Source organism: Xenopus laevis, chromosome 4L (genome assembly GCF_017654675.1).
Source record: "Xenopus laevis strain J_2021 chromosome 4L, Xenopus_laevis_v10.1, whole genome shotgun sequence".
NCBI lineage: Eukaryota > Metazoa > Chordata > Amphibia > Anura > Pipidae > Xenopus > Xenopus laevis.
Window position 1 is genome coordinate 140,196,034 of NC_054377.1, and position 106,312 is coordinate 140,302,345.

The 106,312-nt window shown below is 41.2% G+C and overlaps 2 protein-coding genes across 6 annotated transcripts; both read right to left on the minus strand.

Annotated features, from left to right (window-relative positions):
* Positions 1-8,239: 8,239 nt before the first annotated feature.
* ogg1.L (8-oxoguanine DNA glycosylase L homeolog) lies at positions 8,240-32,320 on the minus strand. 5 transcript variants are annotated; one of them, XM_041590880.1, is made up of 9 exons: positions 31,870-32,320; positions 25,773-25,894; positions 25,052-25,446; positions 23,724-23,903; positions 22,441-22,619; positions 19,738-19,885; positions 18,229-18,278; positions 16,014-16,121; positions 8,240-8,913 (listed from the first exon to the last, which is right to left on the minus strand). In XM_041590880.1, exons 1-8 carry the CDS (start codon positions 31,984-31,986, stop codon positions 16,014-16,016), a joined length of 1,299 nt encoding a protein of 432 aa, XP_041446814.1. In that variant the 5' UTR covers positions 31,987-32,320; the 3' UTR covers positions 8,240-8,913. The 5 variants fall into 5 exon arrangements, with proteins under 5 accessions (XP_041446814.1, XP_041446815.1, XP_041446816.1 ...); XM_041590881.1 differs by having other exon boundaries at positions 8,241-8,769; XM_041590882.1 differs by lacking the exon at positions 8,240-8,913 and adding an exon at positions 8,925-9,089.
* Positions 32,321-43,559: 11,239 nt separating this feature from the next.
* Positions 43,560-95,148, minus strand: brpf1.L (bromodomain and PHD finger containing 1 L homeolog). Its single transcript, XM_018259162.2, has 15 exons — positions 94,955-95,148; positions 92,583-93,191; positions 88,562-89,521; positions 83,144-83,300; positions 80,416-80,511; positions 78,829-78,960; positions 78,596-78,742; positions 71,974-72,286; positions 68,612-68,929; positions 56,930-57,220; positions 54,126-54,273; positions 52,535-52,665; positions 49,102-49,223; positions 48,344-48,498; positions 43,560-44,610 (listed from the first exon to the last, which is right to left on the minus strand). Exons 2-15 carry the CDS (start codon positions 93,182-93,184, stop codon positions 44,427-44,429), a joined length of 3,756 nt encoding a protein of 1,251 aa, XP_018114651.1. The 5' UTR covers positions 93,185-93,191; positions 94,955-95,148; the 3' UTR covers positions 43,560-44,426.
* Between the last annotated feature and the right edge of the window lie 11,164 nt (positions 95,149-106,312).

Consider the following 106,312-nt stretch of genomic DNA (forward strand, 5'->3'; position numbering starts at 1 on the left):
CTATAATGGCCTGTCTCTTGCTGAACCAAAAAGCCATTGGATAATGTGGGACATTGACGTTTAGCAAAAAAAATAAAAAATCTTCAAACCCTGTTGGCTGTTCAGTGAGGTTTGATTTCAGCAGCAATGAACTATAGCTCTAACTGGTAGTTACAGGAGTTTAGGGTATTTGTTATAAGAAGCTATACTGACTTTTAAAGGAGAGGTTCATCTTAAAGTTAAGTTTAAATTACTTTTTTCCCAGTAATTTTGCAGTTGGTCTTCATTATTTATTTATTTTTATAGTTTTTAAATCATTTGCCTTCTCCTTCTGCATTTTCCCAGTTTTCAAATTATTGTCACTGACCCCGGCAGTCAATAAACCATTGATTAAGGCCCTTTCCTATTTCTATTCCAGTCTCTCATTCAAACCAATGACTCGTTGATATGGTAAAATAAGAACTTAGCAACCAGATAGCTGCTGAAAAACCTAACCAGACAGCCACTTAACAGAAAGCGAAATAACTGAAAAACCACAAAAAAATTAAAATGAAGACCAATTGCAAACTGCCCCAGAATATACATGTCTATATCATACTAAAAGTTAATGTAAAAGTGAACAATCCCTTTAAGGAAGGATAGGATCTGCCCAGAAGGAAAGTCACACACAGTGCTTAGGGAGTGAATAAACATGACATATACGATAGATAATATCACATATAAGTTTCTATTCTTTGCACTGCTGGATCTGGCTCCTGAAACAATATAGCAGAGGCTTTATTATGAGGTTACTTCAGCAACAGTTTTAAAAGAGACTTCTTTCACATTGCAAAGATACTGTAATTTCATGATTTCTCATTCCAAAGCCAACACACCTTATTGCGTCTTAAGGGAGCCTTGAAGGAGAACTAAACCCTAAAAACGAATATATTATTTTTGTTAGATATTAGATACTTTATATCATCACCTGGATGAATGAACACCTTCATAGAACTCAAATAAAAAGAGCCAGTTGTCCCTATAATACCTTGTTTGCCAGGAGGTTCAGCCACACACAAAACATATACAGACTTATTAACAATGAAAACTTAAAAGAAATATATTGATTAACAGTGTATTTATTAATTGCTGATGGCATCATTAGTGCTGCATAGTATGGGCACAGAGACTTGGGTTAGGGGTGATCCGTGTCCTTTAAATTACTTAGTACTTGCTGGAACTCTTGGCTAAAGTTGAGGAAGTTGTTGTGGTTGTTATGGAGTCGCTTGAGCATGGGTGGAAGGTTACCATCGTCGTCAAGGAAGACCAAGACTCCATTGTTATTGATAGGTGGGAAGTAGAGTTCTCTCTCCCAGGGCAGGTTCCAAAGGACAGAGAGGTCAGGACTGCTAGTGGGAGCAGCAGGCCGAATTTTTTCTCTACGAGCTGAATATGTTTTTAAGATTGGTCTAGAGGATTTGTATAAGGTTTGCTCTTGGACAGAGAGACGTCTTCTCGATGTCAGTATTTGTCTAGATGGTAGAAAAGACACCTTTGTTTGTTTTGGCCTGTTCAGGTTTTGGCTAAATATTGGAGGACATCTTGGACCGTCGTTCTCCTCCTTCACTTGTGTTTCCGTAGAAAGGTTGGTAATTTTTTCAGGATGCTTCAGTGCAGGCAGGTGGTTCTCAGCAGGAGCCTTACTCAATGTAGGCAGGTTGTTTCCAGTCCAAGTCCTTATGTAGTCCTTTTCATTTGGCTTATAAGGTTGTATAGATGGTTTAGCAGCTTCAACACTTTTGACCAAAGTATAGTTTTCCTTCGGGGCTTGATTCTTCTGCTTTCTGCTCTGACGTTTGGAGGACAGGAGAAGAGAAGACCTTTCTTTTTTTATGTCATTCACCATATCTTCAGTGTCGGCCTGAATTTCTTTTACACAAGTGGGATTGTGTTTTATTCTTCTACTCTACTCCACAGTGTCTTGTGTTTTCTAAAGCTTTCCTCTCTCGCACTTGTATATATATCAGCTAAGGGTACGAAGCCTCTGTCAAAAGGGAAGGCTGAACAAAGGGATAATCATCACCTGTCATAGTGAAGAATCATTTTTACTTACCACAGTGTTACTTTTCTGTTTGCCCAAAACAATAGCTACTGTGATTATAGAACAGCTCTATCCAAAAGAATAGATGTTGTGATTATAGAACAGACATTTGTTGCCTGGGGCTGTTTGTCTTACATAAGTAATTGAGAACAAATATTTTTAAGAACAAGTATATTTTCGGCACAAGCAGTTAGGATGTCCCATGACCTAGTTTGTGGCTCATTGTCACTGATATCGCTGAGTCAGTAGTTGCAGAAAGGGTATGGCTTTTATTATTGAAGGATGTACACATATTTGGATATCATGCCCGCTCCTGGATGGTTATTGGAGTCAGATATTGGAGTGTATATACAACATTTCTGGGATAAGAATTCAGAGGGCGGATTTCGCTCTGATACTATTTAATATTAACAAAGATAAACAAACTATGCTTGAAGACCCCCTTACCTTCCAGTTAATACAGACTGCGAAATCCTTAATTCCAAGGAACTGGAAATCTGAAAAGCCTCTGATTTATAGGGAATGGATTAAGGCTGTGAAGGAAATAAGTTTATTAGAAGAGCTAACTCATTTATATCATAATATTAGTAATAAATATTGGAGAACTTGGCTTCCTTGACATAGATTTTTGGAGGACCTTTTAAGGAAAGATTAAAAGGCAAATAAAAGGAGGTGAATAAGTCATGGCAGTATATATATTATATGAGTGGATACATGTAAGTGTAAATTATTTCACCCTTGTACTTCCCCTTTTTGTTTTGTATCCTTGTCGAAAAATTGAAAATAAAGAAATTTAAAAAAAAAAAAAAGGATGTACTGGAGAGTTTGATCGGTGGATTTGTTGTTGGGGCCCGTTGCAGAGATAAGATTGAACCCAAACTATGGTGTTATATGTATATGGTGGATATCGGTCAGTTCTGGGATTGGGCAGATTTGAAAAATTCTTCCTTGTTGGACAGTGTATAGTGCATTGGCACAAGGAAGAGAAGAGCAGATCTTCTGTGTCCTCCTTCAGTTCAGCCGGGTGGAGAGCAGATCAGATGTATGGACACCATTTTTTATTAGGGACTGGACTATAAAAGTAGGGTCTGGACAAAGCAAATTCTTAATAATGAGGGCAAGGGTATATTTGCAGTGTAAGGCTAGGGCCAGAATCCACTGCCCCCCTTCTCTTCTACAGACAGGGCAGATTTTGTCATGAAATGCAAAACGCCCCTTTTCAATACCAAAATCCGACATGTCTGTCTGCATCCGATTTGAGACAATGCATCCTGGTGAAGGCAGAAAAGGAAGTGGGGGAGTGGATTCTCAGCCTGTGGATCTCAATTGTGTGGCCCTAGCATAAAGCAACAATGAAGGCAATATGGTAAAGTGTTTCCAAAATGATAACCCCTATTAGTTGGAACACTGTTATGAGTACAACAAAATGCAGAGACTGAACCCCTGAGCTTTACTTTATGTATGCATACAGGATGGGATTTATTATCCAGGAACAGCTATAACTTGGGCACTGGGTCAATCCATAAAATAAAGCACCAGGCTAAAATGAATTTAGAATGAAAAGAAACCAATATAATTGTTGTGCTATTAAGATGATGTTGGGATCTTGGTTTAAAGAATAAATAAAGAAGTGGCAATACCAGTCTGTATATCTCTCCAGGTAAGGACATAGGCTTCATCTGGAAACTAGAATTGTGGAAGCAACAGATGAAATAGTGGTGCTTTTGTATGCAAATAAATCCAGTGTTTGTGTGGAATGTAGTTAAAATGCAAACACCGGAAGCGAGATTAAGTAAGAATTGGTACAATGGGTTTAAAATTGCAGGTTCTTGGTTCCAGTATCAGAAGACAAATGGAATTCTATTTGTAGGCCTGGAGCTCAATAGTAACATGAGAAAAGGTCTGTTTGTAATTATAGGTGGTTGAAAAATACATCAGCCTATTTATAGAGGATATTATTACCCTTATTGTATAGAGAAATAGTAATCATTACATAACACCAACTTTCCCAGATAAGGGTACTTATGTTGTTATGTATGTGATTATATAGTAACTCGTACAGGGATAAGTGTTACTGTATATAATGTAGGTAACCTTATTCAATCTGACATGCATGAAGCACTTGATACTCTGATCCTTGCAGTAATGCCCCCATTTTCCTCACCCAGGGCCTGAAACAGGGGGTAGACAGACAGACGGGGTATGTGCCTCCCAGAAAGCAAATGCCTCTTCTGCCAACCCCTAGTCACGTCCATCAAGTTCAAACTTTTAACTCTATTTTAACCTGCCTGCTAGCTGATCCAGAGGAAGGTGAAAATCCCATTTGAAGCCTCTCCAATTTGCCTCAGAGGGGGAAAAAATCCTGACTCAAAAATGGCAATTGGACCAGTCCCTGGATCAACTTGTACTATGAGCTATCTCCCATATCCCTGTATTCCCTCACTTGCTAAACACCATCCAACCCCTTCTTATACCTATCTAATGTATCAGCCTGTACCACTGATTCAGGGAGAGAATTCCACATCTTCACAGCTCTCACTGTAAAAAAACCCTTCTGAATATTTAGGCAGAACCTCTTTTCTTCTAATCGGAATGGGTGACCTCGTGTCAGCTGGAAAGACCTACTGGTAAATAAAGTATTAGAGAGATTATTATATGATCCCCTTATATATTTATACATAGTTATCATATCACCCCTTAAGCGCCTCTTCTCCAGCGTGAACATCCCCAATTTGGCCAGTCTTTCCTCATAGCTAAGATTTTCCATATCTTTTACCAGCTTAGTTGCCCTTCTCTGTACCCTCTCTAATTCAATAATGTTCTGTTTGAGTGATGGAGACCAAAACTGTACGGCATATTCTAGATGGGGCCTTACCAGTGCTCTATACAGTGGAAGAATGACCCCCTCCTCCCATGACTCTATGCCCCTTTTAATACAACTCAAGACCTTATTTGCCCTTGATGCTGCTGATTGGCATTGCTTGCTACAGCCAAGTTTATTATCTTCAAGGACTCCAAGGTCCTTTTCCGCAATGGATTTGCCTAGTACAACCTTTTAAACCCGTGAGCAACATTCAGAAGTAAAAGGAGTTGGATAGCACAAGCATAAAACATTTTCTTGGGGTGCCAAATAAGTGCTGTGATTGGCCATTTGGTAGCCCCTATGTGGATTGAGGCTCTGTTTGGCAGTGCATCTGGTTTTTATACAACCAAAACTTGCCTCCAAGCCTTGAATTCAAAAATAAGCACCTGCTTTGAGGCCGCAGGGCGCAACATCCAAGGGGTTGGAGAGCAACATGTTCCTCAAGAGCCACTGGTTGGGGATCACTGCATTAAGGGTATAAGTGGATATTTTTACATCCCAGTATGACGCTTTCCAGCTTTCAAATGGGGGTCACTGACCCCATCTAAATTCAAATGCACTATAAGGCATTTATTGTCATTGCTACTTTGTATTGCTATTTAAATTCCAGTCTCTTATTCAGATAAGTGCATGGTTGCTAGGGTAATTTGAACCCTAGCAAACAAACTGCTGAAATTGCAAACTGGAGAGCTACTGAATAAAATGTGAAATAACTCAAAAACCACAAATAATAAAAAATGAAAAATCAATTGTCTCGGAATATCACTCTCTACATCATATTAACAGTTAATTGAAAGGGCCGCTTTTGAGATTTCATTGCAGAAGCAACTTGTATGGAGATGTCTTTATTTACCGCAACATGTGACCTAAGCCAACTATTCCTTCCTCTGGGTAAAATGTATCTTCATCGATCTCAGTTTTATGGCAAAGGGAACATCTATGGATGATTTACATCGTCTCTTAACGATGTTCTACTGAACAAGTTCCAAGGTTTTGTGTCTCGGGGGATTCATTCTTGCAACAAAATATTTTCTTGGAAACTGCAATTAGCATTCAAAGCAAAACTTGGTTCATGTTATGACTTGAGTTATAAGGCCCCATATGCCGATGCTGTAAGACGGATCAGGGCAACTTGTAAACAGACAATTTAGTATTAGGCAGAGTCTTTTAGACTTTTTTTGGTTTAAATATGGCACTGATCTATCATTATCTATCTATCATTATCTATCTATCATTATCTATCTATCTATCTATCTATATATATCATACCTCCCAACTGTCCCTTTTTCAGAGGGACAGTCCCTCTTTTGACAGTTCAACCCGCAGTCCCTCATTTGTACTGGAAAGTCCCTCTTTTCTCTGCACTGAACAGCCAGAAAAAGAAACAAAGTTTCTCACTTAATTGGCTTTTAGCAGAGAGCACAGAACAGCTAACAGGTGCAAATAAGATACTTTGTAAAAATTTTGAGAAACAAAAAAACAGTTTAGATAAGGAGAAATATTTTCAAACTTTCATAACCTGCCAAATTTTGTAAAATTAACATGGTAATTAGGGGGTGTGGCCAGCGAAAGAGTGTGCTGCGCTACGTGCGAAAAAATTTTTTGTCCCTCTTTTTACTTCCAAAATGTTGGGAGGTATGTGTGTATATATATATATATATATATATATATATATATATATATATATATATATATATATATATATATATAATTTCCTGCAGGCAGCTGCACTCGGATCCGGATTTTGTGATTGTGGGTGCTGGTTCAAATATTATGTACAAATTTCACATAGAGCCGCACACCAATTTCTTCTTCATATGAAGAAGAAATTGTTGTGCGGCTCTATGTGAAATTTATATATATATATATATATATATATATATATACTGTGTGGTGTTTTCCTTTATTTGTTCTAATGTCTCTTCAAGTGTTTAACAGGTGCAACAATGTAAGTAACAAGTGGCTGGCTATAATTAGCTTTGAGGTGACAGATAATGAAAGAGTTGCTGTTTGTTCCTTAAAGTGGTTATTTGCCAAACAATTGCTGACAAGAATGTCCCATTTGCCTGTGACTTACATTCATAATTTGCCTTTCAAGAATCAGAGGACCCCTGCTGTGGGAATCAACAAAAGCAAAGAACTTGAAAACGAAGAAGCCTAATATTTCATGTATATATAGCATCCCTTTTAATTATGAATATCGGGCTCCACCATATATTTAAAACAGATGCTTGTCCTACCATAATAGTAGGTAGCATAGCACGAGTCTATGAACAGTAACAAAAATGCAGTGATTATAGGGCAAGGTGGGGAATAGAAATGGAAGAAAAATACTGCTTATAAATTGTGGTTGGGTACAGGTTAGGATATTAAAGGGGCACATACTTTCTAAGTGTTGTATGCATTATCCTTTACTTGACATATTCTGTAGATTATTAAAGGCAGACACACTTGGAAAGTGCCAAATTATTAGGCACCCCATATGTTTGGTATGGTTCTAGTTGCTACTTTCTACTTTGGGCTGGCATGCTGCTCCGCCATATTGTTCTGGTGTCCCAGGCAACCCAACACCCCAGTGATTGTATCATTCCCTCCTGTTTAATCAAAGGGTGTATTTTTAATTGGAGGTATGGACTTGCCTAAGCATTAGCTGTAAACATAGCTGCTAGTTAACCAAATTCTGATGAGGGTAGGTAACTACCCAGCCATAGACTCTTTCAGGTCAGAGACAGGCCTTTAAGGTATTATGTCATGATTTTTATGATGTAGTTTTTATTTCTAAATTACACTGTTTACACTGCAAATAATTCACTCTACAATATAAAATTTCATTCCTAAACCAGCAAGTGTATTTTTTTTAGTTGTAATATTGGTGTGTAGGTGCAGCTCAGGTCATTTTGCCTGGTCATGTGCTTTCAGAAAGAGCCAGCACTTTAAAATGGAACTGCTTTCTGGCAGGCTGTTGTTTTTCCTTCTCAATGTAACTGAATGTGTCGCAGTGGGACCTGGATTTTACTATTGAGTGCTGTTCTTAGATCTACCAGGCAGCTGTTATCTTGTGTTAGGGAGCTTCTATCTGGTTACCTTCCCGTTGTTCTGTTGTTAGACTGCTGGGGGGGAAAGGGAGGGGGTGATATCACTCCAACTTGCAGTAAAGCAGTAAAGAGTGACTCAAGTTTATCAGAGTACAAGTCACATGATTGGGGGCAGCTGGGAAACTGACAATATGGCTAGCCCCATGTCAGATTTCAAAATTAAATATAAAGAAATGGGTTTGATCTTTTGAGAAATAGATTTCAGTGCAGAATTCTGCTGGAGCAGCACTATTAACTGATGTAATGTGAAAAAAAAAACAAAACATTTTTTCCCATGACAGTATCCCTTTAAGAAGTCTGCAGAGACAATCATCTGCTCCAGGTAGATTATCAATTGGTAGTTGGTGTTTGACAAAAATGGTGAGAGGCCTGGTTTTTAATTATATATGGAGGCTTTACAACAGGGTGGCCAAAAGGTAGGGTGAATTGTATTTATTTATGTAGTAGTACATTTGTATGCAGTGCAATGGACAGTCAGATATAAAATAATGGGGAGGAGAAAACAAGTGCACAAATTAGGAGTGGATGGTGATGTTTCCATCAGTGATGTGCGGGTTGACCCGAAACATGCAGTGACCCCACGGGTTGACCACCGGTTGGGCAAGTTTGGCTTGATATTTGGTCAAGGTTAGTGTTGAGTGCTGGTCAGACTGGGAAAGTACATTCCTCCACTGCTCCTGAAGATTTTGTGTCTTGCAACCAGAGAAGTAGCGTATGAGTGACAATATGTGGGTACGGCTTGAGTGCAGGTCCTACAATGGCAACATTTTGCAGGTTAGGGTCGGGTGCAGGTTAAGGTTTTGCAGGTTAGGGTGCGGTTTGAGATTTTCCTCACCCGCACATCACTAGTTCCTGTAGATCTTGAGCTGTGACCAATAGACCACAGAAGTCCATCACTGTAGACAAAAAACTCCACTAGATTAGATAAGTCATTTAACCATAGTTCCAAGAATATCTGGAACAGCAAATAAGTTACAGTGTCGGACTGGGGACTTGTTGTAGTGCAGCATTGAGCACCACTGCTGACCAAATAATATTGAGCTGGTGACCAATAGATCACAGAAGTCCATCACTGTAGACAAAAAAAGGAGATTTTTAGTAGAACTTACCGTTAAATCTGTTTCTCTCTAGGCACTTGGGGGACACAGGAACCACGGGGTTAAGCTCCTCCCTCCAGGAGGCAGGACACATACTAAACAAAACAAAAGACTGGACTCCTCCTTCTCCCTCTATATCCTCTCCTGCTTAACTCCCCCATATCAGTTTCAATAACAAGCCCATAACAAGGACTATATGAAATAAACAAACTAGAAACAAGAATCAGGGGAACAGTTTCCCCTGTAAACCCTCAAATCGGGGTACGTTTCGGGGAGGGTGTTCCTGTGTCCCCCAAGTGCCTAGAGAGAAAGAGATTTAACGGTAAGTTCTACTAAAAATCTCCTTTTCTCTTAAGGCCTTGGGGGACACAGGAACCACGGGGACTTATCAAAGCAGTCCCATAATCCCATATTGAGGGAGGGAAGAAACGAAGACCAGTGCCTGTGTTAGTCTGAATCTATGACTGATTGCAGGACTTTTCTGCCAAAGCTAGCTTCGGCAGATGAAAATGTATCGAAATGATAAAATTTTGTAAAGGTGTGCACGGAGGACCATGTAGCAGCTCTGCACAGCTGGTCAGCAGAAGCATCATTCCTCCATGCCCATGAAGTGCTTAGGGCCCTAGTCGAATGGGCTCTGACTCTTTTCGGGGGACTCCTGTGGGCAACCAAGTATGCCTGACTGATCGTCTCTCTGATCCATCGCGAAATTGTCACCTTGGACGCCGCTGTCCCCATCCTGGGCCCTGAGGGAATCACAAACAAGGAATCTGACTTCCAAATTGAAGCCGTTCTCTCTATGTATGTTGACAGTGCCCTGACAACGTCCAGCGAATGAAGACGAGTCTCCTTTTCATTTTTCGGATTCGGATAGAACGAAGGTACTACAATTGGCTGATTCACATGAAAACTCGATACCAACTTGGGAAGGAAGGAGGGTCTAGTCCGGTGAAACACTAAGAACGGCGAGGCCATGGAAAGTGCCCCTAACTCAGAGGCCCTTCTGGCCGAGGCAATGGCCACCAAAAACACTACCTTCCAGGTCAAGGAAGGTAAATCCACCGTCCGCAGAGGTTCGAATGGTAAATCCTGAAGAGATTTTAATACTAGGTTGAGATCCCACACTGGTGCCGGCTGTTTAAAAGGTGGGGCTATATGGGCCACACCCTGGAAAAAAGTTTGAATGTCCTCCTTTAAGGCCAGCCGGTCCTGAAAGAGAACTGACAGGGCTGAAACTTGCACCTTTAGAGATGATAGTTTCAAACCCCCTTTGAGACCCTTCTGCAGGAACAGAAGCACCCGCGATAAATCAAGCTCATTGAATGGTACTCCTCTGGTTTCACACCATGCTGCGTATGCCTTCCACACTCTGTAGTAGGCCCTGGCTGACGATGTCTTTCTTGCCTTGATCATTGTGTTAATCACAGAGTCAGCAAAACCCTTTTCTCTCAGGATGGCGGTCTCAACAGCCATGCCGTCAAAGTCAGAAGACCTGGATTGTGATGTAGTATTGGACCCTGCTGAAGTAAGTCCGGACGTCGCGGAAGATGGAACCAGTTTCCTGCGGATAGGGATATGAGGTCCGTGAGCCAGGCTCTTCGGGGCCAATATGGAGCCACGACTACTAGACTCAGTCTCTCGTGCCGAAATTTCCTGATTACCCGTGGTATCATGGGCAAGGGAGGGAAGATGTACGCTAATCGGAACTGCCATGGCATAGTCATCGCATCCACTCCTGATGCTTGTGGGTCTCTGCTTCTGGCAAAGAACCTTGGCACCTTCTTGTTGTGTCGAGATGCCATCAGATCGACCTCCGGTTGTCCCCACCTGTGCACAATCATGTCGAACACTTCCGGAAGGAGTTCCCACTCTCCCGGATCTAGACGGTGTCGACTTAGGTAGTCGGCTTCCCAGTTTTGAATTCCCGGAATGTGGACCGCGGAAATTTCTGGAATTCGAGTCTCTGCCCAGGACAGAATCCTTTTCGCTTCTGTCCAGGCTGCGAAGCTGCGAGTTCCTCCCTGGCGATTTATATATGCGACTGCAGTCACATTGTCTGTCTGTATGCGCACTGAAAGACCTGTCAGTTGATCCTCCCAATGGCGCAATGCTAGGTAAATGGCCCGAAGCTCCAAGACATTTATTGACCGTTTGGACTCCTCTGGAGACCATCTTCCTTGGGCCGAACATTGAGCGAACCGTGCTCCCCATCCCAATAAGCTTGCGTCGGTGGTAATGACTACCCATTGAGTCTCTCCCCATCGCCGACCTCCGTCTAGATTTCGGGGGTTTGTCCACCACTGCAGAGACTGCCGTGTCAACCGATCCAGATCGATCCTCTGCATTAGCGACTCCTTCTTCCGCCAATTCCGCAGAATGCACAACTGAAGAGGACGCCAATGAAACTGTGCAAAAGGTACCGCCTCCATGGTTGATACCATATACCCCAGTACCTGCATGCAAAGCCGAACAGAGGGAGACCTGATCTGGATAAGCTGTCTGGACAGGTACTGCAACCTCTCCTGTTTCTCCCGAGGAAGTATCACTAACTGAGCATCTGTATTGAATATCAGTCCCAGAAATAACATGACCTGTTTCGGAACGAGAAAAGATTTTTTCTTGTTGATTAGCCATCCGAACTGCTCCAGAGTCTTGATGGTGATTGCCAGATGTTCCTGCGTCTCCTCTAGAGATGCTGCCCTCACCAGTATATCGTCTAAATATGGCGTAATGTATATGCCCTGCAAGCGCAGAACTGCCGTCATGGCTGCCATGATCTTGGTGAAGACCCGAGGAGCCGACGACAGGCCGAAGGGAAGGGCCACAAACTGATAATGCCGCTGGAGAAAGGCGAAACGCAGGTACTTGTGATGGCCTGGCCAAATGGGAACATGCAGATACGCATCCTTGATGTCCAAGGATGCGAGGAATTCGCCTCTGTTCAGAGATCTGATCACCGAACGGATAGTTTCCATGCGGAACCGGCGGTACCTGATGAACTTGTTGAGGCACTTTAAGTCCAAAACTGGGCGGAATGATCCATCTTTTTTGGGCACGATAAAAAGGTTCGAATAGAACCCTTGATTTAGTTGGTCCAATGGGACAGGAACTATAACCCCCGCATGTAGTAGGTCTGAAATGACCTTGAGAAAAGCTTCCCTCTTTGGATTCCTTGGGGAAACCCTTGAAAGGAAAAAACGTTCTGGGGGTCGTGACTGAAACTCGATCCTGTACCCATCTGCCACCAGTTCGCGAACCCAAGCATCTGCTACTTTGTGGTGCCACACCTCCCGGAACCATTGCAGGCGTCCCCCTACCGCCTGGTCTGGCCCCGGAGGGCCTGTCCCGTCATAGGGATGAGGACTTGTCCACTGGGGTCCTTCGCTGATTCTTGCGAGGCTGCCACCCCTGACGGTTCCTTTGCTGGAATCTACCCTTGGAACGTCCTGAGACAGGAGGTGGGGAACCTTTTGAAGAAAGAAATCCTGAGCCACGAAAAAACCTGCCCCGTCTCTGTCCTGTAGTGGAGCGGGTCCTTGGCTGGGGTAATAGCGTGCTCTTCCCCCCTGTGGCCTGGGATATCATCTTCTCTAGCTCCTCACCAAACAGACGCTTTCCTTTAAAAGCCATGGCTGTCAGAGCTTTTTTGGAGCTGAGGTCGGCTGTCCAGTGCTTAAGCCAGAGTGCTCTGCGCGCTGCCACTGCCGTGGCCGACGTTCTGGCTGTTGTGTGAAGAGAGTCTAGAAGAGCATCTCCCAGGAAGGCATTCGCGTCCAGAATCTGGGATGCCAGGGAGGATAATACAGATCTAGAAGAATTAACCCTTAGACCTTCCAGAATCTCCTGCGCCCAGTCAGCCATTGCCCGGCTAACCCATGTTGCAGCAATGATAGGTCTAAAAGTGGAACCTGCCGAAGTAAAGATGGAGCGGAGAAACCCCTCCAGTCGTTTGTCTGTCGGATCCTTAAAGGCTGCTGAATCTGGGACAGGGAGAGCTGTGTTCTTTGAAAGACGTGACACTGGAGCGTCAACCGCCGGCGGCACCCCCCATTTGTCAGTGAGATCTTTCGCAAAGGGGTAAGAGCGAGAAAACCTGCGAGAAGGTTGAAACTTTTTCTCTGGATTATCCCACTCCTGTTGGATAACCCCCCCCAGCTGCTCATGAAAAGGGAACTCTGCATTTTGTTTGCGCTGGCGTTTAAAGGGACCCTTGGAACCCGATCCTGGGCCCGACACCTCCTCTAGCTTTAAGGCATGCTTAATGGCCCAAATAATTCCCTCTACATCATGGGGGACTTTCAGTAGGAGAGAGGAGAGCACTCTGACGCAGATTAACTGCTTGTGATTAATATTTATTTAAGCTGCTATACACAACATGTTTCGGGCTGTAATTGCCCTTTCTCAAGTGTAACAAACACAAAATCACTGGGGGACTTCCCTATCAGGCTCGGGAAGATCCTCAGACGAGGCTGAGGAAATCTCTCCCTCACTTAGCTCGGTATCGCTCACTTCCTCAGCCGACTCCCCAGATGATGCTGACAGGATAGTCTTTCTTTTACTAGCCGACTTCCTGCTCCTAGAGTGGGGCTGCACCGACAGGTGCTTAACAAACCTGTCCAGGGAGGCAGATAGATTATCGATTCCCTGCAGGTTAGCCAGTGACTGGGACAATTGAAGCGCCCAAGGAGGAGGGCTATCCCCCCCTAGTATTGGGCAGGGATGCTGTAGCCCCCACAGAATCCCCAGCATTTGTCAGAGTAGGGGTAATGCTCCCAAGACCTGTATGGTCTGATTGTACAGGAGGGACTGATGGTTCCTCTGTAGCTGAGCAGGCTGCGCACACTGGGTTCTCCTGACCCTTCGAAAATTTTGCAGAGCATAAAGAGCATGCCAAATATGTCACCGAGGCAGAGGCCTTCGCTCTCCCTCCCCTGGGAAACATGCTCCCCTTCAGTCTTGCCCAGCCTAAGCCGCCCTCCACCCACCGTACCTGCACCGGGAGAGGGAACACAGAGAGAGAGAGAGAAGAGAATCCAGGCTCCGTCCCGCGCGTCCCGCGAAAAGGTTTCCAGCGCTATCCACCGAGGCTGATATTCCCCTGCCGACGCTGACGTCATCCACACGCGCCAGCGTAACCCGGAAGTGGAACCTACGGGGAAAGAGCGCCGATCGACGAAACGATCAGGACCGCCGCCCGACTTCCTCTCCCCCTCCCTCCACGCCCCCCCCAGCAGGCAGGCAGACGGGACACTAAGCTAAGCGTGAGTCAAGAAAGGGGGGAGGAGGTGCGCTTGTCAACCAGCTGGCCTACTTACCCCCGGAGGGTCTTCTGGGACTCCCCCTCCTGAGCCTCTCTGTCTGGCCATCACCTGCTCCACTGAGGCGTGGAACAGGTACGTGATGGGTGGTCTGCTCCCATGAGTCTTACCGACCCCAGCAGAGGTATCCCGCGGAGGGGGCTAACCTTAGAGATCAGGAGTGCCCCTGACTCTTGTCACACCCCGGGTGTCAACGCTAATCGTTGACCGTAGTATCCTTTAGTAGGACCTCCTAGAGGTCATCCTACCTCCTTGGCAGGACACTAAAAAACTGATATGGGGGAGTTAAGCAGGAGAGGATATAGAAGGAGAAGGAGGAGTCCAGTCTTTTGTTTTGTTTAGTATGTGTCCTGCCTCCTGGAGGGAGGAGCTTAACCCCGTGGTTCCTGTGTCCCCCAAGGCCGTAAGAGAAACTCCACTAGATTATCTTTCTGAATTCCATCCCATATTTAGATTTCTAGAGAAATTCTTTTCAGTGTAATGTTTGAGGTTTTAATCTTGATGCAATACAAATCACCATGTTGCTAAAGTCTGGATACCCCTGCCTTACATCATTCCCTTTTTCCAGGGATTTTGCAGGGAAAATTTCACTGCACGTTCTCTCTAGTGGCTGAATCTATTAACTGAGGAATCAATTACCTCATCCATCCCAATCCTACACATTAATCCTCAGATCCTCACCTTAATGTGAAGCTCTCCATTCTCAGGAATATTACAGTACAAGTTCTCAGGGTCACTGGAACACTTATTTTCCCAGATATGCCAATGTTAATAAAAACACATCCTCATACCTAGGGTTGCCACCCGGCCGGTATTTTACCGTCCTAGCCGGTAAAATACCTGCCAAGGCCGGGCCGGTATTACAAATTTACCGGCAATGTAACTGCCGGTAAATTTGTAATACGATCAAAAGGAGCCCTCGGCCTGCCCCCAATGCCCTGCAACTTACCTTTTCTTTTGCCTCTTCTAGTGTCCGTGGTGTCTGTGGCGTGGCCCGCCCCTTTTGATGTCACGCCCGCTCCTTTGAAGCCCCGCCTCCAGTAGCCGGTAAATTTTTTTATAAAAGGTGGCAACCCTACTCATACCCCATAACCCACCCACTAATTGACTTTGTATTGATGTCAATGTTTAAGCTAAGGTCTCAAACTGTCAAATGTGGCACAAGGGCAATTAAAAGTAACATTGTCCTTATAAATTGTAAAAAAAGAAAAATAAATGACCATTAACAGCTATACATTGTAATACCTTGTTAGAATTCAAGATGCATGAAAGTTATTAGTTCTATTATTTAACCAAAGTGTTCCATCAACCGCAACCAAAGAGCAAAAGTCGGTATCTGTTTTGCTGAGTGGACAAGCCTTATAATAGGTGGAACGTTTATAACAGGTAATCTCACCCAGCTGAAAACCACCTTTAAACAATCATAGGTTATAATAATAGAGTATAATTCATTAATACCAACACATTTTATATAAAAAAAAATACTAAAAAACATCAATATACAATGTGTTTGTAAAAACAAGAAATGCCAATGTACAGTTCATATAACAACTGATTGAATATAAATATAATTCTTATGACCTAGGCAGAACTTGCTGTTTTTTTCTTCTGTTGATTTTTCCGGTTTCCCTTTGGTTTGATGGGATTAGTGGGATCTTGGAATTTCTTGAGCTCAGAGCAGAACAAGACCTGGAAAAAAAAATAAAGGTATGTCTGCTTTGAATAAACCTCAATCTCAGGCATCTGATTATGGTCTTGGTTTACAAGTGGTGCTCAATGCTTCACTACAACAAGTCCCGAGTCCGAAACTGTAACTTTTTCTGCTGTTCCAGATATTCTTGAAACTATGGCTAAATGACTAATACACAAATATGTTCCTATATCTGTAACCTTGTTATAAGCTTAGCTGGGTATTGACCAAAGGGTGAACCTCAAAGAGACCTTAAACTGAGAAAGTCTGGCAACCACTGAATTTTAAAGATTATAGGCCCCAGTGCAACATTTTTGGCTCATCTCAATGCTCATGTTTCTAATGATCCCCACGTTCTTAACTTCACCCCTATATTCTCCTAATGATTAACTTCTGTAGTGAAATGATTTACTCATTCAAGTACATGAGCCCTTCTCAGGCAACTTGCTTTGTATCCCCTGTAATTATACCCCTGCTGAGCACCTTTTCTCTCTGAAGAACATCAAAGCTTGCCTGAAAAGTACACAAATGTAATGATGGTTTTTGTATTTTTAAGACTTTATAAAATGCTATAAATATGGAAAATGTAATCATATGCCTAGGAAAGGAGGGACACATTCCTTGCAAATATCAGTTCCTGTCATTTCTAACTGTTCTAGATTATAGCTTTCTAAAGTATAAATGAGCAATGTGCAGACAACATGCAGCCTTCTGTCTGCGGAGAAAGAGTTCATGCATACATGTTTACCATATATAAATCTATATTAACAGGGAAGGCAAGCCAAATAATACCCTTATCCCAGTTTACTGCTGCATTAGGAACCCATAGAAAACAATCAGAATGTAAACTTAACAAGTCAGTTGTTTGAAACCATCATTAACCTGTCTATGTAGGGATGACCTTCTCTTGTGAAACAACAATACTTTGATCAAACCTTGTGGCCAAATTGGTATTTTACTGTTTCATGGTTATTTGGCCACAAGGGGCACCATTTCCTCTGAAGACAATCACTATCACAATCATTTAATTTGCAGAGGAAGAATTATAGTTCCTATCTACTAAAACTCTCAAAACATACTGTCCACAGCTGGGCCTTAAAAAACATTTGACCTAGTATCCAGTTCCCAGTTTCCCACAAACCAAGAGTTACAAGAAAGAGTCCTCAACCAACAGATACAACTCTATAGATATCTCCAACTCCGGCATGTATTTCAGGCCCAGTTTCATACTCTCTCCCCCCCAGTGGCCACAGTAGAATTAGAAGACACTCTTCATTCCCATCCCCAGTTAAACTCCTATCCAAGATCTTCAGAGGAATCTGGACACAGGCCATTCCTGGTCTTGAATATGAACAATGGGAGGAGGCCACGGACTATAACTTCCTAATATCAATAAAAGACAGGCTAATAAAATACAAATTCCGTCACCAAACTTACATAACACCCCTCCAGCTGAAGAATATGGCAGGAGACAGAACAACTCCTGTCCAAGGTGTAAATCCCCCGGTGTTAACTTATCCACATGGCCTGGTCCTGCCCCCCATACAAGAATTTTGGTCCAAAATAATAGAGACTTTAGCAAACGAACTGGACACACCACAATGAACCCAGCAGTCTGTTTGTTAGGAGAAATAGATGAGGTACTACCCACCACTGCAGCCACAATTCGGTTATGAACGCTCACATTCTATGCCAAAAAAACAGTGAGCATGTTTGCACTGGATGAGAGGAACTCTTTCCTCCTTAACCTTTTGGAGACGTCTGGTGGATAGAGCTCTCCCCCTTATAAAACTAACTTATGAGACAAGTTCGACAAAATTTGGGGGGACTGGTGTGACCGGGTCTCTTAAACTTGATGGGACCTACTTTGTAAAACGACCTATAGAATGTCAGCTGCCACAACCAACGATAAGATTCTCCTACCTGTACAAACGTGTGCTAAACTTGACACCAATTACATGTCATACATTGTATTATAATTGTATGTTTTGTGTTTGTTGTTGATAAAACCAATAAAAATTTACCTTGAAAAAAACAATTCTCAAGACATCCATCATTTCCATTTGCAAAAACAAATGTAGAAAAACGAAATAACTGGTCACTTACCGACTGCGCCCATCCGGCATAGGGTCCCCATAAATTACGGAAAAAATCACCTGTAAAAGTATAACATGTTGGAAGAATGAAATACAAAAGTATGAAGGGCATGAACTTCCAAACACAGAGTTACAATTTAACAGAACATTTAGAGAAAGCCAGGTATTTGCCTGGGCGATTGTATAACTTTAAAGGGATCCTGTCATCAGAAAACATGTTTTTTTCAAAACACATCAGTTAATAGTGCTACTCCAGCAGAATTCTGCACTGAAATCCATTTCTCAAAAGAGCAAACAGATTTTTTTATATTCAATTTTGAAATCTGACATGGGGCTAGACATTTTGTCAATTTCCCAGCTGCCTCTGGTCATGTGACTTGTGCCTGCACTTTAGGAGAGAAATGCTTTCTGGCAGGCTGCTGTTTTTCCTTCTCAATGTAACTGAATGTGTCTCAGTGGGACATGGGTTTTTACTATTGAGTACTGTTCTTAGATTTACCAGACAGTTGTTATCTTGTGTTAGGGAGCTGTTATCTGGTTACCTTCCCATTGTTCTTTTGTCTGGCTGCTGGGGGGGGGGAAGGGAGGGGGTGATATCACTCCAACTTGCAGTACAGCAGTAAAGAGTGATTGAAGTTTATCAGAGCACAAGTCACATGACCAGGGGCAGCTGGGAAATTGACAAAATGTCTAGCCCCATGTCAGATTTCAAAATTGAATATAAAAAATCTGTTTGCTCTTTTGAGAAATGGATTTCAGTGCAGAATTCTGCTGGAGCAGCACTATTAACTGATTCAAATTTTTTTTTCCCCATGACAGTATCCCTTTAACATAAATTTCTTAGGGAACTGCAGAAGGATTGTTAGGTCTTCTTTATTTCTCTTACAAATAGCACAAAAAAGGAAAGAATATTGGGCACACTTCCTCAAATCTTAAATAAAAACCACTATTTATTAACACATTAAAAAGCACAGGGGGCTGCTGTGGAATGGACGCTATGAGATTCTGGCTAAACGTATTACAGAACTAAAGGTGGTCATAGACGCAACGATAATATCGTACAAAACAAATTTTCGTACGATGTTCAGTGTGTGAATGGTGGGAGACGAGCCGACCAATATCGGCAGAAGACTTTAAAATCAGTCAGCTTGTTGATCAGTCCAGGCGGAAAATTTTGATTGGCTGCCCTTTAAGGCACCTGAACATCGGCCATTGTTAGTGCTGAATCGTCAGATACAGGTAGAATTCTATTGTTTCTATATGTATATCTGACAATTCAGCTCTACACGTGTGTATTGAAAAGAATGATCTTTCTTGGAAATATCTTATCCAGGAAAGAGCATAACTGTAACTTCTATGGCCACCTTTAGAGAATACAGTGGTCTGAAATACTATTTGAAACTCATTATTTACACTGCTACAGAAGAGTGACTTCAGAAAACAAGGCTGGGCAAAGGAAACAACATTTAACATCAGCAGTGGAGCCATAATAGTGCTGTAACCAACATTTGTCCCTTACCTGTCTCCCTGTACACTCGATCTGTCAGTGATTTGTTGCAACCACCAAGCTGGGGCACGTAGTCTCTCTTTGCAATTTGCAAAACATGGGTGTCAACTGGCACAGCTTCTGACTTATCAAGTGCCATCAGGCATACACAGTCTGCCACCTGTTTGCAGAGGAGTTAGATATTAGATTGCAAACAGGGAGCTGAGGTATTTTGGCATGTTTTTTATACATGAACTTCAGAGTCATTAGGCCTTAGTGTGGGGCGAGGTACAAAGTGATGCAAAAACATGCATGCAAATAAAGCGCTGACTGCATTCAGCAGCCCTGTATTCATGAGGGACAGGTTGGTTGGGGCCGCACGTGGGCATTCCCTTGGACACCCCACTCACAATAAATATGCCTGATGCTTACTTTAATATGCACGGGAGCATTCATATCCAAGCCCCTACTATTATCATTTTATAAACCCGTTCCCATGAACAGCGCTCACCAAATATTACTGATGGTTAGAGTGCCCATGCCCCAAACCCATTTCTTGGAAAAATTAATACAGATCATAAAAACAGGGTCACTCACTGCTCTAATTTGATGGCCAGTGTGCAGAGCCCCGAACCCACAGCATTCCGATTAGAAGAAAAGAGGTTCCGCCTGAATATTGGGAAGGGGTTTTTTACAGTGAGAGCTGTGAAGATGTGGAATTCTCTCCCTGAATCAGTGGTACAGGCTGATACATTAGATAGGTATAAGAAGGGGTTGGGTGGTGTTTAACAAGTGAGGGAATACAGGGATATGGGAGATAGCTCATAGTACAAGTTGATCCAGGGACTGGTCCCATTGCCATTTTGGAGTCAGGAAGGAATTTTTTCCCCCTCTGAGGCAAATTGGAGAGGCTTCAGATGAGTTTTTTGCCTTCCTCTGGATCAACTGGCAGATAGGTAGTTAATAAAAAGAAAAAAAAAAGGTTGAACTCGATGGACATGTGTCTTTTTTCAACCTTACTTACTATGTTACTATGTTACTATGTATGACCGACAGACACCTTCAAAAGAGCAGGCACTCCATAGACCAGGGATAGCAATAAAACCGGCAACTTTTATAACGCATATTAAAAATCTGACATGTTGTGTGTATATAAAGAGAAAAAAATCCCAGTGTAAAACCTATGAGTTTATTATCTCACCAATAATACGTGGGGTCCGGGTGCTCATGCCCCAGACCTACAGCTCGAGGTGGAAGTATCCAACCAAAGAAGCGGAACGGCAGGCACTTACAGATCCCACAAACAGGCTTGTAAAAAACGGAAAACCTTATTTTAGAGCAAAAATGAATCAATACATAGACTTAACGCATTTCGTGCCCTCCAGCACTTAAAGGGCACCTATCACAGCCAAAATCAAACACATATTAACAATCTGACCAGCACAACATAAACACATTTAATCAAACTACATATATAGTTTTTTGGAAAAGGTTTTAAAAAAATCCCTTACTTTGTCAAATGGGTTCGCTGAGGGAGGCCATACTGTGACTATAACAGAGACTATAACATGCAAATTTCAGGAGCATGCTCAGATTGTAACACTGCTTTGAGTATTCTACCCAGAATGCCTTGTTTAAGTAAACTCCTCCACTAGAAGTATCAGGAGATTTCCCTATCTTGTCCCCTGCTGGTAAAGTCATTATGCAAATGAAGGGCACACAGTAACTTCCAGCAGGTGGCAGCACTACTGAACAGCAGCTAAAGGTGGCCATACACGGATAGATCCGCTCGTTTGGCGATGTCGCCAAACGAGCGGATCTCCCTCCGATATGCCCACCTTGAGGTGGGCAATATCGGGCTGATCCGATCGTGGGCCCTAGGGCCCAACGATCGGATCCTAGCGTTCGCCAAACGGGCGGTCGGATCGCGGGACCGCATCAACGAACAGATGCGGCCGCGATCCGACGGGATTTTTAATCCCATCCGATCGAGATCTGGCCGACTTTCGGCCAGATCTCGATCGGGGAAGCCCGTCGGGGGCCCCCATACACGGGCCAATAAGCTGCCGACTCGGTCTGTCGGCAGCTTTTATCGGCCCGTGTATGGCCACCTTAACACACAGGTTTGGCTGATTTGAAAATAGCTTAGAAGGGTTGATAAGCAAGCAAGGAATTTCAACTGAGCATGTGTGAGATTTCAGAGCTACAGTTGGCTGGGAAGATATAGGTAGGAGGAGCCAGTGAAATCCAAGATGGCTGCCTCAGCTAGAACTGCAGGGGAGATAGGGGAGATCTTGCAGTAGGAATAGTGAGCTGATGATTTACACTATACAAACAATTCTACTGGTTTTAAAACTCAGATTTCTTGAACTTTAGTGTATTTACTTAGTAAATGATTTTAGTTATGAGTGGTGCCCTTTAATCATAGGCTTTAACAAGCCTATGAGTAAGTGTTGGATGGTACGAAATGTGAAATAAACGTTGTCGGCTCTATCGCTACCCCTGGTGTGTGGAGTGTGTGCTCTTTTGAAGCTGTCTGTCATTCAAATCCCCTTGGATACCCCCAAGCTTATGCACAGTAGGTGTTAAGTACAATGTTGCATTGTGCCCAAGCTGTGCAAATGCCTTAGGCCCCCTAAACTTGCGTTTGTGGGATCTGTACATCATGAGGCCCAAGGAGTCCATAGTACATAGTCCCATCTGTAAATTCAAAACAGGATTTAATGAAGAACTCACCTTAGCTCCCACCCCTGGCAGGGAGCACAGTGCAGTCTTTGCTTCTTCATAGGGTACAAGACGCAAGCTCTCCAACCAATCAGGGCCATGTTTAGATAGGATGGTTCTTGCACTTTCACTGACAAACTTGGCTCTGTACCCAAAGCCCAGATCCCTCAACTTGGCTTCTGTGCCATTTGCTACAAGATATAAACCAATGGCACTTTATAGTCTCAGAAAAGTTTTTGTGGTAGTGGGGGCATTGTTGAAGTCTCTACATTAGATACTGACCAAGGCATCAACTTGAAGGCAATTGAGACATCACCAATACATTTTCACTAGGGATGCACCGAATCCAGGATTCGGTTTGGGATTTGACTAGGATTCGGCCGAATCCTTCTGCCCGGCCGAATCCGAATTTGTATATGCAAACTAGGGGCAGGGAGGGAAATCGCGTGACTTTTTGTCACAAAACAAGGAAGTAAAAAAGGTTTCCCCTTCCCACCCCTAATTTGCATATGCAAATTAGGATTTGGATTCGGTTCGGTATTCGGCCGAATCTTTCACGAAGGATTCAGGGGTTCGGCCGAATCCAAACTAGTGGATTCGGTGTATCCCTAATTTTCACAGCTATGCATTCACAAATTGCCAGCAACCAGACAGCCTATAGTACTAGACTAGATAGTTGGGTTGATATTTTTGGCCACTGTATGTCCATAATAGTGGTGTATGAAACTCTGGTATGACACTGAAGAATGTGAAAGCTCTATCAATATTCTTTCAGAACATTAAAATGTTTTTTCAACTAATTTTCTTTCATTGTCTTCAAACTGAAATATGAATAAATATATGAGAATATATTGACATATAATATGTCTGAGCGGTTCAATCCTGTGCCTATCCAGCTGTTCTTCATCTGTAAATGCCACTGAAGGATGCTGGCAAACGGAGCAGGTCAGAGGCATCAAAAAGTAATGTTTTAATTGTCTCCAAGTGTAGACCAAGTGCCTTGGTCAATATCTTCTGGTGCTCCATATTGACTGCAGCCTCGAAGTTTGTATATGCAGGAGTGGCATTGTATTATGGACAAAACAAAGATTTCAGTTGCAGGTTAATTCAAATTAATATCGTACATAGGACCAATTAAACTGCAATCCTCCTATACATTTTGATTTCTAATATTTGGGCAACCTAATAACTTAGGTTGGAAAAGGTCTTACAAACTCTGCTCTGGTTAAGCCCCTCCACCATTAATGGCATCCCTAGTCTTCAAAACTGAAGAAAGGACCGTGTATAGTAATTACCTGCCAGTTTCTCTAAAGTGGGGAAGGTGTGGTAAACTTCAGAGTCCAATTGGCACAAACGCTGTCCCAGAGAGCTGCAGACTCGCTCGATCATGCCCGTGATGCGAGATATGTTGTTATTAGAGGTGCAAATAAATGAAAAGAGGCATTCTGTGGGGTCCTGACGTAAAACCCGAATACCTGGAAATATAGTCTGTAAATGAGAAAATCACCTCACGGTACTCATACACTCATGGATTCACCTCATAGTATTTTAACACCCAGGGATTCACAAACAGTACTCATACATCCAGGGATTTATGATTCTAGGGGGTACATAAACCCGGGTATTGACACACAGTAGATAGACACCCAGTGATTCACACACAGTACTCACACACCTGGTGATTCACACACCCAGAAAGTCACACACAGTATTTACACACCCAAGGATTCACACACAGCATACTCACAGATCCAGGGATTCACACACAGAGAACTCACACACCCAGGGATTCACACACAGAGTACTCACACACCCAAGGATTCACACACAGAGTACTCACACACCCAGGGATTCAAACACAGAGAACTCACACACCCAAGGATTCACACACAGAGAACTCACACACCCAGGGATTCACACACAGAGTAATAACACACCCAGGGATTCACACACAAAGTAATAACACACAGGGATTCACACACAGAGTACTCACACACTCAAGGATTCACACACAGCGTACTCACACACCCAAGGATTCACACACAGAGTACTCACACACCCAAGGATTCACACACAGAGTACTCACACACCCAGGGATTCACACACCGAGTACTCACACACTCAAGGATTCACACACAGAGTACTCACACACAGAGTACTCACACACCCAGGGATTCACACACAGAGTCCTCACACACTCAAGGATTCACACACCGAGAACTCACACACCCAAGGATTCACACACCGAGTACTAACGCACCCAGGGATTAACACACAGAGTACTAACACACCCAGGGATTCACACACAGAGTAATCACACACAGAGTAATCACACACCCAGGGATTCACACACAGAGTTCTCACACACCCAGGGATTCACACACAGAGAACTCACACACCCAGGGATTCACACACACACACAGAGTACTCACACGTCCATGTGTTTTATTCCCTTAGACGACAAACTGGACATTTGTTCAGAGGGGGCTTATTTTTCCTTCTTTTTTATGAAGTAGAATAATCTAGGTAGGTTGAGTGAAGCTTTGAATTTGATAGAGATAGTGTCAACCTCAACTAACTATCATATGCAGACTTGTTAAGAATACAACACTGTCATTGTTACCTGGAAAATCCTGTGCGACTCTCTGAAAGTTCGGGTCTGATCTCTCCCATTGCTGGTAGAGTGTCCTCAGACTGACATTAAGTTGGAAGTAGTCTTCCAGCACCTCTTGGTCTTTCTTGCAATCTACATCTTCCTGAAGGCGTGGAACATCTCCAGTTACCCCCACATCTTCTGGGAATATTTCCTCCTTTTTTACCTTCTTTGACAAGGTACATGGCACAGTGTTATTTTTCCTTTTATTTTGCTCTGTAGTGACCTTCAACCCATCACAAACCTTTTCAGGACTCTGGTCTTTTGTATACACTGTGTACCAGATATGCTCATCTGTCTGCGTCATAGTCCACACACGCCCTTTTAACACTCCAGTCCAGTAGCCTGGGCTACACTCCTTCCACCTGGGGATTCAAAGGAAAGTTATAGTAATTGAATCTTCAATGAGTTGATTGACTCATTGAGTGACTGGTTTCTCTTTGCTTACATTTCAGTTGTTCTTGCAGTTCTTTGCTGGAACTACATGAACACTGTGCCATCCCCTGAGGAACAGATAAGCACTTAAGAAATCACATGCATTGGATTGCATCCTATGTCATGTGACACTACAACAGATACAAAAATGTGAGTGGGAACTTCATTGTACAACTTCCTTGGTCAAGATCAGCAATGTCATGCATCTAAAGTTCTGTCAGTTAATGAGACAGCATATGTATGAAATCTCACTCACCGGAATGTCTGTCCGCAAGCCAGCATGTAGTCCAGTCGAAGTTCAGAACGCTGGCATGGAATGGAACGCCAAAAAGCTGGGGAGGTTGTGATTGACGTGAGGTGATGCATTCTGCAACAAAACTGTACAAAAAAACATCAGTTTAATATATGGATGATACAGAATATAAATAACACACACACATTATATATATATATATATATATATATATATATATATATATATATATATATATATATATATATATATATATATATATATATATATATATATAGCTTTGCAAAATAGTGGCTTTCACTGGGTCTTTTTAGTGCAAATAAAAAGGTTTTTATTGAATAAAAACCTTTTATTTGCACTAAAAAGACCCTTTGAGTGCCGCTATTTTGCAAGCTTTATCTACTCTCATTGCTGAGCACCCAGGTACTGCCTTTGTCTACGGAGTGCACCTTTGGACTTGGATTTGGATATATATATATATATATATATATATATATATATATATATATATATATATATATATATATAGATAGAATAGTTAAGAGCACTCACGGGTATTGTGAAAAAAGGCTTTTATTGGAGTATTACAATCTACCCCACATTGTAATACTCCAATAAAAGCCTTTTTTCACAATACCCGTGAGTGCTCTTAACTATTCTATATGCTTTCTCTTGAAGAAGCACCCGGGATCTGATTAATCGATGGTGAGTGCCGGTTCAACAATATGACTATATATATATATATATATATATATATATATATATATATATATATAAATAGTAATGTCACTTTGCATCATTTGCCTCAATGAAACTTGTGTTTTATATAAAAAAAATTACCTTAAAGGGCACCAATCATGATCAAAATCATTTACTAAGTAAATACACTATGTGAAAGTTCAAGAAATCCGATTTTTAAAACACTTAGAATTGTTTGTATAATGTAAATGATCAGCTCACTATTCCTTCTGCAAGATCTCCCCTATCTCCCCTGCAGTTCTAGCTATGGCAGCCATCTTGGATTTCACTGGCTCCTCCTACCTATATCTTCCCAGCCAACTCTAGCTCTGAAATCTCGCACATGCTCAGTTGAAATTCCTTGTTGCTTATCAACCCTTCTAAGCTATTTTCAAATCAGCCAAACCTGTGTGTTAGCTGCTGTTCAGTAGTGCTGCCACCTGCTGGAAGTTACTGTGTGCCCTTCATTTACATAATGACTTTACCAGCAGGGGACAAGATAGGGAAATCTCCTGATACTTCTAGTGGAGGAGTTTACTAAAACAAGGCATTCTGGGTAGAATACTCAAAGCAGTGTTACAATCTGAGCATGCTCCTGAAATTTGCATATTAGAGTCTCTGTTATAGTCACAGTATGGCCTCCCTCAGTGAAAGAACCCATTTGACAAAGTAAGGGATTTTTTTTTAAAACCTGCAGTTTTTTCAAAAAACTATATATGTAGTTTGATTAAACGTGTTTAGCTTGTACTGGTCAGATTGTTAATATGTGTTTGATTTTGGCTGTGATAGGTGCCCTTTAACTAGATATATTGGGTGAATGGCTGATACAGAAAAGTCTGTGTGCTTCTTAAATGAATGTAAAATCAATGAGGGTGCTATTCTAAGCACGTTTGTAATATACATTCATTATTTATTTATCTTTAAATCCAAGATACATGTACTGTTAACATTAATAACTCTTGTTACAACAGCACCACCTGCTGGTCATTTTCTGACCAGTCTGACCACCAAGTCAAGGAACTCTGATGAAGTGCCAATAGAAAGGGCACGAAACGCGTTAGTTCGTACCACTTACCCACTGCCTGTTATCACTTATGGAATTTGAATAAAGCCGTTTTTTCAAAGAATAAGTGTAGTGAATCTTGAAGTGGATGGGCCAGCGCTGAACAGCGATACACAGGAATTGCCTTACAGATGCCGGCTTGGAGTTGCCGGAGTATCGCGAGAGCTGCGGCCAACACGCTACAGGAAAGGGTGAGCTCCGTTTAACTTTCACTACCCGTGTTTTGCATTAAGTCAAGGAAGTTGTCAGGAGAAAGAGGCCTGGTCTGATGTTCTTCTGGTTAGGAAAGATTTCCTAATTCTAATTTTTTTCCTAACCAGAATAACATCAGACCAGGCTTCTTCTTTTTTCTCCTGACAACTTCCTTGACTACTTGGTGGTAGGAGAAAATGACCAGCAGGTGGCGCTGTTGTAGCAAAATTAATTCATATAACAGGACATGTATCCCTTAATATCTTGGAATGAAAAGATAAATAATAATGCACATTGCAAAAGTTCTTAGAATAGTACCCTCATCAATTTACATTCACATTTTTAAAGGTTTACTTATCCTTTAATAGCTCAGCGGGTCCTAAAAAATACTCCCCTTGAACCTAAAAAGTTTGGAAATCACTGGTACATGGTGGAGGTGGTGCAGATTTGTAAAGGGCTCCAGAGAGCCCTTTTGAAAGCAACTTCAAAATATATATTGGTAAAACAGGTCCACTTCTGTAAGTTTTGGTGGGCCCTAAAACAAATTTTCTGTAGGGACCAGTATCATCTTCAACATAGTTACTCCACTTTGAATCTCTGCTTTAAAAGTTCCACGGTCTGTAAAGAAGTTCTTGGCAGACAGCTTGGGGCCCTGATACCTTCATGGAACCCATCATTCAAGCAGTATATAATTCAATATACAGAACAATATGATTGTGGGGTAGATGATAATGGCTATCCCTAAAAAACTAAGCAACATAATGGTACCAATGCCAGGTTCATTTAGTAGCACAGCACATATGTTAGACCAAATGTCAAAATAGTCAAATAATCTCTTTTATCTATGATGTGGGGTCTCCAGCTGTGTGTATCCAAGTGATGCCACAATTATCTCTGCTGCAATGTTTCAGATGAGAAGTTTCAAAGGTTGATTAAAACATATCTTTAACCGAGCAAGGGCCTTTTAAATGTTTACACATCAAAGCAAAGGAGCCCATCATAAAATATATATTAATGACTATTCATGACTTGAACTCTGCAGCCCCCAACCACGGATTCTGCATGGTGTCTGATTTTCTTTTGGTTGGGAAAAAAAAAATTAGAAATCGTTTGCAAATCTTTCCTAACCAGAAGAACATCAGACCAGGCCTCTTTCTTTCTCCTGACAACTTCCTTGACTACTTGCTGGTCAGAATGGTCGGAAAATGACCAGCAGGTGGTGCTGTTGTAAGAAAGTTCATTCATGGTAACAGTACATGTACTGTATGTTATCATGAGTCATATGAAAAAGTTTGGGAACCCCTCTTAGCCTGCATAATAATTTACTCCACTTTTAACAAAAAAGATAACAGTGGTATGTCTTTCATTCCCCAGGAACATCTGAGTACTGATGTGTTTTCTGAACAAAGATTTTTAGTGTACAAAAATGTGGGTACCCTTGTAATTTTGCTAATCTGAATGCATGTAACTGCTCAATACTGATTACTGGCAACACAAAATTGGTTGGATTGGCTCGTTAAGTCTTGAACTTCATAGGCTGGTGTGTCCAATCATGAGAAAAGGTATTTAAGGGGGCCAATTGCAAGTTGTGCTTCTGTTTGACTCTCCTCTGAAGAGTGACAGCATGGGATCCTCAAAGCAACTCTTAAAAGATCTGAAAACAAAGATTATTCAGTATCATGGTTTAGGGGAAGGCTACAAAAAGCTATCTCTGAGGTTTAAACTGTCAGTTTCAACTGTAAGGAATGTAATCAGGAAATCGAAGGCCACAGGCACAGTTGCTGTAAAACCCAGGTGTGGCAGGCCAAGAAAAATACAGGAACGGCATATGCGGAGGTTTGTGAGAATGGTTACAGACAACCCAAAGATCACCTCCAAAGACCTGCAAGAACATCTTGCTGCAGATGGTGTATCTGTACATCGTTCTACAATTCAACGTAATTTGCACAAAGAACATCTGTATGGCAGGGGGATGAGAAAGAAGCCCTTTCTGCACTCACGCCACAAACAGAGTTGCTCCATCATGCTGTGGGGCTGTGTGACATGTTCAGGGACTGGGGCCCTTGTTAAAGTCGAGGGTCAGATGAATTCAAGCCAATATCAACAAATTCTTCAGGATAATGTTCAAGCATCAGTCACAAAGTTGAAGTTACGCAGGGGTTGGATATTCCAACAAGACAATGACCCTAAACACACTTGGAAATCTACAAAGACATTTATGCAGAGGGAGAAGTACAATATTCTGGAATGGCCGTCACAGTCCCCCGACCTGAATATCATGGAAAATCTATGGGATGATTTGAAGTAGACTGTCCATGCTCGTCAGCCATCAAATTTAACTAAACTGGAGAGATTTTGTATGGACGAATGGTCAAAAATACCACCATCCAGAATCCAGACACTCATCAAAGGCTATAGTGAAAAGATGAAAAACTGCTCATTATGCGCATGCGACTGACACAACATGGCTGCTCCCTCCCGGTGCGGATAGCGTATCGCTGGCTGGGGGCATTTCTTAAAAAAAAAAAAAAGACTACTGTTATCCCCAACTGGAATGCGGGTTCTATTAGCCTGCACGTTTGGTTGCGGAGAACATTTTTACCCAACAGGTGCCCTTTAAAGGGCAATTCACCTTCATTAGCAAAACTGTAATAACTGGGGAAAAAAAACTACAGAAATATGTTCAAACTTTCATAACCTGCCAAATTTTGGAAAATGAACATGGTAATTAGGGGGTGTGGTCACAAAATGGGCGTGGTCACAAAATGTACACACTATGCAGCAAATTTTTCTGTCCCTCTTTATCTTTTCAAAATGTTGGGAGGTATGCTTTTATTTCATTAGCTAAAAACAGGTTTTGGCAGGGTTTCCATTAAAATGGGCCACATTTAGAGCTATTGCCCATACCTCCCAACTGTCCCTATTTCGGAGGGACAGTCCCTCTTTTGACAGCTCAACCTGCAGTCCCTGGTTTGAACTGGAAAGTCCCTCTTTTCTCTGCACTGAACAGCCAGAAAAAGAAACAACGTTTCTCACTTAATTGGCTTTTAGCAGAGAGCACAGAACAGCTATCAGCATACCTCCCAACTGTCCCTTTTTCGGAGGGACAGTCCCTCTTTTGACAGCTCAACCCGCAGTCCCTCATTTGTACTGGAAAGTCCCTATTTTCTCTGCACTGAACAGACAGAAAAAAGAAACAAAGTTTCTAACTTAATTGACATTTAGCAGAGTACAGAACAGCTAACAGGTGCAAATAAGATACTTTGTAACAATTTTGAGACAAAAAAACAGTTTAGATAAGGAGAAATATTTTCAAACTTTCATAACCTGCCAAATTTTGTAAAATGAACGTGGTAATTAGGGGGTGTGGCCACAGAAAGGGGTGTGGTGAAAATTTTTTGCCGCGCTACGTGTGAAAAAAATTTTTGTCCCTCTTTTTACTTCCAAAATGTTAGGAGGTATGTATCAGGTGCAAAAAAGATACTTTGTAACAATTTTGAGACACAAAAACAGTTTAGATAATATAGAAAAATATTTTCAAACTTTCATAACCTGCCAAATTTTGTAAAATGAACATGGTAATTAGGGGGTGTGACCACAGAAAGGGGCGTGGTGAAAAGAAATTTGCTGTTCTACGTGCGAAAACATTTTTTGTCCCTCTTTTTACTTCCAAAATGTTGGGAGGTATGTTGCCTTGTATAACAATAATTATAATAATTCTCTCTCCATGCACTCAGCCACAACATTATTCACACTGGAGCAAGGGCTAAATAATTACAAGACAAGAGTAAAGTTCCCACAACCCAAATATGAATTCACAAGAAGCCAACACAAAATGTCAACTAATTCAGTCATAACGCCTCTGCGTCATCACGTTTATAGCTTTGCATATCGGGGGTTGTAGTTTTTGTTCATTAGTCGTGCACGTCATTGAAAGACATCTGAACTACATATCCCAGAACCCCCGGGTAAATGACGCAACGTGCATTCCCCAATCAACTCATCGATGCAGAGCGGAACAACAAGGATCTTGGCGGAAACAATACGATTTTAAATTCTCAAATAAACCCGCCTCTTGTGCAGTCTCTCCGCCCGCCCGCCTTTTACCGTTATGTCGCACAGGTCTCTCACGGACATGCAAAGTACAGAACACGGCCCTGTTGTATCAGTATCAGGAAGTTGTCGACTGCGCATTCGTAGTCTTGCGCTCTTCTCTCTGCGCATGCGCTACGGATAGATTCTACAGTATTGGGCTCTGTTTCCAGTTGCTGAGGAACTAGGTAACTTAGCAACGCTTAGGCTAAGGGCACACGTAAAGATTCAGGGAGATTTAGTCGCCAGGTGACAATTTGCATCTTCTTCGGACTACTAATCCTAGATTCTAACCAGCAGGAAGGCTTTTCAGGGAGATTATTCGTCCGAAGAAGAGCGATTTGTCCCTGGGCGACTAAATCTCCCCAAATCTTAGCATGTGCCCTTAGTAAATCACATAGGACCAGGGTCGCTATTAGTAATCATGGGGCCCCGTCCACACTGGCTCCCAAGCCCCACCCCAAACCCCGCCCACTCCACATCACAGTTGAAAGACCACACAGACATCAGCGCTAAAAAAGTAACCCCCCCGACACACACATTATAAAAAGCTATTGATGGCCAGGGACCCCTTATAAGTCAAAAAAAAAAAAAACATTGGCGCCAGGTCCTACCTCACAAGTTAAAAAAAAGTGGGGCCCAAAAAAATATCTTTTTAAAACAACATTGGTGCCAGGGCCCCCCTTACAAGTTAAAAAAATTGGGTGGCAGGGGCCTATAGATTATTAAAATAATACATTGGTGGCCAGTGGATTAAAAAAAGCCCCAAAAAACACACATTGGTGTAGAATTGAACTCGCCGTTTCAGCACTTCCAACTTCGCCTCCTTTCGTGACTTTGGGTCCTTCGGCTTTTCGGGACTTCGGCTGTTCGGGACTTCGAAAATCGCCACAGGCTTCGGCGCTCGCAAGGGGGGACAGCTCTTTCAAAACTGCAGGCCTGGGACACTTGTACCCCCTGATGGCAGCCCTGCATAGGACAATGTAGAATTTTTGCACTCACAGATACAGACATCGGCCAAAACGAACATGTCTGATAATTGAATGTGAATTCTAGGGTTATTTTTTACAAGAAAAGCTTATTGTGAGGCAAACACGAAAGAAGATGTTTTCCAGGGTGGTCAAAGTTAGCCATACACGGGTAGATTTAAGCTGCCGATATGGGTCCTTTAGACTAATTAGCAGCTTATCTGCTTGTGTGTGGGGTGTTCCAATAGGCCTCTCTGATTGATATCTGGCCAAAAATCTGTGAGACATCGTTTGGGCAGGTTTGATTTTCCCTTGCGATTGAGGACATTGGCTAGTTGATGAGGTCCTCGTCCCGTTGGCAACCGAATAAGCCCGATATCACCCTGCCTTTGGTGGGCATATTTGGGAAAGATCCTCTCGTTTGGCAACCTCGCCACCATCTTATAGTGTATGGCCACCTTTAGGTGTGTGAGCTTTATCCATCACCTCACCACCAATACCATGCATAGTGAACAAAAACACTTTTTATATGCTTGAAACATCAGTCACACTGTAGCCCACCAGAATGTCATTGAGAGACACCCCAATCAATTGCTGACAAAAGCATTTTATAACAAACACAACACAGTAGCAGTCCTTACCCCAACAGGGCACAAAATGCAAAGTCTTGTGTTTCTTTGCCAAAATCTGGCAAGTGTGTTTGTGCAGGAGCCTACACAAGGGTTCTGGACACAAAGAAGGAGGGTGCTGCTCTCAGTAGGGGCTGAAATCAGCCTGTGGATTTCAGTAGACTGATTTTGGCCCTATCTGGCCCCAGCCTCAGAGTTTCACCTGTAAATGGGATTTTCAAGGGACAATCGGCCTGCCTGCTGGGTGACAAAGTGTGGGTCTGTTGTGCAAGGTTGCCACCCGCCAGTTATATCACCGGCCTGGCCAGTAAATCAACAGCTAGGGCCCAGGGCTTTAGTAATGTGCGGGTCAGGAAAAACAACCCACACCAGACCCTAACCCACGAAATGTTGCCATTGTAGGACCAGCACCAAACCCATACACACCTCGCTCTGTACGCTTCTTCTATGTGCAGCTCTGGTTCCAAGACAGAGAATCTTTGGGAGCAGTGAACTTCCCCAGTTCTACCCGCACCCAACTCGAACCTGCAATAGTAACCCGAACCTGCAATAGTAACCCGAACCTGCAATGGTAACCCGAACCTGCAATGGTAACCCGAACCTGCAATGGTAACCCGAACCTGCAATAGTAACCCGAACCTGCAATGGTAACCCGAACCTGCAATGGTAACCCGAACCTGCAATGGTAACCCGAACCTGCAATGGTAACCCGAACCTGCAATAGTAACCCGAACCTGCAATAGTAACCCGAACCAGCAATAGTAACCCGAACCAGCAATAGTAACCCGAACCTGCAATAGTAACCCGAACCTGCAATAGTAACCCGAACCAGCAATAGTAACCCGAACCAGCAATAGTAACCCGAACCTGCAATAGTAACCCGAACCTGCAATAGTAACCCGAACCTGCAATAGTAACCCGAACCTGCAATAGTAACCCGAACCTGCAATAGTAACCCGAACCTGCAATAGTAACCCGAACCAGCAATAGTAACCCGAACCAGCAATAGTAACCCGAACCTGCAATAGTAACCCGAACCTGCAATAGTAACCCGAACCTGCAATAGTAACCCGAACCTGCAATAGTAACCCGAACCTGCAATAGTAACCCGAACCTGCAATAGTAACCCGAACCTGCAATAGTAACCCGAACCAGCAATAGTAACCCGAACCTGCAATAGTAACCCGAACCTGCAATAGTAACCCGAACCTGCAATAGTAACCCGAACCTGCAATGGTAACCCGAACCTGCAATGGTAACCCGAACCTGCAATGGTAACCCGAACCTGCAATGGTAACCCGAACCTGCAATGGTAACCCAAACCTGCAATGGTAACCCGAACCTGCAATAGTAACCCGAACCTGCCAAACCACTGCCGGGTGGTTAATCATGGATTTCAGGTCAACACGCACATCACTATAGGGCCAGTATTACAGAATTATTGGAGATTCACCTCCTCCTTCCTGGAACTGTTCGGCCACTCGACTCACTTTTAAACTCCATTGTCAAAAGTAGTTCTCCATCCGTCCCAATTTGCCCACATACAGTGGTGTGAAAAACTATTTGCCCCCTTCCTGATTTCTTATTCTTTTGCATGTTTGTCACACAAAATGTTTCTGATCATCAAACACATTTAACTATTAGTCAAAGATAACACAAGTAAACACAAAATGCAGTTTTTAAATGAGGGTTTTTATTATTTAGGGAGAAAAGAAATCCAAACCTGTGTGAAAAAGTAATTGCCCCCTGAACCTAATAACTGGTTGGGCCACTCTTAGCAGCAATAACTGCAATCAAGCGTTCGCGATAACTTGCAACGAGTCTTTTACAGCGCTCTGGAGGAATTTTGGCCCACTCATCTTTGCAGAATTGTTGTAATTCAGCTTTATTTGAGGGTTTTCTAGCATGAACCGCCTTTTTAAGGTCATGCCACAACATCTCAATAGGATTCAGGTCAGGACTTTGACTAGGCCACTCCAAAGTCTTCATTTTGTTTTTCTTCAGCCATTCAGAGGTGGATTTGCTGGTGTGTTTTGGGTCATTGTCCTGCTGCAGCACCCAAGATCGCTTCAGCTTGAGTTGACGAACAGATGGCCGGACATTCTCCTTCAGGATTTTTTGGTAGACAGTAGAATTCATGGTTCCATCTATCACAGCAAGTCTTCCAGGTCCTGAAGCAGCAAAACCACCCCAGACCATCACACTACCACCACCATATTTTACTGTTGGTATGATGTTCTTTTTCTGAAATGCTGTGTTACTTTTACGCCAGATGTAACGGGACGCGCACCTTCCAAAAAGTTCAACTTTTGTCTCGTCGGTCCACAGGGTATTTTCCCAAAAGTCTTGCCAATCATTGAGATGTTTTTTAGCAAAATTGAGACGAGCCTTAATGTTCTTTTTGCTTAAAAGTGGAAAATCTGCCATGCAGGCCGTTTTTGCCCAGTCTCTTTCTTATGGTGGAGTCGTGAACACTGACCTTAATTGAAGCAAGTGAGGCCTGCAGTTCTTTAGATGTTGTCCTGGGGTCTTTTGTGGCCTCTCGGATGAGTTGTCTCTGCGCTCTTGGGGTAACTTTGGTCGGCCGGCCACTCCTGGGAAGGTTCATCACTGTTCCATGTTTTTGCCATTTGTGGATAATGGCTCTCACTGTGGTTCGCTGGAGTCCCAAAGCTTTAGAAATGGCTTTATAACCTTTGAAATTGAACTCAGGTGTGATAAACCACAGTTAAGTTATTTTTTAACAAGGGGGGCAATCACTTTTTCACACAGGCCCATGTAGATTTGGAGTTTTTTTTCTCCCTTAATAACGTAAACCTTCATTTAAAAACTGCATTTTGTGTTCAATTATGTTATCTTTGACTAATAGTTAACCATTTTTGATGAGCAGAAACATTTAAGTGTGACAAACATGCAAAAGAATAAGAAATCAGGAAGGGGGCAAATAGTTTTTCACACCACTGTATGTACTCCCTCCATCTGTAGGTGATAAATCTCCTCTTCTTAGGGGCGACTAATCTAAATCGACAAAGGGATGGCACGCGGATCGCTTAGTATCCCGACGTGAGGCAACTTCGGAAAACAAAGCACACTGATTGCCGTTCCGCCGGCAATTTACATTCTAGCAGGCACGAGGCAGTTTGGGGAGATTAGTTGCCACAAGAAGAGATTTGTCGCCGGGTGACTAATCTCCCCGAATCTGAACGTGTCGCTGCCCTAAAGGTCACATATAAAACAGTGCCACTTGCCGTTTACTTTTGTATGCCAGATACAGTTAGCAAATAGTAGGGATGGGTGAATTTTTTGGGCTTTGGCGACATATCGATGGCGCCAAGTTAAACGGGTCAAATTCGCCAAGCCTATTGGTGAGCAGGGGAAAGACTTGTGATGTTGCTTAAAACTGACTAGATTAAAAAAAAATCTCCTGATGCTTTTTTTTTTTTTTATTAAATCGAACACACTGAGCAGATAAACAACAGAAGATGTTTCCTGTATCAGTAACTTAAGCTTCTGTTGGGCTATCTGCACCTGTAGCAACCCCCAAGAGGCTGAGGTCCGGTGGCTAGGGCATATGGGGTCCTAAATACAATCCTGGGATCATACACGCACACAACAAACATAGGGGTAGTGTGTCCAATACAAAATTCTCCAATCAACAATATAAAAATAATAGAATAATGAATTCCCAAATACCAAAAAGCCAGTTTATTATTTTTTTTTAACAATATATTTTTTTTTTCTTTTGAAATAAATACAAAACAGAAATACACAGTAGAACTCAAAAACATGGCTAAACATTTTTTAATAGAGAAATGACAAAAATATTTTAAGAAAGAAAAAAAAACCCCATAAAACCTACGGGACAGTATGTCAGCGTCTGTATTTATTACTTTTTGTAGTAGAAGGACTTCCCTCCGCTAAATCTATTGTATAAAGGACTGTTGTTATGAAGCTAGCTCCCAGGCATTGTACAGGAAAAAGGAAACCAAAGACCCTGCTCCCTCCATTATGTTTACAAAGAGAAGAATTGATCTCCCGTATATACATTATGTACAGCGACTCGCATGTTAGAAGCAGCAAATACATACATTCCACTGCATGCATCAGCAGAGAGGAGCTGGGGATATTGCTTGGGGTATGAAACAGGCAGACCGGGTGTGTGCTCTCCCTAGAATTGATATAGCACCCAGGAGTTGAGCTGAGGGCACCCATTGCTGCTCCGCTTCTACAGTCGCTCCCAAAGGCAGAAACTCAAGTCAAATTTAATAACTTGCTCACATACTCTCCAAGATGTGTCCTCCCCCCCATTCAAAGGCATTATGGATAGAATGCCATTAAAAGAGTAGTTTGCCTTTAATTCACTTTTAGTATGATGCAGTGATATTCTGAAAATTTGCATTTGGTCTTCATTTTTTTTTTTTTTAGCAGCTGATTGCTAGAGTTCAATTTACCCTAGCAACCAGGCAGTGGTGTTAAAGAGGGAGTGGGAGGTGAATAGGAAAGAGGCTTGAATAGAAAGTTAAAGGGGTGGTTCACCTTTAGGCCTCTTACTGACGAGCGGTTGAAGCTGCGCTCCCCTGCATTCTGTTTTTCAGCGTTCAGCCGCAGGGGAGCGCAGGAATAGACGCATTTAGCTTTTTTCAATGGGGCTGTACTCAGGCGCATGTAGGCGCCGAACGCAGGAAAAATGCAGCATGTTGCGTCTCAACCTGCGTTCGGTGCCTACGCGCACCTGTGTGAGTACAGCCCCATTGAAAAAAGCTAAATGCGTCTATTCCTGCGCTCCCCTGCGGCTGAACGCAGAAAAACGGAACGCAGCTTCAACCGCTCGTCAGTAAGAGCCCTTAAGGTAACTTTTATTATGTTATAGAACATCCAATCCTAAGCAACTTTTCAGTTGGTTTTCATTATTTATTTTTTTTATAGTTATTTGCCTTTTTCTTCTGACTATTTGCAGCTTTCAAATAGGGTTCTGCGCAGAACTAATTTCTAAGAGCTGGACCCGACCCGCATATTTACCCACTTTGATTCGCTACCCGATCCAGACCCGCAACTGCCTTATCCCCAACCAGCTGCCCACCATCAAACGGGAAGTGATGGTGCTCCAAACCGGAAGTGGCGTCATCAAAAGTGACAGAAACAAGTTTTTTAAAACTTTAAAAGGAATAAAATCTAGACAATATTACATAAGAAAAGAGATTTAGATGAGACTCGCATCTATACCCGCACCTGAAAATCTCCCCTCATTCTGCAGGGTGCCCGCTTTTTTTGCGGGTACACGACCCGCTGCAGGACTATTGCTGACTCCCATCTCAAGGACAAATGCTCTGTAAGGCTACAAATGTATTGTTATTGCTACTTTTTATTCCTCATCTTTCTATTCAGGCCTCTCCTATTCATATTCCAGTCTCTTATTCTAATTAATGCATGGTTGCTAGGGGAATTTGGACTCTAGCTACCAGATTGCTTAAAAATGCAAATTGAAGAGCTGCTGAATTAAAAAGTTAAATAACACAAAAACAACATATATTAAAAAATGACAACCAATGGCAAATTGTCTCAGAATATCCCTCTCTACATCATAGTAACAGTTATCTCAAAGGTGAACAAATCCTTAAAAAAATAAAAAGAAGAAATACCAACATTGCAGCTTGACAGAGCAATAGATTTTTCGCAACTGGTAACAGTGGCCTCCTATGTGGAAGCTGGAAAGAGCTAGAAGAGGAAGGCAAATAATAAAACTATGGAGAAAAAAAAAAAAAAGAAGAGACCAATGGAAACACTGCAAATATGGCATTCCATAACATACTTATATAGTTTACTTAAATGTCAACTACCCCTTCATCTTATATCTATCATTAAAGCTTTCTGGTTGTGAGTCTGCTTCCACTTGCATATATATTTCTAATATACATGCAAGTGGAAGCAGACTCACAACCACAAAGCTTTAATGACAGATATAAGATGAAGGGATATATATATATATATATATAGATATATATATATATATATATATATATATATATATATAGCTGCTTAAAAACAAGAAATAAATAACATTTAATTATAAAAAGAATTGTGTCTGCCTTTTGAGTGTAAGAACGTTTTTCATGTTCAGAAATAAACCCGTCATTTATTGCTGAACTGGGAAAACCATGGCAGGTCCTGCAGTGGGGTTTGTAGAGCTCAGGTGGATATTTAAAGGACAAAATCCCAGAGCAAAGATGGAATATTTTCAGTTGGATGTAAGGCTGTTGTTTTGCAGTCAATATCTGCATTATGTTGGAACAAGAAAAATTGTATTATATATAAAAAAAAATTTGTGGCTGTTTGCCTACACTCTTCCCTACGTACATGATTGTCCCACATACACAATACTCCTGGGCACAGTGATCTTGCATAAATCGTGTTATCCAGCCCGGCATTCAATCAGATTCTCCACCCACTTAAACCCACTGTACAATTAAAGGATATGTAACCCCATCAAAAAAGTAAGGAAATAACATTCTAAGCAACTTTCCAATATACATTTATTAGATATTTTCAATATTATTAATAAAAGTGACTATTATTGAAAGCAGTATCGGTCTGTCCCTTTTCATTCTTTGCACTGGCCGTTGCGAGTTTTGGAACAGGAGCCACAGGAGCCACTCATCTGTAACACTGTTCAGGAATCACAACCAGTAGTGCAGAAAGGGACAGATAGAACTTACATTCCTTACACATCTCAGTTACTTGTAAGTGTATTTTGGGAAGTTGCTTGGAATGCCATGAATTTCATTAGGCAAATCTTTATTTTAGCATTTATATTCCCTTTAACAACTGGTTATTACTAAAAATGGGCGTAGACAGCGATATCGTATAAGAAAAAATTGTACGATATTCAGTGCTTGTATGGTGGGAAACAAGCTGACCGATATTGGCAGAATACTTGGATATCAGTCGGCTCGTCGATTGGGCTGGACTGAAAATTGTAATCGGGTGCCTTTGAAAGCTCCGTAACATCGGCCATTGTTAGTGCTGAATCATCAAATACAGGTAGAATTCTATTGTTTCTATAATACGTGTGTATTGAAATGAACGATCTTTCTTGGAAACATCTTTTCCAGGAAAGATCGCAATTATACCGTTTGTGGCCACCAGAGAGACCAATTTAAAGGGCTGGGGACTAATTCAGCAGAATTGCAGCAATGGGACTTTTTCCCACAACTCAAGTTATAGTGAAGTTTCTGTGTATGGCTGGGACTTACTTTTTTTTTTAAATTAAATGTTTCCTTTCCAGAGGACCCAAAGTTGTAATATTTCCTTTAAAGGAGAAGGAAAGCAGTTTACCACTTGAGGGTGCCAAATGTTAGCCACCCCCAAGTGAATGTATTGACTTACCTGAAACTCCGGGCTGGGGTTATACCAGTGAGCACCACGGAGCGATCCTCTTCCGGCGTCTTCTTTCTTCTCGCGGCTGCGCATGCGCATTAGAGTGAACAGCTGAAAAACTAAAAAGTCGGCTATTTCATTCTACTGCGCATGCGTTTGCTCTGGGAAATTTGAAGAAAGAAGCCGGAAGAGGATCGCTCCGTGGTGCTCACTGGAATAACCCCGGGACACTGCACCGGCCCGGGATTTCAGGTAAGTAAATACAATCACTTGGGGTGCCAAACATTTGGCACCCCCAAGTGGTAAACGACTTTCCTTCTCCTTTAATTTCAATGGCAAGTTTGTATAACACCGTTACACTGCAGAATTCTCAGGTCTACTCATCTACTATTTCTATTAATAAACTTTATCTAATTTTTGTAACTGTAAAAAAATGTGCAGAGGTGACATTAGGACGGTGGCCCCCATGGCATAAAGACATTATTGGCCATATTACAAGAATGGGACCTGTTATCCAGAATGCTCGGGATCCTGGGGTTTTCCAGATAATAGAGGTTTCCATAATTTGGATCTGGAACAGGTGAAGCAGCGCACTCACTTAAACCACCCTCTGCTGGATAGCCTGGTGCACAATGTGGGAGGATTTGGCAACCCCCAAAAGTCAGTGAAATTAGGACACACTGGCACTCAAGGCAAAGGAATGAAAGGTTACCCCTTGCTGTTTATTTAATACAAACGTGCAACGTTTCGGGGCAAGCCCCTTTATCAAACTTGCACATTCGCATTAAATCAACAGCAAGGGGTAACCCTGCATTCCTTTGGCTTGAGTGCCAGTGTGTCCTACTTCCATAATTTGGATCACCATACCTGAAGTCTACTAAAATATAATTTAGACATTATTTAAACCCCACTGAATTATTTTGTCTCTAATAAGGATTAATTATATCTTCGTTTGGCTCAAGTACATGGTACTGTTTTACTATAATAGAGAAAAAGGAAATCATTATAAAAAAAACCCTTGAATTATTTAAAATGTAGACTATAGGAGACTGCCTTCCCATAATTCGGAGATTTCTGGATAAAGGGTTTCCGGATAACGGATCTTATTAGGGTTGCCACCTCACCCCTTTAAAGCCGAACATATGGAATCCACAGCCTGCATGGCTGATTAGCAATTGATTTAGATGCATGCTGCAGACTGAACCGATTTACATGGGCAGCCATGCATCGTACATCTAAATTAATTGCTAATTAGCCATGCAGGCTCTGTGGATTCCGTGTGTGTTCTGTTTTAAAGGGATGAGGTGACAACCCTAGATCCCATATCTTTAAAAGGCCTGTCCAACCTCTGATCTAGCAATTTCCCCTGCTTAGGTTCCCCCTCCTCAAAAAGCTACGACCCTTAAAACAAAACTACACATTGGTATAAAATGATTTCCTACAATAAAAAGGGCAGGATAAGGGCCACACAAACTCCCTATTAAATATCTACTGGCTCTACATTACAGTCCGACTCAGTTACTAATATGTGCAATATAAACTAAATACTGATCACATTTGCCCCTGGGCATTTAACCCAAGGCAGCCAATAACATTTTTGCTTTCGTTGTATTATTTGGCTGAAAAAAGCTATTCACTGACTGCCCAGGTGCCAATTTGGCCAGCATTAGTAAATAAGCCCAGGACCAATAAATGACCAGCTCCAGAGAAAGCTCGTACTTATAGGGCTGCTCATTGTGGATCAGACATGATCTAATCTAGAACTGAAAATAAAGGCAACAGGTGTGCGTATAGTACAGACAGAACATAGAAAATAAAAAGGGATTTGTTAACCTTGGAGAGGCAAACCACCGCCTTCCAAATCACGATAAACACCAACCTCCGCAAAGTCTAATAAAAGGATGCAGCGTTTAGCAAGACCACAATGCAGTTTTTCCCCGTTAACTTTGAAAGGTACTGGAGGGTTTTGTCCCCTTCCTTGCTGGAGAGACACAATGCCATGCCATTAATCTTAAAGGGTGGTTCATCTTCAAGTTAACTTTTAGTATGTTATAAAATGGCCAATTCTAAGCAACTTTTCAGTTGGTCTTCGTGATTTATTTTTGATAGTTTTTGAACTATGTGCCTTCTTCTTCTGACTCTTTCCATCTTTCAAATGGGGGGGGGGGGGTCACTGACCCCATTTAAAAAACATCTTCCTATACAGGCCTCTCCTATTCATATTCCCATCTCTTATTCATATCAGTGCATGGTTGCTAGGGTAATTGGGACTCTAGCAACCAGACTGCTGAAATTGCAAACTGGAGAGCTTCTGAATAAAAAGTGAAATAACTCAAACACCACAAATATTAAAAAATGAAAATCAATAGCAAATTCTCTCCGAATTTCACGCTCTACGTCATACTAAAGGTTAACTCAAAGGTGAACAACCCCTTTAAGTTTAGAGCGCAACCCATGCGGCCAACAAAGTCACCTTGCATTAGGGATCACCGAATCCACGAATTGGATTTGACCAAATTCTCGTGCGTGGCCGAACCGAACCCTTAAAATGTGACTTTTTGTCACAAAACATAGAAGTAAAAAAATGTTTTACCTTCCCCACCCTCATTTGCATATGCAACTTAGGGTTCGGTCGATTCTTTCATGAAGGATTTCCAAAACCTTCTAGGGGTAGATGACCTTTCAAATGTACTTTTAGCAGGATGCAGACAGTGATAGTCCGAGACAACTTGCAACTGGTCCTCATTTTTTTACTGCACTTGAGTTATTTTGCTTTGTGTTCATCAGCTCTCCATTTGAAAGCTGAAAATAGGCAGAAGCGGGAGGCAAATAATGGATAAAAACAAAAAGGAAGACCAAGTCAAACATTGCTAAGAATAGGACAGCCTATAATATTTCAAAAGTCAGCTTGAATGACCCCCATTAGTCTGAAGAGGACCTTTTGATAATAACGGTAAAAACATATATACAGGGGCATCAGTTAAAGGTCAACTTAACCTGTAGGAAAGGGTCAGTTTAGGCAAAAACAGGTTTTTATGAACAATTTAAATTATAATAATGATTAATAAATAACATTCCCCCTTCATTCTGTTCCACCCAAGCTTTCCCTTAGAACGGAGTCTGTAGAGGCAACTCGGAACCGCAATTTGAACAGGATACAATGAAGTTAAACAGTGGGGCCTACCAATGAACAGGCCAAAAATAAGAGCTTCCTTCATCCTCCTGATTCTAACTAGACGTGTAAGAATGAACACGGAGAGTATTGTATATAAAAAGAATCCTGTAGAAGAGGATCATGGAGATCCAATGCAGTTCTATAGACACACAGCTGACTGGTGATGGGAGTTACAAAGGGTTAAAACCAATGGTCAGCCAGCAACCACTTAGATCCACGCTCCATCTCACCGTTTGCAGTCACAGAGGCCGAGTGTTTTCCTATAGGCTCTTATTTTCTTTTCTAGGGTCTACAAACAAATATATTTATGAAAATCTACAACTACATGGTGGGGAGGTTCCATAGTGGGTGCTGCTAATTTATTGATCTGGATTGACATCAGTGTGCCGGGATCTTCCAACATTTCCTGCTGCGGAGATGGAATCACTAGTCGCTCTCGCTGGATTCGCTGCTTGGATCGCCCTGCACTTTGTTGCGGTGCTGCATGGCACGGTCGTAGGCGATTTGCACAGATTTGCGGATGTTCGATTTCCTCCCTTCCAGCATCTTCTCCTTGTCCAGTTCCCGGTTCATGCCGAGAGGAACTAACTTTGTCCGTGGAAGCCACTGCCTGCACGAGAGAAAGAAAAATGTAGGATTTAGTTTAGTCACCATTACACTGATGTAAATGTGTCTTCAAGGATATTTACACTTTTGTTTTTCCTGCTGAATAAGCTAAGTACAGAAAACCGATGTTTCCAATAATTTATTATGATCTCTCTACGGGCTATAGGAAAATGTAGGGGGCTGTGACACCAAAAACTTAAAGGAGAAGGAAACTCCCAGGGCGCTAAACCCCTCCCCCCTCCCCTGTGCTGCCCCCCCTCCCTCCTCCCCCCTGGCCTACCTGTCCCCCTGGGCAAATGCCCCTAACTTTTTACTCACCCCTCTGCGCAGGTCCTGTCCACGGAGTTCGCAGTCGCCATCTTCTCCCACGCGCGTCTTCTTCCTGCTCTGACCGGCGTCTTCTGGCGCATGCGCAGTAGGAACAGGTACCGGTACCGCACTACTGCGCATGCGCCGAATGTCACGAATCGGAAAACTTCGTGACATTCGGCGCCATGCGCAGTAGAGCCGTACCGGTACCTGTTCCTACTGCGCATGCGCCAGAAGACGCCGGTCAGAGCAGGAAGAAGACGCGCGTGGGAGAAGATGGCGACTGCGAACTCCGTGGACAGGACCTGCGCAGAGGGGTGAGTAAAAAGTTAGGGGCATTTGCCCAGGGGGACAGGTAGGCCAGGGGGGAGGAGGGAGGGGGGGCAGCACAGGGGAGGGGGGGAGGGGTTAAGCGCCCTGGGGGTTTCCTTCTCCTTTAAAGGGGTTGTTCACTTTTACATTAACATTTAGTAGATGTAGAGAGTGATATTCTGAGACAATTTGCAATTGGTTTTCATTTTTTTTTTTAATTTGTAGTTGATATATTTAGCTTATTCAGCAGCTCTTCCATTTGCAATTTAAAGACACAAACCCATAACCTAAAAAAAACCCTACCCTTTGTAGACCCCTCTCCCTCCTCCCTCCCCAGCCTAGGTGGTACCCGGGGCAAATGCCCCTAACTTTTAACTTACCCCTCGGTGCAGATTCTGTTCCCTGCAGTTCATGGCAGCCATCTTCTTTTCTTCGTTAAACAGAAGCACACCTTCGTTTTCGGCACATGCGCAGTTGGAGTAATTTTCCGGTCCTGAAGAACTGTGCATGCGCCCAAAGTCACGAAAGTTTGTTTTGGAAATTTACTATTTGTTTCGGAAATTGTTGTGACTTTCGGCGCATGTGCAGTTGTTCAGGACCGGAACATCACTCCAACTGCGCATGCGCTGAAAACAAAGGTCTGCTTCAGAAGTTTAACGAAGAAAAGAAGATGGCTGCCGTGAATTGCAGGAGGGGTAAGTAAAAAGTTAGGGGCATTTGCCCTGGGTACCACCAAGGCTGGGGGGGGGAGGAGGAGGAAGGGGGGTCTATAAAGGGTAGGGGATAGGAGTTTTTTATGTTACGGATTTGTTTCTCCTCTAAGCAATCTGGTTGCTAGGGTCTAAATTACCCTAACAACACTGCACTGATTTGATTAAAAGACTGGAATATGAATAGGAGAGGCCTGAATAGAAATACGAGTAATTAAAAGAAGCAACAACAAGACAATATTTCTTGCCGTACAGAGCATTTATTTTTTTAGATGCGGTCAGTGCCCCCCATTTGAAGGTTGGAAAGAGTCAGAAGGAGTAGGCACATAATTAAAAAACTATAAAAAAATAATGAAGACCAATTGAAATTTTATTTATAATTGGTCAGTCTATAACATACTAAAAGTTAACTTAAAGGTGAACCACCCTTTTAAAGAGAGGCCAGGAAAGCCCTTCAAGCTGAAAGCACCATCAGGGGCCCAGTGGATATTACAGTCAGGAGCCTCATGGCAGACAAAAGCACAAAGATGTAAAAATAAGAGTTTCAGTTGGATCATGGATGGGGTTTGGGAGGTTCGTGGGCTGGGTTTTAGTATAACCAGCCTGACTGGGGTGGGTCAGAGACGGCCATGTGTCTGTGGCACTTTTTTATTTTTCTATAGGGGCCTCATTCTACTTGTTGGCAGGTTCCTCTGTCCAGGGGCCCAATGAGTTAATAATTGGGACCACCTTTGTGGGGAACGCCCAGTATGAGGCCCCACAATACCATGAGATTTGCTATTGGAACACCTATACTAGCACATATAGCATCTAGTTGTACAGCAGAACTGGTCATAAACTACTTATACTGGCCTAGCTTTATTGTATCACTCTGTACAGGGGAGGAGACACAGCTATAGAGAGGTCCATTTACTACTCTTCTTCTGCTGTGTATCAGTGAAATCACACAACCATTTCTGCCCATTCTACTGCTTGAGGCAGAGCCCAACCCAAAAGTCTATGAGAATTATAAAACTTGGCAAATTGGTGGCTGAGTTTTTTTTCTAACTGGTAAAATATTTTCTGGTATTTTAACACAAGGAGGAAAAAATGGCAACAGTCAAACCACTACTTGCGCTGAGTGAAAGATTCGTCCTGCAGAGTTATAGTAGAGATTATATATAGCAGAGTTATAGTAGATATTATATATAGCAGAGTTATAGTAGAGATTATATATAGCAGAGTTATAGTAGAGATTATATATAGCAGAGTTATAGTAGAGATTATATATAGCAGAGTTATAATAGAGATTACATATAGCAGAGTTATAATAGAGATTACATATAGCAGTGTTATAGTAGATATTATATATAGCAGAGTTTTAGTAGAGATCATATATAGCAGAGTTATAGTAGAGATCATATATAGCAGAGTTATAGTAGAGATTATATATAGCAGAGTTATAGTAGAGATTATATATAGCAGAGTTATAGTAGAGATTATTTATAGCAGAGTTATAGTAGAGATTATATATAGCAGAGTTATAGTAGAGATTACATATAGCAGAGTTGTAATAGAGATTACATATAGCAGTGTTATAGTAAGGATTACATATAGCAGTGTTATAGTAGAGATCATATATAGCAGAGTTATAGTAGAGATTATATATAGCAGAGTTATAGTAGAGATCATATATAGCAGAGTTATAGTAGAGATTATATATAGCAGAGTTTTAGTAGAGATTATATATAGCAGAGTTATAGTAGAGATCATATATAGCAGCGTTATAGTAGATATTATATATAGCAGAGTTAAAGTATAGATTATATATAGCAGAGTTTTAGTAGAGATTATATATAGCAGAGTTATAGTAGAGATCATATATAGCAGAGTTATAGTAGAGATTATATATAGCAGAGTTATAGTAGAGATTATATATAGCAGAGTTATAGTAGAGATTATATATAGCAGAGTTTTAGTAGAGATTATATATAGCAGAGTTATAGTAGAGATCATATATAGCAGCGTTATAGTAGATATTATATATAGCAGAGTTAAAGTATAGATTATATATAGCAGAGTTTTAGTAGAGATTATATATAGCAGAGTTATAGTAGAGATCATATATAGCAGAGTTATAGTAGAGATTATATATAGCAGAGTTATAGTAGAGATTATATATAGCAGAGTTATAATAGAGATTATATATAGCAGAGTTATAGTAGAGATCATATATAGCAGCGTTATAGTAGATATTATATATAGCAGAGTTAAAGTATAGATTATATATAGCAGAGTTTTAGTAGAGATTATATATAGCAGAGTTATAGTAGAGATCATATATAGCAGCATTATAGTAGAATAGATATAGCAGAGTTATAGTAGAGAGGGGCTTCTTATTTGCAGCTCTTGGATCTCTGCACTCACCAGGTTCGCTTGTTGTCAAAAAACAAAACGAGGTAGAGATGTTCTTGTGCCTCTTGGGCCATCTGCTCCCCTAATTTGAGAACATCTACGGGTGGCACAGGAATTGGAACACCGTGGTGAAACACTCCTTCTCGTGGCATCTTTGGATCAATAATCTTTAAAAAAAAAATCCAAAAAGAGCAACACTGAAATACACATACAATTGTTTCTTTCACCAGGGCTGAGAAATGTGCCAACCATCAGCTGCTCCAAGACGTTATCAAGTCAGTCATTCTCAGTCAGTCAATGACAGAGAGAACAACATACAGAGGACTGTAGAATTTAAATGTAATACAGGTATGGGACCTGTTATCCAGAATGCTTGGAACCTGGGGCTTTCCAGATAACAGATTTTTCTGTAATTTGGACCTTCATACCCTAAGTCTACTAGAAAATCATGTAAACATTGAATAAACCCATTAGGCTGGTTTTGTTTCCAATAAGGATTAATTATCTCTTAGTTGGGATCAGGTACAAGATACTGTTTTATTGTTACAGAGAAAAAGGAAATCATTTAAAAAAAAAAATTGGATTATTTGGATAAAATGGAGTCTATGGGAGCTTTCTGAAAAAAGGGTTTCAGGATAACGGATCCCATACATGTACATAAATGCTTTGTTCATTAGGTTCTTTGGAGTACTGGCAAGAAGTAATAACATACACACAGTTACTGCCACAATATAAACAAGATGGATAAGAGGGGGGGAACAGATACCTACCAGAGCTGGATAGGAGGGATATCCCCGACACTTGGCCCATACCAAGTCTAATGCTTCTAGAGGGGAGTCTTCATCTTCGGACAGCCACCCTGCCCCCCGGCCTTCCAGTCCTTTCCGTACCACTAATGAAAGACAGAAATAATTGCACATCACAGGTCTGATTAGACTTCATACAGTTCATTGTATATGTCCTATAATCCCCAAATGTACCCAACATGGTATCATTTTTTAAATTAAAGGAGACAAAAAATAAGAATGTACCAGTGCATTATACTCATTTAGATATAGAAGAATTGTGCATAAAAAAAAGTAGTGTTTCAGGCTGAGTTATTGAATATTTCTGTAAAAACTCAAATAATCCCTCCCTTCTCTTCCACTTCCTGCTCCCTGAATTCCCAGGCTGTGCAGGGAAGCCGGCGGCTCTCAGCTCACGGCACTGTAGGACAGGAACCAATCAGCAGCTAGCAGGACCTGATAGGGAACTGAAGCTTGTCTGTGCTTGTGTGACTGCAGGGCTGTGATTGGCTGTCCCCTCCTACTGTGCTTCAGGCAGGGACCCTTAGGACACGTCCACCCCTCATTTGAATCACAGACAGGGACCAGTGAACATCTATAGGGAGCTCCAATAAAGGGGCTATTTTTACAGATAATTTTTAGCACCGTGTAAAAGCAACACCATATATTACTTATAATTAATTGCCTTAGGGTTTTTTCATTTAACCTATAGGTCGGCTTTCAAAAATTAACTGGAATTTACTGTACTGGAATTTACTGTATAAGTCAAAACTATCAAACAGACGGAAATAGTTATTTTTTTCCCACATATATGGTGAAAAAGTCATCAAGTGCATGTTGCTTTAATCATAATAAAAGGTGAGCAGCCTGTGGATGTCAGATGTCCCAGCATCCCCCGACAGCTGATCATTAATCATCATTATTATTAATTATTAGGGATGTACTGAATCCACTATTTTGGATTCGGCCGAACCCCCGAATCCTTCGCGAAAGATTCGGCTGAATACCAAACCGAATCCTAATTTGCATATGCAAATTAGGGGTGGGAAGGGGAAAACATTTTTTACTTCCTTGTTTTGTGACAAAAAATCATGCAATTTCCCTCCCAGCCCCTAATTTGCATATGCAAATTAGGATTTGGTTCGGCCAGGCAGAAGGATTCAGCCAAATCCGAATCCTGCTGAAAAAGGCCGAATCCTTGCAGAATGCCGAACCGAATCCTGGATTCGGTGCATCCCTATTAATTATTATGATTTATACATTGCTGACATATTCCACAGAGTTTTACATTATATACGATTTCCATCAGTTCCTGGCCCAGTGGAGCTTACAATTGAAGGTCTCCATCACATTCACATGCAGTAAAGGCAATTTTATCAGAGACGGTTAACCTTTCTGTGTTTTTGGAGTGTGGTAGGAAATCCGATTACCCACAGAAAAACCCCAAGCAGACATGGAGAGAACATACAAACTCCTTGCAAATAGCACATTGGCTGGAATTGAACCCAGTGCCTCAGCACTGCAAGTCAGCAGTTTTAACCACAATGCTGCTGTGTTAGTTCATTATCTTCTGGAGGGCCATAGTTTGCTCATCCTTAAGGGGGTAGTTCACCTTTTAGGTAACTTTTAGGATGTTATTGAATGGTCAATTCTAAGCAATTTTTCAATTGGTTTTTGGTTATTTTTTTCAATTATATTTTCCTTTTTCTTCTGACTCTGCAGCTTTCAAATGAGTGTCACTGACCCCATTTAAAAAACAAATGCTCTGTAAGGCTACACATTTATTGACATTGCTACTTTTTATTACTCATCTTTCTATTCAGGCCTTTCCTATTCATACTGCAGTTTCTTATTCAAATCAATGCATGGTTGCTAGGGTACCTTGGACCCTAACTACCAGATTGCTTAAAATGCATATTAAAGGAGAATTCACCCCTTAACTAAAAAAAATCCTACACCCTTACCCTACATAGACCCCCTCCCTCCTCCCCCCCGGTAAATGCCCCTAACTTTTTACTTACCCCTCGGTGCAGATTCAGGGATCGCAGTTCACGTCAGCCATCTTCCGGGTCTTCTTGTCTTCTTCCGGCGCTTCAGCAATTTTCGTCCATTTCAGCGCATGGGCAGTTGTCGCAAACCGGTAAAGTGCTCCAACTGCGCATGTGCAGCTACGCTGGTCTCAGATTACCGAAGAATTGGAAGACGACTGCCGTGAACTGCGAACCCTTAATCTGTACCGAGGGGTAAGTAAAAAGTTAGGGGCATTTCCCCGGGGGGGGGGGGGGTTAGTTAAGGGTTGACTTCTCCTTTAAAGAACAGCTGAATAAACTAAATAACAAAACACGTAAATAATAAAAAATGAAAACCAATTGCAAATTGTCTCAGAATATCGTTCTCTACATCATACTAAAAGTTCTCAAAGGTGAACAACCCCTTTAATATACAATGTGCTATGCTAATGTTCCTGTTTTCTTTCAACAGATACTTGCATTGACAAAAAAAAAAATAATTAAATGTGTAACATATTACAGTATTTGTGCGGGTTTCTGGTTGCCCATGTGTCTTTCTCTATAGGGATTAATGATAACTAATCCCATGTTGATATGTGGCCACAAACCTGAAGTAACACACTATTCACGAGGCAGAAGTATTGATGCCAGTGTGCATGTGCTCTAAAACAGTAATGTTGCTTGTTACAACTCTCCCCCACCAAAGTCAGCTGGAGGTTTTAATAAACTTGTTGTTATTTCACAAACACAAATGAATAGTAGAGGAGGATAATGCAGATATGGGCCATATTCAATTAGATGGAATAAAAACGTATAGTATATCACATGGAACCTTTATTTAAGTGTATGGGGAAAATCTAGAATTGATTTAGGAACTTTTTAGGAGAAGGAAAGCTACTAAAGCAGTTTATTGCCAATATATCAGCCACAGTAGTGCAAGCTATAACACTATATTTATTCTGTAGAATGCTTTACCATACCTGAGTAAAGAGCTCTCTGTTTGTTTAGCATAGCAGCTGTCATATTAGCTTGGTGTGACATCACTTCCTGCCTGAGTCTCTCCCTGATCAATTATAGCTCTGGGCTCAGATTACAGCAGAGAAGGGGGGAGGAGCAAACTGAGCATGCTCACGCCTGGGGCAAGGAGGTTTACGATGAAAACAGGAAGTCTTAAACAGAAGCTCATGAGTACACATTAGAAGGAAAGAAACGTGGTGTTTCTTTTGACAGAGGACTCAGAACAGCATTACATTGAGGCTTTACTGGTATATTTAGGTGGACCTTTCTGATAAAGCTTACTTAGTTTTAACCTTTCCTTCTCCTTTAAGCCATATCCTTGAAATGGAACATGACTGCTGGCCAGAAAGCACCCGCTTCCCTGTCCCACTTAGCAAAGAGGAATCACTTACAGCCATGACCGGCTCTCCCACCAATGGAGTACGACTCATTCTCCGTTCCCGATGTATCCTCACTGCTGTAGTCAGCGAAATTATCCCTAGAGAAAGAGGGCTTGCCCCGACCCTGCTTGGAAGGAGTTGTGCTGGGAAACAGAATAAATAGAAGAATGACAGTTTGGACTCAAGTGTGAAAAACTACAAAGCTTCAAACTAAATACAAAAACCTGGTACAGCTTTCTACAGTCTCCTACATTGTATCCTGCATAAAGCCAAGTTAAAACTAATGGCCTTTCTGTAATTCGGAGCTTTCTGGATACTGGATTTCTGGATAACGGATCCCATACTATACGGTCACACTAGTATATATGCATAGGTCGGCAACATCTCTAAGCAACACATTATATTATGAAGTCATAACTGCCCAGTTTCGTACGTTAAATTTTCATGATTTTCATGAAAACTTTTCATGATTTTCATGAAAACTTTTCATGATTTTCATGAAAACTTTTCATGATTTTCATAAACTTTTCATGATTATTAATGGTTTCTGACAGTTCCCTAAGCCTAGCCCCCTGCTCTCCTGCTGATCTGTCTGACTACTTTGCTGAGCTGGCTGACTACTGTTACTTTGTATCAACAGCCACCTGTCCTCAGCCTGCATCCTCCAAACCCCACAATTCCCTGCACATGTGATTTCAATAAGGAAATGGACATCCCAGTGCAATGCATTGTGGGTTATGTAGTTCCTGCATACTGTCTGTAAGCTGTGGAGTAGTTGTTACAATTTGTAACATCAGTGTTTAGTCCCTCCTTCCCTGCCTGGATTTCAAATGATGCAGAAAGAGAAAAACTGATAAACAGCTGGATTTCAGCATAGAAAATGGCATTTATTCATACTTTTTGAAGAAACAGGTAACTGTGATGGATATATTAGGGGTTTCATTGTTATGTGGCCTCTTTATCAAATTTTGGTTTGGAAGTCGGAGTTCTCCATTAATATCAGCTTCATCATACTGAAATAAGAAACTTTCTTAATACAATTAAATATCCTGCGTCATTTTGAAATAATCAAGTTTATATTCACTATTCCTCTCTCAGCATCTGTTTCTCTTCATTCTGTCTTCATGCAGCAGTTGGGTGTCAGATGAATGATCCAATATATCTTATAGAGGGCTCCCTTTCCTAGCAGATAATTAGGAGCTCATTCAAATAACGGATTCCAGTACAAACTCTTTTGCACAAATCCTGCATGTAGAGAGACAGGATTTCTGGTGATTTTAATAGATTGAGCTCTAATAGATATTCTAGGCAAAAGGAACCTCCTTTTAAGATATATTGGACCTGTCAATGATTATCTGACACCCAACTCTTGCATGTATAGAAACAGATGCTGAGAAGGATAGTGAAGATAAACTTGATTATTTTAGAAATGGTACAAAATTTTTTACTTGATTATATTTCGAAAACGTATTTTAGTATGATGAAGGTTATATTAAATTAAAATTTTCGAGATAGTTCCCCTTTAACTACTGCAGACTGGAACAAAATATGCGCATCCTTACTCAAGTTTCCCAAGCTATCATATATACAAAGGAGGGCTTACCTGGTTCTGTCGGAGGCAGCACTGCTGCTGCTGCTGGTGCTGGACTCAGAATCGGAGCTGCTCCGTGGAAGATTGCAGTCGGTCCGGTAAACTAGAAAGCTCTTCTTGACTTGCTGGCTGCTGCCGCTGAAGCCGTTGGTAGGTAAATCTTTTTGAGGATCAGGTGAAGAAATAGGAAAAAAAAACGCAATTTTATTTTTGGTAATGCAACATCATTCTTTATTTTGTGACTACGGAATGGTGTAACCCAGAGAGCCTATTCTATTTACACAAACAGAAAACAACATTTCATTTTATAGGAGAACTATCTTGAAAATGAAAATGTAATATACGATTGATCATACTGAAGTAAGAAACTTTATAAATACAATTGATTAAAAATTCTGCATTGTTCCTGAAATAATCAAGTTTATCTTCACTATTCCTCTCTCAGCATCTGTTTCTCCTCATTCTGTCTTCATTCAGCAGTTGAGTGTCAGATGAATGATCCATTATATCTTATAGGGGGGGGGCTCCCTTTCCTAGCAGATGTATTAGAGCTCACTCAAATAACTGATTCCAGTACAAACAAAATGTAATAAAATAACTGCCTTTTGCACAAATTCTGCATGTAGAGAGACACGATGTCTGATGATTTTAATAGAGTGAGCTCTAATATGTCTTCTAGGCAAAAGGAGCCCCCCTATAAGATATATTGGATCATTCATCTGACACCCAACTGCTGAATGAAGACAAATTGAGGGAAAACAGATGCTGAGAGAGGAATAGTGAAGATAAACTTGATTATATCAGAACCAGTACAGAATGTTTGATTGTATTTAGAGAGTTTCTTATTTCAGTATGATGAAGCGTATATAAAATCTTAATTTTAGCAATAGTTGCCCTTTCAATAACAACAGACCTACAGTTTCATTTTGCTTATGCCACAGACGCAAGTTATAGGCCCATTTATCAAATGTAGAATTTAAGGTTATTTTACGGAAAAAAATCTAATGTCTAATATTCGATCTAAATGGTTCCGACCTTATTTGATTCGTATTTGATTCCTAAGAATGAAGTTTTTCACCAGAAAAAAATATTTGAATGCCAGGAAGGCTATCAACATCTACAAACGGCTCAACGGACTTGTAAATAAACTCGGCAGGTTTAAGTTGGCATCCAGAGTAAGGCATGGCGTGAGTATATATTCAAGAGAGCTGAATTTGTTTATCCCTTTCTGTTCTCCGGTTCTGACAATGAGAGAGAAGTTCGTTCTCCTCCAGGACTGTTTATCAGCTGCTCCTTATACACTTTATCAGAACACTAAGCGTGGAATGCGGAGAAGGTAAACAGCCCATATAAGGCTTTTGCATTTCCAAGTAATAAAGATGATTATGCATTTTAAATTGAATGCTGAATATTGAAAAGCTGCTTAGAATTACATTTTCTTTCATTGTACATAAAAAAACAAACAGCAGACCCATCATTATCAAATACCTGGTGTCTTTTTTTCTGCATCTAATATGGTCCCAGGAATAGCAAATTGCATCTTTACTCCTGGTTCATTGATCAGGAAACCATCCATCGGCTGATGTTGCCATGCAACAGGAATTGCTTTTTTACTATATGTCCCTTTGGATAGACATTTTACCTTAATGACTAGTGATGCACTGAACCCAGGACTCGGTTCAGTATTTGGCCTTTTTTGAGCAGGATTCGGTTGAATCCATGTGCCTGGCTGAGCCAAATCAAAATCCTTAATCACGTGACTTTTCGTCACAAAAACAAGGAAAGAAAACATTTTGGTTGTGGTTTTCTTTCACCCTTTCTTGACTTGTGTATATATATATGTAGATTAGGTTTCAGATTCTGTTTGGCTGAATCTTTCACAAAGTATTCGGGGTTCAGCCAAAACCGTAAATAGTGGGTAAAACCCAACCTGGACCTGTCCACCCACAACATCTGCCTTCTAGGTTCCTTCTACAGACCCGCCGATGATGTCACAAAAGGGGTGGGCGAACAGGGGCGTGGCAAAAAGCGGAAGTCATTCGAAGGTGGCGGGCAGGGAGAGCAGGAAAAGAGCTCAACCCGCACTTGCCGCCACCCTCGAAGAGGAGTGCGAGGTCGGCCCTAACCCGCAAGTAAACCAGTGGGTACCGGGCCGGCCTGCACATCACTAATACCAACTAACAATGGATTCATTGGGGGGATTTCACATAGGGATGCACTGAATCCAGGATTTGGTTTGGGATTCAGCCTTTTTCAGCAGGATTCGGCTGAATCCTTCTGTCCGGCCGAACCGAATCCTAATGTGCATATGCAAATTAGGGGCGGAGCGGGAAATCGCATGACTTTTTGTCACAAAACAAGGAAGTAAAAAACATTTTTCCCCTTCCCATCCCTAATTTGCATATGCGAATTAGGATTCAGAGTCAGTTGGGTATCGTATTGAATCGTTCCCAAAGTAATTTGGGGGTTCGGCCGAATCCAAAATAGTGGATTCGGTGCAACCCTAATTTCACAAAAGGATCAGTTGGTGATGGACTTTTTTCCATAGTTCTCCAAAAAAAAGGAGATTTAAATACAGACTTGTACCAGCCCAAGTGTTCAGCAGTAGTTGGGGAGCTACTGGGGTCATCTTTGGAGCACAGATCTTAACTGCTAAAGGGTCGTTGGCTTGAGCCAGCCCAAAACACAAGGTATTAAATGTAACCTTTATGAGCTTTAGTTCTTTTTCATATCCAACTTATATTACACCATGACCGTTGTAAATATATCTGTATGGCTTTTGGTCCAATAGCCTCCCAGACACAGAACCACCTTACCTAAAGAAGGTTCCTCTGCTGACTTTTCACTATCGCTGTCACTATCTGAGCTTGAAGTCGGCCGAGGGCTTCGAACTCTTTTCCGTCTCTGAGATCCCCCTGTTACAGACAGCTGTGGGGGTCCAATTGGGCTGCTGATCTGTCTCGAAGATAGCTGATTGTCTCTGTTCTTAGGTGGCCTTCCTGGTCTCTTGGGTGGTCCTGCCGTTTTTGGGTTCTTCTTAGAGAAAAGGACAGAAGTCCTTCTACCAACTTCATGAGCATTGGTGGAGGAAGTGTTTGGGCCAAGTCCTGAGAGTAGAAAGAGACCGAGAGGGTAGAGAAAGAGCAGAATATATAGATGTAGAGAGTCGGGAGGAGAATATAGGGAAGGGTATAAATGAAGAACCAGAAATGAAGAGAAGAACATGGTAAAAAAAGGAAAAAGGAAGGAGAAATCATGTTTTTATTTTCTTCAGGTAAACAACATAAACAGCTCTGGCAGGTGGGTAAGAAATTCCGCCGTCTCATTAGTATTTATGGCAGCACTACAACACCAAAAACACAAATGGGGCAAATAGTAAGTTTTAAATAAACACGCTTTATTGATAGAAAAAATCCAAACAGTACCCATGATTATCAGAATGTACAGTGTTTGATTACAAAAAAAAGCGGGGGGAGGGGAAGCGGACGCACCAAATCTACAACAAAAAGCTAAACACGGTTACAGGTCGAGAACGTGAGTATAATTAGACACATCAGTGATTATCCATATCTAGCTTTCCCCTCCTTTTATAAAGTATAAGGAAGAAGCAGTGCTAGGAGAGGAATTCACAACCTTTGTTACAAACTGGTGTCATTTTTACTCATTAGTAGTAACCCAAAGCAACAGTTAGCTCTGATTGGTCAACTGCAATAAAATGGTGGCTTAGAGTTACTATTTACAGGAGTAAAACATATAAAGGTATGGGATCCGTTATCCGGAAGATTCACTCACATTTTTGATAGGACCTTAAAGTCACATGAAGGCTTCAAATATCCGCTGACAAATGTTCATGTAATAAAATGTGCAAAGAAAGGTTGCACCCAAATGTAATAAAAGGCAAGTTTGCCCAGGAGCGGTAACCCATAGCAACCAATACAATGTTTTACAGGTGACCAGTAAATTCTACCTGCTGATTGGTTGTTATTAGGGATGCAGGAGTTCCAGGATTCAGTTCGGAATTCGGCCTTTTTCAGCAGGATTCTGATTAAACCCCCTGGTCTGCATATGCAAATTAGGATTTGGATTCGACCGAACGCAAAATAGTGGATTAGGGGCATCCCTAGTTGCGACGAGTTACTGCTCCTGGGCAAACTTAGTGCCTTTTATTACTAGGGATGCACCGAATCCACTATTTTGGATTCGGCCGAATAACAAACTGAATCCTAATTTGCATATGCAAAACATCTTTTTACGTCCTTGTTTTGTGACACAAAGTCACACAATTTCCCTCCCGCCCCTAATTTGCATATGCAAATTAGGATTCGGTTCGCCCGGGCAGAAGAATCCGGCCGAATCCCAATCCTGCTGAAAAAGGCAGAATCCTGGCTAAATCCCAGATTTGGTGCATCCCTATTTATTACATAAACCCCCTGGTCTGATATTGATACAATCAAAAACAAAGGATTTGGCACATCTCTAGTTAAAACGTATATTCCAAACAGTTTCACCTGCACATCCATGGGAGTCAGACTGTCGACCCCCCCCCCAAAAAAAAACCAATGGCGACCAAGTGTTAGTCAGAGTTCTACCAAAAGGGGGTTTAGGAGCACCCCACAACTGCTGTAGTGACGTAGAAAACTACAGGAAAGGATTCCATTTATCCCCAAACGTTCTACCTGTGTCTACTCATTGGCTGCTGTAGTGACAGTAAGTAGTAGTAAACTAGTAGTAGTAGTGCTGCTAACCTGATGTACTTTCACAGTCCTTTGCTGACGACAGAGGGTGAAAAAACAACAAGATTGCAGCAATAATTCACTCTTACACACAAGCGGATTGATTAGAGTTAGCCTAGTATTAGTCAATCATCTGGTTTTCCTTCCCGATTCAAAGGATACTAACCAGTGAAGGCATATATGCTAGAGAGAGAAGCAATACAGATAAATGACAATATATACAGTGTATATGCACATTATTCACAGTCAAGAATTCTCCTATAAGCACCACCGGTCTAAAGCTCTAAAGTGTATTCGATTTGGTAATGAATCATTGGTGACACTTCTCCTTGTCCTAGAGCAGTTACACACGGATGAACACCTCGGACAATGTACATAATATATTGTACGTGATATTCAACACTCAGGGGGTTATTTACTAAAATCTGAATTCATCTCATTTTATTTTAAAAAAAAAAACCACAACCAAACTGCAGTGCTGCATTTGACCTTATTTATTCATAAAATAACCCGAATTAATCAGATTGCGGAAAAACCGGAGTGAAAACCTGGATCACTAATTTTTCTGGCTTTTTCCCCCCCTCAAATTTTGTTTTTGTTTAGATGGGGGTCAGTGATCCCCTTTTGAAAACGGAGAAGAATCAGAACAAAAAGGCAAATAAATAACTATACAAAATTAGCAATGAAGATTAATTGAAAAATTGCTTGGCCAATCTATAACAAACTAAAAGTTAACTTCAAAGTGAACCACCCCTTTAAAACAGAATTCAACCCTAAACTTAAAAAAACCCTACCCCACATAGACCCCCTCCCACCCTCCCAGCCTAAGTGTTACCCCGGGCAAATGCCCCTAATATTTAACTTACCCGTCAGTGCTGATTCAGGCATCGGAGTTCACGGGCGTCTTCAGCCGCTTCGGTAATCTTCAGAATGAGAGTATCGATTTGGCAATTCTCGTGAGTTTTGGCGCATGCGCAGTTGTCGCGGAACAGAAAATTGCTCCAACTATGCGCCGCTTTGCTGGTCTCATTCCGAAGATTTCCGAAGAGAAGAAGATGGCGCCCGTGAACTCCGATGTCTGAATCTGCACCGAGGGGTAAGTAAAACGTTAGGGGCATTTGCCCGGGGTAACACTTAGGCTGGAGGGGGGGGGTCTATGTAGGGTAGGGTTTTTTTAAGTTTAGGGTTGAATTCTCCTTTAAGCCTTACTACCTTGTCTACATGACAGCTTCCATTACTACTCACCTATTCTGAGCTTCTGCAGCAAAAGAGAAGGGTAACAAGACATTTGGGCACATTTATAAACGCTGGGAAAATTTGCACCTGGGTAATAACCCATGGCAACCAATCAAAGGTTTGTTTTCATTGCTCAACCTGCAGGTGACCTAAAAAACACAGGCTCTGATTGGTTGCTATGGGTTACTGCCCAGGTGCAAATTTGCCCAGTGTTTATAAATGAGCCCCAGAGTATTTAATCTATACAAAAGCAATTTGTTTTTGGTTGCTACCAGTAAGTTCCATAACTATTTTAGGATTAAGAAATGAACAGACACTACTTACCCACGGAAAGGTGTTTATATGAATACAGCGAGAACTAAAGCTGGCCATAGACTCAAAGATCTGATCGTACGAATCGAGGATTCGTACGATTTTCGGACCGTGTGTGGAGAGTCCAGACATTTTTCGTCCGGCGGAGATTGTTCGTTTGGTCGATCGGACAGGTTAGAAAATTTCTGTCGGCTGCCGATTATATCTCTGCGTGTATTGCCGATCGTACGATTTTCAGTGGGAGACTGTCACCAGCTTTTGTCGGACATAACTTTCGTATGATTGCTGTCAGGGGCAGAACATCGGCTGATCTGTTCTTTTGTACTTTATTTGATCGGAATGGTAAGTCGCAGGTCAGAAATGGGAAAGTCTGATCGTACGATTCATACAATCGGATCTTTGCGTCTATAGCCAGCTTAGCTACCTAGAGTTAATTGCTTAATTACCAGTGTGCAAATACATTTATGTGGCAAAGCAGGAGATGGAATTCTTTTTCCTGGTTTTTCAATACAGACCTAGATCTGATCAGCTACTAGATGGTAAAGAACACGGGGCAACAGGTTGTTAACTTGATCAAAGGTGGTTCAGTTACCAAACTCAATTCCTATGTTCAGAAGAATTTCTATATTAAAGAATAAGTAAACATTATTTTTATTCTATCTTTAAGATAGAAAAATAGCAGACCTGAATTCAGATTTATTTCATTCCTCCATTACAGCCAGTTCAACTGCAGTTCTTTTCATTACTTCCTTGTCTAGCATGAAGCTCCACCCTTTTTGCTTTCTAAGCACTCCTCCTCTATCCGACTATCAAAACCTCAAAGATGGGCCTACTGTGCATGCCTGATTGATTTTCTTTGGAACAGATGCAGTGAGCATGCCCAGTAGGCATCTCTTGGAGATCTTCATGTTTGGAGAGGAGGAGTGCTCAGAAAGCAAGAGGGGTGGAGCTTCATGCTAGACAAGGAAGTAACTAAAAGAGCTGCAGTTGAACTGGCTGTAATAGAGAAATAAAATATATCTGAATGCAGGGAGAAAAGCATGTTATTCTGGGGGCTGTTTACAGTAATTTTAGGGGAATTTAAAATAAAAGACTTACTTATCCTTAAAGTTCCTCGCAAAAATATATACCTTATTCAAAACATACAGCTAAACCTCCATGCTGGTGCAGAAACGAGCACATAAGAAGATAATTCCAGTCAACCTCCTGCTATCTTGCTAGCCAAAAAATTAAGGCCAATGGAAAATTTGTAAGTCCAGCTTCTAATCATGTGGATTTCAGTGGTAGACTGGCACAAAAACTGGACTTAACTCAAAAAATAGATGCAAATTAAAAAAAAGTTTTATTCATATAAAAGGAACATTTTAGAGGGAGGCCTTACGCGTTTCGTGCCTTTAGGGCACTTAATCATAGCCTAGGTTCAGCTAGGGCTGAACAATTGCCCAGCCTTTGGGGTTAATCTTGGGTTAAGATCCGCTCATTTGGTGACCAATCCAAACGAGTGGATCTTATAGTGTAAGGCCACCTTTAGTTCATACTGAAATTATGAATTCTGGGACTTGAAGTGCCTGTGCTTTCCAGAGAAGCAATCCCAGAAGCCATCACTTCAATATGGAAGAAGTTGAATGACTGCCAGATGACTTCCTTCGATTAAGAATGAGTGCATTAGAATTTATATTTAGGAGTGAGAGCAGCCATATATATTCACTCAGCGGAGGCATTATCCATAGAGTACAGTTCAGTCTGTGTACAAACCTGTATTATAACATCCAGTTAAAGGACACCATCTTTGAAACACAGCAGGTAAGAGCAGCTTGGTGAATGGAATGTGTTCTACATAGGGATGCACCGAATTCAGGATTCGGCCGAATCTTTCACAAAGGATTCAGGGGTTCGGCTGAATCCAAAAAAGTGGATTCAGCGCATCCCTAGTTCTACATATATGGGGGGGGGGGGGTATACTGATCATCCAGTTACAACATTATAGATGATCTAGGGACACACTACATTTTAGTGTCAGTTATATTTAAGTGTTCTGCGTTTCTGCTGGTTTGTGTTTCTTCTGAATACGGCATATAGTTTATTTTCACTGGTTATCACTCTCTCGGTGCTTTACTATATACTTTATTGCTCACAGCTCTCTATTTTTATATCTCTATCTATCTATCTATCTATATATAACTCATCATATAATACAAAAGGATTGCAGTGCAATAAGTCACAAGAAATACATTCAAGCAAACATAAACAATGTTAAGTGTAGGTTACACAACCTAGGCGTTAGGTCCTTAAAAGTTCGTATTATCAGTTGCCCTTGCTCATTTAGTACAGGTACCCAGAATGCTCTGAATTACAGAAAGGCCGTCTCCCATAGACTCCATTATAATAAAATAATCCAAATTTTTTAAAATTACTTTTTCTCTGTAATAATAAAACAGTAGCTTGTACTTGATCCCAACTAAGATATAATTAATCGTTATTGGAAGCAAAATCAGCTTATTGGGTTTATTTAATGTTTTCATGATTTTCTAGTAGATTTAAGGTATGAAGATCCAAATTACGGAAAGATCCATTATACGGAAACCCCCAGGTCCCGAGCACCTGTACCACAAGTGTAGCGTAAAGCCAACCATATTCACAGCTGAGCATTGAGCTACAGGCCAGTTTATAGGGGTAGTTCACCTTTACACCAACCTTTAGCATGTTATACAAAGGATTGGAGCATTTTTTTCAATTGCTCTTCATTTTCTATAGTTTCTGAAATATTTGCCGTAAATGGGGGTCACTGACCATGGCAGTCAAAAAAACTACTGATCAGTAAGGCTAGAATTTTATTGTTTTTCCAGTTTATCAATTGCCTTTCTGTTCATTCCCCTTTCTCTTTATATTCCAGTCTCTCATTCAAGCCACTGTAAATTGGACCATAGCAACCAGGTAGCAGCCAAACTTTCTAAGGTCCTCAGCGGCTGAACAAAAAGCTAAATAATTACAAAAAAACCCACAAAAAAATAAAATAAAACATGAAGCTCAATTAAACCTTGTCTTCGAATATCACACTCTACATCATTGTTAAAGTTAAAGCTGTACAGGTATGGGATCTGTTATTCAGAACGCTCGGGACCTGGAGTTTTCCAGATAACGGATCTTTCTGTACTTTAGATCTTCATCACTTAAGTCTACTAGAAAATCATGTAAATATTAAATAAACCCAATAGGCTGGGTTTGCTTCCCATAAGGATTAATTATAGATTATAATATTATAGTTCAAGTCCAACTGCTTTGTTATTACAGAGAAAAAGGAAATCACTTTTAAGAATTTGGAAAAAATGGAGTCTATGGGACACGGCCTTCCCGTAATACGGAACTGTCTGGGTAGTGGGTCTTCCGGATAACGGATCCCATACCTGTACTACCAAATCAGAGAGATAAATATCTGATTCAATATATGGCAACTGACTGAATGATGTAAGAGAGGCTGCACAATGCACCATAACAACTGCTGTGAAGATTAGGATGTGATCCTTGCAGCTGCCACTATATGATGATATAGATGGTTAGATAATAACAACGCCAATTAGCACCCACTAGTCTCCCCAATTCTCTCTAAAAGAAAAAAAAAAAATACAAATAGCATTGAGTGCCTTTGAGCTGTGAAATCTTCTTTGATTTTCACAGGGATTCAATGCATCTCCTTTAGTCACAGGAGTGGGCAGTACAGGTATGGGATCTGTTATCCAGAATGCGCAGGACCTGGGGGTTTCTGGATAATGGATTTTTCCGTAATTTGGATCAATCAAATAGGCGCTGGTTTTGCTTCCAATAAAGATTAATTATATCATAGTTTGGATTGAGTACAAGGCACTGTTCTATTGTTACAGAGAAAAAGGAAATTATTTTAAAATTTTGACTATTTGGATAAAATGGAATCTATGGGAGATTACCGTTCCATAATTCGGGGCTTTCTGGATAACAGGTTTTCGTATAACGGGTCCCATACCTGTATAGTAAAACTTATTTGCAGGGCAGTGCAAGGGATACCTGGGAAAATAGTAGGGATGCACCAAATCCTTCGGCCGAATATCAAACCCTATTTGCATATGCAAATTAGGGGTGGGAATGGAAATTTGTTTTTACTTATGTGTCACGTGATTTCCATGGCCGCCTCTAATTGGCATATGCAAATTAGGATTCGGATTTCGCTTCGGCCAGGCAGAAGGATTTGCCCGAATCAGAATCCTGCTAAAAAGGCTGAATCCCAAACTGAATATTGGATTCGGTGCATCCCTAGAAAATAGGAGCAGATAGTAATGCTGCCCACTAATAAAAAGAACCCTGGTCTGGTGCATTTTTTACAGAAAAAGAGTGCTGGACCAACCATTAGAGTTACTGGGGGTGGGTGGGTGGCTAATTTTGTTGCCGACCCCCCCAGAGCAGATAATTTACCGCTGAAGAAAAAGCAAATGAATATTGATTTTCTAGAACTTTGCACAATTAAACCGGCCACTGAAATATCATTATCTCTGGTCCAAATGTTGTCATGCATGTAATGTGATGCATAGCTCCAACAACTCATTCTCAGAAGAAAACGGTTGGCTTCCATTACAGACCGCAAAAAAGACGGCAGAAGCGGAGTTAGCCCTTTATTAGTCAGAGGTATATGAAAGGTTCCAAGCAGCATAACAGGTAGACTCCTCCCTTATAATGAACAGGCTGCAATACATATACATTTCCCATCATGCCCCCTGTGCACCCCACCTTGTAACCCAATCACCCTAGTGCACTGGCATACAGATTTGTTTTCCTTTCCTGATATGCCCAACTGGCAGTTTCCCCAGCTGGTAACTCTATAATTACAGGCAACAGTTTCACAACTTGACTCTCTCTTCCTTTATGAAGCGTAACTTTAAAGGAACAGTTCAGTGTAAAAATAAAAACTGGGTAAATAGGCTTTAAGTTAAGCAAAAATGTAATGTATAAAGGCTGGAGTGAGTGGATGTGTAACATAATAGCCAGAACACTACTTCCTGCTTTTCAGCTCTCTAACTCTGAGTTAGTCAGCGACTTGAAGGGGGGCCACATTGAACATACTAGTTCAGTGAGTTTGTAATTGATCCTCAGCATTCAGCTCAGATTTAAAAGCAACAGACATGACCGATGTGCCCCCCCCCTCAAGTCTCTGATTGGTTACTGCCTGCTAGGAAAAAAGTAGGAAGTAGTGTTCTGGCTATTATGTTAGACATCCAGTCACTCCAGCCTTTATACATTACATTTTTGGCTAACTAACTATATTAGAAACATTTTTTATTTCGCACAGCCTATCTATTTACCCAGTTTTTATTTTAATACTGAACGATTGCTTTAAAGGGGCAGTTCAGTCTCCTAATTATATGCACACACTGAACTGAAGCCTACATTCCTCATAGTTTTTAGGTGAGGCAAAACATTTCAACTTTCAGGGGCACTTCCTAATAATGCAAGATTCTGGGATGCAATGGCTGACAGTAAATTTAAAGGGGAAACAGCCCTGTCCATATAACAATGTGAAATTGTTTTGCAAAATAATCATATTTTCTTTTAGTTGCTCAGTGCTGGTACCGTGAATGTGTACAATGGGTACACGCTCAGTTCTGTGTGGACAGAATGGCAAATGCTTGAATTACTAAAGCAGGGAGCATATTCTGCTCAGTCCTTTCACTCCTTTAAAGGAGAAGGAAAGTCGTTAACCACTTGGGGGTGCCAAACGTTAGGCACCCCAAGTGATTGTATTGACTTATCTGAAACCCCGGACCGGTGCTCCTATCAGCAGAAAACTGCACCGGCCCAGGGTTATTCCAGTGAGCACCATGGAGCGATTCTATTCCGGCTTCTTCTTTCTTCAAATTTCCCTGGGCAGACACATGTGCAGTAAAATGAAAAAAAAAAACTAACTTTTAGTTAAAGTTCGACTTTTCGCTCTACTGCGCATGCGCAACTGCGTGGAGAAAGAGGAAGATGAAAGAGGATCGATCCGTGGTGCTCACTGGTATAACCCCGGGCCGGTGCAGTTTTCTGCTGATAGGAGCACTGGCCCGTGAGTTTCAGGTAAGTCAATACATTCACAAGGGGGTGGCTAACATTTGGCACCCCCAAGTGGTCGACGACGTTCCTTCTACTTCTACTGAGCAAAGGACCCTGAGCAGGGAAGCATATGGAGATGCTTCCTGCATCAATAAATTAACCCCCCCCTACACACACAGAAGAGCAGAGAGCACTCATATAAAACAATCATATTAGCAGCAAAAAACTGCTAATATAATGAAATCTAAAAGAAAAATTATTTGAACTGCAATAGTGCACATTTGCCCATTTTACATTGTTATGCGGGGTATAGGTTTCCTTTAAATACAATCATGGCAGCCCTAATAGCTGGATTTTCTAGGAGTGATTTTTCATATGATCTATTAACTCTCAGTAACCACTGTCCTTCATTTCTACAGTCTTCCTAACTGATAGGTGAATTGCTGGAGCCACACACGTCTCCTACCTGTTAGTTTGGTTTGGTTTACTTTGAATATATATATGCAAGTTACTGAAGGAGATTCATTATTCTTTGCATCTGAGCAGAATGTGTGTTCCTTGCATCACATTCAACTTAAGTATAATGTATTATGTAACCATTTCAGCAAGATCTTTTCTTGCAGAGAACTTTAAAACACTTACTCTTCCAAGGCAGATGCTGATTGGAGGAGTCAAATATTAGGGATGCACCAAATCCACTATTTTGGATTCGGCCAAACCCCCGAATCCTTCTCGAAAAATTCGGCCGAATACCGGACCGAATCCTAATTTGGATATGCAAATTAGGGTTAGGAAGGGGAAAACATTTTTTACTTCCTTGTTTTGTCACGCGATTTCCCTCCCTGCCCCTAATTTGCATATGCAAATTAGGATATGGATTCGGTTTGAGCCTGGCAGAAGGATTTGGCCCGAATCCGAATCCTGCTGAAAACGGTCGAATCCTGGCTGAATCCCAAACCGAATCCTGGATTCGCTGCATCCCTATCAAATACGGATATTGCCATCAGTCATAACATTGGCAACTTTAGGACAGACTCCAGAAGTGATTTCAATCTGGAAGTACCAGCTGTATACTGCAGCACTGTTTGCATTAGAGCATATGTGCAATATACAAAACGAAGATCACATCAAGTTACCATGTCCTTGAGAAATACGTCATGAATGTAAGGCTATAACCATGGACAGACTATTAAGCAAAAAATCACTAAACGTTCAGATAGCGGACATGGGTTTAAAGGAACAGTAACACTAAAAAAATGAAAGTTTTTAAAGTAATGAAAAAATTATGCACGCTTCCCTGCAATGGTAAAACTGATTTGTTTGCTTCAGAAACACTACTATAGTTTATATAAATAAGCTGCTGTGTAGCAATGGCAGAAACTAAAAAAAGGTTATATGGCACAGGCTAAATAGTGGATAACAGATAAGACCATTATGTTCTACAGAGCTTACCTGCTGTATAACCCGAGCCTTTTCTCCTTTGAATGACTGCCCCCCATTGCTACACAGCAGCTTATAAACAATAGTAGTGTTTCTGAAGCAAACAGCAGTTTTACCAGCGCAAGGTACCACTGCATTATATTTAGATTACTTTAACACACTTTTATTTTCTAATGTTACTGTTCCTTTAACCAATAAGTGATAAAACAGTCAAATGATGGAGCACCAGAGAGACTCCGGTCTCTCTGGTGCTCCATCATTTGACTGTTTTATCACTTGAGGACAACTGCTGGGATCGCAGTAGATGCGAGGCACATGAGATGATCGTTTGGTGACCGGTAAGTGCTCCCACTATTACTTTTAGTTTGAATATATTCCTTTAACCAATAAGCTTTGGTCCTTTTCTCAAGCTACACACAGTTAGCGGCAGTATTTGCACGTTTTTTTTTGCAGTGCACTAAAAACACAAACCGTTGCAGCACATTCATTGTCAGAAAGTCTCGCTGAGGGTGAAACAGCCAGAAACATAAACATACAGATTCATTCTGCTAAACATGATTTCTAATGTATAAAAAAATAAATATTAAAAAAAGGGCGGGGGAAGGAAAAGTGCCGTACAAAAACCACCACACACAAATGTAAACAGATTCAAAATGAAAACAGAGCTGCAGAAGAGGGCCCTGAGATCAGAAAGCAGTCTGAACTAACACAGGTCAGTACCTTTTCCGGTCTCTTGACTGCTGCTCTCTTCTGCAGCACTGTCCGTCTGTCCATCCTTCTCTGAAGGGCCGTGCAAAGGCAGGGCTCCTCTCCCAGCTGAGCTGTGCCGCTCAGTTCCATCGTCCCTTCTGGATTCTTGTTGGTAAGACATCTTCCTACGGATCGACGTGATCTCCTTGCGGATCATCTTGGCCCGGCGCGCTCGTCCTATGCTTTGCTTGCTCGCATTCACCTCATCCAGTCTCGCCAACTGGAATTTTAGCTGCTCCTCTAGAGGGAGTTGCTTGCGGTTGTCAGACAGAGGAGCGCGCTCAAAGTCTGGAAGGCAAAAAATAAAGTTAGAAAGGTTAACGTAAATAGAACATTTTAGGGAGAAAGATGAACAAACAAACTTCAGAAACAAACTACAGGTATGGGATCCATTATCCGGAAACCTGTTATCCAGAAAGCTCAGAAATACAGAAAGGCGATCTCCCATAGCCTATGATTAAGGGAGGTGCTCAAGAAACGCGTCAGGCTATGTGGGTATTGCAATAAACCATGACTTTTTATCCAGCGTGCCGCATTTCCTTTGCTCTAGAACGACTTATTACAGTGGTTAACGCTGCTGGCAGAGAACCCGGAATTGATATTGGAGCTGCATTGTGGTGAATATGAGGGGTGAATCCAGAGCGGCTTTAATCTTCTATTGATCTCCCATACACTCCATTTTAGCCAAATAATCCAAATTTTAAAAATGATTTCCTTTTTCTCTGTAATAATAAAACAGTATCCTGTACCTGATCTATTGGCTTTATTTAAAGTTTTAGACTTAAGGTATGAAGATTCAAATTACAAACCGGTTATCCAGAAACCCCCAGGTCCCAAGTATTCTGGATAACAGGTCCCATTACATGTACAATAAAAAAAGCTTATAGCATAGAGGCTGACTGCAGCTACTTCCTATTCTGCTGAATTCCCATTCCCAGAGAAATGTCATATTATTTGGGAACCCCAGTAAATGTCAGAAAAAAAAAGAGGCCCAATCCTACAAAGTCAGAAAAGTGTCTGATTATGTTGGGCTAAGAAAAACAAATGAAAGAAAATAATCTGTATCATCATATACTTAACATGGGAAAGCACACGCACACACATATACACTGTATCCAATGGACCATCTCCTCTGCAGCAACCCTAAATAAAGAAGTAGCTAGAAATGTTGTACATTATGTTTTGTGCTTCTGTACCAGCCCAAGGCAACCACAGCCATTTAGCAGTAAAGATCTGTGTCTCCAAAGATGCCCCAGTAGCTCCCCATCTTCTTTTCTGCTGATTCACTGCACATGCTCTGTGCTTCCGTCACTTACTGAGCTTAGGGACCCACTCACAATATACAGTACACATAGAATAGAAATGTCACAATATAAGGCTGATTAGTAATTAATACAGCTAATTACTACATGGCAGCACAGAAACCAGTGCAATTAGCATAATCAGCAAACCTGTAGCATCATCTTATATTACAGACCAACCTCATTTTCTGCTGGATAATTAGTGACGAGCCCTAAGCTTAGCTTCTCAACAGCTGCTCAGAGCCCACTGAGCATGTGAGTGTCACAGACACTTTCCAAGATGTGACCCCCCTGTGACAAGTTTGAAATCCTGGATCATTTGCTGCTATTGACAAGCTGAAACTTTAGGCTGGTGCAATAAGTTCAGTATATAAAATATGGCATTTTTAACTATATTAATTTTTAGGGCTTAGTTCTCCTTTTAGTTAGTTCACCTTTTAAGTTAAAGGGGTGGTTCACTGTTGAGGTAACCTTTGGTATGTTATAGAATGGACAATTCTGAGCAACTTTTCAATTGGTTTTCATTATTTATTTTTTATAGTTTTATAGTTATTTGCCTTTTTCTTCTGACTCTTTGCAGTTTTCAAATGGGTGTCGCTGACCACTTCTAAAAAGCAAATTCTCTGTAAGGCTACAAATGTACTGTCATTGCTAATTTGTATTGTGTACTTTCTATTCAGGCCTCTCAAATTCAAATTCTCTCTTATTCAAATCAGTGCATGGTTGCTAGGGTAATTTAGACCCTAGCTACCGGATTTCTTAAAATGCAAACTGGAGAGCTGCTAAATAAAAGGTTAAATAACTCAAAAACCTTAAATAATAAAAAATGAAAACCAATTGCAAATGGTCTCTGAATATCACTCTCTGCATCATACTTTTAAAGTTATTGGAAAGGTGAACCACCCCTTAATGCTTAATGCTTTGGCTTATGTTTTAATACTTGAGACTTAAAATGTTTAGCAGTAAGCATGGTTTGAGGAACTGGAGGCTCAAGCATTAAAGGGCACCTATCAAAGCCAAAATCAAACACATATTAACAATCTGACCAGTACAAGCTAAACACGTTTAATCAAACTACATATATAGTTTTTTGAAAAAACTGCAGGTTTTAAAAAAAAATCCCTTACTTTGTCAAATGGGTTCTTTCACTGAGGGAGGCCATACTGTGACTATAACAGAGACTCTAATATGCAAATTTCAGGAGCATGCTCAGATTGTAACACTGCTTTGAGTATTCTACCCAGAATGCCTTGTTTAGTAAACTCCTCCACTAGAAGTATCAGGAGATTTCCCTATCTTGTCCCCTGCTGGTAAAGTCATTATGCAAATGAAGGGCACACAGTAACTTCCAGCAGGTGGCAGCACTACTGAACAGCAGCTAACACACAGGTTTGGCTGATTTGAAAATAGCTTAGAAGGGTTGATAAGCAAGCAAGGAATTTACATTATACAAACAATTCTAACGGTTTTAAAAATCGGATTTCTTGAACTTTCACATAGTGTATTTACTTAGTAAATGATTTTGGTCATGATTGGTGCCCTTTAATAAATAACCCATTAATATATTACAAAATTGCCTGTTCCTACAAACATTTCAATTGGTTTTTGTTTTTCAAAGTTTTGGAGTGATTTGCCTTCCTCTTTCCAGCATTAACTGAGCCGGCAGCTAAAACAAAAAAAAACTATTACTACAATTTAATTTTTGTTACTTAGCTTCTATTCTGATGTGAATGATGTATAATCTTTGTAAAGCGTGTTGGCACTATACAAGTAGAAGAAAATGAATGTAAAAGAAAATATAAATACATGGGCCCTATCCTATTGATCTTCCAATCTCTCATTCAAGCCTCTGCCTGGTTGATAGGGTAAACTGGACCCTAGCAACCAGATAGCTGCTGAAACCGCAAAACAGAGGAAGCTTAATAGTTCAGAGGAAGCTAAATAGTTCAGAAACCACAATAATTAAACGATGACCATATCAGTTTCAACCACAATCAAAATGGACATAAGTGATTTTCAAATGCCACTTACCGTTCTCTCTGCCATGACGCCCAATCTCGTTTGCAGTACTGACTGGGCGTATATGCATACCCGTCTCGAAATCAATGCCAATCTTTTCCGCGTGCTTGCGGGCCTGCCGAAGTAGGGCTCCACCCTGTTCCCTAAGGCGGGAAGCGGCTCGGTAAAAGATAGTGTCTTTAGCGTTGTACTTTGTGCAGTTGTTCACAATTAAGTTGAAGTCTTCCTCAAACTGGTCGAAATTCTGGTAGCGGAAAGCCTCTAAATTACGCTTCATGGTCTGAAAGTCCATTGGTTTCTTAACATGCTCTAGGTAGTCTGGAACCTGTGACAAAAGAGCAGCAAAGACTAAATATAGGAAAGAACATTTGCCAAGTGCCTGTTGTGAGAAAGCTTCAATTAAACATATTGATCACAGAAAACCTGCTGAATAGGTAAAGTGATACCCGCTATGCTACACAAGATCAGAATAAACAGTCATAGTACCCCTTTAAATTCTGCTTTTACTTTCTAAATGTATTTAAAGGGATACTGTCATGGGAGGTTTTTTTTTCCAAAACGCATCAGTTAATAGTGCTGCTCCAGCAGAATTCTGCACTGAAATTAGTTTCTCAAAAGAGCAAACAGATTTTTTATATTTACATTTTGAAATCTGACATGGGGCTAGACATATTGTCAGTTTCCCAGCTGCCCCCAGTCATGTGACTTGCTCTTTACTGCTGTATTGCAAGTTGGAGTGATATCACCACCCTCCCTTTCCCCCCCAGCAGCCTAACAACAGAACAATGGGAAGATAACCAGATAGCAGCTCCGTAACACAAGATAACAGCTGCCTGGTAGATCTAAGAACAGCAATCAATAGTAAAATCCAGGTCCCACTGAGACACATTCAGTTACATTGAGTAGGAGAAACAACAGCCTGCCAGAAAGCAGTTCCATCCTAAAGTGCTGGCTCTTTCTGAAAGCACATGACCAGGCAATATGACCTAAAATGGTGCCTACACACCAATATTACAGCTAAATAAATACACTTGCTGGTTCAGGAATGCAATTTTATATTATAAAGTGAATTATTTGCAGTGTAAACAGTGTAATTTAAAAATAAAAATCATGAGAGAATCCCTTTAAGGAAAGGAAATTCTTTACATAGAGCTTGTCCAGGATCACAAGGAGTTGCCACAGGAATTGAACAAGGATCTCTAGCAAGAGATCCCACATCACAGGCAGATCACTTAACCTCTAGAAAAATCAGTTGTCATTAGACACTGCCTCATTTTGCAACATAAGCCCCCTCATTTGAGAACGTTTTTTAATTGTATGTACAGCAAAGTGCTCAACGTATTAGAGTAACAGATTCTTCTTCTGATCACAAAAATAACTGCAGGTTTTAAAGGGGTTGTTCACCTTTGAGAACTTTTAGTATGATGTACAGAGTGATATTCTGAGACAATTTGTAATTAGTTTTAATTTTTAATTTGTTTGTTTTTTTAGTTATTTAGCTTTTTATTCGTCAGCTCTTCAATTTGCATTTTAAGCAATCTGGTAACTAGGGTCTAAATTACCCAAGCAACCATGCATCGATTTGAATAAGAGACTTGAATATGAATAGGAGAGGCCTGAATAGATGGATCAGTAATAAAAAATAACAATACATTTGTAGCCTTACAGAGCATTTGTTTTTTAGAAGGGAGTCAGCGACACCCATTTGAAAGCTGCAAAGAGTCAGAAGAAAAAGGTGAATAACTATAAAAAATAAATAATGAAAACCAGAGCCGGGCCAACCCGGCCAGGCGCCCTAGGCAACCTGGCGGGCACGGCGCCGGCTCAGTGTGCGCGAAACTGCACATGCGCGAAATTACGCTCCAGCGCGCATGCGCGAAATGGTGTTCGCGCATGCACAGAGGCGCATTTTCGTTAAAGTTACACTAGGCAGTCTGGGAGAACGGGACCGGACACGGGGTAGGCAACAGAGCAGGTACGTGCCTGGCGCCCCCCCAGCTTTGCGCCCTAGGCACGTGCCTACTCTGCCTACCCCTAGTTGTGGCAATGATGAAAACCAATTGAAAAGTTGCTTAGAATTGGCCGTTCTATAACATAAAAGTTACCTTAAAGGTGAACCACCCCTTTAAGATCTTGTACCGTGTGAGCCATTGAAAAAATGCAGAAAATGTAAAGTTTGGTGATACCTTTTATTGGCTAACTGAATAAGTAAAAATGACAAGCTTTCGGAGCACACAGGATCCATCGTCAGCCAAAATACAAATGAAAGCTGGAAAGGCACATCATATATACTGTTTGATCACTGAAAAAGGGTTTATGGGCAAAAAATTAGAAAGTTAGAGATAAAGTTAACTTGTAGAGATAATACAAGTTATAAGGGTGGGTTGTAAACAGTCCAGGGGTCTGGCTTCAGTCAGGTCACATAGTGTGAACTAGACCAAGACAGAATAGTGGAAGGTTAACAAGACCGTGCACAATTAGGAATTGAAAAGAAAAAAAGTGAAGTTACAAGGTAAGGGTGCATTGGGTGGGATAATGTATGGATAGAGAACTTATCCACTTCACAAGTCCATACCAGACTAACAAATAAAATACAAATATGAATTGTGACCTGTAAAGATTAGACAATATTTCAGCCCAGATATTGATAAGACCCCCAGGGTGAGCGCTTTAGCCAAGGAAGCAAACACTAGTACAGTCAGCACCTTGTTGTGAGGTGAAGTCAACCTAAGGAAAGCGTCTTTTGAGAGGTAAATTGTCCTTAAGTGTGTTTTTCTAGGTGTCAGATCCCTTAAAGACCAGATATGTCTGGTTAACCTTACCCTATTCTGTCTTGGTCTAGTTCTTTTTTGTATTTTGCCTGAGAAAGGGGCCTGTGCCCTCTGAAAGCTTACACTTGTTACTTAGGGACCTAGCACACGGGCAGATTCGGGGAGATTTAGTTGCCTAGCGACTAATCGCCTCTTCTGCTGGGCGACAATCTCCCCCAACTGCCTTCCCCCTGCTATAATGAGAAAATGCCAGCGCCAATGCGGCGCTTCGTTTTCCGAAGTTTCCTTGTGAGGCAACTTCTGCCGACTTTGTAAAACGAAGCACCGCAAGTGCATTGACGCTTTCTCATTATAGCAGGCGGAAGACAGTTGGGGGAGATTGCCGCCCAGCAGAAGAGGCGATTAGTCGCCAGGTGACTAAATCTCCCAGAGTCTGCCCGTGTGCTAGCTCTCTAATTCAGTTAGCCAATAAAAGGTATCACCAAAATGTACATTTTCTTGGTCTAGTTTAAACTAAGTGACCTGACTGAATGCAGACCCCTGAACTATTTACAACCCACGCTGATTACTTTTATTATCTCTACAAGTTATCTTTATCGGTAACTTTCTAATTTATTGCCCATGAATACTTTTTCAGTGATCTAACAGTATATATGCTGTACCTTTCCAGCTTTCATTTGTACTTTGCCTGATGAAGGGGCCAGGGTGCTTGTTAAGCTTGTAATTTTTACTTATTCAGTTAGCCAATGAAAGGTATCAGCAAACTTTACATTTTCTGCAGAGGCATAGAACAGACACTTCTTTCTACTGTACACGAGTTAGCTTCCTAGTCCACGGGATATGGAAACATGGTGGGGTGAACATTTGTTAGGTACCCTATAATGATTTTAAATTTCTTTCCCATTAAATCTGAGGTTCACAGTATAAGTGTTTGCAGCATATATATGTACACACAGAATGGGTTGGCACTTGGTATACCGTATACAAGCTGAACAGCAGAAAATGTAAACTTAATAAGCTGCACTGTCAACACAAGCTACTTGAAAATGAGGCAAAATGTATAACATACACCCGGGATGTACCTAATGGGTGCAAAGCTAGCATGGGTGACAACTCTTTAAAGGAGAAGGAAACCTAGTCAGGCACAAAAACCCTCCCCCCTCCCGTGTGTTGCCCACCCTCCCTCCTCCCCCTGGCCTACCCGTCCCGCTGGGCAAATGCCCCTAACTTGTTACTTACCCTTCTGCGCAGGTTCAGTCCACGGAGTTCACAGGCACCATCTTCTTCCACGCAATCTTCTTTCTGCTTTGAACGGTACGGATCTACTGCGCATGCGCCAAAAGTCACAACGTTTTCCGATTTCACTTCGTGACTTTTGGCGCATGCGCAGTAGATCGTACCGGCGAAATGCTCCTACTGTGCATGCGCCGGTCAAAGCGGGAAGAAGATCGCTTGGAAGAAGATGGCGTCGTTGAACTCCGTAGACTGGACCTGCGCAGGAGGGTAAGTAACAAGTTAGGGGCATTTGCCCAGCGGGACGGGTAGGCCAGGGGGGAGGAGGGAGGGTGGGCAACACACGGGAGGGGGGGGGAGGATTTCTGCTCCAACTAGGTTTCCTTCTCCTTTAACCTCTGAGTGCTAGCAGTTAGCCTTAAAGTAGGGTTGCCACATGGCCAGTAAAAATGATGGTTGATCCCAATGTTATTAATAGGGAAAAAAGATAAATATATAGGAAGGCCGGTATTTATTTGCAGAAAAGGTGGCAACCCTACCTTAAAGAGGTTGTTTGCCTTTAAATTAACTTAAAGTAAGATGTAGGTAGGAAGAACCACGTAGTTGGTTCTTCACAGTCAGGACAGTGAGGTTGTGGAATGCACTGCCGGGTGATGTTGTGATGCTGATTCAGTTAATGACTATACGAGGGACTTGGATGATTTCTTGGACAGACATAATATCAAAGGCTATTGTGATACTAAACTCTATAGTTAGTATAGGTATGGGTATATAGAATGTATGTGAAAGTAGGGAGGGGTGTGTGTATGGATGCTGGGATTTCATTTGGAGGGGTTGGACTTGATGGACTTTTTTCAACCTGATTTAACTATGTAACTATGTAGAGAGTGATATTCTGAGACAATTTGCAATTGGTTTTCATTCTTTTATTATTTGTGGTTTTGAGTTATTTGGTTTTTTATTCAGCAGCTCTCCAGTTTGCAACTTCAGCAATCTTGTTGCTAGGTTCCCTATTACCCTAGCAACCATGCACTGATTTGAATAAGAGACTGGAATGTGATTAGAAGAGGACCTGAAGAGAAGGATGAGTAATAAAAAGTAGCAATAACAATACATTTGTAGCCTTACAGAGCATTTGTTTTTTTTAGATGGGGCCAGTGACACCCATTTGAAAGTTGGAAAGAGTCAGCAAATAATTCAAAAACTATTAAAAAGAAAAAATAAAGACCATTTGAAAAGTTGATTGGAATTAGCCATTCTATAACATACTAAAAGGTAACCATTTAATTACCTGTAATACAAGCTCACCGATATTTACCGTATTAGCCGCTCTGTTTGGATCAGGATGCAACAAGCTAAAGATGCTAGAGCGGACTGTAGATCTGGCTTTAGATCTTCTCCAGACACTGTGCAGTGAGTCGGTAGCACACCTAAATTTCATGGTGCCACCAAAATATATATATATATATATATATATATATATATATATATATATATATATATATATATATATATATATATATATTTTGGTGGCAAGCTATATATATATATATCAGATATATACTGAATGATATACATGGCTCCCTTTTAATAAAATCCCTGTTTTGACTTGAGCTCATTCACTTACCTGAACTGCCAAATATAAATACATTTATTTTTCTACAGACAGTTTGTTTCCTCAAACAACGGAAACCAGAATAGTCTGCCTCTGGCTCACAGGCCATTTAACCCCTCCCTCCCCTTATTCCAAGTGATGGAGTCTAGAACTTTACTTCCCTCTGCCTTCCAGAAAATCTGTGTGCTGACCACTAGGGAAAGCAAAGGCACTTCAAAAGCTTTCTGCATAATTACAGGTATGGGAATCTATATATCAGAAACCAGTTATCCAGAAAGCTCCCGTGGACTCGGTTTTATCAAAATAATCCAAATTTTAAAAAGCAATTTCCTTTTTCTCTGTAATAATAAAACAGTAGCTTGTAGTTGATCCCAACTAAGATACAATTAATCCTTCTGGACAATGTATAGGAATGACTGGGGGATTGGCAGCTGTGCTCTCAATCTCAGCAGGGCACCCCCGTTCCAAGTGTAGGAAATGAAGTCAATTAACAAGAGAGCTGAAAGAGAAGCAAACGAAGAGGCAGAACTTGCTGCTAGGTGCTCTTTTTTGCACACAACATGTTTCGAGCCAAGAGCCCTTTATCAAGTTGATAATTGATACAATTAATCCTTATTGGAAGCAGAACCAGTCTATTGGGTTTATTTAATGTTTACATGATTTTCTAGTGGACCTAAGGTATGAAGATCCAAGTGACAGAAAGCTCCATTATCCAGAAAACCACAGGTCCTGAGCATTCTGGATAATAGGTCTCATACCTCCATCATATAAATATATTCTTAAAAGCCTTGTATTAGTCTCTTGGACGCCTAGTCTCCTTTAAAGGAGAAGGAAACCCTGTACGGGATTTTTTTTTACAGGGTTTCCTTCTCCTTTAAAAGAAGTATTTAATCAGCCTAAATATACACATTGCCCTGCAGAATAACAAGAGTATCTGACCTTTTGGTTGACAGATTAAACACTGAGCTTTAATCAATAGAGTTGTATAAATTAGGGGGATGAGTGTGATTCTTACTTTGTAGATTTCTGTTACCTCAGACAGAGGGACCGGCTCAGTGAATAGATTACTTGTATCTTTCTCCTGCAGAAGCTGCAGTGTTTTTCTCAGGAGGATGAGAAAAGGAGTCAGCTGCATTTCCAGTGACATTTGCTGCACTTTAATCTAAAAGAGAGGAGACAGTTCAGAATAAAATAAGAGCAGTCTGGGACTGGACATTTGTTCATAGAAATGCCATGCTGGCTGATTACCGTCTCTCTCTTGAGCTTTTCTCGCTTTCGTATTAATTCTACCAGCAGACGAGCTCTCTCCAAGTCGTGCCGAAGTCTCTGCCATGACTTTAATTGTTCTTTAAGCACCCAGTTCTTATCCGTGGGGTCTTTCTATTGAAAGACAATTGTGTTAGAAGATGACAGTTTTATATCAGTATTATAGTTGTTCCAGGAAATTATCTCCTGTATGTCTTAGCGCTACAAAATCCCAGCCTTCCAGATTAAAAACTTTACTCTTTTAGTATCTCCAGTGGCTAATTCGCAGTACCTAGCAGAACCAACAGAAACCTTCAAATTGGAAGAGGCAATGAAGTATAAAAAAATCCCCAACCCTCCCTTTCTGACATGTCCTAAACTTCTGCCTGTCTGGTGAAATGGCAAATGGTCATTGCGAGGCCCATTTATCAAAGTTCATATTTATCTCATTATTTTCTGAAAAATACTCCGACCAAATCCACACGGGATTTCCCCTTAGTTATCAATACATTTTCTGTGCGGGGAAAAAATAGAAAAAATCGTGAAACAAATCGAACGAATGTTTCAGATTTTCCACCCGAAAAGATCTGTTCTTTTACTACTTTATGAAGGTTAGTGGCAGGTCGGGAGATCCTCGAACGATCGGATCTTTGCGTCTATGGCCAGATTTAGCCACCAACCACAGCACAATGGTAGAGGACAGTAAAAAGCAAAGTTCTACAAAGCCTATATCCAGACATCTGGTTGCTTTGGATCAGAATCTTCTTCAGAGCACTAATGCAGCTGCCACACTTATACATTGCTCTGCAATGTATTTAATGGTTACCGTTGCAGTATTATATAAATAAGTATTATATGAAAAAACACGGAAAGTGACCTTTGCATGGCAATTTGCACCCCCAACCCAAACAAAATTACGTAGTTTAACCTCAGGCCTGTTTTCCTTCTGTGTGCTACCGTATTCCTCTTTTTCAGGGATCACTTGCAGTTGTTGAGGACTGTTGCATGCACAATATAGGAACATTTCTGATTTGACTGTACTGCACATTCACCGATTTTTTCTATACTACCCCCCATATGTAATATAAGGCACTACGTTTGCCCAGGAGCAGTAACCAATAGCAACCAATAAGATGTTTGCTTTTAAACACGTGGCCAGTAAATATTACCTGCTGATTGGTTGCTATAGGTTCTTCCCTTTATGCTTGCCTTGCTCTAAATTATAAACCACTTTACTGCCCCCTCCATTTGAGAATGAAAAGGTTTTGAACAATAAAAAAAAAATAAAGTCTTTTTCAAGTGCAAAAAACAGCTTACGATAGATGAATAAAGCTGCCACCATATTCAGTCATCTTATGTTAACATTTTAAGACAACGGGGCTCATTTATTAACACTAGCTAAATTTGCCTGGGGCAATAATGCACAGCAACCAATCAGTGATAGGCTTTTTTTTCAGCCAGCTACAAGTAGAGCAATAAATACAAAATTTTTTATTGGTTGCCATGGGTTACTAACCACGGGTACATTTGTCCAGGGCTGATAAATAACTATTACAATTTCTATTACCCTGCTATTATTTAACTGATCACCTTGTTAGTTTGGTCTCCAGCCTCCTCATTTGAAATAGCGATGGTACCCAAGTGACCCGGTGCATCATCGGAAATTGGTATCCGCCACTTCATCTCCTGTTGGGAATCGAGGCAACTGATAATGATACCGGAAAAACATTCTGCAGTGTTCACAGACCAAGAAATTACATTTTTATTGTTTGCAGATTATTATTCATTGTTTTTATGTATTTCTTAATTATAAGTATAGTGGCTATGAAAGGAGAATAGAATCGAAGGTAAATTGTTGGCAATCCCCAATGCTTTTAGTTGCTTACCAACTACCCCAGGCTGGTGTTCCTTTACTTCTAATTCACCAGCCTGGAGTACTAGTGCTGAGCACCTTGCTAACCATCTTTTTTCCTGGTCTTCCTGGCTAACCATGACAGGCCCCAGGCAAATGCATGTGCAATACAGACATGCTCTAATGTGCATGAGCCCTACTAGAATGGGCATAGGGGATACCAGGGAGGAGAAATGAAAATAATGGCATGGTGCTCAGCAAACAGTATTCCAGGTTGGCTCGTTTACTGAAGATAATCTGTGCCAGTATGGGGTAGAAGGTAAGAAACTGGAACTCATCATGTTCTGACATTGTCTAGATCTAACTAAATGCATTCTGATAATTTAAATCAACAAAATTTATTTAACCTTGTGCCAGTAAATGTAATGTGGTTTCTGGTAGTACTTAACACTTAAAGGAACAGTAAGATCAAAAATTGAAAGAGTTTTAAAGGAATGACAATATAATTTAGTGTTGCCCTACACTGGTAAAACTGGTGTTTGCGCTTCAGAAACACTACTACAGTTCATATAAACATGCTGCTGTGTAGCCATGGGGGCAGCCATTCAAGCACAGGACACACAGTAGATAACAGATACGTACTACTATAGTTTATATAAACAAGCTGCTGTGTAGCCATGGGGGCAGCCATTCAAGCACAGGACACACAGTAGATAACAGATACGTACTACTATAGTTTATATAAACAAGCTGCTGTTTAGCCATGGTGGCAGCCATTCAAGCACAGGATACACAGTAGATAACAGATAAGTACTACTATAGTTTATATAAACAAGCTGCTGTGTAGCCATGGGGGCAGCCATTCAAGCACAGGATACACAGTAGATAACAGATAAGTACTACTATAGTTTATATAAACAAGCTGCTGTGTAGCCATGGGGGCAGCCATTCAAGCACAGGATACACAGTAGATAACAGATAAGTACTGCTATAGTTTATGTAATCAAGCTGCTGTGTAGACATGGGGGCAGCCATTCAAAGCTAAAATAGGAGAAAAGACACAGGATACATAGCAGATAACAGATAAGCTCTATAGTATACAATGGGATTCTTCAGAACTTATCAGTTATCTACTGCATCCTGTGCTTTGAATGGTTGTGATCCGATAGTTGGGCCCTAGGGCTCACAGTTGGATCAGCCGAATATCGCCCACCTCAAGGTGGGCATATTGGGGAGAGCTTGTTTGCTGGACGTCGCAAAACAAGCGGATCTCCCTATGCATGACCAGCTGTTCTGCTAAATAACGAATGCCAACTAAGAGAACTAATTAATACAACTTGACTAGCTTTAGAACTCTTCGGGTAGATCAAGGTCTCGTGGAGGCCCCCACATGTACTAAACACACAGAAAAATAGACACAGATACTAAACAGTATTACAAGACATTGTGCAAATAGTAGTCATTTAATATTTACAGATTTTATTCTGCAACCTCAGGAATATTAATGGGTTGCTAGGATGTAAGTAATTTAACAACCAGCAGCAGTTTGGAAGATAAATAGGAGGGGACAGGTTAGCAATAAAAATAATTGAAACATCACCAGTTTTTTGGTTTGTGACCTCAACAACCAGACAGCATTTTCAGTTGCAGGCTGGAAATAAGTAGACAAATACAAGAGATCCTCTCCCCTAACCCCATTATCAATATATTTTTATATTTTGTGCATACTGCTACTGAAAAATGCCTTACCATTAAACAAAACCACAGTGGTGAGCACAACTTTCCCTTGTTTGTTTTAGTTATACAGGAGTAGTGACCAGCTCTATGTTGTAGCTCCCACCCTTCCCAGCTATAGTCAGGTGATCCCACTGGTGTCTAATAAAAGGGCAGCCAAGTTTGGGAGTTTTACTTGGAAAGCAGCAAGTAAGTTGCAGGTAAAACTTGGTCCCTGTGTAAAATGTATAATGAAGTAAAAGAATTCTTAATGAATCAGATGAAAATTGAGCATAGGACCTGGCCAGATATGGGATGACTTTGACGTAGTTGTCCAGCTTAAATATATTGCAATATATGGACAAACAATCTCTGTTTTGTTTAAAGGGTAAGGCATTTTTCAGTAGCAGTATGCACAAAATGTCGCTGTCTTAAATATATTGATAATGGGTTGAGTGCAGAGGACTCTTGTATTTGTCTTTTGTGTATTTTGTGGTCACAGCCTCATTGCACCCCCGCCTAATGGTTTTAAAAATGAGTGGTGAGCACAACTTTCCCTTGTTTGGAAATAAGTAGACTAATCTTTGAAAAACAAAACAAGCAAGCACTGAAGTCCAATTGAAATGATCATATTTCCTCCTTTAAAAGCAATCAAGCCAATCAGGATGGCACTTCACAGTCATTAGCAGAAATATACAAGAATGTTGTGCACACACAGTAAGTTATGATGTTATGAAGTAATGGCAGTCTTACCTGATCGCAGTTCCTTTGGGACTGTAAGTGTGTCTGCAGGCGACGTAGCAGTGGAACACCATTCCGAGACTGTCTTTTTAAGGTCCAGTAGCTGTGTAACCTTTGCATAAACTGGCTCTTCCTCGGGATGGTCAAACGGTTTGTGATCTTACTGAGTCTGAATAATAAAGGAAGTGAAATTTGTATTAGGTATGACAATAATATTAACTCCTCTTGATACCTCTGTGCTTAAAAGGCACCCTCCCCTGTGCTGGTAGCATAGCTCTAACTGGCAATATTAAAAAAATGTAGTACAATTTCCCCCAACTGGAATGCAGAATGGAATCAGCCCCGGAAATCATTTTCCCAATATTTGCCTTTAAAGGGGAAGTAAAGTCTAAAATAGAATAAGGCTAGAAATGCTGTATTTTGTATACTAATCATAAATTTACTACACCACAAGCCTAATCAAACAAATGATTTATGCTTTCAAAGTTGGCCACAAGACTTAGACCAGTGGTCCCCAACCAGTGGCTCGTGAGCAACATGTTGCTCACCAGCCTCTTGGATGTTGCTCCCAGTGGCCTCGAAGCAGGTGCTTATTTTTCAATTCTTGACTTGGAGGCAAGTTTTAGTTGCATAAAAACCATGTGTACTGCCAAACAGAACCTCCTATAGGCTGCCAGTCCACATAGGGGCAACCACATGGCCAAACACAGCCCTCATTTAGCACCCCAAGAACTTTTCATGCTTGTGTTGCCCCCCAACCTTTTTTAAATTTGAATGTGGCTCACGGGTAAAAAAAGGTTGGGGATCCCTGACTTAGACTGTGCACATGCTCAGTGTGGTCTGGGACTCTTAAATTTAGGGATTGTCATAAATTACCAAATTAGCACAGCAAGGCTGATTAATAATCAGAATATACAGACTGCACTGGGTCCTGTGTTGTCATGTAATCTAATGGGGAGTTTATAGTTTTTGTATTGTTTAATACAAACTTTCTCCAACTCTGCAGAACCAGTGGCTGCAGCAAAATTACCCTCCAAATAGAATCCCAGTTAATCTGTTTAAATCTGGCTCCATGATCTTTGTCCCTGCAGCTGGAGTTGGAAACAGTAAAGGGGATGTAAAGGCAAGAATTAAATACAATACAAATCTCTACACAGTCGCCGACTGCTCTACAGGGAAACAAAAAAAGCTGCTTGAGTTCTGCATGGCTGGGAAGTAAGGCAGGGGCTCCCTCTGCTGTTCACCATATAGCCTACCTTTTGGACCACTAGAACATTAGCCTAGTCCTGTCCCTACTGACTATGCCTTACCTTGTGCACTTTTTAATCTCCAATTTGTACCTGTATGTTAGCCCCCCATCCACTTAGACTTTAAGCTCTACGGGGCAGGGACCTCCTTCCCACTATGTCTCTTACCACATAACACTTAAGCTCTTTGTCCAATGATTCTGTATATATTATGTGATTTTCTCCCCCATGTATTGTACTTTTATGCACTTAAATCGATATGGACACGTTTCTATAAAAATTATAGTAACGTGTCAGTATCAAGTAGTTGTGGCTACCGGAATAGTTCCCCTCAAAGCCGCCCCCAGCCCTGCGAACCTTGGTGCAGCAGACTGGCCGACACCTCTAACAGATCTCCCGTATTGCTTCAGTGACGCTGGGCTGGGGGTGGACCGATCCTTCCATAGGCTGAAGTCCTGTTTTAATTCGTAATCAGCCTATGGAAGGATCGCTTAGTCATAGGATACACCTATGACTAAGCGCTGGAGGGTGCGAAACGCGTAAGGTGGGCCTGGTGGGGTTGTTTGTAACTGAATTTTAATGCTAATTTAATAAAACAATATTTTTTATGGAAAAAAAAAGCCTTGGGACAGTTATCTTTGGATAAAGGATTTTCTTATATGTTATCGCCTGAGAACTGGGGCGAGTCCCTTAGGCTTAACTAAATGAAAATCAGATGTGGACTCCCAATTGATGTATAATATGGAAGGATCGCGCTGCGCCCGTATGGATAGGGGTTTTCAGGGGAAATATTCCAGGTGCAGCAACTACCTGATACTGAAATGTTCCTATGATTTTTCTAGGAGCGTGTCAGTATCGATTTAAAGAAAGTAAAAATGGGATTTTATTTTTTTGCCTTTACATGCCCTTTAAGTGAATAACAGTGGTAGTCAAATTACCCTTATAGCCCATCACCACTTTCCATACCAATACATGAACAAAGTGCTGCCTAATGTGAAAGCGGCTCAGGTGGAGGCAGATATGGCGGATTTTGGTGAAAATCTTGTGTTTTGGTGACAAAATCTTCTGTCTGCACCCAATCCGAGGCAACGTATTTGGGTTGAGGCACATGAAGCAGCACTATATCCCAGGCCTGTATAACTTTATATGATCACAAAACCCTCTGTGACATCGGTAAATTAAAATTTACAGTACAGGGTACATTATCCCTTATAATACATGAGTGATACTCAGAGTTCCCTGTATAACTCAGCCTGCAGCCTTGTGCCTTTATATGGTCACAGAACCCCTCAGTGACTTCTAATATCCTTATCATTTACAGTAGGGGGTATATTATCACTTATAACACATGAGTGATACTCAGAGTTCCCTGTATAACTCAGCCTGCAGTCTTGTGCCTTTATATGGTCACAGAACTACTCTGCGACTCAGTGACTTCTAACACAATTATATTTTCACATAGGACACAGATTTCCTTAACCTCGAGTACCCGAGCTAGTGAGTTGGCTTTGGAAAGGTAGAACTGGTTAAGATTTATTTTGTTAAATATTTCGTAGATATTTCGTATTTCCAGACATATTTTTTTTCATTAAATTTTTCATTTCAATAAAATCCTGCTGACTATTCACCAAGTGCACCAGGTTGCACAAATATTGTTGGTATGGAAACTCTCTGCACACACTGCAACTAAGTAAACAGAATGCTAAAGCAAAACTATAATGAAACCCAGACAATATCTCTGCCAAACAATAACTGTCTTATTCGCTGTATTGTGTGTTAGGAGGTAGGCCTCACTTTGTTGCACAGGCTGCGAGATTTAAAGGGGATGCTCTGTTTTCTACAATACATCTCTGCAGACATTACACATGCTGGCCCTCAGCATATCAGAGCACATTCAGCCAAACACTGAAGTGATGAGGTTAAAACAAAGGTTTCTTGATATTTTTACTTCATATAGTCATTCACAGCTGAGACACTCACTGGGGAAAGCTGAAGGTATCGTTTCCCCATGAGGGATTTGTGGATTTATGTACACAACCTTACCCAGATAAGAGCCTCAAACAGTTACCCAGTTTGCTGTTCAGATTAATCCAATTATTTGCACCATAAAAACGAAAGCTTAAAGCAGGGGTCCCCAACCTTTTTTTACCTGTGAGCCACATTCTAAAATAAAAAGAGTTGGGGAGCAACACAGTTATGCAAAAAGTTCCCTGGGTGCCAAATAAGGGCTGTGATTGGCTATTTGGTATCTCATATGTGGACTGGCAGACTACAGGAGGCTCTTTTTGGTAGTACACCTGGTTTTTATGAAACCAAAAGTTGACTCCAAGCCTGGAATTCAAAAATAAGCATCTGCTTTGAGGCCACTGGGAGCAACATCCAAGGGGTTGGAGAGCAACATGTTGCTCGCGAGCTACTGGTTGGGGATCACTGGCTTAAAGGAACAGTAACATCAAAAAATAAGTGTTTTAAAGTAATGAAAATATAATGCAGTGTTGCCCTGCACTGGTAAAACTGTTGTATTTGCTTAAGAAACACTACATTTGTCTATATAAATAAGCTGCTGTGTAGCAATGGGGGCAGCCATTCAAAGGAGAAAAGGCTAAGGTTACACAGCAGATAAGTTCTGTCTGTCTAATGGTGTTATCTGTTATCCATTAGTTAACCTGTGCCATATAGCCGTTTTTCAATTTCCACAATTGCTTTACAGCAGCTTGTTTATATGAACTATAGTAGTGTTTCTGAAGCAAACAGATCAGTTTTACCAGTGCAGGGCAACGCTACATGATATTTTCATTACTTTAAAAGACTTACATTTTTGGTGTTACTGTTCCTTTAACAAAGCATTAGTTACAAAATAGCACACCTTAGGGCAGAGACACACGCTGCGATTCGGGGAGATTAGTTGCCCGGCGACAAATCTCCTCTTCTTTGGGCGACTAATCTCCCTGAACTGCCTCCCCTGTCTTCCCGTCGGCTAGAATGGAAATTGCCGGCGGGATGGCACTCAAAGGGCACACACTACATGAGCCCAGCATCCATCATCTGTCTGTTTGAAGCCCCTCCCTTATTTGGGCACAGTGCACAATCCACTGCCCTACTTCGGAAAACGAATCGCTCCGGGTGCCATCCCGCCAGCGATTTCGGTTATAGACGGCGGGAAGGCAGTTCGGGGAAATTTGTCGCCAGGCAACTAATCTCCCCGAATCGCAGCGTGCGTCTCTGCCCTTATGTTTTGGGCTTCTGTACCAGCCCCAAGGCCATCACAGCAATAAGCTGTGCCTACTACTATGCCTCCCAGTAGCTCCCCATAGATTCTGATGATTATATGTGCTGGGCTGCTGTTAGATGCCTGACATCAGGGACTGCCTGACAATATATAAAATATATACAGTATACATATCATGATAAACAGCTAATTAGTAACTAAATCAGATTACATGACAGCATAGTAATACGTGTGTTCTGAATCTTAATGGATTTACAATTATAAGCATTTATGACAAGTATAAACTCACTTTCTAGTAACGGTTTTATTATTTCCAAAGACCCCCTATGCTTAGCTTCTCAGCAGCAGCCTAGAGTACACTGAGCATGTGCAGTGCCACTGACATACAAGAGATGGCCTAATAAGATCAGAAGATGGGGAGCTGCTATAGACAACTTATAGAGCTGCTGCAGTAAGTTCAGAATTTAACATACAGCATGTCTAGCCATATTGTTTTTTTATGCTTTAGTTCTCCTAACTTCAGTATGATGCAGACAGATATGGCCTTTGTGGTTTTATAATTATGTACATTTTTGTTATGAATTGTATCTAGTTGCCAGGGCTTAACTTCTCTAGCAAACAGGCAGCAGTTTAACACAATGGTAAAGTTTGCTTACAATCAGTCCAAATATAAAATACTGAAATGTTACCTAATCTTTTAAAAAAAGAAAGCTGACAAAAATAAAATCTTATCAGTCACCATTCCAGGAGTATCTAGGACAGCTGAGAAAAAAGTGAATAAAAAAAAATAAATTGCCAGTCACAACCTAAATAGTCTTCAGGCTGGGACCAATTAACATTCCTTTGAATAATAAAACAAACAAGGTAACATACTAAAACCTTCCCTTTTAAAATTTAACATGCTTATATGTGTGTATTTGTTTGTTTACAGAAATCTGCACCAATTACAATTACCTGTGTGGTGGGATACAAGGAACAGAAACAACAGGGGCAGCAGCTCTCTTCTCAGCAAGGATTTTCCGAGCCTTCTTCATTTTGATCCTTGATTTGGCCTTTGCCCTTTTCACTTTTTCAGAGCTCCATCCTTTGCCATCTTCTTCTTCCTCATCATCCTCCTCCTCACCTTCACTATGAGAAAGTGCAGGGAGCTTGCAAACAGAGCCTGGGGGTGTGTGAATATCACAGTACGCAGTCTTGCGGACACTAAAAGACGTACCGTTTGCACCAGTCTCTCGCACGGGTTCCATTTTCATGTACAGGCCAGCCTGCTGAGCGCATGTCACATGGAAGGCTGTATAACAGTTTGCTTTGTGGCACTGGATGCAAGCTCCAGAGCCTCGCTGTTTGCAAATATAGCATGTGAGTTTCCACCGTGCAGGTGGGATATGTTCGATGCTGTCTATAGGTTCCAGGAAGACTGTATTTGCAAAACAAACCTCAGGAATCCAAAGGGCACACACTACATGAGCCCAGCATCCATCATCTGTCTGTTTGAATGCCCCTCCCTTATTTGGGCACAGTGCACAATCCACCGCCCTAGAAGGTGACTGGAGGCACCTTCTACAAAGCCACTGTCCTTCCGGTATGTAAGGGACCCCATAGCACTCCTGGTGCACAGCCAAATTACACATATCACAGAACAATATCACGTTGCTGTTCTGACACTCGCCATCGTTGCAAATGCAGCACACCGCATCCTCGTCAATTAAAGAATTCGGGTCCCCTTTATTATGGCTTTCAAAGTAAGATTCCTTTTCCAACCTGTCCATTAAATACTCAAAGATCTCTTGTGGGATGGGGTTCACTCCTTCTGTCTTCCTTCGGTCATTCATTATATCGAGCCAGATGTAATCTTCCTCATCCATATCATACTCCACCTCCTCGTCAAGTTCCTCTGCAGACTTCTCAATGTACCTAAACAGTGACAGCAAAAAAGACTACATTTTTCCTTTCTTCTACAAAAATATCTGCAAATACTTGACAAAATAACCATTTTTTTTAAATTACTTTCTATTGACCTCAAATGGTCTTCAGTGCCCACTGCAGGAAGGGGTAACTCTGATTGCAAAGATCAGCAGACGTTGCATGGTATTAACTGTGCTGACAACTGGTAAAATTAATGCAATTTAATGAGTAAGGAAGAAATGGGGCATGCACAGTAGTGTATGCTCACACTGCCCTTTCATTTCCTACCTGCTTTGGAATTGGCAGTTATTGACTCCATGATCAGGTAACTGGTTGTTTTCAAAGGAAAAACAAAATAAACAAGCAACTTTTTGTTTGCCAAAGTGACAACAGGGATAAGTTTGGGAATAAGGTTGAACTATCCCTTTAATTCAAACATGACTTTGCCCACAACATTTATGCTGCAGGATATCCCCTTGATTCTGTAATGGTGTAATTTCCTCCTAAAAGGGCACCTATCACAGCCAAAATCAAACACATATTAACAATCTGACCAGTACAAGCTAAACACGTTTAATCAAACTACATATATAGTTTTTTGAAAAAACTGCAGGTTTTAAAAAAAATCCCTTACTTTGTCAAATGGGTTCTTTCACTGAGGGAGGCCATACTGTAACAGAGACTCTAATATGCAAATTTCAGGAGCATGCTCTGATTGTAAAACTGCTTTGAGTATTTTACCCAGAATGCCTTGTTTAAGTAAACTCCTCCACTAGAAGTATCAGGAGATTTCCCTATCTTGTCCCCTGCTGGTAAAGTCATTATGCAAATGAAGGGCACACAGTAACTTCCAGCAGGTGGCAGCACTACTGAACAGCAGCTAACACACAGGTTTGGCTGATTTGAAAATAGCTTAGAAGGGTTGATAAGCAAGCAAGGAATTTCAAATGAGCATGTGCGAGATTTCAGAGCTACAGTTGGCTGGGAAGATATAGGTAGGAGGAGCCAGTGAAATCCAAGATGGCTGCCTCAGCTAGAACTGCAGGGGAGATAGGGGAGATCTTGCAGAAGGTATAGTGAGCTGATCATTTACATTATACAAACAATTCTGTTTTAAAAATCAGATTTCTTGAACTTTCACATAGTGTATTTACTTAGTAAATGATTTTGGTCATGATTGGTGCCCTTTAAGTCTTCCTGTTGATTGGATTATACATTTATAAAAATCTAACAATCTAGTCTGAATCACTAAAGTCAAAAGCTGCCTTACACTTCAGACCAAGCAAAAAAATGAACGGAAGCAGTCCCTAACTTTGCTCATAGCTTGGATAGAGAAACAACATATAACTAGGATTAGCATAAGTGTACCCCAAGATGAAGCACTACGCATCACTTGGTAAACAAAGCTTAGGACAGCCTAACATTTTAAGAGTATGAAATAAATTTTGGATACGACATCTTACTGGTTTCAAAAAGAGAAAGTAGAGGGTACCATGTTTGAAAGAGCAGGAATTCTATGTGCTGGTAAAAATTGTATTTTCATTATTATTTCCCCACAAAGGAACGGTTTCATTGGAGCCTACAACTGCTACTTTAAAGGACGGATGTTTCAATACACTTGATGCATCTCACACGAGAGAAATGTCACTGCTCTCACGTTTTTTCATCTCTAATATTTTTTATTTGTCCCTTTAATTTTTTCCATTACTGGTAGAGCAAACTGAGAGTCCTCAAGTAAGCGGTGTAACATTATGTTTTCATTCAAACACTCACTGATGTGCCCATTGGTTGAGTGGATCTTGGTATCTCTGAGCTCACAAATCATTTTGCCAAGAAAAGACCGACAAGTAGACTTGAGAGAAAATAATAAACAAACATTCGATCTGCAGGAGAAAAATGTGCGGACCTTTGCGCCCCCTGGCAACTCTAATGGGCAGATTTCTCAAAGGTCGAATTTCTAATTTATGTGAATTTTTTTTTTTTACTCTAATAAATGCGATTATACTCACAACTCGAATGGGAGGTTATTTAAAAAAAAAAAATGTAAAGTCTAATATTTGATAGAATCATCCCAATTTGAAAATTCAAATTGAGTTTTCCCTCCGAAAAAAACTAGAATGTCAGGAAGGCAATAAACATATTCAAATGGTTCAACGAACCTCTGCCATTGACTTGTAAATGAACTCGGCAGGTTTTAGGTGGCGAATAGTCGAATTAGAACGGTTTCCACGGTCGAGGTGTGATAAATCTCACATTCAAATTTGGGGATTAAAATTCCAATGTGTGAATTTTGACACCAAATTAAATTTGATAATTTGAATTTACTATTCGACCCTTAATAAATCTGCCCCTAAATGATGTGCAAGGCACAGGGTGGGCAAGAGGATGCCTATGTGCCTTCTGCCACCCTAATGCAGGCATTGCTTCATTCAAGGCACATTCTGCAGATCTCACAAAAAATAATTACAATTTTCCCCCACTGTTAATAAGCCCCTTTGTTTTTGCCTATATTTAATGAAGATATTTTTTTTCGACCTTTGATAAACTGGACCCTTCGTTTAGCTTGCCAAGTATGGTGGTTAGACAGCACTAATAAGTATTAAAGTACAAGGAAAGGTACAATCACTGGAGTGGTTTGTTGTACCAGTTTGCTGAAGACTTCACTAGCCCGGTGGCACTTTAGTCTGAGCACCATGAAGCAATCTTCATTCTACTATAAGCTCAGAACCAGCATATTTGCAGTAGAGTGAAAAAGCCGCCTTTGTAATTCAAGTTTGGCTTTTCACTCTACTGAACACTTACAGCTGCTGTGAAGATTACCAAGATGTGATGCTCTACAGAAGTACCTGGAGTCAATGAGGTTTTCAACTAATGACCCGGGGTATCAGGTAAGCTATTATAATCTTCCCCGTGTTCAGAAAAGTCTATATGATGTAAAAACTTTATAGAGGAAACTACATCCTATATTTAAATATGAACGAGTGAATGTTTATGTACAGTATTTCATGGTCACACATTTTCCAAAGAGAACCGAATAACCACTGACAGTTTTCAACTGATCCCTTTATACCTGTAATAGGAAGAAGGCCGTGGAGGAGCATCTGCCGTGTCCAGTTCAAGCTCTCGGTACACAACCTCGGGAAGTTTTGCGGTGGCGCCTGTAGAGGCACTGTGGTGCTGATGATGGTTGGAGTCTTTTCTCTTATCCTTGCTTTTGTGCTTTCCCGACTTAGGAGTTGTTGCAGGCGTGTCGTTATTTTCCTTATTGCTTCCGTTTTCAGGAGTTTCTTCAGGTGGCTCATCGTCCTCAGAAACAACATCCATGTTGTCAAATATACTTATACGATGCATACGCCCGTGGAATTCCACCTCCACCAGTCTCTGGGCCTGGGCGTACGTCATCACCTCCCGAGTTGGAGACTGAGACACTTCTGAGTTTGTCGGCGACTGCTTATTTGCCGATCGGGGGTGCCGGCCCTTCTTTTTGGATTTGCGGATGGGAGTCTGCTGCTGCAGAGGCGGGTTGTCATGATCGTAGTGGTACAGGTGGTACTCAATCCCGCTGTAGCTCTTGTATATCTTTCGGCAGGTCTCCACTGGGCATTCATAGGGAGGTTTGGTGGCCCTCAAGTTGTGGCAAAATGTCTTTACATCAAAGTCAACACCCATCATGTTACATCTGGGGAAAAAAAAATAAGTAGGGGTTATTGTGGAGAGCACCATCAGGCAATGCTTGCCCATATCCTCTATACTGAATTAAAAGGTGGTATATTTTAAAATGAAGGCCTTTCAATGCTTATCTTTCAGTAGGGGGGTGATCCACCTTTAAAGGAGAAGGAAAGGCATTTGTAATGTGGGTGCCAAAAGTTAGGCTCCCTCGAGTGATTCTACTTACATGACACCTACAGAAAACTGCACCTGCCCGGGGTTATTCCAGCGAGCACCACAGAGCGATCCTCTTGCTTCTTTCTTCTAATTTCCCAGGGCAGACTCAGGCACAGTAAAATGAAGTAACCGGCTTTTAGTTAAAGTTCGGCTTTTCACTCTACTGTAGCAACAAAGCAGAATTTCACTGGCACTCGAAGGTTCATTCAAGCAGGTACAAGCCCTTGCTGAGTTTATTTTGCGAAGGTGCAACGTTTCGGGGGAAACCCCTTTATCAAGCTTTATTAACCGTGTACTATTTTTCACTCTACTACACATGCACAACCCAAAGAATAAAGAAGAAGCACTGTGGTACTCGCTGGAATAATCCCGGGACGGTGCAGTTTTCTCCTGAGGAAGGAAATTTAAGCACATCAGGATACGGCAAAATCCAAAATCTTTATTAGTCCATTGTTAAAATACGCACATCACATAAAGCTTGACGTGTTTCGGGCACATGCGCCCTTAATCATAAGCGGTTTTCTCCCGATAGGAGCACCGGCCTGGGGTGTCAAGTAAGTAGATACAATCACCTGGGTGACAAATACCTTTCGTTCTCCTTTAAGTTAACTTTTAGTATGTTACAGAATGGCCAACTCTAAGCAACTTTTCATTTTATCTTTTAGGGCAGAGACAGACGAGACGATTGAGGAAACTTCGGATAACGATGCACTCCAAGCGCCACCCCGTCGGTGGTAAAGGCTCTAACCGGCGGGGAGGCAGTTCGGGGACATTAGTCGCCCGAAGAAGAGGCGATTTGTCGCTGGACGACTAATCTCCCCCAATCTTCTCGTCTGTCTCTGCCCTTAGAAAGAAAAAGTAGAAATAACAATAAATGTGTAGTCTTACAGAGCATTTGTTTTTAGATGGTGACTCCCCCCCCCCCATTTGAAAGCTGGAGAGAGTCAGAAGACGACAAATCATTGCTTAATTATCTTCTTCTCCAGCTTTAAAATGGGGGGGGGGGGTGTCACCAAATAACCAAATGCTCTGTAAGACTACACATTTATTGTACTTTAAAGTATACATTTATTATTATTCTTTTATTATATTCATCATTCCAGTCTCTTATTCATATCAATGCATGGTTGCTAGGTTAATATGGACCCCGGCAACAAGATGGCTGAAACTGCAAACTGGAGAGCTGCTGAATAAACTCTAAATAACTCAAAAACCACAAATAATAAAAAATGAAAACCAATTGCAAATTGACTCAGACTATCCCTCTGTACATCATACCAAGAGTTGATTCAAAGGTTAACTAGCGCTATAAGGGCCTTCATTTTGAAAGGATCCTCTCTCCAGAGGGCTGTATGTCAAGTCTGAATGACGACACAATCAATAGCCACGCCTCATGGGGAGTTTTGGGGGGAATGTAGAGGATTGCGGCTAAACAATGGCTCGTTGAGGAATATCCCTGAAGTAAACACGAACCATATAAAACAGTCCTGGCGCCGCCAGACCGAGGGCGCTCTCTGCCCCTCCCTATGTACAACAGACGCCTTCAGTGCTACTCACCTGGCCTTTACCGCCCAACAGTCCCGCCGCGGGACAGCCCTGTTTTTCTTAACAAAACCCGCGGTCCCGGTCCCCGTCCCCCCGCTTAATCGTCCCCCAGCGCCATTGTTGTTCAGCTCCGTGGTTCCTGCCTGACAGCGAATCCCACGCGACGTACAATTCTCATCTCGCGCGACGGTGACGTCATTACGCAGTGCACGTAGCCGCCTCGCGGGGGCGTTTAAGCATATTCGTTATAGTTTTGTGGAACACAGTTCTAAAGTATGTGGCAACGTTTGGGCGCGGCCTTTGCTCGCAGCTACTACTTTTGTCAGTAACAAAACCAATAACCAATAAAGAGGACACTCAGTTAAACAAAACGAAAAAGTTTTCGCTGTGGCGGCGTCACAGGACTACAGTGATTTTTGTTCACACAAGGGGTATATTATTAATGTAATGACGGAACAAGAGCGAATTTAAGGGAAAACTGACTGAAATTGACAAAAAAAAAGGAAAGTTTTACTGTTCCTTTACTCTGAACGTTCCCAAAGTGTTTAGGTTCCAAGTACGGTTGCTACGTTCTCTGGAAAAAAAAATTACTGGCCTTGTATATATTTATCTTTTTTCCCTATCAAAGATTCGGTTCAGGATTCGGCCTTTTTCAGCAGGATTCGGCGAATCCTTCTGACTGGCTGAACCGAATCCTAGGGAGGGAAATCGAGTGACTTTTTGTCTCAAAACAAGGAAGTAAAAAATGTTTTCCCTTCCCACCTCTAATTTGCATATGCAAATGAGGATTCGGTTTGGTATTCGGGCGAAACTTTCGCAAAGGAATCGGGTGTTCGGCCGAATCCAAAATAGTGGATTCGGTGCATCCCTACTATTGATAACATTGGGATCAACCATCATTTTTACTGGCCAGGACGGTAAAATACTGGCCAGGTGGCAACCCTAGTTCCAAGTAAGTTTTGTAGAATTGAATTCTGAGGCCCTAAAAGGACAGGCTCTTGTAGGATTTCACTGTTATACCGAGGACTTAGATCACACCAGTTAACACCCACAAGGTTACCCTTAGGTACAGGTGCGTTTCCGACCTTAATGCTGCCTGAAGCGGCGTTCTAAATGCCGCCCCCCCACCCGGCATGCTTACCTTAATATCGGCGACCCCAGGGATCGGAGGGGGTGCTCATCGCTAGCGTAGAGAGCGAAAGTGCGCTCTCTCCGCTAGAAAAGCAGAATTTCCGGTTTAAAAAATGGAAATTCGGCTCTTAAAGTTACAGGAGTGGCTTTTTGCCGCCCCTGGTAACTTCCGGGCAGCTTCCGCCTGAGGCAAGGGACTCACCTTGCCTCATGGCAGAAACTCCCCTGCTTAGGTACAGTTGCCACCTTTTCTGGAAAAAAATACTGGCCTTCCTATATATTTATCTTTTTTCCCTATTAATAACATTGGGATCAACCATCATTTTCACCGGCCAGATGGCAACCCTACCCTTAGGGCTGAACTCCACGGCGCCCTCTTGTCTGACATGTCGCGATGTGATGACACGCATGCGATGTGTCCGATTTGTAGAAGAGAATGCAACTTAATGTGATATCACCAGTGTTTGAATTGGGAACAAAAAGGTGAGGGGATGGTGTGTGTGTGACATGGGAAGCCACGCCCACATTAGAAAGCCAAGGCCACAGTAGAAAGCCACGAGAGAACAGATGTAGAACAGAATTTTTCAGGAGGCCACGCCCCCACTACATCAGGAATTAAATCAGGTAAATCAGGATTTTATGTATAAATACCCCCAGAACCCATATAGTGGCACCTTTCCTTTCCTCACTTGTGTCTCTGTGCCCAGCCATGAAAACCAACCCTACCCTCTAGATCTGTCCAAGTGGCCTCTACCAGTGCCCACAAAGCCCTTTCTTCACTTACTCCCCACAAAGCTCTTTCTTAGAGTTGGTCATTCTATAACATCCTAAAAGACTTGCATCAGTGAAGCTTACACACTGCAGCACGAGCAACTGAACACAGTTCAAATAGTTTAGTGCCAGGAGACCTGTGGAGTATAACAATGTCGTGCAGGTAACGGTAATACTTTGCAACCTAAAATGTCTGAAAACCTTATGTTTTCCAAAGAAAATTTCCCTCTATTGACTCATAGATCATTTGCCAGAAAATTGTTACATGCAAAGCAGATGGAATGGCTGACGTCAGATTTATCAGACACAATGATCTTTTTGAAAGCAACAAGCTTGATGCGGATGTTAAATATTTGTTTTTTCTATTTTTAAAACCATTCTGGTTTTGTTTGTATATTATTTGTGCTTTTGTGTTATTTAGTCTAAGAGCGATCAAATGGCTTTAATAAAACCATCTAATAAATACTAGCAGGGCAATACTAGCAGGCCTCTGTGGCAAACTACAGAAACAGATGGCTGAAAGGTCAGAATGAATGAAGCAGAACACGCCTACCTCACTCCAACTGCTGCCACCGCCGTTGTGAGAAACTGAGTGAACCAGGCGGTTCTCCCGGGCCCGGCCACCAATAGCATGCAGAGCTACAGGAAGGAAGGTGCAGCCCTGTCCACAGAGTGCGAGAGGTCACCTCAAAGCCCCGCCCCTTTTCCCCTCTAATGAGAATCATGAGCGGCTGTATGAGCATCCCTTGTGATTGGAGTTTAGTCATTCTTCCTTCCTGCAGTGATGTACTCTATTGGTGGCCGGGCCCAGGAGCTCCGCCCTGTTCACTCGCAATTTGTTGCAATGCCGGTGGTGGTGGTGGTTGGAGTGAGGTAGGCGCGCCACTTCATTCTGACCCTGCCTTCAGCCATTGGATCCCATAGTTTGCCACAGAGCCCTGATATAGTAACCCCAGTGGAGCTTACTAGGAAAATTTTAAAAAAGCTCTGTCCTGCCCAGGGAAAAAAGTTCCGCTCCAGTATTGTAAAATGTAGCATCCCGCCTGAGGGGATGGAAATGACTGAAGAAAAAGAAGTAGCGGGATGCCATCCCGCTGCATCCCGCCCCAATTCCAGCACTGGATATCGCAGACAACTACATGTATCCGACTGTCGGATGAAAATACTGCAAGAGTGCGCTGTGGAGTTCAGCCCTTAAACTAAGGTTGCCGCCTTTTCTGGAAAAAATTACCGTCCTTTCTATATATTTAGCTTTTTTCCCTATTAACATTGGGGTCAACCATCATTTTTACCGGCCAAGCCGGTAAAATACCAACCAGGTGGCAACCTTACCTTAAACAGACAGTTATTTTGGTCCAGTGTTTTGTGTGAACACCAGGAAAATATTTTGCAGAATTCAGGGGCACAATCTGGGCTAATTTAAGATAATATAATGGGTGAAATATACCAACTGTAATATATAGTTTTTGACTCGTCTGTTCATGCTGGAGTTGGAGGTCCTGTGTTTTTTGTGCAAGCAAAAAAGTTCTTTTTATGGTGGTATCAGAGATTTTTCACATTTTAGGGATTCATTTCGAAGGAGGCTGGTTAAATTCCCATCAAATAATCTTTTACTCTTCATTTACAAAGTTGGAAGTGTTCAGGTTCTTTTCAGTTTTGTAGCAGAAAGTTTCAGGGCCCCAAAAGGGTGTTGGTGAAGATGGGTGCTGTCAGGGGGTTACCCTGGTTTACAGAGGAGCTAGACCACACCAGTTTTCACCCACAGTCACCCGTAAACAGACTTTTAGTTATTTTGACCTTTCACCCAGTGTTTTATGTGAAGTCCAGGGCAATATTTTTCACAAATTAGGGACACAACAACAGCTAATTTAGGAGACAGCGATAAGAACAAAAGATAATCTTGAGGGTTTAGGGTTTTTTACACTGACAGTGGATCTTAGTGTTTTTTTGTGCCAACTAGGGCAAGAGTTTTCACTAGGGATGCACCAAATCCAGGATTCGGTTTGGGATTCAGCCAGGATTCAGCATTTTTCAGCAGGATTCGCCCAGAACCGAATCCTAATGTGCATATGCAAATTAGGTGCAGGGGGGTTCCGCCGAATCCAAAATAGTGGATTCAGTGCACCCCTAGTTTTCACAATTGATAATGGATAATCATGTTTTTAGGCTCTTTTTTTATTCTTGCATGAGAGGATCCCAGTAATTATCCCTTAATTATGGCCAGATTTTTAACAATTCATGGACTAGGAAAAGGACTTATTTAGGGCAATGGGTAAAATCTTTTGTTTAAATCACTTTTTTCACTGTGGCTTCAGAGGGTCCCGGTGTTTTTGTGCAAACAAGAACTCAATTTTTTACAGTTGATGGACAAGAGTCTCCTTTTTCCTGGTTTCACAACCACCAGAACCTCTACTCCTAATTTGGCCACAGAGAAATGGAATTTTGGGCCAGATGAAGTAAAGTAATCTTTAGTTTTTTTGTCTGGCATCAGAAGGGTCCCAGAGGTTTTTGCCCAAAAAATTGGCAGATATTTTACATTTTAGGGTCAAAACATGGGCTAATTTAGGAGAAGAGAATGGGTGAAATTTACCAAAAGTCATTTTTGCTTTTTAGGCTTTTTTTTACTCTGGCAGAAAAGGATTCTAGTGTTTTTATGTGACCATTATGGACAGATTTTTAACAATTAAGGATAAAAAGGGCTAATTTAGGAAAATGGGTAACATCGACCAAACATGAGCTTTAGTTTTTAGGTTCTTTTGTTCACTGTGGCACTGGAGGGTCCCAGTGTTTTGTGTACCAAGACGGGCCAGTTTTTTCATTATTTAGAAACAAAACAATTGCTAATTGGCTGCAGGACTGACACATGGACAGATTATTACAACAAGGTGATAACATTTTTGCAACATGTTTTGTAACAGTATGTAACCACCTCTGCCATGTAGCAAGATGTTTCTTCCTTCCCTTAAATAGTGATACATTGTATACTGTATCATCCTTGCTCTGCCTGTCTAAACTAGTTTCTTTAACTAAGTAAGTGTAATTTGTGTATTATACACTATACGGTTTTAAAATGTTTTTATACTGTTGTGTTTCAACACCTACATGGTTAATATTTTATATGCTGGTGAGTGGGTTTTTCCTTGTGTTCACATGACCTTTACAGATTCACACGATTGGGTGAGTGTCTTTTTGATTGTCTACTTAAGATGTTGATTTTTAAACAATCATGGTCTTGATAAAGGTCCTAGAAGGGGACCGAAACGTCGGTATATATATATATATATATATAATCTACAGTCTGGTCATTTCCCTATGGGACCAGACTGTAAATTATATCCCTATAAACGGGCGTCAGAACGCGCCGTTTATAAGCTTAAAGTGACAGCACTTGCAGCTGCTGCTCTCTCCCTGCAGCGTTCTCTCCACTCGTAACCCCCTCCCACCTTTCTTCCACACATAGCTCTCTTACTTTACAGGCTCGCTGCTTCTGTCCCTCTCAACTATCGTCGATCTTACTTTACTTTCAGGTCTCTCCCTGCCCCTCCATCTCCGGTTTCCTGTTTCGCTCCGCCCACCCACGATGCCTCTCCTACGGAACGCATTGTAGGACATGCTGCCCACAAATACCTTTGCTGCATGCGTTGTCCTATGCCTTCTTTATAGCTCATTCTCCTCCTCACAGTCTCTCGCTCCCCCTCCCACCATGGCAAAATCTCTCTCTCCCTCTCATGTTCAGCTGCCCCTCCCATCCTCAGTGTCCAGTCTCACTCGTGTTGCTTTTCCTCATGCTCTGTTAAAGGCAGAGCTGATGATCTCGCCCATGGCAGGTAAAACTAAAAAAAGCTAAACAAAATCAAATGGAATACAAATAAAAGCAACAAACAAGGGAGTACAAGCAAACACATAAAAAAACAACATTAAATAAGGTGAACACACACAGGGGAAACAAACAGGGGTAATAGACACAAAATATAGTTTAGCATTTATAGACCTTACATGAAAGCCAGGATGTAAGACATGCAAAAACTGTAGATTATAATGCATAATGTACCCCCTACTGAAATTTATAAAGATATCAGAAGTCACCTCGGAGTTATGTGACCTGTATAAAAGCACTCGGCCTGCGGCCTCGTGCTTTTATATGGTCACATAACTCCTCGGTGACTTATAATATCTTTATAAACTACAGTAGGGGGTACATTATCCACTATATATATACCTGTATATATATCATGTTTGTTTGTTTTTGCTCCTGACGAAGATCCCTGTGGGGGATCGAAACGTTGAGGCTTAATAATAAAACATTTTTTGTTTTTTCACTAAAACCCTGTGAGTGCCGCAATCCTTTTTCACTGTGTGTATATATATATATATATATATATATATATATATATATATATATATATATATATATATATATATATAATGTATAAGGGTCGAATAGTATATTCAAATTCGAATTTTCACCTTTCAAATTCACACATTCAAATTTCAATCCCCCAATTTGAAAGTAAATTTATCACACCTCGACCATGGGAGCATTTCTAAATTGCAATATTCGTCACCTAAAAACCTGCTCAGTTCATTTACAAGTCAATGGCAGAGGTCCATTGAGCCATTTGAATATGTTAATGACTTCCTGAAATTCGAGTTTTTTTCAGAGGGAAAAGCTTGATTCGAATTTTCAGGTTGTGACGATTCAATCGAATATGAGACATTCCATTTTTTTCTTAATTAACCTCCTATTCGAGTTGTGAGTATATTGGAATTTATTAGCGATTTTGATAAATCTGCCTATTAGTCTAGAAATGTCACAGACACAATTTCGAATTAAAATCCAGAGAGTCCAGTGCTGTCAGTAAGTTACATGCTTCTCTTAAAGTGGACCTGTCACCCAGACATAAAAAGCTGTATAATAAAAGTCCTTTTCAAACTAAACATGAAATCCAATTTCTATTTTTATTAAAGCATTCATAGCTGTTGTAAACTCATTTAAAAATCTCAGCTGTCAATCAAATATTGTCTGCCCCTCCTCTATGCCTTAGGCAATGACTTTCACTTTCCATTCAGCACTTCCTACATGTCACTGCTCTTCCCACATTCCCCCGTTCTCTTCACCATTTAATTGTGTAGCCAGTTCATGGGGATGCAGGCACGTTTCAGGGGCTGCTGCCGCCTGAGGCAGCAGCCCCAATGCCGCCCCTCCTCCTGCTCCGCTCTTCTAACTACCAGCGTCGGAGCGGGTGGAGGAGGGGCCACATCGCTAATGCAGTGAGGGCTATTGCGCTCGCTGCGCTAGAAGAGCCGAATTTCCATTTTAAAAAACGGAAATTCGGCTCTTAAAGTTACCAGAGGCGGCTTTTTGCCACCCCTGGTTACTGGCCGCTCCGTGCCGCCTGAGGCAAGATTCTCACCTTGCCTCATGGCCGGAGCGGCCCTGTGGGGATGGACATCAGGTCCCCCATTCTGGTGCACAAACAAGATTCTGAGATGATACAAGACTTGCCTTAATAACAGTGTCCACAAAATGGCTGCCTGCTTGTTATAATTATGAGTTTCCAGACCGAACGAAACAAGATTCAAATAATTTATATTGTATAATTAAAGTTTATTTTGCTTGACTAACGCTTGATTAAAAGAAGAGATCATCTTCCATTAATTGTAATCATTTGTTTCATTTTATTAAACAAATAGTGGGAACTTTATTTAAAATTATTCAGATTTACAAAAAAATACATGTACAACAAAATAATAATCAACAGCATACAAACATCAGTAAAAATGTACAGATTTTCCCACGTTTTTATATTGCTCAGAGTCTTATCTTTCTTTGGTGGTTTCTCAGTTGTATTTTCAATTGATATATTCAATTGGCTCGTAGTCATACTACATCTCGGGGTCCATTCATTAAGTTCGAGTGAAGGAATAGAAGAAAAAATGCTTTGAATTTTGAAGTATTTTTTTGGCTACTTCGACCATCGAATGGGCTACTTCGGCCTTCGACTACGACTTCGAATCGAATGATTCGAACTACAAATCGTTCGACTATTCGATACTCGAAGTACTATCTCTTTAAGAAAAAACTTCGACCCCCTAGTTTGCCACCTAAAAGCTTCCGAACTCAATGTTAGCCTATGGGGAAGGTTAACTTTTTTTTGGTCGAAGGATAATCCTTCGATCGTTGGTTTAAAATCCTTCAAATCGTTTGAAGTATTTGCTCAAAATCCTTCGAGTTTGATAATTGAAGTTGAAGTATTTTCATTCCCCAGTCGAATATCGAGGGTTAATTAACCCTCGATATTCGACCCTTGATAAATTTGCCCCCTCATGTACCATAAGTGATAACGTATGATGGAAATAATAATGTACAGAATCATTTTATCTTTACTACCGGCCCTATGACTTCTTCTTATTCCGTAGGCAAATTCGGAGTAGCTTCGATTTTTAATCAAGTCTAAATGGAGACTGTTTGTCACTTTCTCTATTAAAGCACCAGATACCCTACAGTCCAACAAAAAATGTTTTTGTGATTTTTCCACTCCAAACCCCCACGGACACTCTGTCTATGACACTTAGGGGCACATTTACTAAGCTCGAGTGAAGGATTCGAATGAAAAAAAACTTTGAATTACTAAGTTTTTTTTGGGGTACTTTGACCATCGAATAGGATACTACGACCTTCGACTTCGATTCAAATGATTCGAACTAAAAATCGTTCGACTATTCGACCATTCGATAATCGAAATACTTCGCCAGTTTAAACCTACCAAGGTACAATGTTAGCCTATGAGGACCTTCCCCATCACTTTTCTAAGCTTTTTTTGATCAAAGAAAAATCCTTCAATCGATTGATTAAAATCTTTCGAATTGTTCGATTCGAAGGATTTTATTGTTCGATCGAACGATTTTTACTTCGAGCATTTGTGCTAAATCCTTCGAATTCGATATTCGAATTATTTTACTTCGAGGGTCGAATTCGAGGGTTTATTAACCCTCGATATTCGACCCTTAGTAAATGTGCCCCTTAGATATTTCAGTAGTTTCATACTTTCCTCCAGTGTCGGACTGGCCCCCTGGGATACCAGGAAAACTCCCGGTGGGCCGGGGGTCAGTGGGCCCTTGTCCTGCTAAACCTTTGGCCTATTTCATGGCCGTTCCCATTCCCTATTTGTATGAGAACAAAGAGGCTAAAAAGATGGGATAATAGATTATAGTATGTAAAGAAAACAAACTAGAAGAATAGAGGTTGATTGAGGAGATGAAGAATAACTGAGAGTGGGCCCCTGGTCTAAGGATTTTGGGTGGGCCCCTGGTGTCCCAGTCCGACTCTGCTGCTCTGAGCCCAATTGGAGATACAAAATGAAGATCTAAAATCTTCCAATATAATATTTTCCTATGTTGAGTTCTCAACTTTAGTGATGGGTGAATAAATTCGCCAGGTGCAAGTTCGAAACTGGCGCGAAACTTCACTGGCCAAAAATCTGTAGCGTTGAATACAATCTGGCCGTGCGTCAGAATAGTCAAAATTGTTCGTCGCCCTTTGACTTTAATGCATTTGGCCAAAATAGGCACACGTATAACTATTGTCGCAATCGTTTAAATTGACACGCGTCAAAATAATTTTGATGCCCTCTAACTTCAATGCGAATATTTTGAAGTTTCGCGAATTTTGCAAATTATTCCAGCGAAATGGGACAAATTCGCCTATCACTACTCAACTCCCCTGAGCTTACACTCCATTTTTTCAATATTTTTATCACTTGTCATACATACGTGGGAGCAAAGCCTCCTCTTAATCGAACCTCTTTCACTCTGCCACCGAGTAGCAATGCCTGATCTTTAACATAAAAAAATGAGTTTGAGCTGCCATATTGTTTATTTAAATAGATATGTGTAGTTTTGAGCTTATTTTATGCCTTTAATATTATTTTTCTGTATTTACAGAAAGGTAAACACTGGGGAATGTAGTGGTTATGCAGCCTTTGTAATCTACAACCAATATGAGGATATTGTTAAAATGCAATACATTAGCAAATGGAAATATCAAGAAAAAAAACATCTGAATCCTGAATGGGTCTTTAAAGGAGAACTAAACCCTAAAAATGAATAGGGCTAGAAATGACATATTTTATATACTGAACTTATTGCATGAGGCTAAAATTTCAGCTTGTCAATAGCAGCAATGATCCAGGACTTCAAACTTGTCACAGGGGGTCACCATCTTGGAAAGTGTCTGTGACACTCACATGCTCAGTGGGCTCTGATTGGCTGTTGAGAAGCTAAGCTTAGGGCTCGTCACTAATTATCCAGCAGAAAATGAGCTTCCCCTGTAATATAAGCTGATGCTACAGGTTTGCTGATTATTAAACTCTGATGCTAATTGCACTGGTTTCTGTGCTGCCATGTAATATTTATCTGTATTAATTACTAATCAGCCTTATAGTGTGACATTTCTATTCTATGTGTACTGTATATTGTGAGTGGGTCCCTAAGCTCAGTAAGTGACAGCAGCACAGAGCATGTGCAGTGAATCAGCAGAAAAGAAGATGGGGAGCTACTGGGGCATCTTTGGAGACACAGATCTTTACTGCTAAAGGGTTGTGGTTACCTTGGGCTGGTACAGAAGCACAAAACATCATGTACAACATTTCTACCTACTTCTTTAGTTTAACTTTCCTTGTCCTTTAAGGTTGCCATATTCTGTCGACTATGTCCCTCCAGATTTAGAATGGGACCACACAAATGGCCCTCCAACCAATATCTGAATATTAGTCAGGTAAGCTTAAAGGGGTTGTTCACCTTCCAAACAAATTTTTCAGTTCAATTGTTTTTAGATTGCTCCCCAGAAATCCAAGTTTTAATGTTCCAGTCTCCAGCAGGACCAAAGATACTGTAAGAAATATATCAATTAAATGTATCAATTTAGAACAGTTTACAGGGTCAGCGACCCCTCTCCCAGAGCTGTTTTAGAAGTTGAAAAAATACATTTTACACTTCAATATTAGAAAAACGGTCACACATAGAAGATAGGAAGTAATTGGAAAGAATACGTTTTTTCTGGTTATCTGAAACCAACTAGATGTTTGAAGGTGAACAACCCCTTTAAGTTAACTTAACTCTGGAAATACCAGATTCTGCAATTTCGATCTTAAAAACTCAAATTAATCGAGTTTTCCGCCAGAAAAAAATGAATTGCTGGAATTTTCAAAAACTTGAAAATTCAATTTCTTTTAACCCAAAAATTTGAGTTTTGACCAATAAAAATTCAACTTAAATTTTCGTGGAAAACACAACTTAAACCTTAAGAAATCTGCCCCTTGTTGTTATTGCTACTTTTTATTAATCATCTTTCTATTCAGGTCTCTCCTATTCATATTCCAGTCTCTTATTCAAATCAGTGCATGGTTGCTAGGGTAATTTGGACCATGGCAACCAGATTTATAAAACTGCAAACTGGAGAGCTGCTGA

Bases quoted from the DNA above. Each gene is read 5' to 3' on its own strand.
- brpf1.L (XM_018259162.2), bottom strand. From the start codon at position 93,184: ATGATGGGTGTTGACTTTGATGTAAAGACATTTTGCCACAACTTGAGG. The intron at 78,743-78,828 runs GTAATCAGCCAG...CCTCTCTTTTAG, and splicing joins AAAAGCTCAAGAGAGAGACG to ATTAAAGTGCAGCAAATGTC. The intron at 49,224-52,534 runs GTAAGTGATTCC...GTCTTTCATTAG, and splicing joins TGGGAGAGCCGGTCATGGCT to TGGTACGGAAAGGACTGGAA.
- ogg1.L (XM_041590880.1), bottom strand. From the start codon at position 31,986: ATGCGCAGAGAGAAGAGCGCAAGACTACGAATGCGCAGTCGACAACTT. The intron at 19,886-22,440 runs GTGAGTTCTTCA...CTCTGCAAACAG, and splicing joins TGCCAGGGGTGGGAGCTAAG to GTGGCAGACTGTGTATGCCT. The intron at 18,279-19,737 runs GTAAGGGACAAA...ATACTTTTACAG, and splicing joins TCGAGTGTACAGGGAGACAG to GTGATTTTTTCCGTAATTTA.